We start from the raw sequence: 144,179 nt of genomic DNA, 5'->3' as shown, positions 1-144,179 counted from the left end.
AAATTTTTATTTAACCTACTGGATAAATGTGTAACTTTATGCCCAATATTGCAACTCACATGTCACGAATCCCCCCGGTGCAGGTTCTCCTCCAGTGCACCAGCTCCGAAGGTCTACGTCAGCCTTCTAGGCACCACTGTTCCGGCTAATCACCACTAATCACCTTCACCCGGACTGTCCCCATATTATCACACACACCTTTTTCCCATTCCTACTGATCTTTACACCTATATGTATAGTGATGGCTAGTGATAGCCATTCGAGGTTTCATTAGCATTATTTTAGCAGCAGGATATTATGCGGGCAGCACTCAGATTTTTGTTATCACAATAAAATCCAGCACTGAAATGTATAAGGCAATATAGTTCAAATCTAGTCTGTGAAAAAGAAGAGACAAGAATAACATTGGAATGGTCATTAAACATAAAATGTATAGACTAGATTGTTAACTAAACTGCCTTATATATTTCAATGACAGCTTTTATTTTGAAGAACAGAATCTGAGTTAGCGCTGCTAGCCTAATATCCTGCTGCTAGAAGAACGGTAATACCTCAAATGGCCATCACTATGTATGGCCCTCTGTTTTCCCAGTGCCTTGTTGGCTATTATTTCCATATTTTACTTTGGGCTTGCCCAGTCAGTTATTTTGACGTGTTTGAGTTGGGAAATAAAAACTCTTACCATATTTCCTGTGTATGTTTCCAATCCCTACAACACTGTGAGATCAGAGGTTAATGCTGACTTAAAATACCCATTCTAAAATAATAAATGGGCAGAAACTCTCCAAAATCGCAAGTCCCAACCCCCTCTTTATATCTTATACAATAAATTCTCTACTTGTTAAAATGGCACAAACCCACGTTAAACAAGCATTGTAAAACATGGAAGGTAACCCAATGGTTAAAACTATGTTACCAACAATTGCCTGTGGTATTAAACATTCCAGAAAACTGGCGCCCTTTTGTTGAATAGCAAACATCACACTACATATCGTAACATCTTGTGTCTTGGGAATTTAACATTCCCGAACCTTGGCACCATGTTGTTAAACAGCTGACTTATCGTAACATCGAATATCTGGTGAAATTAACATCCCCAGAACCCTGTAGCCGTACAGGAAGTTACAAGCCACAGGTGTGGGAAATTCACCTTTTATTGCCATTTTCACCTGTGTGTCACCTTGTGTGTCTGTAACAAGGCCAAACCTTCAAGGGTATGTAAACTTTTGATCAGAGCCATTAGGTTATTATGATGACATAAAAAGGAAACTACTATGGGCTTATAAATGGCTTCATATGATCACCATCCTTAAATAAAATAGTTTTTTTTTTTTTTGCATGATCAGTCATATTTTCAAAATCAATAAAAAAATAAAATCACTATTTTGGCCAGAGTATGCAAACTTATGAGTATAACTGTATATAGCCAATCAAATGTTATGTATGAACAATGTAATTGTTTTTTATTAACTGTCTGGTGGACATTTTTATTTTGTACCTTAAATATGTAAAATGATTGTATTTCATGGGTTTGATGTATTCAGTACTTTTTTATGTGAGAAACTCCACTGGAGGTCTGTGATGGTCCCTTCCTGAAGGGGCCATTCCGCTTCGTGTTTTCTGTGTTTCCTTGTCTTGTCCTTGTATGGTCTTTCCTGTTCTTGTTTCTGTTCAACGTTATATTCAGTTCACCTGTGTTTTAGCCCCCACCTGTTTCTGTTTTCCTCGTTTTCTCAGTGTATTTAGTTCAGCCCTTTTCTCCTTGTCCTTGTCCTTGTGGGTCCGCTCCTGTGCTCCTGTGCTCCTGTGCTCCTGTGCTCCTGTGCTCCTGTGCTCCTGTGCTCCTGTGCTCCTGTGCTCCTGTGCTCCTGTGCTCCTGTGCTCCTGTGCTCCTGTGCTCCTGTGCTCCTGTGCTCCTGTGCTCCTGTGCTCCTGTGCTCCTGTGCTCCTGTGCTCCTGTGCTCCTGTGCTCCTGCCCCATTGGACTTTTCGTAGTGCCCGGCACTCAGTTTAAGTTATTCATTCTTTTTGTTTAATAAAAGGGGGAAACCCTTCGGACTTCTGCATTTGCCTCCGTCTCCTTATCAACTAGCGTGACAAGGTCATTGAGAAACACTTATACCTCATGCAACCACTAGGAGACACTAGTGTGTACAGGAACGTTATGTTTTCGGAGTAGGCTCAGGCAATCTTTAACCCATTCAAACTGGGTGTGTTTACGTTTAAGACCAAATCACGCATCTGTGCGTAGACACCATTAAGCCCGTCTGTGTCATTTTGAGCGGTGTCGTCTTTTTCAAGGCACATGGCCAATTATATGCACTGTGATTGGTTGAAATATTCTTGGGGTGAGTGACAGAGATGCTTAGGGATTTTTTTTAAACTCATGTTTGACTGGTAAAATGCTTTGTGATTGGTCGAAGTAAGCCTACACATACAGTAAGTTTTCTTTTACTGTCTATGGTTTGGTCGACATTTTTAAACACCGTGCTAGCGATCCGTCATGGCTGACTCAAGTGAAGGAAGTGATATTGATGAAGTTACGGAGGATGACACAGGACTAGATTCAAATGATATCCCAGATGATATAGATGTACCAGCCGATTGCGTAATTAGAGAGCAGTGGATCTTAGCGATGTTTCGTGAAAAAGAGGAAGATATGCGCAATTTTGTTGGCTTCCAAGAAGAATGGAAGACCGAAAACTTTCACTCTCGTAAGAGTAATGACAATAAATGAATAAATGTCTAAAGATGATGATTATGGATAACAACAATACAAAATAAATAGGATGCAATAGATAATGCTAGCTTATGGATGATGATAATTGTGATGTCTTTTTTTTCCTATAACTTTGTATCAGTGCTGTTCACTTGTCACTTTGGTACCTCAAAAGTATGAAATTATGAAATAAAAACGGATCCTGTACTTATTTTTCTAAATATTCTAGATGTTTTAGTTGTTTATAGATTTTCTTTTTAAATGCAGTTGAAGATTATGGCCAAGCAAGTCAGTCAAGTTGAAAGCCAAAGAAGTAAGCTCTCAAATGCTTTTTATTCCATGTTTTTATCTGCTATAGAGCCTGAGAAATTAAGATTTTAGTAGGCATTGACAAATTTTGACAAATATTTCTGGAAACCCTTAGGTTTTGGGAGGGGGTTTACAGTACTTAGGCATAAAAAGGAATTTTTTAGCAGGCGTTTTAGGCCTAAATGGGTTATTCTTATGCAGAAGCCAAACCACAAGAAACCAGCACAATCGTTCTGTCGTATTATTTATCCTGTTTTACAGGTTTGTCAAGTGTCAATCAGTAATTTTTCATAATCAATATTTGTATATCATTTTTTAGTGGTTGACAACAATCATTTGGCATGTATCAAATAACATATTATGTAACTTTCCATTGAGTTTGGGTGCGCTAGGCTGTTTGGGCTATCCGAGAAGCTAGCTATGTTAACTTCACGGGTTTTGTATATAATACAAAAATATATTTTCTTTCAAAAGCTTGATGCACCTCCATAGCAGTGGAATAAATGCCTCCTATAACCACTAATCAGTCTCTGACATATTTGTTTAGTGATATGCTTTTGCATTGTCGGAATTGCTGATTTATTTTATCCATCGAAGAATACTATAGAAGAAATGCTATATTTCCCTTGGAGAGGGATGTTGCTTCATAAGACTGCAAATTATCTAGCAAATTGCAATTTGGGTGTAACTTGTTGCTTTTGTATTGATAGAATTGAAGTGTGGCAAGTTAGTTTCCAAAATGTAAACCAAATTTGATTTCAGGTCAAACTATCCCTTTGAAAAATCATACTCATAGGCTAGGTATTTTATAGTAAGGTATTTAATCATGAATAAGATTGTAGAATCCTGCTAATGAAGCTGTGGCCAAATATGTTACACTTTAAGTTCAAGATGTCATAATACCACTCTATGATTGTAGTCTATCCCCATAACCTTAACATTTGTCAGATATATATTTAATGTATCAGCAACTTCTATATTTTTTCAGCTCTTAAAAATATCTATATTCACATATTTTTGTTGTTATAAACAGCTTAATTCAAACAGGAATTTATCACACAGAGGAAAGATTTTGTTTTTATATAAGTGCATAGACATTATTGAGTTGGATTGAAATGTTTAAGAGTTTTCATGATGGTTTATAATTGATGGTTAGTGATGAGTAATGATACATTCTTTCTCTGTAACAAAACCAAATATAAAAATAACAGTATAGGGAAATCAACTACAAGCACAGGAAGAGTGACATTAAGCCAAGATAATAGGTGAACCCCCACTTTACAAGAAGTAAGCAGTAACTTTTCCCTATTATAGATTATTCTGCATTTTAATTAGTCTCTAAAGCAGCATTTGAATTAGTCTCTAAACCTTCTAATCGCGGGCCCGCGATTAGAAGTGATGAATGTTGTTGCCCTCACTGGTGACATTAGATAATTTTGCCACACATTAACATCACGCCAAGTTGGAATTTTGCTCAAGACACCATTAAGCTTTGTGTTAAACAGACTAACGTTTCTTATTAAGTTTACCTCCACCACAAAAAGCATCTATGAACTGTATGGATTTTGCCACTGGCCATTTTAACAGCTTGGTAGACAGTAATAGGCTTACTAGGATCCACTAACTTACTACCTGGAATTATTATAAGAACTGAGCAATTGCTAGCGAGACTGAAGATTAACTTTACACTACCAAAGCTATTTAATTTCATGGCACAACAACATTCGTTTTTCATTCATGAATGTGTAACGGTCCCTTCCTTCACAGAGCCCAGGCCCGCGTCAGCCGCGGCGACGCCAACGCGGGCATCACACCACCACGGACCCATTCCGGTCTGCACCCGGCCCCGTTCCTCAGCTTCCCCGACCCCGAGCGGGCTGGCCAGGTTGTAGGCTGGCCATTAGGTGCACCCCGCTACCAGCTCCGTGGCCTTCCGCCGCCCCCGATCTCCTGAACCTCCGCCGGCCTCCCCGGCTCCTGAACCTCCGCCGGCCTCCCCGGCTCCTGAACCTCCACCGGCCTCCCCGGCTCCTGAAACCTCCGCCGGCCCTCTCGGCTCCCGACCCTCCGCCGGCCCTCTCGGCTCCCGACCCGCCTCCGGCCCTCCCGGCTCCCGACCCGCCTCCGGCCCTCCCGGCTCCCGACCCGCCGCTGTCCGTCCCAGCTCCTGATCAGTGCTCCACTCAGGGGCTTACGTCTGTTCCTGTCCCTGGTCCCCATCCAGGGGCTGAGCCTCCGCCTTGGTGCCCTGCCCGTCCTCCCCTTTAGTTGTTTTGGCCCATCCGGGTGTCCGTGCCTTTGGGGGGGGGGGGGTAATGTAACTGTACGTTACTTGTCTTTTCCTTGTATGGTCTTTCCTGTTCTTGTTTCAGTTGATCGGTATATTCATTTCACCTGTGTTTAGCCCCCACCTCTTTCTGTTCTCCTTGTTTGTCTGTATATTTAGTTCAGCCATTTTCTCCCTGTCACTGTTGGTCATTGTGCTTTGTTTGCCTGTTATGTTTGTGCTCCTGTGCTCTGGAGTATTTTTGCAGTGCCCTGCACTCCGTTTGGTTTTCTTTAATTTTTGTTAAATAAAAAGGGGAGACCCTCAACCTTCTGTGCCTGCCTCCGTCTCCTACTCTACAAACGTGACAGAATGACATTGATACAATATCTACAGGTAACGACTTTTTCATCAAGTGAAAAGATGAGAGGATCGTGGAAATCCTTACTATTTTACTGCCCAAGGGGTTATCTAGTCTATATTACCCCAAAAAGCATGCACAGATGCATACTTCAAAATCCACCAGAAATAGTCGCAATATAACCGTAAACAGTTTTATTTTAGGCTTACTATAACGTAGCTATGGAAGGTTTGTAGCCAGCAAAGTTTTTGTCTATCCGGAAAAAATCCTAATGCATCATTTATTTTGACTGTGATGAGACAAATGCTCTTAGAGTGTGGCTTCTCTTGTTTGGTTGTCTGCGTCTCTAACCACTACACTATTTAAAAAGGTGTAGTCACTCACTCACTCAGTAGGAGACATTCCCTCCGCTTATGCGGTCTGGCAAAAAGTAGCTCAGCTTCCAGTCTGCATGCTGCTTTACCATAACCAACACATTGCAGCCTACCCCTCATATTACCCCTGGAAACTGGAAAGCACTAAGCTAGTTTGGGATTAATTTAGGTTTTCCATAAGATACAATACAACACTGTAAAAGTTGTAAACTTTTTATCCTCACACAAGCAATAACATGGTCTCTCAGGTCTTTTAAGTGTGTAATTTCCTGTAAAAGGATCCTGTCTGCTTCATTGTGCGTTTCCTCCACTCCATCCCATCTTAAACCAACTTCCCTTTGTCAGCGCCAGGTTACCATGGATATGGAACAGACATTCCACAAACAAGTACAGATTTCTTTCTTTTGTCATTGTTCCTTCAAGGACCGTCTTTGAAGAAATGGTTTGGCTCCCCCTTGGAATGCAACTCCCTTTTGGAATGCAAAATGATTGACTTCAATCTGTATGTTTTGGCTTATTCAGAAGTCGGTTGGCGTCTTTAAGTGGTTGGGGCAATCTCCATTCCATGTTTTCAACCTGATTTCCAGATCGTGACAGGCCATACACAATTCAAACACAAAGCACAAATGGTTTCCATACACATTAAAAGACAGTGGCAAACTGTGGCTTTTGGATCTGTGCCTTCAGTATACACAAAATCTGAGTAGTATTGGCACTTTCTAGAAGCAGTTTGAAATAATAATTAGATTTCTGGCAGGTGATTCTCCTTCACTTTGGAATTGAACTCAACTATGGTGAGTTACAGGTGCCTGCAATATAAAATCACAATTTAATCCAGTTTAAATACAGAAAATTACTAATTCTCCTCTTTTGTGTCACTGTGTGTACCACGATAAACATGGAGAAATGAAGCATGGATAATCTCAAGGCTAAAGTCATCTCAATAGACCATGACCACCTTAAGTATTGTTATGAACGGCCTATGCCACTGTAGCCAACCTCCCTGGATGTGGCCTCAATAGAAAACTTTGCTGTGAATGATTGTTTCAATGGTTGAGAAAGCGTCGCTATCATCTGGCACACAGATTTAGACATAAGGTACAATAGTTTCAACTCACACAATCTGATGAAAAACTCAGAGGAAGGAGCTTGTACGTAGGATCCACTGCTGATAGACCAACAGAAATGTTTAAAAACACACCTGAACATGCCACAATCTTTCTGGAATCTCATCTTAACAAATTAGAACAAATTATAGCTTTTTAGTAGAGCAGACAATCTCTATGTATACAGAAAAGAAGAACCCAGTGTCATTATCCACTTTCAAAAGACAATATGCTGGACTTTTCTGAATTGGCCAGTAATGAGTCCAGATCTAAATCCTATTGAAAACCTGTGGAGAGATCTGAAAATATCAGTTGGGAGGCACCAGATCTGAGGGAACAGGAGTAGTTTTCACAAGAAGAATGGGCAAAACAGTGTGTACAGAGGTACAGGACGCTCATCCATGGCTATAGGTAGCACTTGATTGCAGTAATCTTGTCTAAAGGCCCCAAATCAATGTGTAACCTAACATTGATTCAAGCTGTCACTAATTTTGCCAATACCATTTCTGTTTATTTTCTGATATTAAAGGAAATAATGGCACTCATTCATAAAAAGATCTCAGATTTGAACATTGGGAGAGATGATGATCTCTAACGGTATTTTGCGTAGGTGGTTGTGAAATGCTCTTAGTACAATTAAAATAACTTAAACAGAATAAAAAATATGGATTTTCTTTTTTTTTTTATCACTTTTAGTAGGCCTAGTAGTGATGGGATTCCCTGAGCTGTACGATTGCACGCTACAGAGACGCAAACAAACAAAAATGTGCATGGAAACAGGTGAGATAGTTGGTGCTTCTGGTGTCAATATTAGATACTTTAGCTGACTAGTGGCTACCTAATTCTAGCAAGCTGGTTTGCCAGCTAGCATTGCAGGTTGTAAGAATTACATCAATTAGGCATATGAATTGAGTAGAGATATATAAAATGTAAAAAATTATTTAAACATGTTTCTATTCCAATTTTAATCAATATAATAATCTGACGTTCCTTCCAACAAATTTGCTATGCTCAAACCTTAATACACAGCTTACCTGCTATTATGACACTAGTTCGCCCATAGACACACCCACAAGAATGCTACAGATGAAGCACTCTGGACGATGCTATTGTTGGCTATACTAAAATAAACAGTGTGAATGTACCGTAAGTGTGACTCACGAAACTGTTGCACCTGGTCGAACTAGGCGTAGATGTCATCGCAGATTGATAAATTGGATCAAGCCCTGGATGTGAGAATGCACTGCACTTGTCCTTATTTAAATATGACACAACCATAATTTATGCGGGTGTGGCAATCAGCAACATATGAATTAACAGATTTCAACATAAATTATAGCCTGAAACGGCCAATTAACCATTCGTCATTCTCCATGACAAAATCAGCGCAGTTACGGAACACTTTCGTGTCTCAGCCCGGAGCCGAAGTCCTTTAGAAGAGTAAGCTCAGCCATCATTGGGGTAACGGCTCGAACCAGAATCACTGGTGTATTTATCCTCGCACTAGTCAATTTAAGATATGTTAGCAAATCTAGATGCCAGACACAGAAATTATAATGACGATTTATGATCTCCAAGTATATTGATACAATAGGCCTGAGTAACTTTGAAAAGCAAGGCAACGCAAGTTTATTTGTTTGGCGCATTACATAGACAAAGGCAATTCAAACTTTACAAACGCATGAACAACAGAAATATGCAGAATAAGGTGAAAAAAGTAAATAATACATTAATACGGTAGTGATACAGTATTTACTGTAGTACATTTGTATGTGTTATATTTCTCGTCATCTTATTTTACATTGCCTATTATGGGTCCAAGCAACAAAGCTGCGGAACCCTATTGTAATTGTTAGATTTTTCTTCAGACGTTTTTCCAAGTTCACCTACTTCTGCTCGCAAACTTTTTTTGTAACTTTGCATGCTGATAGAGAGCTGTCCCAAATTAACGTACAGCAATTTTGGTGTCCATAGGCCCATGCATCTGGTGCCACCATTGGATCAAAGTTGCGACATTCACATGTTCATAACTCGGGCTCTGATTGCCCTGGAGACATATAACTGGTTATCAGATGGATTTTCGTCAAACTGGATGTGAGGGTGTATCTCAACAACCGTTTGTCTTATAGTCACCAATCTTGGTATTCATGGTTGTAAGGAGAAGTAGAGGAGGCGTGCATTGTTTGGCACTAATTGGTCAAGTGGGGGTGCTATACCAGAAGGTCAATTTGAAGGCTCATGACTCCTGAATGCAAACAGATATTTCAAGCAAACTTGGTCTGTTGCATGAGTGGATCAGGTTGTTGCACTGCAATAAATAGGTAGTTGGTAGTGCAAACCATGTGACTGCCACTGGCCAATGTGACTGCCTATAGGCCCTCAACAAACAGTAAAAATATGGACGACATCGGCCATTGGGGGGCACTACAGTGTATCATCAAAGTTGAGATTTTCAAATAACGATTTCTCTGTCCTCCTTGGAGCTGAAAGTACCAAACTCATCTCAAATTGTGCTTTGTGTTGAGCGAAAACAAAATTGCCTGTTATAGCTATGAGCTGCACCATTGTGACGAAAAGAGAGCTGAGCCGGAAGGCAAAGCTCTCGATATACTGGTCAATTTTCGTTCCTACCCTCACCTATGGTCATGAAGGCTGGGTCATGACCGAAAGAACAAGCTTCTCCCTTAGGGATAGGGTGAGAAGCTCAGCCATCCATGAGGAACTTGGAGTAGAGCCGCTGCTCCTTTGTGTCGAAAGGAGCCAGTTGAGGTGGTTCGGGCATCTGGTAAGGATGCTCCCAGGACGTCTCCCTAGGGAGGTGTTCCAGGCATGTCCAGCTGGGAGGAGACCTCGGGGTAGGCCCAGGACTAGGTGGAGAGATTATATTTCGACACTGGCCTGGGAATGCCTCGGGATCTCCCAGTCAGAGCTGGCAAATGTGGCTCGGCAAAGGGAAGTGTGGGGTCCCCTGCTGGAGCTGCTGCCCCCGCGACCCGATACGGATAAGCGGATGAAGATGAGATGAACTATCAGCTGCATCATTGTCATTTCCCTGTATTTTTTATAGATTAAAACAATTCTAAAATGAACCAGTCCTAGGCGGTTCGTCTGATTTCCACAAAAAATCACATATAGTATTCAAATTTCAAAACACAGCAGATGTCATATGTTAACAACTTCCTGCATCCTACAGTTTTACAGGAAGTGAAAGCATATCTCCACAAACGTGTATCCGATTCTCACCATATTTGGTAGGTATCATTGGTATGATTAGGTAACGATACGTGCCGAGTGAGGTGCCAATTGGCACTACAGTGTATGGTGAAACTTTTCAAATGGCGATATCTTCGTGCTCCTTAGAGCTAATGTCACCAAACTCATCTCAAATGGTGCTGCTTGTCGAGCCAAACAAAATTGCCTCTCACATCTATGAGCTCCATCTTCTGCGTTTCCGTGAAATTTGAATATATTACAACAAAACTATAACGTTTTTATTGCCAGTTTATGGGGCACCTTTCGAAAAGGGTTTTATTTGGGGCCAAAAAAGGCCCCAATAATACGGTAGATGTACTGTTTAAAGTTGTCGAGGGGATGAAAGAGTATGACTCTGTTAGATTGGAACTATTTCTGGAAAATGTCAGCGGGTTAGATTGTGACTGCGACTGCGGACTGTTTGACTGACGTAAGACCCTGAAGCCCCGCCTTATGCTAAAACCGTCCTCAACACAGCATAAAAACAGACAGACCACCTGTGACTATCAAGCAGTCAGAAGAATTTACGAAACATGTCTCAAGATTACAACCAAGCGATGATTGAAGAACCCAAGGCAGAGGACTGGCTCTGTGACACCTGGGATGACAACGCTGAAGCCTTCTACGGAACCCCTGACCCTGACAGCAAGATTTCACCGGCATACCCAGCAAGAAACTACTATTGGATTGACCGGATTGGTGATCAGACAGGTCCTCTTAATCTGTCATACCTTTTAAATGCTAACAAGAGTTATCACAAAATGGATACATGGACACATTTATTGAGGATGCTTTATGCGACCCAGTGGCGTCATGGTGTGACGAAAGCAAAGAGTCTGTTGTCTAAGGACGGGTAACTTCAGTTCTCGTGTTAACATGTATATAAACAAACCCTATGAGAAATCTGTATGTTTGTGTAACTTTTCTGAATATCTTGGGTGTGTAATTTCGAAAACTCAAATAAAACGATGTTAAACATATATCATTTCTCATTATTGCTCGAATGCTCTACGATGTCTGAACAGGTTATGAAAAGTATTTACTACGACCCGGCAAACCCTGGTGCTCATGTGGGTAGAGTGGGTTTGAAAAGAGCGTACTTGGAGAAAACTGGGGAGATCCTCAGAAATGACGTGGCCGATGACTGGCTGCTCGCCCAGGATACATACACGCTACACAGGCCGGTAGCAATACATTTTCAAAGATATAGAGTTGTTGTTCATGATATAAATTCACAATTTCAGTTGGATTTGGTTGACATGAGTGCTTACAGTGTGGAAAACGATTACATGAAATGTATGTTAACATGCATAGATACTCATGGATTCATGTGTTGAGAAATAAAGGCGCTATCGAGATAAAGCGAGCATTTGAAGACATTAAAAGAAGGAAGAACACCACAAAAAGTCCAAATGGAAAAGGGGAAGGAGTTTTTTAATTCACATTTTGAAATGTTAATGAAGTACAACATAAAACATTTTGCTACAGGAAATGATGTCAAAGCGAGTATCGTTGAGAGATTTAATAAAACAATTAAATCATGAATGTGAGGTATCTCACAGCTGCCAACACTCATCACTATGTTGAGGTTATTCAAGATTTAGTTAATGGATACAACCATTAACCTATTACTTGCTAATAAGCTGTTGAAACGTCCAGTGGCAAAAGCCACACAGTTCATAGACGCTATGGTGGAGGGAAATTTAATAAGAAACGTTAGTCAGTTTAATACAATCCTCAATGGAGTCTAGCGACTGCAGAAATGTGTAATGCCGTGGCGTAGTAATTAAAGACAGTTCCTCTCATGTGGAAGTTAGAATCTATTGAGAGCACAGACATTTATTAATTATTTATTTCTGGTAGAGTCCACGATTCTCTCGTCTTTTCACTTGATGAAAAAGTTAGTTATCATCACCTTTATTGATAGTTACTATATCAATGTCATTCATGAAAAATAAAAAGTAAGTTGTTTTGCCATGAAAGAAAAAAATACGTTCTTATGCCATGAAATTAAATAGCTTTGGCAGACTCAATAGCAAATGCTCAATTCTTATGACTATTCCAGTAAGTTAGTAGATACCGGTAAAAAAAAACTATTTTGGGGAAATTATAAATGAAACAAAATTACAATTTCAATAAAACTTTACATAGGTTAAAGAATATTATAAGGTGGGGCACAGAAGAAATGGTTAGAGCTTACATGCTCTGGAGCACCAACTTTCAGGGCTAGCTCCAGAAAAACTGTGACAAAATAACCAGTGTGAAACAGGGTCAAGAACAAACCATAGAACGTTTATTGTCCAATCACAAAAGCTGCCCTTTCACTTAATTTACATACGCTTGTGACGCACACCGTTACCAACAGCTTTGTCTGTTTTGGTCAAGCGTGCCGCACAAGCCCTGAAAAGTGAAGCCAAAACGTCTCGATCGCCCCCTGGTGAGTGGTCCCAGTATAGGTCATAAACCCCTTGCGATTGATTACGGTATGCGCATTCTGCGAGGGAGAGTGAGGGCGGGGCACAGGGGTGGCGCCGTTGATTTCGCGGCTTTACGGCTTTACTTCCTTCTCGCTACTGCGCATAACTACTGCGCAGAACTGGTCCCAAGATCGCTATCTGCGCAGACGCAAGTCCAAGATGTCAGCGCCGTATCAGGACACTGGTGGCTTCATTTTTCACCAATGGAAAAGAGCGAAAGGGCGTCCATTATATATACAGTCTATGGTTTTGGTCCTTTCACTCTGCAAAGTTTTGTTGTTTCATCATACCTGCTCTATCTTAGCGAAGTAGTTATTGCTGCCTGCTTTGGATGTAAATCCAGCAAATATGTCACAAGAATTAAGGTTCACTAAAATTCTTCCCTTTCTTTGCGTAGTTATGACAAAGTTGTTCAAGCAAATACCGACAGGGTGGGCATCTTGATCAGTGGATGTCATGAAGTCATTAATTGAATCGTGGTAGCGTAACATTGATCATGTGTCAGTGATGTATGCTACAGTAACATTATTCGCATGTTAGTAGTTAATGTCGAAAGAGCTAACTAGTCTGCTAGGTAGTTATTTTTACATTAAATAATCATGGCCTGCGCGCCTGCGCGCCTGGACTTGGACTTACCGTAGTGCCCGGCACTCAGTTTAAGTTCTTCGTTATTTTTTGGTTCAATAAAAGGGGTAAACCTTCAAACTTCTGCACTTGCCTCCGTCTCCGTCTCTAACCACGTGACAATGCGAGAAGAGTACCTGTATTTATCACATTTGCACTTTTATACTGCCTGTTTTTATCCTCACACTATATGTTCATCAGACCAAAGCAAATTCCTTGTATGTGAAGAACTACTTGGTAATAAACCTATTTCTGATTCTGATTCTTTCTGCTATTCTGCTTTAAGGGATATACAAGATAATATTGCAATTATTATTTAATTCAATATAACAAACTAAAAAGTGATTATACAGATAAAAGATATTATACAGTTGGTCTATGTCTCTAGAAATTTATGGACCACATACAGTGGTCCAACACGTGCACATTTTGTGATACACAGTTTGAAATATATTTGGTGACTGTAGGTCAAAGGTGTTCAAAGATAGGGGGATTTCAAAATCTCAAGTTTAATTGTGCACTGTAGCACCCCCTAAACAAGAAACCAAGAAAGCCTAGTTCAGCCAGCCCGCAATAGAAACTGTTGCCCCCTCGAAATTCAAACCTGGGGCGCCCATGTGAAAGCCTGTGTCGTTAAACACTACACCACGGAACTGTACATTTGAAGGGGTGTCAGTATAGCCTCTTGTGTCTATCCTGAACAAATCCTCTTTTGCCACTAGCCGTTTTAACATTTAATTGGCCATTTGTGAATGTCATTGATATTGTTTAACTGACAAATTTTTCTAACAAAGTTTACCTCTACCACAAATAGCGTCTATGTATGGCGTTTGCCATTGGCCGCTTTAATAGCGTATTAGCCAGTAATAAGCTTTACCGGTATCTACTAACTTACTGGAATAGTCATAAGAATTGAGCATTTGCTATTGAGTCTGCCAAAGCTATTTAATTTCATGGCATAAGAACGTATTTTTTTCTTTCATGGCAAAACAACTTACTTTTTATTTTTCATGAATGACATTGATATAGTAACTATCAATAAAGGTGATGATAACTAACTTTTTCATCAAGTGAAAAGACGAGAGAATCGTGGACTCTACCAGAAATAAATAATTAATAAATGTCTGTGCTCTCAATAGATTCTAACTTCCACATGAGAGGAACTGTCTTTAATTACTACGCCACGGCATTACACATTTCTGCAGTCGCTAGACTCCATTGAGGATTGTATTAAACTGACTAACGTTTCTTATTAAATTTCCCTCCACCATAGCGTCTATGAACTGTGTGGCTTTTGCCACTGGACGTTTCAACAGCTTATTAGCAAGTAATAGGTTAATGGTTGTATCCATTAACTAAATCTTGAATAACCTCAACATAGTGATGAGTGTTGGCAGCTGTGAGATACCTCACATTCATGATTTAATTGTTTTATTAAATCTCTCAACGATACTCGCTTTGACATCATTTCCTGTAGCAAAATGTTTTATGTTGTACTTCATTAACATTTCAAAATGTGAATTAAAAAACTCCTTCCCCTTTTCCATTTGGACTTTTTGTGGTGTTCTTCCTTCTTTTAATGTCTTCAAATGCTCGCTTTATCTCGATAGCGCCTTTATTTCTCAACACATGAATCCATGAGTATCTATGCATGTTAACATACATTAACGTTCTATGGTTTGTTCTTGACCCTGTTTCACACTGGTTATTTTGTCACAGTTTTTCTGGAGCTAGCCCTGAAAGTCGGTGCTCCAGAGCATGTAAGCTCTAACCATTTCTTCTGTGCCCCACCTTATAATATTCTTTAACCTATGTAAAGTTTTATTGAAATTGTAATTTTGTTTCATTTATAATTTCCCCAAAATAGTTTTTCCTTTGAAAATGTAGCATACACAACACAAATTACAGACACACCACAGACCGTCATTTTGAAGGCAACCTATGAAAACCGCAAGTATTATTGTTGCTGACTAATCTCTAATGTAGAGTGTTACTGTTGCTACCAAAGTTAAATAAATAATAGGCCTGAAAGTATAGAGCGGTATAGTTGTTTTTAACGGTTTAATGAGTGCAATTAGTTTAATGCCAACTCCTTTACATGAACGGTACACAATCGGTTGCATGGGTATTGTGGAGGTAGTAACAGCTGGCCACAATCAATGACATGCGGATACTTAATCACAGAATTTGCTAACTCCTCTTCAATTTCGCAGTTCGAAATCAAACCTAAACATTTATTAAGTAGAATCAATATTGGTATACCCCGATATCCGCATTTCAGTGTATTTTTTAAGCCTATATAGCGTAATTTTATTGACAAAGTAATCATCCCCTCTTGAAAGTCATTAGCCGCTGCACAACTTTTGTACATGGAAGCTACATTTATCTACTACCTTGCTGGTTAAAACAAACTATTAGCTGGTTATAGTCCTAACCTGCTTACCAGTCAAGTAGATACAGCTCAGTAACCAAAACAAACTTGTTGGACAGGCATTTGATTTCCAAAGTGGGGCACTTTATCCTTACCAATAATGATTAGTAACTTCAGCACGATGGATGCAAAGCTAATATTCCTAGCATGCATGGCTGCCTAATCCTATGGGCTATTAGGCTATTGTCATCCACCATGCAAACAAAACTAGGAGCACAGAAATCTAAAAGAGAACGTCTAAATATGTGTAGCAGTTCAGTAAGGGCTGATTGGGACTGAGTAGGTTATGAATTGAAAAGATGTGACATAATAAATGACCTGTGTTGAAAACAAAGGGATTTGAATGTGGCCTAGTTATGAATTAAATTATTAAACAATAAAATATTTATGACTAATTCTTTGTCCCGTGGTTTGGGTCCTAAATGTTAAATTCTGCCCTGGGCCCTGTCATTCCTGTCGGTGTACCTGCCCTGATACGCCCATTGCTCTGGAATAGGGTAAATCTGGACACTCCATTTCTCCAGATTCCAATCTTGACAGTTCAAAGTTGACAGTTTACCACCATTCTTCCAGGTTTTAATAATGTGTTTTTCAGTTCTTAACCCAATTCCTGTAATTTCAGCAAAGATGTGGGAGTTGGTTTACTAACATGAAGATACCAAGACTAGTCCTGCAGAATAGACCCCCTTATCATCTAGAGAAGCATTCCAATCTATGCCTCCTGACACCATATTGTAAAACAGAGTGATCTACTCATGGGATCACACCAGTGTGATCAGGCTAGAGTGGTCCTTGAAGCGTACGATCACACTGGTGTGATTAAAACGTATTGTTTAGAACGCACCATTATCACGTCGAGGTACAAGTAACGTAACAATGGCTAGTCAGGCCGCGCTGTTATTTATTCACATTTAGCTCAAACAGTGTTTATAACTTTATTTCCTGATTCTAATTGTTTCAAGACAACGCTATGATATTAACCAGATAGCAAGCATTCAAATCGGGACAAGAAGTGTTACTTAGGTACCAACAGACAGCCAACACTAATACACAAAAACGAATGATATAAGCGACTACTATAGAGCATCTTAACATTTCCTGGAAGAGCTGACAACCGATCAAAACCATTGTAAAATCCTTCTAGAAGTTACATTACCCGTTGTGGGCGCCGCTATGCTTTTTATATAGTTTAATCATTTTCACTGCACTGAATTACAGGTCACACTTTGTTAGCTAGCGATTAGCTGACGTTTGCTAGCGGTTAGCTAGCAGTTACACATCAACCAGCTTTTGCAGCTCTTTGAATTCGAGTCAACGAGAGAAGCTTGCAATGCAATGTATGTAGTGTTCCTTACCTGGCAAGGTGACTGTTCAAATGCTGGAACTCTGAGTGAGTACTGAACTCACCCGCAAAAAAACTCTAGCTGGGGGGGTCGTTAAGGAATATTTCAAACATCATGCGTGAAAAGGTTAAAACAAACAAATTCTGTAATTCAATATTTTTTTGACTTCTATATAGTTTGATGAACTGATGCTCTGGCTGGATGGTGATGCTGTGGAGGAGAATGTCCATGCTAACAGGGATGATTCATATGCTAATGACGCCAAACAGCGTTCAGCTCTGGCGGATATAGGGGGGTCAAAAAGGCCTGGTGGTTCTAGTGTTAACAAAATCAATAGGCTACTGATTGTTTCCCAGGGCTATACTAATAGACTGTTACTATTGAAGTAATTGTTTGAGAAGGATAAGTTTGTGTTCAGTCCCTTACTAAGGCCTATATACACTGATTAGCCATAACATTATGACCACTGACAGGTGAAGTAAATTACACTCATCTGATCTCGTTATCATGGCACCTATCAGTGGGTGGGATATATTAGGCAGCAAGTGAACATTCTGTCCTCAAAGTTGATGTGTTAGAAGCAGGAGAAATGGGCATGCGTAAGGATCTGAGCAACATTGACAAGGGCCAAATTTTGATGACTAGACAACCGGGTTAGAGCATCTCCAAAACTGTAGCCCTTGTGGGGTGTTCCTGGTCTGCAGTGGTCTGTACCTACCAAAGTGGTCAAAGGAAGGAAAAGCAGTGAACCGGCGACAGGGTCATGGGTGACCAAGGCTCATTGATCCACGTTGGGAGCGAAGGCTGGCCCGTGTGTTCCAACCCAACAGATGAGCTACTGTAGCTCAAATTGCTGAAAAAGTTAAAGCTGGTACTGATAGAAAGGTGTCAGAACACATAGTGCATCGCAGTTTGTTGTGTATGCTGAATGCACCTACAAAGGGCACGTGAGCATCAGAACTGGACCATGGAGCAATGGAAGAACGTGACCTGGTCTGATGAATCACGTTTTAATGGTAGGTTTATTTGAACAGTGAGAGACAGAATAAAAACAAAATAATCCAGAAAAACTCAGTTAAAAAATATTATACATTGATTTGCATTTTAATGAGTGAAATAAATATTCGACCCCTCTGCAAAACATTACTTAGTACTTGGTGGCAAAACCTTTGTTGGCAATCACAGAGGTCAGATGTTTCTTGTAGTTGGCCACCAGGTTTGAACACATATCAGGAAGGATTTTGTCCCACTCCTCTTTGCAGATATTCTGTCTCTCACTATTCAAATAAACCTAACATTACAATTATCGACTGATAATTTCTTTGCCAGTGTGCAAATGTACAAAATCAGCAGGGGATCAAATAATTTTTTCCCTCACTGTAGGTCACGTAGCACAAAAACCCATACCCTTACGCCATTCCCAAAAACACATTTTCCCATAACTGTTTCCACATGCTCTCCATATAATTAATTCAAGTCATCACAACTTAAACTCAAAGATTACACCTTTCTTCAGTTGCAAACACTAAGCCTAAATAATTTTAACACAATAATGAGAATTGCAGGCTCAATCAATAGGGCCTAGTGGCATGTCCATGTGCTTTGGAATAATGGATCCTAACAATGCTGCAGTTGCAGGACAACAGAGAGGAAGAGGACTAGGATGAGGCGGTGGAGAGTGTATGACCGCAACCCCTATGCACAGCACAACCTAAAGGAAGCAATGGTGGACACCTGTGGTGATGTATTTGTGGAGTCTGTCCAGGGAGTTCTTAGGCACACAGGCATTTTACCCCACGCTGGTCTCTGTTCTTGACAGCTTATGTGTATTGTCCGAGGGCAAAGTTTGAACTGTGACACAGTAGTTAGATGTTTGTACAGTTGGTAGTACGTTTTTAGAATGGTGTGTGATGATTCTACTTAATAAATGTTTAGGTTTGATTTCGAACTGCGAAATTGAAGAGGAGTTAGCAAATTCTGTGATTAAGTATCCGCATGTCATTGATTGTGGCCAGCTGTTACTACCTCCACAATACCCATGCAACCGATTGTGTACCGTTCATGTAAAGGAGTTGGCATTAAACTAATTGCACTCATTAAACCGTTAAAAACAACTATACCGCTCTATACTTTCAGGCCTATTATTTATTTAACTTTGGTAGCAACAGTAACACTCTACATTAGAGATTAGTCAGCAACAATAATACTTGCGGTTTTCATAGGTTGCCTTCAAAATGACGGTCTGTGGTGTGTCTGTAATTTGTGTTGTGTATGCTACATTTTCAAAGGAAAAACTATTTTGGGGAAATTATAAATGAAACAAAATTACAATTTCAATAAAACTTTACATAGGTTAAAGAATATTATAAGGTGGGGCACAGAAGAAATGGTTAGAGCTTACATGCTCTGGAGCACCGACTTTCAGGGCTAGCTCCAGAAAAACTGTGACAAAATAACCAGTGTGAAACAGGGTCAAGAACAAACCATAGAACGTTTATTGTCCAATCACAAAAGCTGCCCTTTCACTTAATTTACATACGCTTGTGACGCACACCGTTACCAACAGCTTTGTCTGTTTTGGTCAAGCGTGCCGCACAAGCCCTGAAAAGTGAAGCCAAAACGTCTCGATCGCCCCCTGGTGAGTGGTCCCAGTATAGGTCATAAAACCCGCCCTCCCCATGTTATTCAATGGGACGCAAGATCAACTAAACAATTAAATTACCCTTCAAATATATTTTTTCCGAAGCTGGTTTCTGTCATTTACTGTAGTTTGTATCACGCTAATGTAAATTCAAGAGTTTGTTTTTAAAATAAGTTGGTTTTTAGTTAGTTATTTAATGCTCTAAAAACGGTGGTGTGACGTCGTGATTCACAGCTGTGATTGACAGCTATCTGAGCCGAGGAGCCACTGAATCTTCGGAGGACTGAGGAGATTGGAACTTTACATTTAATCTCTAAATTTCTATAATTGATATAATTTCACACGGACATAATGGGTTGTTCTGCAGTACATTGTGCTAACCGATCTGGCATTTCCAATCGATCTTTGAATTTTTTTTGGTAAGTTACATTTATAAGCTATTTAATTAGTAAATAAATGTAATGGGCTAGCTAACGTTAGCTAAAAGACAACAAGCCTCGTTAATAGCCATGTTAATAGCTAGCAGGTGATCGTTAGCTAGAAGTTACCAATTATTTTTGTATTAGGCCTATTCTAAATTAAGGTTAAACATGATGTAAGTTAGGCTATAACATATCGTCTAGGTTTAACAAGCAAAGGTTGTACTGTACTTGGACTTGCGATTGATTACGGTATGCGCATTCTGCGAGGGAGAGTGAGGGCGGGGCACAGGGGTGGCGCCGTTGATTTCGCGGCTTTACGGCTTTACGGCTTTACTTCCTTCTCGCTACTGCGCATAACTACTGCGCAGAACTGGTCCCAAGATCGCTATCTGCGCAGACGCAAGTCCAAGATGTCAGCGCCGTATCAGGACACTGGTGGCTTCATTTTTCACCAATGGAAAAGAGTGAAAGGGCGTCGTCCATTATATATACAGTCTATGGTTTTGGTCCTTTCACTCTGCAAAGTTTTGTTGTTTCATCATACCTGCTCTATCTTAGCGAAGTAGTTATTGCTGCCTGCTTTGGATGTAAATCCAGCAAATATGTCACAAGAATTAAGGTTCACAAAAATTCTTCCCTTTCTTTGCGTAGTTATGACAAAGTTGTTCAAGCAAATACCGACAGGGTGGGCATCTTGATCAGTGGATGTCATGAAGTCATTAATTGAATCGTGGTAGCGTAACATTGATCATGTGTCAGTGATGTATGCTACAGTAACATTATTCGCATGTTAGAAACAACGTAACATTTGCAGCTTATGATAGAATGTAAATTGGTATTGTGTTATATTTGTCCGTTAGCCCAGGGCTAATATTTAGTGGAAGGCAACGTTGCCATGATTATTTAATGTAAAAATAACTACCTAGCAGACTAGTTAGCTCTTTCGACATTAACTACCTAGTAACATTAGCTAACAGAAATATATTTAACTAACCTCAGTTTAAGCTAACATTAGTCCATCTAAAATCATTTTGGTGACATTAACATTATAACATACGGTTTAGCTAATAATAAGGTTGACCATTTAGAGATTCAGAAATGACCATTTAGGTGTCATGCTTTCAAGCGTCTGTAGCTAATTTATGCTCGTAATTGCTAGAAGAGCCTCAGTCGATCTAAGCTAGCGTTAGTTACTTTAAATCATTCTGGTGACATGAGCATTATAACTAATGCTTTAGCTATTAAAAATGTGCTTTTGGTAAAGAGGGTGTTATGTGTTCACACCTCAGTAGATAATCCATTCTCAGTATTTAAGTAATTTCTGTTTTAATTTGTTTCTACATTTCCACTTCTGAGGGCTAAAATTATAAATTGCACCTTTTAATTGTAAACATGGCAGTTAAATTAAAATGAAATCTGAGTCATAATTTAACAACAACACATACCCTACCAAAGACAATAAGAATAGGGAGGGTATTTTCCAAATAAATTAAAATCTGGAAAACATTTTCTTTTTTTTTATGCCACCTGTAATAGTCTTTTGTTCATCAAAATAATATGCATACTTAAGTAAACATAACTTTAAAAATGATAATGATTATCTGTTCTGACCCTATCATTATCCTACAACAAGCAAATGTTGAAATCATTAATATGCTCTGCGCTGGGGAAGACTGACAAACTTCCTTTCACTTACATTTACCATGCAATTAGGGTACATTTATTACATTCTGAAAAATTCAAACAACTTCCTAGTTACATTGTTTGGTGCTTAAGGTGTTGTTCTGTTCTGATAGTGTCTGGCTTTTGAAGTGTCCATATTTATCTGATGCAGAACATTGTATTATAATACCATTTGAGATAAATGGAAACTATTGCGATGTAACGTGCAAGTACATTCAGTTTGGCCAAACAGTGGTGGCATAATAGCCATAACACTATCTATTGATCTTTGTCAGTCATTCAGATTACATTTGGTACACATGAACTCATGACGGTCTCTGACCTAACATGAGTTTGATCGTAAGGATACAAGATAATATTGATATTACTGATTAATACTACAAGGAAGACGACAAGCAGGTGGAGGAGTCTGATGCTCTGGGCAATGTTCTGCTGGTCATTCATCGGGATGTCAATGTGTAACATGTCACCTACATAAACATTGTTGGAGATCAGGAACGCCCCTTCATGGTAATGGTTTTCCCTGATGGCAGTGACCTCCTGTCAGATCTGAAAGGAACCCAAACGCAGACTGGATGAGTGCGGTGAAAATCAATTTAATATGAGGGTAGTCGCGGGCAAGCAGAGGTTCGGTACACGGGCTGGCGGCAGAGGTACAGACAGGGAGTAAGCAGAGTAGTCGTGGGCAAGCAGAGGTTCGGTACACGGGCTGGCGGCAGAGGTACAGGCAGGGAGTAGGCAGAGTAGTCGTGGGCAAGCAGAGGTTCGGTACACGGGCTGGCGGCAGAGGTACAGACAGGGAGTAGGCAGAGTAGTCTTAGACAGGCAGGAGGTTGGCACACGGGCTGGCGGCGGAGGTACAGACAGGGAGTAGGCAGAGTAGTCTTGGACAGGCAGGAGGTCGATACACGGGCTGGTAAAGGTTGTCAGGAGATTCCTACAAACACAGGGAAACAGAATTAGCAGGATCGACACGCAAGTATCTCAGGGATTTGGTTGTGAGCCGCGACACATACGGATGTGGATCAACGATCCGGCAGGGACGGTTCGTCAGGGCTCCTCAGATATACAGCCGGTGATGAGTCAAGCGGGAACAGGTGTGTGATTGGGGATAGGGAACAGCTGGTACCGGCTCTATTCAAAAGAGTGACGCCACGCCCCTTAATGCGTTGCCCTGACAACCTGGAGCAACCCAAGACAGAGCACCTCAGGGAAGGGAGGACATGACACCTCCAGCAGTATAATGCTCCCTGCCACACTGCACACACTGTTCGGAAATGGTTTGAGGAACATGATGAGTAGTTCAAAGGTGTTGCTCTGGCCTCGAAATTCCTCCAGATTTCAATCTGATTGAGCATCTGTGGGATGTGCTGGACCATCAAGTCCAATCCACGGGGGCTCCACTTCGCAACTAACAGGACTTGAAGGATCTGCTGTTAATGTCTTTGTGCCAGATATCAAAAGACATCTTCAGCTTGTGCCGCCAACACAGTGCTGACCTGCCAAGGATATGCCAAGCATATGCCAAGCATATTTGGTAGATGGTCATAATGTTTTGGCTCATTGGCGTATAAGAATAATACAACTATAAAAAATATCTATTCATATTCTGTGTACATATAAATGTAAATCAATTGCTTCATCCTGGTCACCCACAGAGCTAAGGCTGGAGACGATCTGGACTTGGTTCATGCCTGTGCACACTGTTCCCTCTATTAGAGTCTAGCTTTGGCAGCCCTGCATGGCCTAATTCCCTGGTCCTATGCCAGGGCCACATGGAGACATTAGCCCTGGCCGCCAGCCCACTTTGAAGCCCCCCTGCAACCTGCTGCCATGCCCCATGGGGCACTTCCTCTCTGGGTAGGCGAGACAGTTGGGGGTCCTTATGATATCAACCCAGAGCTCCAGAGAACTGTCTACGTCAACCGTCCACACCAGGGTGCCTTAAAAGCTTAGAATAGAAATTTGTAAGAAAACAAAAGACCGACCTCACCGCTTCACCAATAGAGCACATTTAAACCACAGCCCCACAAGGAGCCAATCGGTCAGTAAAAATCTGCCCGTTTTATGATCCCTTTCAATCAAATGGGATGAGTAAGGGAAAGAGGAATGCCAGGGAAGTAGCAGGGCAGAGAGGAAGAGAGAGAGAGAAGCCACAGGACATGGTTCAAGAAGCAGAGGAAAGAAGGAGCACATTAGTGAGTTAGAGCTGTTCCCCCAGGAAGAGTTGGACGTCTAACGGGATCCTAATAAACACGTAATACAACAGAGTGGAAGGTAGCAAAAGACACAGACCCAAAGGGAGCCCAGCGGGTGAGGTTCGGGTCCTGTCAGTCAATACATCTAACATGTTTAACCTTCACATGGGAGATAATGGTTCAGCAGCAAGCAAAGGCACTTTCTGATCCGCCTCCGAACAATGACGAAGGCTGCCTTTCACCAACACAGACCTGCAGTTTAGCTCAAGCACAGCCCCCGCATCCAATACGAGGTGAAGAATGGTCCGACAGAAGTGTCTGGCAAGATGTAGGCCTACGTTCATGGTTCATTAGCAGGTTAAGGGTGTGATCGGTTTCTCCCACTGAACGAAAGCCTGCTGCAGTGATGGTCTATAAGACCACCTCCATCTGGCAACAACAGTCCTTCAATAAATCAACAAACTGAGGTAGTGGTGGTGCACTGAAGTGCATTAATGTGTGTGTCTGTGCGCATGTGCATGTGAATTCATGTGAGATCCGGATTGTGTGTGTGCTCCCCCACCACACTGTCACTCCACCATCCCCAATACTGATAGAACACACCTGTCTTCCATCCACCAATCAGAGGTATGGGTCCTCAGCCATTTCTGAGCACAACAACCAATTAAGGAGTTTCATTGTTATGCGCCTCCCCGCTGATAAATGGCTGTCCGTCCACTTGACTGACCAATCTGACCGCAACTAATTGAGTGTGAAACGGGCAGCATCTGGTAATCTGATGATTAGACAGAGTGCGAAGGACAGAGGGAGGGGTAAGAATGAATGGGGAAGAGAGAGTTAATGGGGAAGACAGACAGCTAGAATGGGAGAGAGGGAAGGGATTGATGGAAAGGAAGAGTTAGGTAGAGAGGAAGTAGAATGAGAGATCAAAAGAGGTAGAAAAACAGTGTGAGGTGAAGATACGTAGATAAAATATAGACAGAGGAGACAGTGAGGTTGAACAATAAAAAGAGTGGCAGGTAAAGAGAGTGAGGAAGAGAGAGAGAAATAAAGACAGTGAGCTTGAGGTAAAGAGAGAGAAAGAAAAATATTAATGTTAGAGGAATAGGAAGAGCAGGGGGAAAGAGGAGGGGGTGGGATGAAATTGTGGTGTTAACGAAGTGTAGTTTTGTGCCAAGGCATTCTCCTTTCCTTTTTACTGGCACACTGAAGCAATCTGCTGTTTGGCCTTGTTTCATTCATTGTTGGAGATGGACAGATGTTAATTTTGCTTTTTATTTGTTCATCTATTCAGTACTGTATGGTAGTGTTTCAAATTAAACAGGACAAATGTCTTATTCAATTCTATTGGGTATGTATTTCAAATATCGACTGTGCTCTTGGGTTTCCCTATTGTGTAAGAGTAAACAGGAGTTAACAGGAAATTTGCTCAGTAAAAATGAATAGTCGGTAAAACAGTATCTGTTTACAAGGACATGAGAGCCCCTCTTGCTCTCTTTGTCAATATTGCAAAATAAAATAAAGCAACATTCATGATGTACAATTTGCAAAGGGCAAGTATTTTACTTATGTCAATAATCTTATCACAATAATATACATTTTTTTTAGGTCTTTACAACTTAAGTACAGTATCTTAACCAACACCAAATACGTTTTCCATTAACAGCCAGAGGCTGAGAGGAGAGGGGAGTAAACGAATAAAGTCTACATTAATCACATTGTTGCCATAAACCTACACACTGCACCATCATATAGACAGCTTTTCTTTAGTGTTGCCAAGGATACTCCACAATCGTTAAACAGCAGACTTTTGCATCGTTTTCCACCATAGGCTAGCTGCACATTGTTTTTTTTTTGGGCTATGGCAGAAGTGGCAGAAGTACTGGGCAATGGCATTCACAGTACTACATTCAAATACAGTGGGGAGAACAAGTATTTGATACACTGCCGATTTTGCAGGTTTTCCCACTTACAAAGCATGTAGAAGTCTGTCATTTTTATCATAGGTACTCTTCAACTGTGAGTGACGGAATCTAAAACAAAAATCCAGAAAATCACATTGTATGATCTTTAAGTAATTAATTAGCATTTTATTGCATGACATAAGTATTTGATAGATCAGAAAAGCAGAACTTAATATTTGGTACAGAACCTTGCATGCGCTGCAGGAGTTTAATCCATGACGGCTTAGTGTGTTACTAATGGTTTTCTTTGAGACTGTGGTCCCTGCTCTCTTCAGGTCATTGACCAGGTCCTGCCGTGTAGTTCTGGGCTGATCCCTCACCTTCCTCATGATCATTGATGCCCCACGAGGTGAGATCTTGCATGGAGCCCCAGACCGAGGGAGATTGACCGTCATCTTGAACTTCTTCCATTTTCTAATAATTGCGCCAACAGTTGTTGCCTTCTCACCAAGCTGCTTTGCCTATTGTCCTGTAGCCCATCCCAGCCTTGTGCAGGTCTACATTTTTATTCCTGATGTCCTTACACAGCTCTCTGGTCTTGGCCATTGTGGACAGGTTGGAGTCTGTTTGATTGAGCGTGTGGACAGGTGTCTTTTATACAGGTAACGAGTTCAAAAGGGTGCAGTCAACAGGTCTGTGAGAGACGGAATTCTTACTGGTTGGTAGGTGATCAAATACTTATGTAATGCAATAAAATGCAAATTAATTATTTAAAAATCATACAATGTGATTTTCTGGATTTTTGTAGATTCCATCTCTCACAGTTGAAGTCTACCTATGATAAAAATTACAGACCTCTACATGCTGTGTAAGTAGGAAAACCTGCAAAATCGGCAGTGTATCAAATACTTGTTCTCCCCACTGTATGTAGTTCTAGAATAGCTGGTCTACGAGACATTCTAGAATCTGAATGACCCTCCATTAGCCTCTGTCTAACTTAGTCACTTATTTCAATTGAAAGTGTGCTGGATCGGCAGTTAACCAGTTGTCGTCTAGAGTTAATTTCATTTTCTTGGCATGTCTTTTTTCCAATGCATCAGGTTTTTATTTATTGATGAACAGATGCAACTTTAACAGTGAACATTTAATGAGACAATAGGAAAACTTCCAACCAACCAATCAACACACAACCAAACCAATTGTTTTTGCATTCATCCTTTCTATTATACAGAAAATAATTGGAGTTTAGAGAAACTGGAAGGACAGTGAGAAAAAACAAGCTCAGAGAGCTCAGAGAGAACCAGACTCACATTTTACAATGTATTTAAACTTTTCATATTTTCAGGGCCACTGATCCTGCAGTGGAAGCTATGTAGTATTAAACGTACGCTGAATGGCAAAAAGAATAAATACAGAACAAAGTCTCAGAATAGCAGTTTTATACTACTGAGGGAAACTATAAAAACAATGGAAAATATAAACATTGCAATATGTTTTTTTAATGGTAAATTAAATATAAAACGCACAAACCCCTAGACACACAAGCAGACAAACAGAGGATCCTATGTAAATTCAAAACATTCGTAATTGAAGTTCAACAAAACCATGGTTGTCCACCAAAACAAATTGAGGAAATAAATCCAAATGAAAATGAGGAAGGATATGCAATAGCGCATAACAGCATTCACATGTGGATGTGTTGTTTTTGGCGTATGTGTCACAATTGCTGCTGGACATGGAAAGCTTATAAATGTTACTTTTAAGATTTTTTGTTGACACAGGTAACATTTGTGTGGCAAAGGTTTCATTCTATACTACATTGGACATTCATTCTGCCCAAACCACTAACACCAGCCATGGGCAAGTTGAGTTGATGGCATTGGCATGCGAGGGACTCATACTATCACTTCCTTTTGAGTCCATGTGTTTAAAACATATCCAAGACATGTCCAATTGTGCCTAGTCATTGACGTGGCACTTATTATGAAACTGGCTTGGTGTCAGATGAAGACAAAAAAAAACAATCATTCGTGCCACGAGATGATGCCAAAGATAACTCCAGTCATCCTGTTGCCTGTCCTCATGTAAACACAATGACGGTGCTTGTTTAAAAAAAACTAATTGATACTGATGTATAGCAGACATCATGGGGAAGGCTGTTGGTGTATATGGAGAGCTTGTGACTACAAAGGAAAACAGCTATTACACGTGATATGACAAGCCTGGATAGTTGAACTCACCTGACTCAACCAGTGGTCTTCTAACAAATATGCCCACTTTGAAGGGGGATATGGGAGACTGAATGAGAATTTTTGGATATCAGTGCCTGTAGACTGTGTGAGCAAGTGAATGAGAGATTACTCCAAGCTCACTGTACACCATGATGGAATTCTGGAGAGACTCTTACTGTGTGACACATGAAGCACTTTGTATTGAATTACCAAACGAAACAAGCAATCCCTATAATAATGCGGCCTGGGCTAATGTCTCCACTACGGTGTTTGTAAAATTTAAAGACACGGAGCTTACCCCACACCCAGTTCTTGAAAAATCTGTAAAAGCCATGATTTTAAATGCATATCAAAAAGAACATTGAAATACTATGTTTTGTCCCCAAAATTAGGTGACAAATAAAAATGTACACCATCGTTTGGTGTCACTTTGAAATTATCCTTGTTTTTGAAAGAAAAGCTATTTTTTGTGCATGGAAATAACATCAAATTGATCAGAAATAGAGGGTAGACACAGCTAATGTTTGTAAATGACTATTGCAGTTGGAAGGGGATGATTTTCTACGTACATGTTCAGTCAATTCTTATTCTGAGAAATGAAGGCTATTTCATGTAAGAAATTGCCAAGAAACTGAAGATTTCCTACAACACTATGTATTACACCCTTCACAGAATAGCACAAACTGGCTCTAACCAGAATAGAAAGAGGTGCGCAACTGAGCAAGAGGACAAATACATTAGTGTCTAGTTTGAGAAACAAATGCCAGTCACAGGTCCTCAACTGGCAGCTTCATTAAATAGTACCCACAAAACACCAGTCTCAACGGCAACAGTGAAGAGGCAATTCAGAGATGCTGGCCTTGTAGCCAGAGTTCTCACTCTGTTTTTGATTTCTTCTATTATTGCATATTTGACCAACTAAATGGTTTTAGATCTTAACACAAAATGTAATAAGACAAAGAGTAATCCAACTCCAACTGGCCCTGTGTGAAAAAGCAATTGTCCCCTTAGTTAATCAATCATCCCATTAACCAAATTCAGTTCTTCATTAGAGCAGAAACACCTAGGCTTGATTACTGGCTGCCCTGTTCAATCTAAACCTCAGTTATATAGAACCTCACCATTAATGTAAAGTAGCCTACAAGGTCTTAACAAGCAGCACACCAAGCCACAATCAAATTAAATTCTGTAAGAGATGACAAAAAGGTTTTGCAGATATGTACGTCTGGAAAGGGTTCCAAAGACATTTTTGAGGCTCTGGGATGCCAACGAACCACAGTGAGAGCCTTTATCTTGAAATGGACAAAACTTTGAACAGTGGTGAATCTTCTCACCAAGGGTGCAGAGACTACTCATCCAGGAAGTCACAAAACGCCCAGGGTAACATTAAAGGAACCGCAGGCCTCTCTAGCCTCAGCTAAGGTCAGCATTCGTTATTCGACAATAAGACTGGGCAAAAATGGAATTCATGGGAGAATTGCAAGGCACTGTCGAAGTGTATGCTTATTTATGTTTAGATAACAAAAGATAATTTGTTTATCCGTACACAGGAAGTCACGTTCATTTAAAGGGCAACAGTAAATAGCCAGAGGGCTAATGTGTATTCTATTCGGGATTTCTATAAAGGTGAGGACAACCGCAAGTTGCTTTGAGATTGAGTGAGATGAAATTGAAGTTGTGTAAGGAAGACCAGGTCCGTAACCTCATGAACAAAACTATCTAATGCTGCAATAAATAATTGAATTACTCTCTCCCTTGACAACTGGGTACGCGATTCATTATTTCAACCACTATATGAAACAGCTGATTTCTAACAGTGCATACCACTGCTAACTAAGAGAAACATTAGTTCTCGTCTCACATTTGCTCAAAAACACATTGATGACCCCCAAGCTGTTTGGGATAAAGTTCTGTGGACAGATTAGTCAAAAGCATAACATTTTGGACGACTAGGTCTCGTTTTGTCTGGCATAAAGCAAACACAACATCCCAACAGTTGACAACACCCCAACACGCTACCTAGAGACTGGGAGACCTGCCATCTTTGAAGGAACCATAAATCTTGCTCTTTACCAGACAATTCTGAAGGAGAATGTCCTTTCAACCAGGGGCGTAGGTTTCCTTATACATGAGTAGGACTTGTCCCCCACACTTTTTATCAACCCAACTCTTAGAAAAGTTTTAACTCTTTAGAACATTGCAGTGGCAGTACGGTCAGCAATTGCGTAATCCAAATCAAACTGGCTTTATTACCACACGCAGGCACTTCGCTTTAAGGTAGTTGCTGGATAGGCCTGGTTACCATAGTAGAATAGAGTCTACCATTGCAACTGTGATCTCTGGCTCATGAACGTTTGTTAACATAGATGACATTACCTCTAGTTAATTACCTCCTGTAACATATGAATGAGGTAGATGTTTATCTTATCAGAGTCTTTTTCTAAAAGCGGTAAGGTGTAGTTAGGCTAAGTTATATGACTGATAGTTACAAAATATATTAGCTTGCTAGCTAACATTATTTCCCTAGCTAGCAAACAGCCTACGCTAGGTTCACCTCACTCAGAGCTAGCACCATATTACACCAGCCAAGAAAATACTTTTTTTATGCAAAGAAGAAGTGAGTGTTACAGCTAACTACATAAGAAGATATAGCTAACTAACTAGCTTAATGCTGTAGTTGATCTCTGGAAAAGTTGGCTAAAGTTGTAGTTCCCTTACTTAAGGAGCTGCATTTGACATTTCTACCGAATGTGGGTCTTATAGATCAAACATTGCCATCAGGTTATGGAGGCGTTAATGTAGATCAAGTTGTTCATGTCATATGTCCTGCATTTTGACAGGATCAGATGGTGACTGTGAGAAGGTCCATGTCATTGCAGGATCAGACAGCCAGGGAGAAAAGGTCAACTGTGGAATTGAGGTGAAATGTTGTCTTTAAAGGTGGATAACTTACATAAAATGTGTTATGTTATGTGTAGCCCATATCTAGAATGTTCATATGTATTAGCAGAACCAGAAGGATGTTGAGTCAACCAGTGTAATCATGCAAGAGAGTGGTGGAGATTGGGAGGTGAGGTTGTACAGTACTGGCAAAATGTATGTAGATCACATATCAGCCACACACATTGAAATCATAGACTGTAAAAAAAATGGACGACGCCCTTTCGCTCTTTTCCATTGGTGAAAACTGAAGCCGCCAGTGTCCCGTTACGGCGCTGACATCTTGGACTTGCGTCTGCGCAGATAGCAATCTTGGGACCAGTTCTGTGCAGTAGTTATACATTTATTTACTAATTAAATAGCTTATAAATTTAACTTACCGAAAAAAATTCAAAGATCGATTGGAAATGCCAGATCGGTTAGCACAATGTACTGCAGAACAACCCATTATGTCCGTGTGAAATTATATCAATTATAGAAATTTAGAGATTAAATGTAAAGTTCCAATCTCCTCAGTCCTCCGAAGATTCAGTGGCTCCTCGGCTCAGATAGCTGTCAATCACAGCTGTGAATCACGACGTCACACCACCGTTTTTAGAGCATTAAATAACTAACTAAAAACCAACTTATTTTAAAAACAAACTCTTGAATTTACATTAGTTGGTCTCGCGTCCCATTGAATAACATGGGGAGGGCGGGGTTTATGACCTATACTGGGACCACTCACCAGGGGGCGATCGAGACGTTTTGGCTTCACTTTTCAGGGCTTGTGCGACACGCATGATTGAAATACAGAGATCTGCAGTAGCTCTTCACTAAGAGTTGACATCATAGACAATATGTTAACTAAGTAATATTAAATGCAATGGCTGAAGGCTATATTTTGCGTGTTTGTTTTAGCAGATTCAATGAGATGTTGTGTCCATCAGTGCACATACAGGATTTGGCCACAAGTATGTGGACACCCGACCATCACACCTATAAGCTTGTTGGCCATCCCATTCCAAAACCATGGGCATTTGCAAAAAATAGTCCCCACTGGCGTTGCTATCCGGGGTGCAGTTGCACCAGGGCCCGCAGTGAGTGGGGGGCCCGTGCTTGACCTCTATATTTATTTTTTATAAATGAGAGAGAAACTCATTTGTAAGCTTTAAAGTTACTATATATTGATAAAACCACTCTTTTTTGGCCCTTAACTTAGTGTTTGCTTATGTCATATATACATCTGATACTGTAGTTACATGGATTAGGTGAGACTAGGAAATAAACTGAACTAAAGCCTTTATAATTTGAAACAGATATTTGGTTCAAAATACAATGCATTGGCAAAATATTATTGTATTTTCATCTTTTAGGCCTTGCCAAACTTTGTATTTCATTATTAGTAGCTTTTCTGAAGAAAACTTACAGTGGCCCAACCCCAAGTTTGGGAACCACTGCCCTAACATAGCTCTGCTTGCTTCACCTGTTCCTCTGTTTCCAAACTGAGTGCCACACCACTGTCTGTCTCATTAGAAAACAACTCTCTTTAAAGCAAAGTTATGATGAAAATGTGTTAGCTATTTACATTACTTAATTTTTTATATGGGTGTGTCCTAACTTTTGACTCGTACTGTATATAATTTATAAAGCAGTGTTTTCGCGGGTATTAGCATTCAGCTACTAGTGGCCATATTGCACCACTTTGTGTTCTGAGAGACATGCACCATTTTGCCAAACGTGCACCTAATGTTTTTTCTTGTCCCGTGGTGGCCCCATGTGTCCAAATTAGCTAGATGCAAAACCTTGAGCATGTTTGCCAAATGCAATCACATTGAGTAACAATGATTTAAGAAACAAAATAATTCAGCCATTGTGGAACAATAGTTCGGCCAAACTGAAGGTACTTTCATATGTTACATACTAATAGTGTTTTGCAATCTTACATCAACTGAAATTAGGACACTGTTAACAGAATCTAATTTATATGCATTTATGTGCCAGACAACCTCCACATGAATATTTATTTGTCAATTACAGCTAAGTTTTAAACATACATAATATTTTCTGGTTTAATAGATCCAGACAGAGGCCGGTCAGAATATAATCACACACATTATGTCCAGGCATGATTGTGACCAATTAAAACAATACTAGTGTTGGTTCCTTATTGTGATTTTCAATACATGCACTGTGCCCTGGATTACCCAACTGTAGTCAGAATGTGTTGTCTGGGTATCGCACGGGCTAAAAAGTCCCTCATCCCTGAGGATGTGTACCAAATCAAAAAATATAAACATATGCCCGTTGTAGCCAATGCCACCTGAACTTTTAATGATCAGAACAAGCCCTGTTGGTTTAGGGACTAATCTGAAGAATACTTTCTTGAACAATCTTTGCACAAAGATGTCATATCAACTGTCATGGAGAGGGTAATATGGTGCCAGAGGAGTAATTAGGGGACCAAGTACCGTAGGTACGAGTACCCTATTGTTTTTGTTGGTTTTATTATTATTATTATTAGGGGGAAAAGTACCGTAGGTAAGGGTACCCTATTGTTTTTGTTGGTTTTATTAGGAGACCAAGTACTGTAGGTACAGTACTCTATTGTTTTTGTTGGTTTTATTATTATTATTTTTCTCCGGGCCCATTTTCAGAGGCCCGTAACTCGGCCATATGTGGCTCAATTTGCATGAAACTTTGCATACTTGTTGCCATGAGAGGCCCAAAAGGCCTCGGCCATTACTATACCTATACACCGCATGGTGATGCTGTAGTAGGTTTAAGCAAGCATATCTCATGAACCGAATGTTGTAGAGTCATGCAGCCAAGTTCCATACATGCCCCTTCTCATGCTGACCAAATAAGTCTCTGGGGTCTTTCAAAATCTCCCCTTCGATTTTCCTCCATTTTGAATTTGGTGAAAAACTTGTTAACAACATTTCCTCTGAGACCGTTGAACGGATTTGCATGCCATTTTGTGTGAAGGACCTTTGAACCATTATATTTAAAAGTTCTATAAGGAAAGTTGATATCTCAAATAGTATGGCTGAAATCAGCTAATTAAATTGTGCTGGGTGGGTCTATGATTTTAGAAATCCATTAATCCCTAATGGAATACCAAACAGCTACCAAACGAAACATACTCGTGAATGTGTCTTTCAGGAATGGACAGAAAAAGTCCCATATAGAAATACCTCTTGGCGGCTCTATAAACATCACAGATTTTTCTCCCGATTTTGCCCTTAACAAAAACATACATAAACAACATCTCCAAAACAACTGAACGGATTTGGTTGACAATCGGTGTAAAGGACCACTGGATCATTGTCTTTAAAAGTTATATAAGAAAAGTTGATATCTCAAACAATATGGCCTCCATTCTTTCTTTTGTGAAAAACTCGTTAACAACATCTCGGAAACCACTGAACGGATTTGCATGCTGTTTGGTGTGAAGGACCTTGGAACCATTATCTTCAATTACGTTTTTGTGAATTTTGATATCTCAAACGAAGCGCGTGTGATAGGCTAATTACTTTTACATGGGTGTGGCACTTTGTCAGACTATATATCCGTCAGGGATATCCGAGACTTATGCCTTTTAATATAGCACTAAACATCAGGTCCATTGATGGTATCAAATTCCAGTGCAAACCATCTTTAGGTTTAGGCTATGGATGACAAATGCCTGTGTAAATTCTAACCCTATTGAAATTATTATTCAAAATAAGTCAATTTTATCATTTTATTTTCCCCTTGTAAAGAATACCTTTATTTTACCTTTTCATCACATTTCTTGTAAAAAAAAACACAAATATTTGAAGGTATTCCGGGTGTTGGGTTTTAACCTTGTAAATGCTGGATAGTGTGCGTATTGGCCGCTTCAGGGCTCCTATCAGAGAGCACGAGTCACCAGACAGAGTTTAACTTTTTACTCTGTAATGCATTACAGGCAGTCATAAGTTGTACATTGTTGCATGTTTGAAGGAATGAAGTTTCTGAAATAAACCCAAAGAAGGTACATTAATATAACTGTTATAACTGTTATGACTACTATAATCTGACATAATAGTGGGTTATTAATCACTTAGTAACAAATGCTGAAATAACATGAACTATTCCCATCACACTGTAGAAGTAAGAATAAACATTCTCTTCAGCACAGATTAATTTAGTCCCCCAAAACGTATCACACACTAAAATAGAGCAAGCTAGCACATCAAGTTAGCAAGCTAGCGAACACAGATAATATAGCAGCTTCACATCAAAGCGTAAAGAGTTAAAATTCGGTACTCATTTCAGGCTGAAAACAACTCAGGGATAGCTTAACCTGCTGCCACAATAACAAAACAAAGAGTACCAACTTACATCGTCTCTGACTTCTGAACAAGCAACTGCTGTAATGGGAGAAACACGAGGCGATCGTTGCGATTTATTACGCAACTAATGTAGCCATAACTATACACACGGTAGCCTCTGTAGCGAGAGGAATTCACAACACCGGGTAATATGTTTGACTAAAGCATTTGTTTCTGTTTAAAAAAAAAAGAAATAGTCTAGAATAGGTGTGTCCATTGAGGTTAGTTTCTTGTTAAATGTTACATAAATCATATATTATTGTACACATACACTCACCTAAGGATTATTAGGAACACCATGCTAATACTGTGTTTGACCCCCTTTCGCCTTCAGAACTGCCTTAATTCTACATGGCATTGATTCAACAAGGTGCTGAAAGCATTCTTTAGAAATGTTGGCCCATATTGATAGGATAGCATCTTGCAGTTGATGGAGATTTGTGGGATGCACATCCAGGGCACGAAGCTCCCGTTCCACCACATCCCAAAGATGCTCTATTGGGTTGAGATCTGGTGACTGTGGGGGCCATTTCAGTACAGTGAACTCATTGTCATGTTCAAGAAACCAATTTGAAATTATTTGAGCTTTGTGACATGGTGCATTATCCTGCTGGGAGTAGCCATCAGAGGATGGGTCCATGGTGGTCATAGGGATGGACATGGTCAGAAACAATGCTCAGGTAGGCCGATTGGCACCCAATTGGCACTAAGGGGCCTAAAGTGTGCCAAGAAAACATCCCCCACACCATTACACCACCACCACCAGCCTGCACAATGGTAACAAGGCATGATGGATCCATGTTCTCATTCTGTTTACGCCAAATTCTGACTCTACCATCTGAATGTCTCAACAGAAATCGAGACTCATCAGACCAGGCAACATTCTTCCAGTCTTCAACTGTCCAATTTTGGTGAGCTTGTGCAAATTGTAGCTTCTGCTGTTGTAGCCCATCCGCCTCAAGGTTGTGCGTGTTGTGACTTCACAAATGCTTTGCTGCATACCTCGGTTGTAACAAGTGGTTATTTCAGTCAAAGTTGCTCTTCTATCAGCTTGAATCAGTCGGCCCATTCTCCTCTGACCTCTAGCATCAACAAGGCATTTTTGCCCACAGGTCTGCCGCATACTGGATGTTTTTCCCTTTTCACACCATTCTTTGTAAATCCTAGAAATGGTTGTGCGTGAAAATCCCAGTAACTGAGCAGATTGTGAAATACTCAGACCGGCCCGTCTGGCACCAACAACCATGCCACGCTCAAAATTTCTTAAATCACCTTTCTTTCCCATTCTGACATTCAGTTTGGAGTTCAGGAGATTGTCTTGACCAGGACCACACCCCTAAATGCATTGAACCAACTCCCATGTGATTGGTTGATTAGATAATTGCATTAATGAGAACTTTAACAGGTGTTCCTAATAATCCTTTAGGTGAGTGTAGATATATGTTTTTAGCAGATCTTTTTTCTAACTAATTTCCCTTGTTAAGACTTACATTTTACAGCAGGTAAGGTTTTTTGCCATGTGAGTTCCTGTCAATTAATAATCAATGACCTTGTCACATCCAATCCAATCGACAGCTTAAATTGTTCTTTAGGTCACACCTGCTCCCTTTTACAAGGTGGTAGTATTTCGGATGATTACGATCTTTCCAAAAGTACACAACACTGTGTATTCAAATCGTAAGGCCTGTTGGATTTGTGGGTAAGTTTCAAATTAAGCTAGGTATTGTAATGGGGATATAAGCCTATTTGGTAAATTGTTGTTGTATATTTTGGAAACATTAATAGATATAATAGGCCTAATTGTTGCAAAATGTTCTGTCAAAAGTGATCTAATGTAGCCTGTACACTGGAAGTGGAAACTGTTAAAAATGCTATTGGAAAGCCACATTTTTGAAAATTGTATTTTACGGAGGCGGACATTTCACTAGGGACTTGTCCCCTCCACATTTCGAAATTGCATTATTGTCCCCCTCTTCCACGTTTTAAGGAGAAAAAAATAGGACAACGTGCTTCAGCACCTGGCAGTTCAGAGTGGCAGGCATGCAGACCAAGGCAACAAAAAAATACTCAGAGCCAGAGGTGTATCAAACTCTGACATCTCGCCTCTTTGTTTCATAATCGTTTCTGGTACTGGTATGTGCAGCTAGACTTTTTGCAACAGAAGCTGCTTACACGTGAGTTTTCCTGAAGCAAAGCATTATATGGCATAGTAAGGTGAGTCTGATTGAGCTAATTAGCAACCTCATTTCTCACTACGTTGTGCACAAGCAGGTAAAGCATACATTGCCCGCTCTCTCATTGATATAGCGAGCTAGTTCCTGTTTCCAACAAGGTTGATGGCAGATAACCACTAAATATTTTACAGCTGTTTTGTATGCCTTATTGTAGCTAGCTAATTTACTAATTGAGCTACATTAAGTTCGCTATCTAGTTGATTGACTAGTGCTGTGCTGGAGAGCTATGCTATAGACAGCTAACCAAGCTGTTTTAAGACATGTTATAGCCCTCTTCTAGATGAAATCAAGAGATTGACGACCGATATTAAGACGTTTAAGTAGAGTTGTCAGAGGGTCTATCAGATATCTACCAAATTCTTTTAATATTAAAATATTTTGTCAAGCTGTAATGACGTTCTACATGTTTCACTGTCATGGTAATTCAGCCTACATGACTTGGTGCACCATGTCTCAGCAGGATATTCAATTGTGTACAATTTGAGAATTCAGGAGCTATACAAAAATGTTTCACCCTCACTTAAAAAAACTAAAGTTCCAACCCTGTATTTTACTAACTTAAATGTCAAAGTTGCTTGGCTAGTTTTAAAATAATTTGTAACTCTCTTTGCAATAGTGTTTTCCATTTTCAGTACATTTACTAGGTGAATTCTGAAAGATGCTAAGGGAACAACACCTCATCCTTAATTCTAAACTGCTTGTTTGGTACTACAAAATAGCTTTTAGCTGATTTATAGTACCACATTAGCAATTTGGCATGATCACTAAAGATAAGGTGTTGGAGTAATGGTTGTAGGAAATGAGGCCTTTGTAGATTTAATCAAAAATACTTAAATAGTAATGTTTTTACATAATTAATGTCCTGACTATACTTTGAAAAATTGAATACCACATTGGTGAATAAGAGTTTAAAATTTCCTTTCAAAACAGCAACATTTGTAAATTATTCCAAACTTTTGGCCCCCAGTATATAAGTTTTATTGTCCTGTTAGATTTCAGATCAATTCCATGGCTAAAATAAAGGTTTCCATAAAATGTATTTCAAATTGACTAACAATATTATTTGTTTTATAGATGCCATGCCAACCTGGATTTATGCTGAGTGTTTTGTGCGTGTCTGTGCGTGTGTTCAAGTGGCTCTATAGTTAGAGTGAAATTCGAAATTATGAAGTTCTGTTTGATTCCCTATCGAGCCAAATGTTGTGTCCTAGGGCAAGGCACTCTACCCTAATTTACTTCAGGAAAATGTACCTGTACTTATTGTAAGTCGCTCTGGATAAGAGCATCTGCTAAATGACTAAAATGTATACTGTTCATATTTTTTATTTTAATGCATTTGATTTGTCTGTAAACAATTTTTATTTACAATCTGCAAAATGGAGTAAAACAAAAATGGAAATTGATAGCTTTATTAGAAACTTGCTAAATTAGCAATAAAAAGGATTTGACATAACTACTCAATTTTGGTAAGGGTGTGATTGTTATTAATGTACAGAACTTCTCTAATTTATTACCTACATTATCTAGCCAGGCTAGTTTAAAAAATATGTTTTACTTAACCTTAATAGTAATTTCCATTTTCAATGGGTGGCTTAGAAAAATTCCCTAGCTTTTCACTATACAAGATGTGAGTGACATTCATCAACTATCTACTTTTATTACACTGATGCAGAGTGTTTATTTTTTTTTTTATAATCGAAGCTATTCCACAATCAAAGTCAATTGACAATGTGTGTCATTAGGGTTTTAACAGTATGCCAAAATCCTATTATGTTTGTACCAGTTCACTAATATTATTCTTCTGGAAAAAAACTGTCATTTTTGCAAGTTCCTGTGAGTTAAAATGGTGTAAAGGTACCCAAATTAATATAGTAAAGCATCAAGAAACACAACTTCTGGTGCAGTGGACATGCCAATCAAACATGCCTCATGGGGGCACAAGCCTGTGAAGTTGGACATTTTAAACGTTTACCACACCCATCCCGTTTGACCTAGTTTTGGAAATCAGTCCATCTTTTTTTCAGTCATCTTAGTTCTTTTGAAAAACACTAAAACAATACTCATATAGCAGCAAATGACAAATCTTGATGTAGTTTGACATTTGGCATCTATGTGTGAAGTGTTGTATAAACCAGACCAGTATGTAAAAAACTACACAGGGTCACCATTGGACAGGAAAAAACATCCAACATTGGGTTAATGTTTGTACACGTGTGCAGTTTGTCTTTTACCCTACATACCATATTGTGTAATTTTCTTGCTAACTAAATGCTGAAACCCACTAAAGGCTGCTTGCAGCTTTAATTGAAGTTGGAAATGTAAAGACAATTGCTTAGTTACAGTAACATATACATTCCAATGGGCTTCAAAGTTTCCTTTTGTCATTACTTGGTCCCCTTAATCGCTGCTTGCAGCAATATTGTTTCATGTGTTTTTCATACAACTTTTCAAACAACTTGTGAGTTCCAAAAGACAAAAAGGTCCTTGTGAGAAAAGGTACCTATGTACACATTTTATGACTTAAGGTTCACCAGAGTGAGTGATGCGATGTGAGAGTAAAATGTTTTTCAATTGAATTGTTCATTATAGGTCACATTGAAAGTGGAAAAAGTTCAAACATGATTTATCTTTCTCATTCTTTTACATCAAAAAAACCTGGCATTTTAACAGGGGTGTGTAGACTTATTATATCCACTGAAAGTAGACCAATTCATAGTCCACTGGATATCATCATAGGGGACAGTTATGAAATAGTTAGTGGTATGACTGTGTAAAGAGTGACTCAATATAACTATAAAGTGAATTGTATTTTTTGCACGGTTCAATAAATAGTACAATATTTATTGTCTCAGTCAAGCACTGAGAAAAATAGAGAAGAAATTTTAAAAGAAAAACAAAGATGGAAGAAAATAATAAAGGAGAGGGAAAGGAAGGAAAAAAAGAGAATAAAAAGTAAATTTTAAGGAAAAAAATTAAAAAGTGTGGGGTTTTCCTCTATAACAGCTAGTGAGCATAGTGTGACCTCGTGTGGCCTCTTGAGCTGGCTCTATGGCCCTGACCTCTGGTTCCCCCGCTAAGGAGAACATATGGACGGCATGTGTGCTTGGTAGTCATGCATGTCTATCCTGCACAACCAGGTTACATTCCTCTAGAGCAAAGGATTTTCTGATTCCCCTATTTGTTCGTCTCCCTGTCTCAGACTGGGTCAGCAGGGACTGTTGCCTTTACAAACAGCCAGAAGGGGACTGGTCACCCCTCTGAACCTGGTTCCTCTCTAGGTTTCTTCCAAAATGTCAGCCTTTTTAGGGAGTTTTTCCTAGCCACTGAAATTGAACACTTTTGTTGTTTGCTCCTTGGGATTTCAGGCTGGGTGTTTTGTAAAAGCATTTTGTGACAGCTGCTGACATAAAGGGCTTAATAAATACATTTGATTGACAAACCTTCACAGTGCAGAACCGACGGCAGGTATTATACATAATGACTCATAATAAGCCTCATTGTAGTACTTTAGAAAGCTTCATAGGTGCTTATAAAAATGTATAAAGCATTATATATGCAGACCCCTCTTGGCTCTTACTGAGTAAATGGCACTAAGAGGATCCAAATACAGGTGTGCCCTGTAATATTAAATAGAGGGTAATTCTCAAAGATTGCCAGAGACTTATATTAGTTAATCAACAGTTGCACATAATCATAGTACCTTCAGTTGGTGGCTCGGTGTCGTATCAATTCTAGTCTCTTTGGCTATGAATTTGGCTGAGGGATGTAACAACTTTCCACCTCCAGATCTGATGATGAACCCAAGTTTTTAGAGAGTAATTCAAATGCAAGACCTGGGTTCAGGTTGAATATTTCAACTGTGTAAGCTTACATGGCAAAATGGATTAGACGTTTCCCTTATGAGTAACAATTTTCTAGTGTATTCATACAGTTCTTTATTTGCATTTAGTCTGTATTTGAATTTGTTTACCCTTATTTACCCAGTAAGTGACCTAAGAACACATTCTCCTTTTCAGGAAAAACCTGGGAGAAATTAGAATTAACTGCTTTGCTCAAGGAAAGTGACTGATTTTAAAAATTTGGCTCTGGTATTCAATCTAGCAACTTTTTAGTTACTAGTTAGTCTAATAAATGTATCTTATTTATCCCTTACAACATCTTTTTTGGTCTACCAGGTCATTTGCCATTTCTGAGCTCACCAGTGCTTTTTATTCATGTGCTAACAGTTGATTTTGGCCCTCCTAATCTTTTGGCTCAGTCTCTGAATTATGTTTTGTGATTCATCTGCTTCATGCTTGATTTTCATTAACAGTACATTGTTGTCAAACGCCACCAACAGACTCCAAATGATTAGATTACAGTCAACTTTGTCATTGAACAGTACGAGTACAGTACAACGAAATGCAGTTAGCATCTAACCAGAAATGCAAATAGAAGAGGGCAGAAAATGTACAAGTATTAAGTTAGTGTATATTACAAGTGGGGACAGGGGCGTTGGACTGGGGGGAAAAGGGGCACTAAGTATATAGGGCCCTAATGTGTAGAGGGGCCCTCAAAAATATTTGAATCTTGAATAAAGTGGGGAGGGGCCCTCAGAGACCGCCTATGTACAGGGCCCAGAATTTTGTGCTACATCCATGAGTGGGGATAAATAGTTGAATGGGTACAAATGGCAATTCTATGGCATTCTAAATGTGCAATCCAGGCAATTTGAAGGAATAAGATCGCATGTGCAATCGGGATGCAAAGATAGCAGCAATGTGGGCCCCGAGGTAGACATGTATATGTAACAACTAAAAAATGCAAGTATGATGGCAATTCTAAATGTGCAATGAAGGCAAAATGAATGTGCAAGGTGGAATGTGCCACTGAAATGCATGGACAGTAGCAGTGAGGTTCCAGAGGTAACCTCCTATCAAACTTTGCAAGGCAGTGTCAGGCCTTCTTCAGCCACCTCAAAAAGTACAGGGGCTGCTGCACCTTTTTGACCAGGGCTGAGGTGTTGAGGTTCCAGGGGAGGTCCTCGAAGATGTGGACACCTGCTCCACCAAAGGTCCATAGATGAGAACTGGGGCGTGACTGCTGCCTTCAGACTTCCTGTAATCCACAATGAGCTCCTTGGTTTTCTTTGTGTTGAAAGCCAGGTTGTTATCAGCGCACCATATCGTCAGGTGCTTGACCTCCTTCCTGTAGGCTGACTTGTCATTGTCACTGATCAGGCCTACCACCGTAGTGTCATCTGCGAACTTGGCGATGGTGTTGGAACTGTGTACAGGAACGCAGTCATGGGATGAAGAGGGAGTACAGGAGGGGGCTTAGTACAAAGCCTTGTGGAACACTAGTGTTCAGGATCATACTTTTGCTGGTCACTATTTATAGAAAAGTGTGACTCAATGAGTTTTGAAAAAAAAAAAAAATATTCTTCATCAAAATGGCTGGCAGTCCTGACTTAAAATGATAGTTCATCCAAAAATCATATTTTGGTGACAATCCCCTTACCCCAAGTTGTCCCTTCAGGCACATAGTGTAATTTTTAAAACAATCCATTACTCAGCTCTGTCTCAGTAGTTTGCGTTATTAGTATAGCAAAAATGAATGGAAATAGCATGTACCGCAAAATGTTGTTTACCTCAAAGAACATGACAATGTTGTATTCCTCAAAATAAAGTATTAATTTTCACTATATAATTCTAATTTCTAATAAACGGGTACTTCCTGTGTTTACCGGTCAGTTTTGTTCATAGTTGTATCACTTCATGCGTACTTTCGGGAAGAGTAAGTATATATATGCACCTCTGGAAAAAATTAAGAGACCACTCCTAATTTTTCTTAAATCAGCATCTCTACATGTAGCAGCCATGTAGTGATGCAGCCATTCCATTCCAGTGTCTGTTAAATTCCAACACAGGCACACCTCATTTTACTTAATGGGTTACTGATTTGGTGATTACCTAAACCAAATCTAATCTAATGAGGAAAAGTATAAAAACCACTGCTGTGTTCATCACTATCCTCTTGCAATAGGACCAGCTGGATGGCAAAAAGAGTGCAAGTAGTACCTCCAAAGGTAATTTGAATAAAAAAATAACTATTCAGCATGACAAAATAGTTGAAAAGAAATGCTTTGAGTGAGGAAAAGAAGGGTTCAATTCTGGCTTCACTGGCAGTGAGCATCAGGTTGCTTCAATCCTGAAAAGACGGCCGTTCATAAGAACAAGGTCAAGCAACAGACATTGGGGACAACAAAGCTACAGACTGGCAGAGGGTGAAAACGACTGCCCATTGACCGAGAACAATTATTTGATACACTGCCGATTTTACAGGTTTTCCCACTTACAAAGCATGTAGAAGTCTGTATTTTTTATTCTACGTACTCTTCAACTGTGAGTGACGGAATCTAAAACAAAAATCCAGAAAATCACATTGTATGATTTTTAAGTAATGAATTAGCATTTTATTGCATGACATAAGTATTTGATACATCAGAAAAGCAGAACTTATTATTTGGTGCAGAATCCTTTGTTTGCAATTACAGAGATCATACGTTTCCTGTAGTTCTTGACCAGGTTTGCACACACTGCAGCAGGGATTTTGGGCCACTCCTCCATACAGGCCTTCTCCAGATCCTTCAGGTTTCGGGGCTGTCGCTGGGCAATACAGACTTTCAGCTCCCTCCAAAGATTTTCTATTGGGTTCTGGTCTGGAGACTGGTTAGGCCACTCCAGGACCTTGAGATGCTTCTTACAGAGCCACTCCTGAGTTGCCCTGGCTGTGTGTTTCGGGTCGTTGTCATGCTGGAAGACCCAGCCACGACCAATCTTCAATGTTCTTACTGAGGGAAGGAGGTTGTTGGCCAAGATCTCGCGATACATGGCCCCATCCATCCTCCCCTCAATATGGTGCAGTTGTCCTGTCCCCTTTGCAGAAAAGCATCCCCAAAGAATGATGTTTCCACCTCCATGCTTCACGGTTGGGATGGTGTTCTTGGGGTTGTACTCATCCTTCTTCCTCCAAACACGGCGAGAGGAGTTTAGACCAAAAAGCTCAATATTTGTTTCATCAGACCACATGATCTTCCCCCATTCTTCCTCTGGATCATCCACCTTCCTCAAGAAGAAGCACATTAAGGTCCTGGAGTGGCCTAGCCAGTCTCTGGACCTTAATCCCATAGAAGATCTGTTGAGGGAGCTGAAGGTTCAAATTGCCAAACGTCAACCTCGAAAACTTAATGACTTGGAGAAGATCTGCACAGAGGAGTGGGACCAAATCCTTCCTGAGATGTGTGCAAACCTGGTGGCATACTACAAGAAACGTCTGACCTCTCTGATTGCCAACAAGGGTTTTGCCACCAAGTACTAAGTCATGTTTTGCAGAGGGGTTGAATACTTATTTCACTCATTAAAATGCAAATCAATTTATAACATTTTTTAAATGCGTTTTTCTGGATTTGTTGTTATTCAAGTAAACCTACCATTAAAACCATAGACTGATCATTTCTTTGTCAGTGGGCAAACGTACAAAATCAGCAGGGGATCCAATACTTTTCCCCCTCACTGTATACTAGTGTATTCAGAATGGCCCAATGGACATTGTGGGGAAAAAAACAGGAATTCTCTACCATAATCACACACACACATATACATATATATATATATATATATATATATATATATATATATATATATATATATATATATATATATATATATATATATATATATATAACAGAATGTGAATATGTCAAATGCCGTTTAAGAGGCAAGACCGTAGAATTCTAGATGAACAAAGTCAGTCGTTTTCATGCTCAGAATATCTGTGATCCAATAAAAATGAGAATTCAAATGTGTTTCTGGCCTAGGTAGATGAGAAACAGCTCTTTAATATCAGCCCATTGATGTAGGGGTTACAAAGAGACAAAGAGACAGACATCAAATATTTTCAGTAAGATCATTTATATACACATATGGCTTCAACCAACATTTGCAAAAAGACTTCACAAAATTGAACTTGTTGCATTTTATTTGTAAATATGGCAGAACTACAATAGTGTCAGGCACTTGCTCCTCGAGGAGAGGTTCCAAGAAAGCACCATGGTGTAGCTGGCTTATCACTGCTCCCCTTTAAGATGTGACTAGTTATTAAAAGGGGATGATGACTGGATATTTTTAGAACAAGGCAAAAATAATAGCAGGCAACATTTACATTCAGTACCAGTCTAAAGGTTGGACACACTCATTAAAGGGTATTTCTTTATTTTTACTACACTTAGAATAACAGTGAAGACATAAGAATGAAATAACACATGGAATCGTGTAGTAACCAAAAAAGTTTAAACAAATTAAAAATATATATATTTTAGATTCTTTAAAGTAGCCAACCTTTGCCTTGATGAGAGCTTTGCACACTAGTTTGCAGCTTTTCCTTCATTCTGCAGTCCAACTCATCCCAAACCATCTCAGTTTGGTTGAAGTCAGTTGATTGTGGAGGCCAGGTAATCTGATGCAGCTCCATCACTCTCTTCTTTGTTTATTTGAGCTGCTCTTGCCATAATATGGACTACTACAGTACAGACATCAAGGCAAATTGTTTGCTAAGAATCTGCAATGTGAAATGTATATTTTTAACACTTTTTTGGTTACATGATTGAATGTGCTATTTTATAGATTTGATGTATTGACTATTATTCAAAAATGTGGAAAACAGCAAAAATAAAGAAATTCCCTTGAATGAGTAGATGTGTCAAACATTTGACTAGTGCTGTACATTTTTTAATAAACATTAACCAATAATATTAACATGTAATGAACACTTACCAGAAAGGGAAAACAAACTATTCAGAGTTAACATTAACTCATCAACAGCAATTTTAAGGTCCGATTTAACAATTACCAATAAACTTTGACATATAAGTTTGCCCATGTCAAAACGTAAGAATTATATAAACAGGTAACAAATATAGCTATAATCAGAACTAACAACAAGGTAAAGTCTCCATACTTCAAACAATCAAAGTTATTTTACAATATATATTCATAATATAGGTAATTAGAAATTCATGAACAAATTTCATTGAATAATTACATTGTACTTATGTGGCAAATCTTACAGATATCAAAATACATTTCACTTTCTATACATAAATTAGGAAAGGTAACAGGCTCAAACAGTTTGGTGTTTGAAGATGAGCAGTTTTCTGTCAAATCTTTTTAATTAAAACTAATAATAATAAACATGTGCGCAACTACAAAACTTTAGAAGTGCAAGATTTTAAACAAAACTTGGTCCCACATTTCACTATATATTTATGTATATGCTTAAGTCAGATTTCTTATTTCTACTTTGAGTTAAGCAGCTAAGTAACAATGTCAGTTTACATTAACAAAAAAAGAGCACTTAAATCATTGCATCGTCTATTCACTGAATACTTCATTTCATTAACTTTCTAAATCAAATAAAATAATGACACATATATAATTTCTGGGATAATGATCTGAAAACTAGAAATAATATAGTGCATGTGTCCCAAATGGCACCTACTTCCCTCTATTGTGCCCTGCGTTTGAGTAATGTTCGGTATACATTATAGAGTTCAATTTGGGATGCAGTCTTTGACAATAGGGCCTCTGTAGCAACTGCATTCTCATTACATTTTTATTATTAACAGTGAGGTCACATAGTATATATTGAAAGTAAATAATTGCTATTGTTTTGAAATAAGAAACATAAAATTAAGAAATATATTTTAACGCTCATAGCTGGTAAGGTTTGTGAACAGTCCATTCATCAATAACGTTCATACTGTATTAGAAAAAAGGTACGTAATTTTTACATACACTATGTATTGTGAAAGAATGTTTTACTCAAAATCCCTTCAAATCGTTGAGAGGTAAAAGTTGAGGTATGAGTGTGTGAGTGTGCGTTAACTCATCTGAAGTTGCATTCATTAAACATATTTAGTAAACAGCCAAGTGGGGGCTTTTTGACCTCAAACAAAGCTATTAGCTATTAATCTGGGGACCACAAGAAAGCACATTAATGGCTGATATGGCTCCTGGGCCTGGAGTTTAAGAGTTTGATATGAACTCTGACTCAAAAACATTATTCCAGTACTATACATACACTCAGGTCACTCAGAGACATCTTCCAAATGGCAATGCAAAATACAGTAACAAATCGCATAAAGCAGGGGTGTCAAACTTAAGGACTCGGGGTCAATATACACCTTGAAATGACAGCATGAATCAAGACTGTGTAGAAATGATAAGACCTACATTCATACTGTCTCAAACTGAAACAAAAGCTTGAGAAGGAGAATGTAATTAATAAAAACAATGGCTAGAGAACAATTGTTTTCTCCATTTTGAAGGCAAATACATCAAATGTATAGCATAGCTCTCCAGACCTCACTGAAGATTGAAAGCAGTCTAAAAGTTGTTTTGACCCCCCCAGATCTAAAGGGTTAACTTCTCCAAAAGTACTCACATATTGAATTCATCGTAACAGCTAGCAAAATTACAGACTAAAAAGGAACAGTGATTGGCTACTAAACATCAGGTTAGTTAGGTAACACATTTTGGTGCGTGACAAAGATGGAGGGCTACATGGAAGCCCTGAGCCCTGTTCTATGAGTTTAACTACAGTCCATTATCATCCTCTCAAATTTCGACTGCCCTCCTAATGCATACAGCGGCCTCACACCCACAGAAAAAGACAGTGCGAGACAGAGACAGACAGACAGAGAGTGAGACAGAGACAGAGACAGACAAACAGAGAGTGACAGAGAGAGAGACAGAGAGAGTGATAGAGACAGAGACAGAGAGAGTGAGAGACAGTGAGAGAGACAGAGAGAGTGAGAGTGAGAGAGAGACAGAGAGAGTGAGAGAGAGACAGAGAGAGTGAGAGAGAGTGAGCAAGACAGAGAGTGAGAGAGAGACAGAGAGTGAGAGAGAGTGAGCAAGACAGAGAGAGAGAGACAGAGTGAGTGAGTGAGTGAGAGTGAAACAGAGACAGAGAGTGAAACAGAGACAGAGAGTGAAACAGAGACAGAGAGTGAGAGAGACACCGAGAGAGAGAGACAGTGAGTGAGAGAGAGGTGGAGTTGAAGGGGACCTGAATGGAGAAAGGTCAGGGAGTGGGCTTGATGGTCAGAATCATATATATAATGAGGAGAAATAGTAGATGGAATTGGAATCGGGATTTGAAGAGGGATATAATGTAGCTGAGGTGAGAATGGCCTGAGATATTGGATAAGAAACTCTTTTTGCTTCACTTCTCTGATTTGACCATCCAATGAGACTACTGCTGAACGGATCTGGTACGTACTAAACGTTATATACTGTATTATATAATCACTGTGATTACAACAATTTCCTGGGTGTATGTTTTAACATAGCATATCATATAGAAAGGCAATGAGAGGCTTTTTTTTGAATGCACAGACCGAGAGTTTCTGATCTTATAGAAATAATAATAAAATACAAATATTCCTCTATCACAAATATACACACAGTATACAGCATGTTTGATGTATTTTAGCATTTTTTATGTCAGTGATATTTTATTCATACAAAATATGCAAACTGCTTTTGACAATCTTGTTGAAAAGCACCCTGAAGGGTGGGAGAAACCCCACTTGAATGGTGAAAAGAACCAACTCCGTTCCAGTTCTTTTGTGAGAGCTTAAACTAGCCCTGATTTCGTGTGACGTTGTATCTGTAGAACCACTGAACATAAAAAAATACACATTTGCAAAAACATTAAGAGAAATCCAAAAAACTTAAACAACATAATAAAAATAAAATAAAAATCACAATAAAACATTACTTTATGGGTCTTTAAAATGGTCACCAGCTTCTTTCATGTCCTCTTGAAGTAAATTAACTGACTGCTGTATTTACAAAGCCAACTTCAGACTTTCCCTCCAAACTAGCAGAGTTGCAGCTAGCACCTTCCTCTTTACCCTTCCCCTTGGATCTTTGAAAATCAAAAGGGTCTAGATGGGCATACAAAGTTTAGTGATGGATTATCCACCTTATTTAATGCACCTTACAGATCTTCAAAGGATAATTGGAAAATAATTGGAAAAAGCTGAATACAGATTTCTTTGGAGAGTGGCATGGATTCTTCCGACAGTGGATCATCAACTACATTCAACAACAGGAATGTTTTCATGAGCGAACAGTTGGAATGCCAGAAGACAGGTCAGAATATATTTGGATACCTCAAATTGACCTTCCTTACATTAGTATATTATCATAGTATGTCTCTCTAATCTATGTGAGAATAATTGAGAACTGGCTGCAAAAATGAATATCACTTTGAACTGATTTCTTTGGGTGGCAAAATAAAACCACCTGCAGTCCAAATTTATCCCGACTTACCCCAGTTGGGGAAACCTGCATTAGAATGATGAAAGGCCAGTGATGCATTCACTAAAACCTGAAAAACAAAACAATTCAAAATCATCAATAACAGCATTATAGAAGTATGCGTTACAGGATTACAAAAGACACCCACCAAATATTTCTACTGTTGTATTATAATGTATCCTTACCCACTCACTCGCACACTCCGTTTTAGAGGGGTATTTGTTCGTCCTAACCCGACACCCAGCTGTGTGTTGTTGTCTTCACTCCTACTCCCTGAATGAACCCTTGAGAGGTCACCATTGGATCAAAGTTGAAGTCCAGTGAGTCTCCATCCATCAGGGTGTCGTGGAGCACCGACTCCATGTCGCACTCAAACCTCTCAATGGACATGTCGTCTAGGTCACTGGGCAGCCTCTCTTGATGGTGGTGGTGCTGGTGGTGGTGGTGGGCCTGGAGGTGAGTGGAGCCATGGCCCAGACCGGCCCTCCCGTAACCATTTGGGCTGCTGTTGTAGCTCGGCGGAGGTGCCCCGCTGTGGTGCGGACCGTGGCTTTGATGGCCAGAGGCTCGGTGACCCCCACCACCACTGCCACCGTTGGGCTGCTGCGGCTGTAGCGGGTGTATATGTGTCCTGAGGTTGGCAAGACGTGCCGGGCCCCCAGCGTGGTTCAGGCTAGTCAGGGGTATCAGGCCACAGCCGTTCATGGCCGGCCCAGACGGTGGAGCACCCTGGCTGTGGAGAGGCCGCGGGTGCTGTGGGTGTTGGTGAGGAAGGGGACCCATCATCTTCACTCCACCATGCCCTGCCACCGGTCCCACCTGACCCTGGCTACCGTAGTTGGGCATCATCCTCCCTCCGCCTCCTCCTCCACCACCTCTCCCAGACTGGGACACTACAGTGTCCATGGAGGGCATGACCTCACCACTGCCCCCACGGGGATCAGCTACATCAGTGGTCAGCAACTCCTTGAGAAGCCCAGCAGGGCAGTTGTAATGGCTCAGGAAGGGAGCAAAGGATCCTGGTGGCTTGCTCTCTGGCAACGTCTGCATGGGGATTGACTGGTTGTAGAGGCACTTCCTGTAGTCCTGCTGTTGTGGGTGAGGGGTCATAGAGGGGGAGCTATAGGGGCTGGTCTGAAGCATGGAGGAAGGCGAAGAGCGGGACGAGTCTGGCCCAGACCCAGGACCCCCGCCGCCGCCCACCCCAAGCTGGGCTTGATTCTTAGGGGATAGCAGGTTGAGGTTGTCAAGGAGACTCTCCATGACGTTCTCTGTCCCATGGTGACCGTGGTGATGACCCCCCATGGAGCCAGCCAGGCCCACCTCCGATAGGCTGGGCAGGGTTGCCATGGAGGCCACCTTAGGCCCCGCTCCTCCGGGGTAGCCCATGTGGAGGTCAGCCTCTGATAGATCCACGTCCTGTTCCAGGAAGGGTGAGCGGCGGCCGGAGAGGGTGGAGGCATCAGAGCTGGTGCGTGTCCGAAAGGTAGTCCAGGCCTCATCATCATTGCTGTGACTATGGGAGATGGGGCTACCAAGCCACTTGGAATATTGGGAGCATCCCGGGCTATCTGCACCCTCATCCACCCCACCCTGGAGTGCCACCTGTAGGGGGAAAGCGAAAGAGTGGAAAGGGGGAAGAGTGGGACAGAGGTGAACTCAGGTAGACAAAGGAATTGATAGACAGCCAACAAACACACACAAAACTATTCACAGCAGTTACAAGCATGGGATGGCTTCAGTTTCTGAACTTGGTGGCATCTCAGATGAACAGATTCAGACATTGGCGATCAGCAGGATGAGATATGAGGTGGTGAAGTCAACTTGACAAGCAAACACTTGATTACTCCCAAATATTTTTACAAGCAAAATATTACTGCCAAATTTGAAATCCAATAGACTCTGTGCACCAGTGTAGTGAGGAACTTCCGCTTTTGTCTAGAAGTCTGTATTGCAGTTTCCGGTTTACTTACTAATACTCATCCGCATTAGTAAACACCTAAACTCACAACAAGATGAGTGATGCTGTTGTACGGAAAAAAGTTTCAAGGTACAAGTGGGGCATCATTTTAATCAGGAAAATGTCCTCTTTTTAATAAAATATGGCTTGCGCCATTCAATGACTTCAAACGCTAGACTAGAAATAGTCAGAAAAGTCGATTATTATTTTTTTTATTTGTATTTTTTTATATAGTTCCACATAACGCAGGTTTAAGCGCAATTAATACCATATAGGATGATAATAATGATACACTCTGACAATGTTCATAGATGGCATCCGCTTTACTCCTTCCTACCTTCTTCTTGGCAGCCCGCCCTCTGCTCTTGGTGAACTTGCTGTTGTTGTCCATGGAGGCAGCCCTACGTCGGGGGGACTTCCCACTTTTCCCTCCCTCTGGGTTCAGCATCCACCAGGAGCTCTTCCCCGTCCCCTCATTCTGCACACGCACAAAACGACTGTGGAGGGACAGGTTGTGCCGAATCGAGTTCTGGGGGGAGAGAAAGTGGGTGAGGGTTTTTTATTCAACATTTAAAACAGACATTCTGACTTCCATGTCTTCAAGCGTTCAGGATACACTGTAAATGTATTCAACTCTTTTTGCTCACATAGGATCTGACTTCTGGTGATTGTAGACATGTCTTCCAGCCCACTTTTTTCCCAATACATTATTCCTAAGTGACTGGAGCTACAGTAATCTCCCCAGGAGACACTTGTGTTTTTGAGGGGGCACTTGTAACTGCTTGTAGATTTGGCTTGCAAAAACACACACGCACACAACCAGAGATGGCACAAGGCTGCCACAGTCCCAGCAAATCAATAGAAGCAACATACAGTTGTGCTCAATAGTTTTCATACCTTTGGAGAATTGCTAATAAATATATATATATATATATATATATATATATATATATATATATATATATATATATATATATATATATATATTATTTGTAAAGAAAACATGAGTGAGCAGGCAAAAACATATTTTAGTTCTTATGGGGTTCATATTCAACTGTAGGTCATAACAGAATGGCACAATCATAAAACAAAACATGGCAGAATAGAAAAAAATGAACTGACCCCTGTTCAAGTCTGCATACCCTTAGTTCTTAATACTGTGTATTGCCCCTTTAGCATCAACGACAGCGTGCATTGTAATAGTTTCTATGAGGCCCTGAATTCTTGCAGGTGGTATAACTGCCACTTATAGGCCTTGGTGACCCCTCTCCAAACTTAGCGCTTATGCTTGTGACCATAAAGCTCTATTTTGGTCTCGTTACTACAAATTACAGTGTGCCAGAAGCTGTGAGGCGTGTCAAGGTGTTGTCGGGCATATTGTGTCTTGGCTTTTTTGTGGCATTGGAGCAGTAAAGGCTTCTTTCTGGCAACTTGACCATGCAGCTCGACCAAGTATCTTCGTATTGTGCTCCTTGAAACAACCACACAATTTTTTTTCCAGAGCAGCCTGTATTTCTCCTGAGGTTACCTGCGGGTATTTCTTTGTATCCCAAACAATTCTTCTGGCAGTTTTGGCTGAAATCTTTCTTGGTCTACCTGACCTTGGCTTGGTATCAAGAGATCCTGAATTTTCCACTTTTTAATAAGTGATTGAACATTACTGACTGGCATTTGCAAGGCTTTGGTCTTGTTACAAGAGGTCTTTTGACAGTTATTTTCTGTTCCCCATGGCACAGTATCTAGCTTACTCAGTGCATCCTTGTGTGAGCTAACAAACTCACTGACTATACACAGACACTAATTGCAATGTAAAAAGACACAGGTGTGGGAAATTAACCTTTACTTGCCATTTTAACCTGTGTGTGTCACCTTGTGTGTCTGTAACAAAGCCAAACATTAAAGGGTATGTACACTTTTGATCAAGGCCATTTGGGTTATTTCTGTTATCTTTATGATTTAAAAAGAAGCCAAACAACTGTGATAATAAATGGCTTCATATGATCACTATCCTTAAATAAAATAGCTTGTATTTTATTTTCAAAATCAATGCCAAAATTTCACAATTTCTGCCAGGGTATGCAAACTTATGAGCACCACTGTAAAGGAGACATGGCTAACTGGCCTTAAAGGGAATAAAGTGTAAACAAGAGACTTAGACAGACAAGCAGTGCTATGCACAAATGTATATTTTGTCTAGCATGCTTTTTCTACTGACACCCTGTTGGCAGAGGCCCCGCTAAGCCTTTCTAGTGAGCGGTTGGGGGGGGCGGGACGGGTCAGGATGTGGTGGTATCATTTAAAACTTTGTTGTAAATATTTGGCAGGGTCATTTTGTTAATGCAGATTTGTCTTTCTCAGAACTACTACATCTCTTGCAGTGGTGGTCTAAGAAAATAAAACAAGCTGCCATTTCTGTCTATTAATGGGACGGCTGGTTGAAGTGACTTGAAGACAGCGTTATTCGGGGTCTACCCATGGCCTTTTCTCAATTGCGAACTACTTGCATCCTCTGCCCTCAATTCTGTTACAAAACCCACTGTGGGAGGTCAGAGAGGGGGGACTTCTGGCTTTCTCATCCAATTGGTTTTGAGGAGGTAAAAACAGATGCATACGCAACTGAGAAAAGGCCAATGGGAAATACCAAGTCACGGTTTAAGCCTGCCTTTACACAAAACATTTTGTACATTTCAGTAATAAAACATACACACAGTGGTTTTAATCCCCCCCACAATAGCCGATAACATGTTTCCTGTAGAAATCTACCCTGTTTCACCTGTACAACCAATTGACATCTATCAATTTCCCCTCACACATTACACACACCCTACACACACCCTACACTACAGTGAGAAAATAGAAGAGAAAAAGAAAGAACCAAAGACAAACCTTTTGAGTAGTCTTTGGTTTTTAAAGGCGACAAACCAGGGCAAATGAACAATGGAAATAGGTCTCCACCCAAACCCTTCCCTGTCAAAAACAGTGCCACCAAGAACATGACTGACAACACAATTGAACTCCATTGAGTTGGATGACTTATCATTCCCAACAGCAAACTACCCAAAACTAAATCTCCCTTGCAGTTTTTCTCTAGTCACAGCAGACTGCATGCTAGTGATATCTTGTAGATGAACTACATTTATTTAAATGATACCAAAGATTTATTTGTCCTTATTTCACAGATGTCTTTTGAATTTCAGAAAAAGAACAGGACATCTAGGGGAGTTTTTAACTCCGGGTTCAGATCTTTGTCCTATTCCTTCTCTTAAAAAAAGAGTACTGGTACAGCACTTAGCATCTAACAAAGTGGACTTAAGTTTTGGGTCAACCTGAGAGAAAGTATGAAGTGACAGTGGCAGGTAAGTATGGAGAACCCTCCCACTCCCAGGCCAGCTTGGCTATTCCAATGGGTTTTGTGAGGCAAAATCAGATTAGCTTGCCTTTACTCAGAGTGGGTTTGACTAACACAGTCTCCACAATGACTCACTTCCTGTGTGTGTGTGTGTGTGTGTGTGTGTGTGTGTGTGTGTGTGTGTGTGTGTGTGTGTGTGTGTGTGTGTGTGTGTGGCAATTGGGTGGAGTTGAACTGAGCCTAACAGTTGAGGAGTATAAGCTTGAATATGACAATCAATACAGTGGCTGTTGAGTATGGTCACCATGGTTACTAAGTTATGAAGCCTGAAATATCCTCACCTGTTGAAACCTATGTTTCTTCCGGGGTGAGGCATTTACCGCAAAAAGAAGGCGAAGCGCTTACGCACTCTACATGATAGCAAAGCACTTATAGCTACAAAACAAAGCGAACATCAGCAGAGTGCATTAGGCCAGCAGAAGGATGTAGGGGCAGCAAGAGCACAAAATCAGGAAGACAGAAGGGAGTGTGAATAAGTTATGATTCACTACCTTGTATTTTCACAGGAGAGTTTAAGAAGTCTCTAGGGAAGGGACATGCTTCAGAACAGGAGGAAACAGATAAGAAGCAAGATAGACAGCAGAACAGATTGATAGGCAAAGGTAGAGAAAAAGAGGGTGAGAAAAAAAGAGAGTCCCTGATGTGATGGTATGGCTTCCTTGCGCCCAGAAGGAAGTGACCCACTGGACACAGACGTCCGTTCAACATCTACATTATTTACATATGATTGAGTTGTCAACTAACACCAATTCAACAGGAAAAACTGCAAAAAGGCAAACATTCCCTGAAATCCCTTTACGTTGGTGGCTTTTTATGTCAAATCCAATCTGTTTTCTCAGCATTGATTGGGCATTGATTCAACATGTGGGTAAAACGTGATCAAATTGACATAACTATCTTTGTAGGTTTGCCCTTCTGACTATAGGTTTGTCTGTCCTTCTGTAGTTCCTTTGTCTGTCCATCTTGTCTGTCAATCTGTCTCTCCTACCAAAACACACCCTATACATACCATACCAGAAAGTGAACAGGGTCAGTTTAGCAGGAGTGCCAGACAAACAGACGACAGACAGACAGACACACACACACACACACACACACACACACACACACACACGCGCGCACACACTCACGCACAGTCTCTGTCACACACATTCACAACAACACATGCAAACGCACACACTGTCTAGACGAGATATTCTCAGCACGCTATAGCACCATATCAATTTACTGTTGCAATGTAGCAGGAACTGCCAGAGAGACCAAACTGGGAGAGAACACCCACCGACCAACCACCCCACCAGGGAATTTCCTCCAAACAATCATCTGGCGCTGAGGGTGAGGACAGGCACACTGTAGCTCAACCCAGATGTACCTGACCACTGGATTCTGCATGTATACGCAAAGAAAACACACAACACACACAACACACACAAACTGAGATAGTGACTCTTCCAATGCAAAACAATAGCATGATTGTCCAAATGAGGCCCAGGCATATCCGTGGTTTAGGTCCAGGATTAACAACAGCGACATTCCACCAAGTTGACTCACTCACATGATTCAGGATACACCAGTAACGATGATCTCCATGTCCTGGGTGTTTCCTGAGCTTCTTGCTGAGTTCTAACTACATCGTTCTTCTTCCTCCTAATTGCTACTTCCATCGATATATTGATAAGCATGTATATCCCACAGTTTGGCACTCATTTTATTCAATTTAGTTTTTTTTTTAACTTAACCCCATAACCATAAACACTGAGAATGACCGCCTTAACCCAAACCTTAATCCTAAGTGTAACCACTTTAAATGAATGCTCACGATTAACCCAAAACCTCAACCCTAACCTTAACCACGCTGAATTAATCCCTAACCTTCACTAGGACTGACGGCTGACAGGGTGAATTGACATAATTGTATTTGGTTCAATAAGTTGCATTTACAACCAACCCGCACCCCCAACCCCTTTTTTGAAAATGAAAACATGGCCTACAATACCAACAAACAACTTCAACAGGGGAAAAATATTCCAAACTAAGCAAGAAGCCCCTCTGGGGGGTGAGTGTTGATGTCGCCCCCCCCCCAAAAAAAAGCCTTATTCAAATAAAAAATAACCTGCTGTGATTGGCCAGCAAACATTCAATTCAGTTAGACAGGAAGTTAAGCCTCTCCTGCAGGTGACTTTCATGTGTGTCACTTCCTTCTACAGGCAGAAGTAAAGCAGAAGAGCAAAAAGAGAGGTCGGTTTGAGCGCCCGACCACTCAATCCATCAGGGTCACGACTCATCAGTTCTGGTGAAAAGCTCCCCTAGAGACACATTCAAAGGAGACAGTCAAACACCAAGGACGACCTTAGAGGAGCCCTACAGAAGGTCCTCATAACAAAAACAATTAGCCAAGACGTCCCGGCCTTTCTCCACGTGGTCACAACAACCAACCAGTCAGCCAGAGGGCTCACTGCTCAACTGGAAAAAGCAGAGGAAAGGAAGGGGATCGAATTCCCGGGTTTCAGTCTGCTTTTGAGCAACATTTCCACCCACACCAAAACTAATTGTTTCTTTTCAAATATAATCTGGTAGTTGGGCTACCAGTCTGTTTAGCTATCATTTCACTCCCGGCCACTTCCTCTGCAGTCTTTACCAACAACAAGGAGTACAAGGGGTAGAATGTAAGCAGGGGAACAAAAAAAACGAAAGACTAATAAACTGGTAATATGTACAACACAAAAACATAGTACATTTTCCCCCAACTGAGGACACGGTAGGACGGCAACAGCAAGAGGCAGCCGCAGAAAGGTCATTATAAATCAACTTTGTCAACAGTTAGAAGTAGGCAGGGAGACCCGGGTGATAGGGGGCATGCCTGTGTGTGTGTCTGTGTATATATGTACTGTATGAGTGAGAGAGTATGAGAGAGAAAGGGAGGTTGCAGGGTTCGAGGCACAAAGAGGAGGGAGGAAGATGGAGAGGGGAATGTTTCGCCGGTGTGAAAGAGGCCCGAGGTCGATGAGTTCAGCTTGAACTGAGAGCAGAGCGGTGCAGAGCGCAGCTCCTCTGCAGGGCGCTGACAGACACATACAAACAGACTGAAATCGGGAAGGGGTGGTGTTGGTAGGAGGCCTCAGACGTAGAGTGCTGGTTCAGGCGGTCTGGCGTCCGTGTGACTCATCGAAACACTGAAGCAGAACCCCGCCCCCCACTCCGGAGCCTGACTCCTCCCTGTGTGTGTGTTTTTGTGTGTGTTTGTGTGTGTCCATGTGCGTTTCTGGCAGTGTGTGCAAATGTGTGCTCTGCTCTATGGCTTGCTGTGGGCTGGGGCTCCATTAAGAAAAGCCTCTCAAGGCTGAAGCACGTCCAGGCAGGCCTACTGTACTGCTGGGCAACCTGCCCAGCCCAGAACACCGCAACACAGTAGAAAAAGAGGGAGAGACAGAGAGAGAGAGAGACAGAATTTAGTATAGTCAGACAATACAAACGGCGTAACAAGAAACCCTGCTTCGACTGTTGTATTATGGGGACTTCCTCATACTATATAGAGAGGGGTCTTGTCACAACGTCTGGCCCTTGTACTAGAACTTCCTTCAACACCCAGGCATGGCAGTTTGTGTTTTCATTTGTTTCTGTCTGTCTGTCTTTCTTTCTCTTTGTGTATCTTGCTATCCTCTCTTAGTCTTTCTGCCTCTTGTCTCACACTGTCTCTCTCTTTTTGTCTTGTCCTCCGTCTCTCGCTCTCATACAGTAACATATAAAACACAGGATGTGAGTCATTTGAAAAGGTACTGAGATCCGAGAGAGTGTTGGCGTTCTTATCCTGTAATCATCAACAAAAGAAAAAAATCACAGAAAAAAAAAACTAAGACAATATCATCCTGCCCTTGATCTACATGCAACAAAATGTGTGTGTGTGTGCGTGTGTGCGCATGTAGTGTCAATGCCTAAATATGAATGCCTGTGTCTTTTAAGGTTCCCCAGTGAATAAACACCCCAGCCATAGGGGGTCTGCAGAGCCATGATCATTCCTCTGGTCTAATCCCTAAACTGAGACAGGTCTTTCCTCGCTCAGCAGGGCATCACCAAGAGGCCTCGACAACATCATTGACTCTTAGCTTGGGGGTGTCCCCTCCTCTTCAGACACAATACACCGAAATGTCAACCCTCCCCCCAAAAAATACCCTTGTGAGTCATTTGAGGCAATCCATATTCAAAACCAAACTAGAATGTGCGCAGCAAGCTAGGAGCTACATAGGAGATAACATTAATTATGCGCTGTGAACTCCATGCCCTTAAAGATCTCTGATCCCCTAGGTAGATTTTCTATGTATGACTGGATCTGCAAGGCTCTCTGTGGCTTGGTAGGTATATCACAGTGGATACAATTTGGTGGTTTGATCCCCACTTGGGCCAACCATACATTAACTATCTGCATGCATGTCTCTTTGGATAACAGTGTGTCCATATAATCTAGGTAGCCATTTGTATGCTCTCAGTCGTATTTGCTTGCTATTTCAAAGGCTGCCTTTAAAAGGGACCCGGACCTTTTTCCCCCAAAACATCTACCAACCTTATGACCAATCACATAAGATCTTCTCCCTTGTTTTTCAGAGGTGACCTAACTGCGCAAAATACCAAATAATTAGTGAGAAGAGGAAAACCACTCTGAATCCGTCTACCTGTGTAAACACAGCCGAAGTGGCATGTCTGCTGCTGATACCTTAATTTCTACTGATGACAAATTGGTGTTGCCTGTAATTACAAAGGTGCTCTATGCAAAATGCACTGGTTTTGCACAGTGAGTTTCTCTCCCCAGGTGCATTCAATGTAGGGAAAGACACACTGTGGCAGGCAATTGTCTCCTCAATACTCGCAGGACAACCTTATTTATTTATGAGAGTGGAAACTCAGTCTCTGTATTGTCATTTATTTTTTCAAGGTTTTTATTGAAAGTGAGTCTTTTGTAAGGAGCTGGGTAAGTGCATGGCCAGGAGTATTACAACTGGACCAGGGCTTCTCTGGTCTAATTTCAGTTTCACCTTCAGTAAGTTGGAGTGTGCCAGGTGTGTTTGGTCATGAGAGAGAGTTAAATATAGGCCATCGTGTCTTACGGCATCAATACCTCTGTCTTTTTCCTTCTGTCTGTCTCACTCTATCACTCTTTTGGCCTCTCTGCCCGTCTGTGTCTCTTCACGTACAGTGGGGAGAACAAGTATTTGTTACACTGCCGATTTTTCAGGTTTTCCTACTTACAAAGCATGTGGAGGTCTGTAATTTTTATCATAGGTACACTTCAACTGTGAGAGACGGAATCTAAAAAATCCAGAAGAGCACATTGCATTAATTTTAAATAATTAATTTGCAATTTATTGCATGACATAAGTATTTAATCACCTACCAACCAGTAAGAATTCTGGCTCTAACAGAGCTTTAAGAAACCCTATTCTCCACTCATTTCCTGTATTAACTGTACCTGTTTGAACTTGTTACCTGTATAAAAGAGACCTGTCCACACGCTCAATGAAACAGACTCCAAACTCTCCAAAATGGCCAAGACCAAAGAGCTGTGTAAGGACATCAGGGATAAAATTGTAGACCTGCACAAGGCTGGGATGGGCTACAGGACAATAGGCAAGCAGCTTGGTGAGAAGGCAACAACTGTTGGCGCAATTATTAGAAAATGGAAGAAGTTCAAGATGACGGTCAATCTCCCTCAGTCTGGGGCTCCATGCAAGATCTCAACTCGTGGGGCATCAATGATCATGAGGAAGGTGAGGGATCAGCCCAGAACTACACGGCAGGACCTGGTCAATGACCTGAAGAGAGCTGGGACCACAGTCTCAAAGAAAACCATTAGTAACACACTACGCCGTCATGGATTAAAGTCCTGCAGTGCACGCAAGGTCCCCCTGCTCAAGCCAGCGCATGTCCAGGCCCGTCTGAAGTTTGCCAATGACCATCTGGATGATCCAGAGGAGGAATGGGAGAAGGTCATGTTGTCTGATGAGACAAAAATAGAGCTTTTTGGTCTAAACTCCACTCGCCGTGTTTGGAGGAAGTAGAAGGATGAGTACAACCCCAAGAACACCATCCCAACCGTGAAGCATGGAGGTGGAAACATCATTCTTTGGGGATGCTTTTCTGCAAAGGGGACAGGACGACTGCACCATATTGAGGGGAGGATGGATGGGGCCATGTATCGCAAGATCTTGGCCAACAACCTCCTTCCCTCAGTAAGAGCATTGAAGATTGGTCGTGGCTGGGTCTTCCAGCATGACCACGACCCGAAACACACAATCAGGGCAACTAAGGAGTGGCTCCATAAGAAGCATCTCAAGGTCCTGGAGTGGCCTAGCCAGTCTCCAGACCTGAACCCAATAGAAAATCTTTGGAGGGAGCTGAAAGTCCGCATTGCCCAGCGACAGCCCCGAAACCTGAAGGATCTGGAGAAGGCCTGTATGGAGGAGTGGGCCAAAATCCCTGCTGCAGTGTGTGCAAACCTGGTCAAGAACTATAGGAAACGTATGAGCTCTGTAATTGCAAATGAAGGTTTCTGTACCAAATATTAAGTTCTGCTCTTCTGATGTATCAAATACTTATGTCATGCAATAAAATGCAAATTACAGAGTTCTACATGCTTTGTAAGTGGGAAAACCTGCAAAATCAGCAGTGTACCAAATACTTGTTCTCCCCACTGTATGTCTTTCCCCTCTGCCTGACTGTCTCCCTCTTTCGTTCTCTTTCTCTGCATGCATGTTCACCTGCCTGTCAGTATCTCAGCCTGTCTAAACCTTTTTTACCACTTACCATGTCATCTACAAACACTCCTTTCCTCTATTTTACACCATCTCAATAAATAGTTCGTCTATGAGGAAAAAATTACCTCAGAAAATTAGCTGGTGTACATGACCAGTACTCAGCCTGGTGTCATACACTATTACTGCTTAGAAAGACAGTTGTTTCAGTGAACTGAACATCTACCCATCAACAACACATTCATTCTCCTCAACAAAAAACAATGTGGATGCCACCAGCTGTTTGAGGCCAGCCAAATGCAACCAGCGAGGCATGGGGTGGTGCAATCTAACTGTTGCGGGTCAAGTCAACAAACAACAACACCAACAGACTGCCAGGTGCACCCTGGGTGACAGAACAGCCTTGGCTGCCAATCCTCAGAGAGTATCTTGGCTGACAGCCAATCCGCAGAGAGAATACTAACTGACAGATGCGTGACAACACACCAACTGTAACTGCCAAAAGCATCCCCAGGAGGTTCAAGGAGCATTTCATTCAAGGAGACATACCAGCACATCAACAAACTTTTGAATCATGTAGCAGAAGCTCTCAACCACAGCGACATACAGGACCAATAAGGTTTAAATGCCTTGTTCAAGGACAAGAACGACAGACTTTTGGTTCTCTTGCCAGCTCAGGAATTCAATCAGGCAACCTTACGTTTACTGGTCGGTTGCTCGAACTGCTAAGCTATCTCCCTGCATCCCCAAACAGTATGGTCACATTGTCTATTAATTAATGGACAGGATTCATGCAACACCATTGTTAGCTCATGTGACCTCCATCCACGAACCTCGAGTTACAAGACTGTCGTAATGGTAGCAGCTTGACAAGGGCATCAGTAAAATAACAGAAACATTCAGGAGGAGCGTAGATATTTCATGTAAGCTGCGTCATTGTCATTGGCACTGTCGATGTGTATGTGTAAGCATTAATGTTGTCATTTTGTATTTCCCGCCGTTTGCATGACCATGTCTCTACAGTAAAATACTCTAGGATTTCTCTCGATGCGATGCTCCTTGTTGAATAAAAATTTTAAATACTTATTGACTTTGCTGTACTGAAACAAAAACATTGAGGGAGGTGTCCTCCATGCATGCACCCAACAGAAACTATCATCCAATACAATGTTTTGGAATTAATTCAGGCAGCCTAATGGTGGATTCTGGTTCCAGAGGAAAACAAACAAGGAATTTCTAATCTGCCTCTGCTATCTGCTCTGAAATATCTCAGGCTCTGATGATATCCCTCTCTCCTGGGCGGAAAGAGGAATGAGCCTCACATGGCTGAGATTTGGTTAGGAGGTTAGAGAACTGGAGTCTTGTGGAGATAAGAGATTAAAGAGAGAGAGCAAGTGAGAGAGAAAGAGAGGGTAACAGAGAAAAGTTCACAATGACAGGCTCAATAGGCTAACCACATCCTGATGTGCTCTTCCTGTGCGTACCTCTCTCTTACTTAGCTCTTTCTCTCTCCCACCTCTACAGTCTCCCTCTTTCCACTCTCTCTCACTTGCTCCCACCTCAACACTCTCCCACCTCTACCCTCTCCTTCTCTCCTTCCTCCCTCTTTCCACTCTCTCTCACTTGCTCCCACCTCTACCCTCTCCCACCTCTACCCTCTCCTTCTCTCCTTCCTCTCTCTTTCCACCCTCTCTCTCTCCACCCTCACTGCAATTGATAGCCCAGGAGCAACCAGAAAAGGACTGAAACTGAGAGTTGAGACTGAATGCAGAGACAAAGAAAGAACGAAGACTGAGAAAGGGAGCGGGCTTGGTCGGTGTTAAGAGTGCACAGTGGGAGCAGATGAAAAAAATCATTCCTGCACAATCTGGAGAGAGAGACAGAGACTGATAAAGCGAGAGAGGGAGAAAGAGTAAGTGAGAGAGTGAGAGGGAGCAAGCTAAATATCACCTCAATAGTCCCAAATAGCATCTATTGAATAATATCCAATTCCCTAGAAAGAGGCACTAGTTTTACCCAGATTAAACCTGGTTTTAACTTGATGACAAAAAAGCTCAGCAAAACAATAAGGGGGCCATTCGGTGAACACATCTAATGGCCTTCGTATAATGCCGTCTGCTCTTCTCCTCTGTGAACACTAAGCAACCCGATGGCTGAGGCACAAATGGTGCCGTAATCCCTAGCACCCTACCAAGGCTTATAGGGCTCTGGTAATAAAGTAAAGGGCACTACCTAGCATGTCGTTTGGCTGGCATCCTGTCCTCGGTAAACACTAGGCAACATGATGAGTGACCTATTTCTGCGAGGCCTGCAAATTGGCTGGGCGAAAACAGCCTGGAAGGAGGATCACAAAGAGACAGCATAGTTAGGTTGAAAACAACAAGGCCTCATCAGTTCCCATTAGCACTGTCAATTCCCGTAATGGTCTCCATTCACCGGCCTAGAGTGTGTAACACAAAATGTTTCTGCTCATATCTGTAAAGCGCTAACTCTGGAAAGTTGCTTGAAAAACAACTGACAATGTCTGATAACAGGACTGTTTGAAACACAGTAAGGCTTCAACAATTTCCAGTGAAAATATGACGATGCATTTGAACGAAAAAGTAGCATTTTCCAACGTTGTTCCAACCAAAAAGGCATTCCTTGTCATTATTTTGTTTAGGAATTTTCAGTGGGGTTTTTTCACAGGTGGAAGCTGAGGAATGAATCTGAGACAAAGATTTGTAGATCTGTAATCTCTGACTGAGTCTAATCTTGAGAATGAATGACCTGCATTCATTCGTCTGCTTAAAGTGTAAAAAGGCCAACTGGTTTTAACAGGGTTGAACTGTAATCTTAGTCACTTCTGGGTCTTTGTTTCTGTTTCCTCACACCACATCATAGTCTTTTGTCCCCCTTCCTTGCCTCTCTCTCTCTAGTTTCTTCTCTCTTTCTCTTCCTCTCTAACTCTACCCATTTTCTGTCTTCCTCCCCTTTCTTTTGCTGTCCCCCCTCCACTTTCTGTTTATCTCCTAGTCTCTCCTTCCTCTCTCTATCCATGTCAATGACCTCCAGGATTTTTGTGTGTGTGATTGCACACAGTGGTGGCGGGTACATGACGATGTGTGTATGCTGCAATGGCCTGTGGTGTTCTGCGTGCCAATGGCACAGAGCCAGGGCAGTGTTATGCCAGAAAGAGGGAGAGAAAGAGAGAGCCAAAGAAAAAGAGAGAGTGACAAACTGAGTGAGTGAGAGAGAGAGACCATAGCCTCCCACTGGGCTTGTTAGTGGGCAGGTCAGTCAGTGCACTTCACTCCCTTGTCATATCCGCTCAGGAAGTGCTGGCTGGTGCTGATATGGCCCTTTGGACTGCCAAACACAGGAGACATTTGCCCACCCCCACCCCAAACAGCACTATGGGATGTGCACGTGGGCAAGTGTGTCCCAGTGAAGGCTGAGGAGAACCGTTGAAATGTCTGAATCAGGAAAGAGGGGACCTTTACTGACCTTTGAAGACGGCGACGATATTTAATGTTTTTACAGAACAGGCCACATCCTTCAAACACAAGCCAAACCTCCAATCGGGGCACAAGGGCCATGCGAGAGGGAAATAGTTTAGCCCCTTCCGCTGAAGAAGAAAACGAACAAGTGGCCACTCCACTTTCTGCATGTCTTTATACAATGCAGAACAATTCAAAATGGTTATTATGCGGATGCACTATGATCTCTTGGAACCAAAAGGGAGAGAGATAAGAAGCAGAGAAACTCGGGAGAGCTTGTGTTCTTTTCTTAAATTTCCCTTTTTACATGTTGACCTCGAGTGCACCTGAAATAACAGGAGCTGACTGAGTTTGATGCAACTTCATTTAATATGTTCAGCCTGAATTCTAACTCAAAAGTACTCCAATGATCACCAAGAAGTTATAGAACATAAAAACTAAACAAAAAACTGTAACTTCTAGCGAGTCCTACTATGCAATCAAGACCACCATCACAATGTGCTATAGAAACCAAACCACACGACGTTCCTTCAGTCGATCCGCCTGCCCACCTACAACCCACTGAAACCCCAGCAAGATTAATGGGCTGGGCAATGGGTCTAAATCCAGCCCCGCGCATCATGGTTCCTCTTGAAAATACTCACCGCCTGGTATGTGTTGCGCTGTTGGTGGTGTGTGTGTGTTAGTGACGGGGATTCAGATGTACGGAGGCGTACGGAGAATGGTTATCCTGTCGCTTGGAACTGGAGGACAATACTGCGTGCCACACATTCCACAGCCTGCATTGAAGGCGCCCGCACTGCAGCCCCTCACAGACTCAAAGGCGGTCCTCAGCTGACCTCAAACCCTCTAACTTGGCCGCTGACTTTTTATCATCGCAGCCCCAGCAGTTTGCTTACAGTTCCAGTAAGACAGATGCCCGTTCTACTGGGTCCGGGTCTCTCTCCAACTCTATTTCCCACAGGCAGGCCAACAGTCAGACTCTCTTCAATACAACCAAAGGTGCTTTCTACCATTTCCCTGTCCAAGCAGAAACACAAGACAGCCAGTAATAATCACCAGTCACAAACTACTACTGTCAAACCGGTGTGAGGAAGCTGACATCACAGATCAACGCTAAATATAAACATGGCTGACCATAACAGTCCTAGATAGAAACTGTTTCGTACATAAGGTCACAGACGTCATTCTTATCTTTGGGGCTAGAACTCTCTCTAGAACTCTCTTTTCTGGGATTTTACAAGATGAAAACATCCCTGTTTGTTGATTTGGAATGAAAACATGGTGGGATCCACGTGCTCAACAAACCAACATTTAAAGAGTAACACCAATGAACGTGCAACTACATTCATTCCTTCCGGTTAATATAATTTAGCCATTTCCAGTGTCACAGTTACAATAATTGACACATAAAAAAATTACAATTTCACAAAGTTCTCCTTTGATATGAATTGAAAAGCCTAAATAATTTGAAGTGCCTGTTTGTCTGGTGTTTTGACCTTAATGAAATAACAAGCAAGCATGTTTATATAGCACAATTCATACATAAAAAATATATAAAAATAAAAAATATATACTAGAATAAAAACATCAATAAAACAAGGGGGACTCTAACCACCTTAATAAAACAAGGGGGACAACATCATAACAAGAAAACAGAATAAGAAAATACAAGCAATAGAAATGTAATAAAAACATAACTAGTATATTCTGTAGTAGATTCCATGAGGGAGCTATAAAAGCTGTAAGGCTAACAGTGTGGTTATGTTTAAGTGCTCAGTCATAGCCACGTGAAAACTGTTTTTTAATGTATACATTTGGGGCACGTCTAAGATCTTCTGGTAGTTTATTCCAGTTATGTGCAGCATAACTGCTAAATGCAGCTTCCCCATTTTTAGTTTGGACTCTGAGCTCTACTAGTTGACCTGAGTTCATGGATCAAAGAGCCCTGTTTAGTTTATAATCTTCAAACATATCAGAAATGTATAAATAAACAGCAATTGTAATTATTGATTCATTTGAATAATGAATTGCCGATATGGCCGTCAGGATTCTTTTTCTGAGCTCAATCCCGCCAAAAATATATATTTCGAATAATAATCATATTAACAGGAAGACCAGACCGCACAGACAGTATGTGGCTACACGTGTGACTGGCAACAGCTCAAGTCACAGCTCATTGAGAAAAACACAGAGTTCCAGTAAGATTCCTTCATGGCGTTGTACACTCTTACAAGCAAAGCGCCCCCCAGCCCCCCCAACTCAGACCTGTAGTCGACCCCAGGGGAGAGACAGAGGGGCCCTCAAAGGGACGAGGGGCGACTGTTCTCTCAGGGCCAACGGCTGGAATGCCCAGCTGACACACACAAATGTGCACGCACACGCACGCAGCGACACAGTCACAGTGGCAATACATGGGAAACACAGGAAGCCCGAAGCATTCAACACACAGAGCGAGGAGCCTCTACAGCGGTCCACCGCCTCCAGTCCAAAAGAGCGAAGAGGCTCTGTCATTAGGGTGGAGTGGTGTTATTGGAAGAGTTAAAAAACAAACGGCACCCTTTGCTACTACTATCATCTACTATCTGGCATCACTGTATATGTGTGTGTGGGGAGGGGTGTATTGTTTCAGTGTTACCGCATTGTGATGACTTCACATACTAGATATTTATATCAGATCTAATCTGTCACCTGTTGTGGAGATACTGTGACCACTGCTGGCGCGTTAGGAAATGGATGGACAGAGAGAGAAGAGACGAGAGAAAACCGTGAACTTCAGACAAACACAGGTACACAGAGCCATGCACCTGTACAGTCCTGCACTTTATCCCTCCCTCTTTCCCTCTCTCTATCCTTCCCTCCCACATTCTGTCCTTTCCTCCCCCTCCCTCTCCCTCCCTCCCTCCCTTCCTTCCTGATTTCCTGCGTCCTCTTCCCTCTCTCCCTCCCTCTTTTCCTGTCTCCTCTTCCCTCCCTCCCTCCCTCTCTTATTTTTTGAGGGTGGGGGTGGGATGAGAACACAGGGCATGCAGGCAGGCCAGTGCTATTTTCCAGCCAGTCAGCAGGATGTGCATCATAGTTCATTGTGGGGGAAGAACCAACGCACCGACCAGGCTGCTGCTGTTTTTTACAGGAAAGGGTAAAAATAACCAATCGCCAAAGGTTCCACCGTCCGGTTCTCGGGGCCCGGGGCCACTGCCAGGCATGTCGGCATGATATGACATCAACAACACTTATTGTGTTTGTTTTGTTGTACATTAAAAGAAAACAAAACACTTTGCACACAACGATTACAGATGCTCTTTGAGGTGGTGTTCCAGGATCTTAAAAAGCGCTGTTTTGTTTTTATTAGTTGCTAAATATACACAATACCTATGCAGTGCTTGTAATAACAGTGTTCCTTATATAGCTAACTGGCTGCTAATTGCGCCTAAAGACATGACCTCAATTTAGCAAAGGGCTTGCTCAGTCGATGAACTGACCCACACAAAACACAAATGCTGCAGCACTGATGAGGGCCCACTATTGCAGTACAGGGCTCAGAGGTCATCAGAGGTTTAAAAAGCTTGCCTCCAATCCTTTAGCAGTTGAAGGTGACTAATATCACACGATTGAACCCACTGCACTCCAGTCCGTGAACAACACGCGCATCTACACGCGCACAACACACTCCCTCACCCCGCCTCGCAATGGTTTTAAAACGATGGCCCCACGGCTATGTGGAGTCACAAGATGAGACAGTGTGTAATGACTTCTGGTGTCAGAAGAACAGATGGACAGAATCCCAGAAACACAGGCATATTCTGGTTTTTCATGAGGGACGATATTAGTTAAGTGTTTCTATAAAATCCCAAACTTTTTTTGTAAACACACATACTGTTCACCTGCATATAATACTTCCATTTCTTTATTCTGTAGTTTTCTAGCTTTTTTTCTTGTGTTTTATTATGTCTTCTATGTATCATTCATTACATCACATGACGCTCATTTTCTGAAATCAACAGCTATTTGAACTGAAAGCTGGGCTCGACAACCACCAAATAATTCTGTGACAATTCTAGAAAATAATTTCATTGCTGTAGTAAATAAAGCTACAGGATTCATAAATCCAAACTATGGCTCAGTACTCGTATACACATCCTGTAGTATCTGAGAAGGAACGGACGTTCTAGGACAGTGCTGGCCTACTATCCTGTAGGTTTTCTCTTTTGCCTCATTTGTGACTAACCTGAGTCTGCTTTTCATCCAACTAATAATTAGAATCAGGTGTGCTGAATAAGAGTTTGAGAGAAAATCTACAGGACAGTAGATCTCCAGGAACAGGGTTGGCCAGCCCTGTTCTAGGATAAGGAAGAAACCCTTTCTTTCTCAGAGAGATCCTGGTTGGCCCGGTCAAAATAGCACCCTTTTGACCATACAGTGCATCGCTGCCTTTTAGGCGTTCTGTTTAGAATACAAGCCTAAAAGGCCAAGCCGTGGCCCTTCTCAGGAAGCCCAGAGCACACGGACGACGCAGGGATATGAGCACACACCTCCGGAATTTGCGGATGTTTGACGTTTTTCCCCGACACCGCTCCTCCTCCCACCCGCTAAACCGCAATCACCCCAAACATTGATTGAGGTGTTTTGTCACCTCCTGTTATTGTCAAGACTGAGGATTCTGAAGGAGAAAGACATTTTATTGGGTAATGTTTTTTTGTGGGCCTAAAAATAAGGTCTGTGGCTACTAGCAGCGCCTGGTGTGTCTAACCCAACCCTGCAACACACCCCCATGTTTCAAAAAGAAGAAAGGCTATTGATGTTGAAGAATTTCACCCATATTTAGAATGAAAGGGAGGAAAAGGCAGATTTGAAGCTATAGAGCAATAATTAATGAAGTGACCAACGAAGTCTCCAAGCCATAAAAACCTATAAAGAACAGACATTATCAGCACTAGGTTTTTTCCATTTCATTTGCTTACCTTTTTTGAGGGGAAATGCAGTTAGCATGGATTTGATATGCGGGTGGCTTAACTAACGATCTTAAGATGACTGTGCTAATTGTATGTCACGTTGGATACAAGTGTCTGCTCAATGACTAAAACCCAAATATAAATGGTTTGTGCACTAGCAGTTTTCTCACAACGGAAACTGATCTTGTTTCGGCCCCGGCTGTCAGTCAGTCAGGCACATAGCTCTGTTGGCATTTCCTGACGTACTATTAGCCTTTCATCTCATGGCGTGGATGGAGTGTAGACTGTAGGCCTACATTGCAGAAGGTAGATTTAAAACAAGCAAAGCACAAAGCGTGGGAAAGGGGTTAACAGGATAGCCTTTAATCTTATTGAGTTGGAATTTCTATTGGTCCGTATGCATTTCTTACTGTCTTTCAGTCTGAAGCTACTTGTCACTCTCTGTCTTGCCTAATTGCATATGTGGTCTTCTTTACTGTTTTTCTGTCTGACCCTCTGATCCATTTAGGTATCTGTGTGCTTTGATGCCAGTTTGCTCTGCCTGTCTGAGTGTGTGCCTCTGTGTGTGTTTCTGGTCTAAGTAGTAGGGTGGCTCACGTGATACACCCCCCCCAACCAGTATCATCTCCACAGAGATGACGATCTAACTACCCACGGCGACGGCAGCAGACTTTGTACCAAGGCATTCCAGTTCCAGTAAATGTTTTATTGCGTAACGTCTCATATACGATGACTCACCCGATCTGAACTCACACATCCATCTTCACACAGCCAACCCATACGCTGGTCCCTCCCACAGCACCGCCAAGATAGACACATGAAAACAATACAGAATAGACCTTGGAAATCAGTGTTTTGACTGAAGAATTTTACAGTCCAGAAGAGAATATTGTTGTGAAAACTGAATATTATTTTTACATTCCTCTCGGGCTCAGAGGAATTTACTTCTGAGTCCCAAAAATCTAAATGTGGGACCTTTCATTTAACAAGCACAAACGAGCCATTTAGGAATGTCTTTGGCAAGCATTCAAGGAGAATCATTCTAATGCGGAATCCCCAAAGCAATTATCTTCTTTTTATTCTTAAAAAAACATTAGGCTATGTTCCAGCCCTCATTAGATGCTCTCATTGTTAATTGTCTCTTTCTACCAACCACACACTAAAAACCACCACTTACCCTAGTCCAGGGCTGGGCTAAATCTAGCCTGTCAACCATCTTAAAGTAAGAGTGCTGACTTTGGCGTTTTAGTCATTTAGCAGACGCTCTTATCCTGAGTGACTTACAGGTGCAATTAGGGTTAAGAGCTTTCCTCAATGCCACAGACAGATACTTCACCAATTTGAGATTTCAACCAGCTAACTTTCAACCAGGCGCCCTGCTATCCTACTGATTTAAGAAATGTTTTGCCCTTTAAAGTATAAAATTGATAAACAGTAACCCCTCCGTGTTAATACTTGGTGGAACCACCTTTTGGTTGAATTAAAACTTTGAGCCTCTTTGAATACTTCTCTACTAACTAAGCACACCTAGACTGTATTTTCCTAATCTTCCTTGCAGAATTGTTCAAGCTTAGTTAAATCGCATAGTGACCGCTTATGGACTGTACTCCTCAAGTTATTCAACAGATTCTCTATGGGCAATAGGTCGGGGCTTGATTTGGCCGTGTGCTTTGGGTCATTGTCATGTTGAAACATGAACCATCTTCCCATTATCAACATCTTGGCATTTTAAACTCCCTTCCGGGTGGTTCACTGTCTGTATTTTGCACTGTTCATTGCCCATTCTTTCCTAACTAGTGCACCAGTTCCTGCTGAAGAGAAAAACCCTCACAACAGGATACTGTCACTGCTGCTCTTTACAGTAGGCATGGTTTTCTTTGGGTGGAAAGATGCACTGGATTTTTTCAAGACATAGTTTTGCATTCAGGTCAAAAAAGCTACATTTTGGTCTCACAGAACATTTTGCCACTTGGCCACAGAATCTACAATGTGGTTTTTGTAAAAAACTCAGAATATATGCATTTTCATTTCAGACTGTAGGGCAACAAAAGGTGAAACAATTATTTTTTGGGGGGTGACTTTCTACACCCATTGTAATAACAATAGAGTGCCCTCCAATAATATTGGAACCCTTGGTAAAAATGAGGGGGGTTATGTGCTTGTTTATTTTCATTCTAAATATCACATTAATCAAACCACAAATTAAAAATGAAGCAAATATTTTTCTCAAATGTGTGCCACAATTACTGGCACCCCCTCATTTAACAATTTAATACTTTATGCAACCTCCCTTTGTCCAGATAACTGCTCTGAGTATTCTCCTATAATGCGCAAGGAGGTTGGAGAACACATGGCCAGGGATCTGAGACCATTCCTCCACACAGAATCTCTCCAGATCCTTGTGGTTCCGAGGTCAACACTTGTGGACTCTCCTCTTCAGCTTATCCCACAGGTTTTCTATGGGGTTTTGGTCCGGGGACTGGTATTGCCGTGGTCAAACCTTGATTCTATGGTCAGTGAATAATTTTTGTGTTGATTTTGAGGTGTACTTTTGGTTATTGTCCTGCTGGAAGATCCAACCACAGCCCAGTTTAAGATTCCTGGCAGAGACAGTCAGGTTTTGATTAAATACAGTGGGGAGAACAAGTATTTGAAACACTGCCGATATTGCAGGTTTTCCTACTTACAAAGCATGTAGAGGTCTGTAATTTTTATCATACAAATGATCACATTGTGTAAATGATCATTTTTATCATTTGCACACACTGCAGCAGGGATTTTGGCCCAATCTTCCATACAGGCCTTCTCCAGATCCTTCAGGTTTCAGAGCATTCGCTGGGCAATACGGACTTTCAGCTCCCTCCAAAGATTTTCTATTGGGTTCAGGTCTGGAGACTGGCTAGGCCACTCCAGGACCTTGAGATGCTTCTTATGGAGCCACTCCTTAGTTGCCCTGGCTGTGTGTTTCGGGTCGTGGTCATGCTGGAAGACCCAGCCACGACCCATCTTCAATGCTCTTACTGAAGGAAGGAGGTTGTTGGCCAAGATCTTGCGATACATGGCCCCATCCATCCTCCCCTCAATATGGTGCAGTCGTCCTGTCCCCTTTGCAGAAAAGCATCCCCAAAGAATGATGTTTCCACCTCCATGCTTCACGGTTGGGATGGTGTTCTTGGGGTTGTACTCATCCTTCTACTTCCTCCAAACATGGCAAGTGGAGTTTAGACCAAAAAGCTATTTTTTTGTCTCATCACACCACATGACCTTCTCCCATTCCTCCTCTGGATCATCCAGATGGTCATTGGCAAACTTCAGACGGGCCTGGACATGCGCTGGCTTGAGCAGGGGGACCTTGCGTGCTTACTAATGGTTTTCTTTGAGACTGTGGTCCCAGCTCTCTTCAGGTCATTGACCAGGTCCTGCCGTGTAGTTCTGGGCTGATCCCTCACCTTCCTCATGATCATTGATGCCCCACGAGGTGAGATTGACCGTCATCTTGAACTTCTTCCATTTTCTAATAATTGTGCCAACAGTTGTTGCCTTCTCACCAAGCTGCTTTGCCTATTATCCTGTAGCCCATCCCAGCCTTGTGCAGGTCTACAATTTCATCCCTGATGTCCTTACACAGCTCTCTGGTCATGGCCATTGTGGAGAGGTTGGAGTCTGTTTGATTGAGTGTGTGGACAGGTGTCTTTTATACAGGTAACGAGTTCAAACAGGTGCAGTTAATACAGGTAATGAGTGGAGAACAGGAGGGCTTCTTAAAGAAAAACGAACAGGTCTGTGAGAGCCGGAATTCTTATTGGTTGGTAGGTGATCAAATACTTATGTCATGCATTAAAATGCAAATTAATTATTTAAAAATCATGCAATGAGATTTTCTGGATTTTGGTTTTAGATTCCGTCTCTCACAGTTGAAGTGTACCTATGATAAAATTACAGACCTCTACATACTTTGTAAGTAGGAAAACCTGAAAAATCGGCAGTGTATCAAATACTTGTTCTCCCCACTGCATAATGCTAGCACCATCTTCCAGCACTGACTGATGACTATTAGTCCAGATGAAATTTTTTCAGAGTTGTGCGGTTGAGGTGAATACTCTAACTGTAGGTACCTAAGGATAAGTGTCAGCTAAATTTACATTTTTTGTATTTACATACATACCATGATTAGATTACTCCCACTGAGTCATTACATTAAGCTGTGTTTATATTACACAAAGTCTGGATAGCCACACCAACATCGCTTATTTGTGCTTGCTCTTTTAAGTGCCAGGAGGATTTTGCAGCAAGTCTTGAATTAAGAAAGCTCCAGTTATTAAATGTATAATTGTCTTAATATCTATTTTGAGGTAGAGTATCTCCATATTACCATTATGAATGGAAAATAAGGAAACTGCTGGCTATTGTGGTCATAATGTCACATTGTAAATCTTGCAGAAAGCCATCACAGCAACTATTAATTTATGTTCCATTTTCTTAATAACTACTGTGGACAAGAAATTTTTTTTTTTGTGATTGGTCATTGATCAGAAACATTGTAGGGGATTTGCACAAAGTTTCAAAAAGCCATATTAAATAAACAGAAGAGGAACAGGTTGGTCAATGATTGTAGGCACACAGATCTCCCGTCAGCAAAACATCAACCAATCATGTTAACAATGTCTAGTTGCGTCACAAGGCTGTTTAAAATGTATTCCCTCGTTTTCTCCATCACCATCCAGTTCCCCACCCAATTTGTTACTTTTCACTGAAAAAAAGCAGGGCTCTGACATTTTAGCATTTGAATCGGAAGCGGAATGGGACGTTTTTGAATCATTCAGCAAAAATAACGTATCTTAAGCCCCATTTCGTTCATTTGAGTCAGCCCCCCCCCCCCCCCAACTAAGTAGTATGTAGAAAATTAATCATGATATAATTTTATTCTGCTTAATATAATTTTTTCAACAATAAGATAAACTTCTTTGGGGCCCCTGTGATTGGCTGCCGTAGATGCCGCGCATCCATTGCACCCTTTAAAGCTCTGACTCCGTGTGACACCATATCATCCTTTACAGTCATCAACAAACCATGTTCATAATGTGTATTATTAGAACATTCAAAAATCTTGAGACTACAGGCCAGGGGACATTAATTATTGTACAAAAAATGCACAAAGCAACTGATTGTCCAGAGACAAAATCAAGAGGCAAATCAAGGTTCAATTTAGATCGAATGAACTCATTAGAAAATAGGAATAAAAGTTAATTCTAAACGTAATGATATTTATAAATCTATATATCTTTTAAAATGTACTAATACTAGCTACTACTTTAATCTAACTGCTGTTTAGGAGTCCTCCTAGTGGTAAAATAAAATGTTTTGTGAATACAGCCCCTGAATTATGCAATATTTATACAATATTATTTCCAAAAATCCTTCAGGGTCTGTCAGTGTGTTGGGGACCATGGTTAGAAAGCAATTTTCAAGTCCTAGATTTTTTTCAACATATGTAACTGTAACATGGCTGACACTCAGGAACGTTAAGTTCATTCTAGGAAAGCAACTCCAGTGTAGATTTGCCCTTGTGTTGTTGTTTATTGTTCAGCTAAAATGTGAATGTCATTCATAGTGTCCCCGGTTTTCCTCTAGGATTTTGCCTGTGCTCTGGATCCCGTTTCTTTTTATATGAAAATCTCCAGTTGTAGCCAGTGTCAAGCATACTCTTACCATCCTTGAAAATAAGGAGGCAGTTACTCAGTAGTGTTGTTTAGGATTTGTCGCTGACATGTCTTTGAATTAATGTCAAAGCCGTTTTTGCCCTTGTAATGCATGTTATAGAATGTTTAATCTGAATACTTATTCATTTATTTCGGCCTTTAAAGTCAGAATTTTGGAGTCACTACGATGTGGTTGATCCATCATCAGTTTTTACCCATCACAACAAATGAAAATCACCGATGGTGACATTCCTGAGCAGTTTCCTTCTTGTCCTGCAGCTCAGTTCACAAGGACAACTGTATTTTGTTTGTGTCTGGGTGGTTTAATTCATAATCCACAACATAATTCAACACTACTGTTGTTTGCTCCTTGGGGTTTAAGGCCGGGTATCTCTGTAAAGCACTTTGTGACAACTGCTATTGTAAAAAGGGCTTTATAAATACATTTGATTGATAATTATTAACTGGACCATACTTAAACAGCTACTCCAATGTATTTGTTATTGTTTCCAATTTTACCAATCACTGCCTTTCTTTATGAGGCTGTAAAAAAAATACATTGTATTTGTAGTTTAATCTGTGCTTGAGCAAGGCTTAATCATTAAACAAACGTGAATCACTTATTTCACACAGAGTGCCAATATAAGTCTTTGTGATGAAAGGGTCTGTGATTTGTTAAGGCAAATTTCATTCATATTTTTGTACATTAGTATATATGTATTTTACTACTATTCTATCATATTTTGTAAGCTTAATCACAAAAAACAAGAAATACCAATTTGAATCCCACAATAATGCAATTAAATTTGATAAGGTCGGAGGGAAGGTTTCTTGACATAGGGTATCCGATCCTAGGTCATCTCCCCTTTTATACAGTACAATGCCTTCTATAGTCTGAGCACCAGCCTGTTATGAATAACACTTCCTGCATCAAATGTATGACTCTTACTGAATTGGCCTAATGCCAGAATACCTTAGTTGAGGTTTACAGAACTCATGGAATTATTCCAAACATCTAATTGAATGCTGTGTTAGTGTCTGCCGCTCATGTTTTACCCAAATCACCAAGTGCAAAAAAGAGCTGAGTGAAGCTTTAACTGATTGACTGGATGTCTGTGAGCCACCACAACAAACTCAGAGCACTGTAGAATTGACAACAACAAGGAATTGTGTCATCGTGTCCACAAGAGTCAAGCGGTGCTTTCGGGAGCCAATAACCTGCAGTGCATGCCAAATCTTTACATGACCAACCCACACAATGTTTGTCAGACCCCTCTTGTCCTACAACATCATGCACATCCACAGATAGTGCATTTTGTTTTGTTTACCTTCAGATAAGCCTGATGCAGGGTTCTCTGTACATTTCTGACAGAGGTTCTGAGACTTGTTTGTTTTTGAGAGAAGACATCAGTAGAATGAGTTAGAGCGGAAGGGAGAGATGCAGAGGCACATGCTGTATGAATGGACAGGAGGGGGGTTGGGAGGGGTCTCTCCCTGTACTCCTATGAACTGGGGTACCAAGGTCCATCCAGCAACGAGCCATATCAAGGCTCACTGATAAACATTTGCACACCAGCCTTAGTACATGGTACTGTTCAGGAATATGTATAAGTACACTCAGTCCTTGAGCATGTTCATATCAACAGGGGAGCATGTGTATGTCTCTGTGTGTGTGTGTGTGTGTGTGTGTGGGGGGGGGGGGGGGGGGGGGGGGTACAGTATGAGAGGAACAAAACACAGCTTTGAAACACAAGCAAAGCATCGGGGACACTATCTGTAGCAATAGTTAAATTGAGTCAAAAAGTAACCTGTAAAAAATTCTGATTTCATCAGTTAACTTTTAGTCATTTTAGTGAATATGATTTTATTGTTTGATTAATTGCAAGGTGCTTTAACTAGATTAAATGGCAGATTTGTATTGTTTGAGAGATTTTAGGGCCTTTTTAAGTCTAAAATTAAAAAAGAAAGAAAAAATTACTGAACATAAAAAATGTCTTCACTGTTGACTCCTCTTGCATCTTGTTCTGCGCCAACAAATCCTCAACAGAAACTACAGGCGGCTAGAACTGATCCTAATTGGAGAGCTTTAAACTCTGAATAGACAGTATCACACACACACACACACAAGCACTGCAGTACTATCACAAATGGGCATGGTGCCTCTGATGTCACTGAGCGGGGATTGTCAGTTCCATTCCTTACACTCCAGTGACAGACACACACAGATACACACTTGCACAAATCTAGCAGAAATCAAATTGTTAATATATTTATCTTAACAGGTCATCTAAAACCACAGGTCAGTAAAAAAGAGAAGCCAGGGGAAAGTTCAAACAACATGGAGCAGGGTCAGCGAACCAGTCAACGAACAAAACCAGCAAAGCATGGTGACATGTCTTTGATTCAGAGATTTAAAACATGAGAACCTTGACCTTCAAACACGCTGTCAGGGTCACACAGTAGACCTCTGACCCCTAAAGGTCATACTGCCCAGGTGGCTGTTTGAGTCAGATTTGAACCTGCTGCTCACCACCTCTATTTTTCCCAGGGGGCCCATTAAAAGACATTTAACTGTTCAACAGTCAATGATTTATGTTAAGGAGTGGAGAAAGAACACCAGAGAGTGTCTAGCGGAGCTTCATTACTGTATGCTTTTAGAAGAAACAAATACCAGAATATGACTATCTTCCAACTACACAGAAACCTAAAAGTAAATCCCTCCCTTTTCTCCCCCTCCGTTCCTCAGCCTCTCCCTGATGCAAATGCCCCTAGCTCTTCAAAGTTCCACAGAAACATCTTGTGACCGTGTGGAATGTTGACACTACACCGTCTCAAGAGGAACGAAAGCAGACGTTGTTTTGTTGCAGCACGCGTAGGCAGACCATGTTACGTCTTGAAACACACCTCTGGAGTACCTGTCTCGCAGGTAATTGCTGGTAATCCTCCACAGCTATTTTTAGCCTGAAGAAGGGAGGGTGCCTGACGTCCATACAAGTAACATGACAGCCTACCCTAAATCTACAGCTATGTGGTACAGTTGTGGTACAAGTTATAAACGCACAGGTACAATTATGTGGTTGCCGGGGTCTGAGTAGGCTGCCATTTCTGTCTTTAGATGCAACATAAAAACATCTATGAAGGCTTTTCAGAAAAGGGAATTGCAGTACTTTTAGATTATTACTGAAGCATTTGCGTAGTGCTTATGAATTTAACGAATACTTTATTTTATAACTTTTTACTATGTTTAACCATCATGGCAAAGCTGTATATAGGATGAATGCAATGGACCCCATAGAAATAGAATATGGATTGCAATTTGGTCAGACTGGTTAACTCAAAACCTCTGTATCTATAGTTCATAAGTGATAGTCACCAGATACTAAGGACCCACAAGACAAACCATAAACTCCTGTTTGGTGGAAAGGGGCACCTGAACAGGACTAAGTTACATGGTGTTTTGTGTGTGTATCTTCAGATCAACAGCAGGGACAGCACCTTTGCAAAGCATCTCCCTTAATTGCAATGGTTGTGCTCCAAATTGCATCCTGGAGAACTCTGGTCCGAGATACAACATAGGGAACAGGGAGTAATCTGGAACTCAATGTCAGATTAACGTGACGCAGACAGCTCAATTGAAAGGGATAGGCCTTGTTGCCATAATCACAATGAGTATATCCGGATTGTGTGGATTTTTCATACAGAGTAAAAATATGGATAGGGGTTGGGTTGCAACGTGGTCTCAGGGGACTATGTAGACTATTTAATGGAAATCCATGGCACCCGATTTCAAATTATATGTTACGTTAGGTTACAGTACAATGCGCTACCAAAACATATAATACATTATGAATTGGCTAAAACTTAACATATCTTACAAATGCTATTACAGCGTATAATATGTTGAACGCTATTAAAACATATATGTCAGACAAACTTATCACATTTTACAAACGCTGCAAATTTGAACAAAACATACAAGTTTCAAATCAGCAACATTGGAATCGAGAGGCAGGCACCCTATCCACTGCTTCACACAAGGCATATGAACAGAACTGAATGAGTAGTGGCCCATATTCGCTAGCATATGTAATAAATGCATTTTAACGTTACAGTTAGGTTTATGTTAGGTATCACAGCACTGGGGTTAAGGTTAAGGTTTGGGGTAAGGTTAGAAAATGAAAAAGGTTAGGTATTACAGCACTGGGGTTCAGGTTAGGGTTTGGGTATCACAGCACTGGGGTTAAGTTTAGGGTTAAGGTTATATATCACATCACTGGGGTTAAGGTTAGGATTAAGGTTTGGGGTAAGGTTAGAAAACGAAAAAGGTTAGGTGAAGGTTTGGTTAGGTATCACAGCACTGGGGTTCAAGTTAGGGTTTGGGTTAAGGTTAGGTATCACAGCACTAGGGTTAAAGTTAGGGTTCAAATTTGGTTTAGGGTTACAAAGAAAATAACTTTAAATATATTAATGTTGTATTATCACTACTCGCTTCCTCCCACAGCTTTTTGTCTGGAGTAGTGGGTAAAGCACCCGTCTGTGAAGCGGAAGGTCCCCGGTTGGAAACACCGCTTACCGTTATTTTTCCTGGATTTTTACTCTAACGTTACTGTACCTAATATAATATATCTTACGAAATCGGCTGGCAAAGATTTATGTAAAATTGTCTGCGTAATCCCCCTGAGACCAGGTTGCAACAGGCGAGGGTCCTCTAACTGCATCGCAAATTAAGAGTTGACTGGGGCGGCTTGAGATCATACTTGCTCATGGTTTGACTGCAGGCAAGTAATGAACAGGTCTCCCCTCTCCACGCCATTTACTGTTTTTAGATGATTCAGCGCACGCACACCTCCAAACGCGCACACCTTGGACGTCAAGAAAAATAAAACCCGCCAACTCGAGAAGAAACAACACGCACAAATTGCACATGGTTCCACGCCAATCCAAGAGTGAGACTTATTTCCATATCTGTCGTACCAGGTCGTCGGATGAGCCCCGTACACGCATCGCAGTGCACGCGCTACAGGTGAAGCGCATAACAGCCCTCAGAAAGGACACAATTTGTTTCTTGCTTTTTTTCCACTTCCCTGAGGCCTGCAAACACCCCCCCCCCCCCCATGCCGCCTCAATGCTGGACATAATAGCACGTCGAGAAGTATGCCTAGTGACGTCGGCGCGTGTTTGTATTCTAAACCATGTTATTTAATAGGCAATAATTAATAATGAGTTGAATATAGAATTGGCCTAAATGTCATATTATATTACGCAGGGCCGTACGAGTGCTTACCTTCCAACCTGCGGAGCTATTACTGTCTCCTTTATCCTTAAAATAAGGCACGCTCTTCACCATCCAGTCATAGATTTGCGACAAGGTGAGTCGCTTCTCCGGTGAGCTCTCAATGGCCTTGGTGATGAGATCCGCGTAGGACATATTCCCCCAGGCGTTACGGCGCGACGAGCTGCTTTTTCTCTGCGCAGCAGCAGACACTGGATTCACCCCAATGGGGGACGAAAGCGGGGGCACCTGTTGCTGGGGCGGCAGCTGAGGTCCTGGCTGCTGTAACTGTGGATGTTGTTGCTGCTGCCGGTGTATGCAGTTCTCTTGGCACTGGAAATCATTGCATAAAACGATCGGTTTCGGATCCGGGTAGTCCTCCGACTCCTCCAACAAGCTTAGATTACTGATGAAATCGACATTCCCCCCCGGCTCCTGCTTGACTGAAGGCGCTGGTGAAGATGTGTTCGAGTTGGCCGGGTCGATGAACTCCGGTCGAGGCAGAGGCCAGGTGCATGAACGCTGCCTGGGGAGCGGCTCGAAATCTGGGTCTATATCAACCAACTGTTGCGACGAAGGTACTTCTGCCATCTCGAAAGCAAACGGAAAAATAGCGCTACTGTCACATATAGACACTTATGGATTGGTCCAATGCCGACACTCAAAACAAAAGTTTAGAAACCGTCGTCACTGACACTGACAACCGCCGGTGGTTTGCGAAAAAACTGAATAAAAGGAAACTCACTAAAGGTTGTGCTTTATCTAAATGTCAGCGTCTTTACAACCCAACGTAATCCGTGTTCTGTTCGTAGCATGTCTATCGCACCCGGCTCCGTCGTTGTCTAATGTCAATCACGGTTATATTACGTTTGTAAATCCTACGAAATCTTCTGGTAACACCCACTAGGACTTTGAGTGACAGTCATGGGCCACCAATGATAAACGCATGTCTACAAAGTAAACAGGACCAGGCTTTTACATAATGCATGTTTCTGTTCCTATTCTATAGTAAAAAATATTTTCCCACCCTGAAAACAGGGTCTAGTTAGTTCAAACATTTAAACATGGAAACACAATGGGGAGTGCAAATGGGATTAAACAATGTTTTTTTATTTTACCTGTTTAGCCTAGACTGCTTCTACTGGGAGCTGTCAGGGATGTCAATGTTATTAGGTCCACAGTGTAAAATGTTGGAAAGCTTGGGATTCATCTAAATATTAATAAAATGTATATACACTAGCTACTTGTGTGTGTGTATATATATATACACACACACACACACACACACACATATTTATATATACATATATAGCTACTTGTGTACTTTTTTCTCTTTAACAGCATGTATACTAGTAACGATGATGTTATACAGTTAGGGACAGAAATATTTGGACACTGACACCATTTTCATTATCTTGGCTCTGTACGCCACCACAATGAATTTGAAATGAAACAACCGAGATGCAATTGAAGTGCAGACTTTCATCTTCAATTCAAGTGGTTGAACAAAAATATTGTATGAAATGTTAAGGAATTGTAACCAGTTTCATACACAGTCCCCTTATTTCAGGGGCTCAAATGTAAATGGACAAATTAACACAATCTTTGTTGAGGAATCCTTTCCAGACTGTTTCAAGTCTGGAATGCATGGACATCACCAAAATGCTGGATTTCTGACTTTGTGATGCTTTGCCAGGGCTTTTACGGCAGCTGTCTTCAGTTGTTGTTTGTTCGTGGGTCTTTCTGCCTTAAGTTTTGTTCTTGATCGTGTTGATATCAGGTGATTGACTCAGCTATTGCAGAATATTCCACTTCTTTGCCTTAAAAAACTCCAGGGTTGCTTTCGCAGTATGTTTTGGGTTCTTTTCCATCTGTAAAGTGAAGTGAATGTCTAATCAACTTTGCTGAATTTGGCTGAATCTGAGCAGACAATATATCCCTATACACTTCAGAATTCATCCAGCTGCTTCTGTTTTCTGTCACATAATCAGTAAACACTAGTGACCCATTGCCATTGGAAGCCATGCATGCACATGCCATCACATTCCTTCCACTGTGTTTTACAGATGATGTCTTCATATCATGAGCCGTTCCAAGCCTTCTCCATACTTTTTTCTTCCCATCATTCTGGTACAGGTTGATCTTAGTTTCATCTGTCCAATTAATGCTGTTCCAGAACTGGGCTGGCTTTTTTAGATGTTTTTTGGCAAAGTCTAATCTGGCCATTCTATTCTTGAGGCTTATGAATGTTTTGCACCTTGTCGTGAAACCCTCTGCATTTGCTCTCATGAAGTCTTCTCTTTTTGGTAGCCTTGGATAATTATATGCCTACCTCCTGAAGAGTGTTCTTTACTTGGCTGGATGTTGTGAAGGGGTTTTTCTTTACCATGGAAAGGATCCTACGATCATCCACCACTGTTGTCTTTCTTGGGTGTCCAGGCCTTTTTATGTTGCAGAGCTCACCAGTGCGTTCTTTTCTTCTCAGAATGTTCCAAACTGTTTATTTGACCACTCCTAATGTTCCTGCTATCTTTCTGATGGATTTTAGTTTTTTTTGCAGCCTAAGGATGGCCTGTTTCACTTGCATTGAGAACTCTTTTGACTGCATGTTGTTGGTTCAAAGCAAAAGCTTCCAAATATGAATGCCACACCAGATCTTTCATCTGCTTTATTGATGAAGAAATAATGAAGGAATAGCCCACACCTGTGAAACAGTTTTTGAGTCAATTGTCCAATTACTTGGACAAAGAAATGTGTAGGCCTATTACATCTACCTTTCACTCATTTAGAAGGCACAGGCGAACAGGAGCACTTTAAATTATTTGCTAAACAGATTTCTTCTCACCTTATCAGCTGTAGGACTCAAAACAGTGACCTTTTGGTTACTGGCCCAGTGCAGTAATAACTATTCAACACATGACATAACTATGCATTTCATGGTTAATCTACACTTGTTGTTAAACAAAGCATGTGACAAATACAATTTCATTGTACACATAAACATCTAAAAATAACTATGTTAAGATCTATTGGTGGAATATTGCACATATCACATGTTCACATAACTCCTGTGAGCCCTCATGGAAGTTTTTCTTATCAAATTAGTGTGTTAGCACGGTGTCTCAACAGCATGATGGAGAAAAGGGCAGTAAAAACGTGTAGCCTGTGCGTGGATATGTTCATGCTCTTGCCGACTGCATTTCTTTAAATGCATTGTTTTGAATGACAATAAGGAGTTGGCAATGACAGCACAAACAGTGGCATTGAGGCAAGAAAACAGGTGACTGACTCAGAGAATTTGGTAATGTTAACATCTTCTATTAGGGTCTGGCAATACCACAGCTGAGTAATTATCTGAGCACACAGTCTGAGCACATGATCCTGTCTGGACTCTGTGTTCTTCCTAAATGGCTTCTTATTTTCTACTTAGTGCACTACTACATATCAGAGCCATATAGGTATTGCACTTAGTAGGTACATCTGTAACATTTGGGACTCAGACTCCTTACAAGTGGTACCCATTTGTCCCGGTCACTTCGACTTTCCTCAAACAGGCAATTACAACATTGGCTAAAATAGTAAACCTGTGTTTCGCATCTTCACCTGTATTTGGGTGTGGAAACTTGCACACATATTGGTTTTAATTACGAACAGTATACAATAAAAAGCTGAACAATGTGCTGTATAGACAGCGGATCGACAGTGACACAAGAACTGTCATTTTAGGCCACTGAAGAATAATAGGGACACTACTGCCCCCTTGTGGATGAGTCGTCATTAGCCATCGTATACCTGTCATTCACTTGACTGTATGTATAGTGAACAGCTGCATTTGAAGATCCTTGATGCAATATTTATTTGCAGACTTTCAGAAGCCTAATAGGCTTATAACAAATTCTTCCTCCAAATGTGTTCATATTATCATGTGGTACAGACAAGCAATTGTGGTATGAATACATTTGTGGGATTTTACCTTAGGAATCAAAGAAACTCCCTTTCATTGAATAACGTGCCAGGGGCTTTTATTTCTTGTGGTCAACACAATGGGACTGCTAAGGGTGTTTTTAGAACAAGACCGTAATCAGTAGGTTTTTGCTTTCTTTGTTTTTTTCACCCTCCTAACCTCCTTTTCCTGTCAAAATGTTTTACGGGTGAACATAATGTCGCAATGAGTGAGTGAATGTACACAACTTAAAGCACTTTGGCATAGGGCAACACGTCCTGTTGCAAATGTGCGTCTCCAGTGCCATGATATTCCCTATATTGTGCACTACTTTTCCGCCCTGTTCCAAAGTGGGACTAGGGGGCCATTTGGAACAATTCACTAATTTCACAGCTGACCCAGGACCTGTGGAAAATCATAAATCATGATCCCACTTTAGGAAATGCTTTGAGAGTGTTTATAGGAAAATTTTACACAACAATTGCATGGAGAATTGTTTTTCCAAATGTAATCTCGGTTAGGTTAGAGGCCTTTCTATTAAAACCATTCAACAAAACATTCCTCCAACTCCATCCTGTTTGTCTTACAGTGAGGTAACCAAAGCCAAAACATGAAACCGATCGACCACTTTTATGTATACAGAAAAGATGCAGGCATTATTATTTTTAAAATGAATGGGCAATAATATTTTCAGAGAGCTTTACAGGATTAGGGAAATTAAAACTATTTGCGTACCACCTTCTGCGCTCAAAGAAATCCTAGCCGCAAACAAAGGTTTTAGAAACAAAAGGTTTTATTTCAATAACATCCCAATGCTGTTCAACAACAAATATTTTGAACACATATCTTGCTCAGCGGTAATTTCAATTTGCACATTAAATTAAATGTTACTCTTCTACAAGGAACTATGGTACAAAAACTTGTCCAAAGCAAACAAAGTTTTTACCTTCTCTTCAGTAAACGGAAAAGAAGCATGGACAGCATGTTATGCCACAAAGTTTTTGAACAACATTGGGAACCCAACACATTCAATTAAGGGACCTGTTCTGTTAAGCAACTTCAATTGTTCTCTGGAACGTGAGTGTTTACCATCCCATCTCTAGGTGATGGATGACATTTCAGGGAGCCTGGTCCAGCCTCTTCCTTGAGAGGCAGTGTCATGCCATAGGAGTCCAACAGCCATGTCAGCCAAGTGTTTATTGTCTATTTTACCACAACAGTTCAGTTTAGGTAAACCTCTGCCTCTTTGAGGACCTCCTCTTTCTGCCTGAAGTAGTCCCTGAACCATGCAATGTGATCTCTCTTCTGCTGGACCGTGTAGTAGGGGTTCTTTGCCAGGCCTGAGACTACCAGCTCCATGAAGTGTCGGATGGGTCCCTGTCGAGGGAATCCTTCCTCCAAGTGTTTCTCCAAGAACACGTGTTCATAGAAGGGCACCTGGGCCTCCTCCTCAAGACCTGAGAAAGAAAGAAAAAATACAAAGCTTTTAGGGTCAACGAAAGCCAAACCCATTTTTGTGAGTCATACCCAACATACTTCATCAATTCAATCACATTATAATGACTGATTGCGTCACCAGTTGTCTGTACTTAACTGAAACAGTGGCTAAAACAAAAACAGGAACTCACCAGCCTCGTTGTTGACTGGATACTGCCACAGCTTGCCCACTTTGGTCCACTGGATCATCTCCTCGAAACCGTTACGAGGCAACTGAGTGGCTGACAAACCCACCTTATTGGCTAAGTCAATGTCCCACAGGGTTGGACAAGCTATGTCCTTGTCTGCCTCTGCTTCAGTGCCCGGTGTGAAGATGCTCAGCTTTTTCCCAGAAAAAAGACTCCGCCTGACACCACAGGGTAAAAGGACAAGGGTCAAGTTTACTCAGACATTAAGTAAATACATGATGTACAGTGGATATAAAGTCTACACACCCCTGTGAAAATGCCATGTTCTTGGGATGTAAAAGAATGAGACAAAGATAAATCATGTCAGAACTTTTTCCTTTAATGTGACCTATAACGTGAACAATTCAATTGAAAAAGAAACAAATCTTTGAGGGGGAAAAATTTAAAACTCACAATAACCTGGTTGCATAAGAGTGCACACCCTTAAACTAATACTTTGTTGAAGCACCTTTTGATTTTATTATAGCACTCAATATTTGCCCACGCTCCAAATCTGTAAGATTGCGAGGACATCTCCTGTGCACAGCCCTCTTCAGATCACCCCACAGATATTCAATTAGATTCAGTTCTGGGCTCTGGCTGGGCTATTCCAAAACGTTCATCTTTTGTGGATTTGGATGTGTGCTTTTGGTCGTTGTCGTACTGAAAGGTGAACTTCCTCTTCATCTTTCTAACGAACGCATGAAGGTTTTGTGCCAAAACTGCCTGGTATTTGGAACTATTCATAATACCCACCACCCTGACTAAGGCCCCGGTTCCAGCTGAAGAAAAACAGCCCAAAAGCATGATGCTGACAACACCATGCTTCACTGTGGGTATGGGGTTCTTTGGGTGATGTGGAGTTTTGTTTTTGCACCAAACATACATTTTGGAATTATGGCTAAAAAGTTCAACCTTAGTTTCATCAGACCATAACACATCTTCCCATGTGCTTTTGGGAGACTTCGTGTTTGTTTTTGCAAATTTCAGCTGGGCTTGGATGTTTTTATTTGTAAGAAAAGGCTTCTGTCTTGTCACGCTACCCTATAGCCCATTCATATGAAGAATACGGGAGATTGTTGTCACATGTAGCACACAGCCAGTACTTGCCAGAAATTCCTGCAGTTCCTTTAATGTTCCTGTAGGCCTCTTGGAAGCCTCCCTGACTAGTTTTCTCCTCGTCTTTTAATCAATTTTGGATGGATATCAAGTTCTTGGTAATGTCTCTGTTGTGCCATATTTTCTCTACTTGATGATGACTGTATTCACTGTGTTACAGAGATGGGGACAAGTCACACATGGTCAAGTCCAAGCAATTCTCAAGTCTTAACCATCAAGTCTCGAGTCAAGTCTCAAGTCACAGTTCAGATAAATCAAGCAAGTCAAGGGTTCACCCTAAGCAAGTCAAGTCGAGTCCTTATAAGTTTCAAGTCAAGTCAAGTCACAGTACTAAAGAGATGAACACACACACACACACTGTCCTCTGTTTCTGACTTGCGTTTGGTGCGAAGCTCAATTTAAAAATCAAATATTGTTCTCCTCCGCGGTACAATTTTTTGGGGGGACGAAGCGGAGGGATCTTGAATCAGCCTGAAGGGGTTGTATTCGCTATAACAACCGCCTCGCTATACCTTATCCCGCTTATTACATGGCTACCTACCAAATAAATCTATAATTTGACACAAAATATTGATTTCAAAAGGAATTTATTGATTTAAAAACGATTGTATTGCTTCCTCTAAAGAAAATAATCTGTTCCGTCTCTGGTTAGAATCCTGCAGGCGTCCATAGCAACGCGCTGTTTTTCATGGCAACGGTCTGGTATCAAGAAATAACACGCATTCTGCACTGGAATTCAGCCAATCCATGTAATAAGGGCTAATAATAACAACCTTATAAACTAATTATTGTGACTGAAAAACTGCCTAATATGTAATTACGCTGTAATTATTCTTGTCTGTATGAGTAAAAAAAAAAAACTCTTCGAAATGTTTAGGTGCTAGTAATCACATCGGCGCCTCCATGTTAGCCTTTCATGCAGTAAAGTTAACTGTTATGGTGTAAGCACAATTCTTTTTAGTTTCCACACGCAGTCCACAAACACTTGAAAATGCCCACATTTAATACAGACATTATAGCCAATGTGTAATAATATACATGCCCATCAACATTAAAATTCAGGCTATGCCACTATTATAGTCAAATTCCCTTACATCTATTTACCAGACGTATTCAGTAATGATAATGTTCACATTTCTAACAAGAAAAAAACAAACATAATATGCAACCAAGGCCAAATTATGACAAACAAAAGATTAATTCATTACATTAGTAACTTAATCGTTATAGATCTTAGTGAAACTGACTATGAAGAGATTACTTTCTTACCTTTCCTTGTGGTTCTTAAAATAACGAATGAAATTTGACGTTGTTGCATATTTTGCATCTGGCAAATCTTTTTTTATTCACACGGTCCAGTTCAAAGTCCTTGTATCCAAACGATACTATATGTGGAGCTCGACTAACGTTACTGTCTGCCATGTTTGGCGCGGTTTGAATTGTGCAGCGTTAAAGGCACATACGCTGATTAGTGGTGCTGATGTCACAACATATAAAATAATTTTATTGCTGTTTGTTTATTATAAGTTCAAGTCATTGTCGAGTCTTCCACTTCAAGTCAAGTCTCAAGTAACTTGTTCTCAAGTCAAAGTCAAGTCAAGTAATTTTCATACTTTAATCAAGCAAGTCACAAGTCCTGAAAATTGTGACTCGAGTCAGACTCGAGTCAAGTCATGTGACTCGAGTCCCCCACCTCTGCTGTGTTCCATGGTATATCTAATGTTTTGAAAATTCTTTTTTGTACCCTTCTTCTGACTGATATCTTTCAACAATGAGATCCGTCTGATGGTTTGGAAGCTCTCTGCGGACCACGGCTTTTGCTCTGAGGTGCAACTAAGAAAATGTCAGGAAAATCCTACTAGCTGAACTTTATTTGGGATTAATCAGAGTCACTTTAAATGATGGCAGATGTGCAATGACTTCTATTTTAACATGAGTTAGAATGTGATTGGTTATTTCTGAACACAGCCACATCCCCAGTTATAAGAAGGTGTGCACACTTATGCAACCAGGTTATTGTAAGGTTCTTATTTTTCATTTTTCACCCTCAAACATTTCAGTTTGTTTTTCAATTTAATTGTTCACATTATGGGTCACATTAAAAGTGGAAGCTTAAACATGATTTATCACAAACACCTGGCATTTTAACAGGGGTGTATACACTTTTTATATCCACTGTATAACTACCAAGACTGAAAGTCTCTTTGGGAACCCACAGAATAACACAGGAAAGCTGCACAGCAGTACTCACCTCCTCCGTAGGCCACCATCCAGCTCTGCAGTAATGCCCCTGTCATTGGTGTAGCCATGCCCATCATCATCAAAGCGGATCTGATTGGTCGGCCGTGCATTCTGCCTGCCGTTGGGCCTCTTCCCCACCTTCATGTCCGAAATGATAACCCTGACGGAATGATACCTTTATTAGATGTCAAATCTATTGGTTTCACAGCTGGTAGATAACACTACAGACTAATCTGCGTTCAGATGAAAAGACGCAACATAACTTTAGTTACATTTCAGTCATTTGATAGACTAGTGACCTATAATCAGCATATTAATTTCAAGTAAGTAAAACCACCTCATATTTATAAGCACCAGGTAGCTTAGCGGTTACAGCATCTGACCAGTAACCAAAAGGTAACTAGATCAAATCCCCAAAACTGTTGTTTTGGCCCTGTGCAAAGCAGTTAAGTCAACTTAAGAAGAGAATAAAAATAAACCTTTTAAAGAACTTTATGTGCAATCTGAGCTAGCTCACTAAATGAGAAGGTGCAATACCCAATGTTGTCTCCATTCTTCTGAGCCTCTCCAACTGCCTCATGTTGTCTCAGCTTTTTCAGCAACTCTGATTCGGCTTTGCTCTTGTTGGGCAGGGTGGACGCAGCAGCAGAGGCTGCAGCAACCAACTCGGGGCTTAGCGTCTGTCTGCACACAAACCGGACAGATTTAGTTTGGTGGAAAGTGTGATACACCTAGACACCTACATTTCATTTTAAATGACCAGTGCTAAGAAGAAGCAGTTGAATCTCTGAAAGAAAGATTGACAAAATGACACTGCATCAGTCTCTTCACCTGGGGGTTGGTGCTGTGGCATTGGCCATGCCAGGGGCCTCCTGAAACATACTGATGGTGCTCTCCATAGTGTCCGTCTTGGGCCTGGCAGCCAGCTCAGAGATCCTCTGCATCTTCAAGGCCTTTAGCTTCCTCTTGTTGGTCACGTCAACTTTCATTTCCCCAAGAAGTGTCAGAAGACTTTCCTTCCCACTCTTCACCGATTGAATTTGCTCCTTGGGAAATATATCTGTTCTTTGATTTTCTGCCTTCTGCTGGACGAATTTGTCTCCCACCATATTTAATTCTGCTGCCTCTTCTGTTTTAACCTGGATCCTTGTGATTGTTTCACACTTGTTTACAACCTCCATAGTATCTTCTGGGTTTTGGTCGACCCCTCCTGTTCTACTGGCTGTTGTGATTGCTTCCATTTTCAAGCCCTTTTTTATTTCTGCCATCTTTACTTCTAGAATTGGCTGACATTCTGTTGTAGTCGATATTGCTTGAATTGTATTGTTCTCTGCTACTCTCTCCATCTTCGTGTCTAGATTATGGTCAAACCTTTTGGTTTTTACTATAATTTCAACATTCTCACTCTCCTGGACCGGAACCCTTTCTGAACTCACGCTCTGCTCGCTCGGTTCAGCAATCATCTTAACATGATCTTGTAACTCAACCAACTTTTCTCCAACCACCTGGACTGCTTCCTTCTGTACACCACCCTGTACAACACTTTTGTCCTTGAGGACAAGTGGCTCATCTTTCCTTTCACAGTAGGCAACTGAGCTTGTTCCAAATGCATTGGAAACCCGTCCATTTGCAGCTCTGTGAAGAGACAAGCAGACATCAGTTAAAAATGGAAGCAATTGTATTATAAATTAACTTGCAAGACACAGATTTTTTTTGCAGTACTGAACAAATTATTTTGACTCTAGGTACAGTTTTTAAACGTAGTTAGTTAGCTTCATACAGTATCTCTGCAAGCTAACGTTAGCTAGCTTGCTTGAAATTGTCATAACCTTGTATATAGCAGCTGATATGAGAACTTACCGGCAAATTGGTAGTGTCCTGTCACATTTTGATGACCTCAAACATGACTCACGGTTGTACACATGTAATGCACAACCTCTAGTCTGATAGACTGACACTATTAATCGTCTGTACATACTTGCTCTTCACAAGTGATTACAATGTCGTACACACACGTTTCCTCCTTGTGCAATAATGAAACTTGCCGTAGTGAAACATTTGGCAAACGAATGGTTCCGCACGTTGTTCACGTAGTATAGTCAGTTTTGCCAGATGTGGAAGTTTCCTGCATAATTGGGCTATTTTTCATCACCGTCTGCAGGGGAGACTGGACTTGGGCGTGTCGATTTACAGATAGGGCGGTATTGTAAAAAGTACGTTTGTGCGGGTTTTTTGTGGAGACGGCAGTGTTTGGGCTTATCTGGCACCCGTGAGTATAGTGAGTATAGTATAGTGCCAGGTGATTCGTTTGTGTCGGATGATGGACGCATGATGCAAACCATCCAGGTTCTTCTGCAAACGTGATTGAAACGCACGTTTGAATGAGGTGACCTCGGATGCTGTGTCTAACTTTTCGGCGTAGCATCAACTGTAAGTCAGAATGAAGATTTATATCATTCTTTGAATATAAAATAATCAAATACATTTGGAGATCTTGAATGAACCATGACTTTAGCTAACAGTATTAGCCAGCCAAGCGTGCTACTTTGAGATGCTAAGCTAACTGACGTTCATGTCCTAAACTGTTAACGTGGTTAGCTCAGCTGTTATATTCAACTTCAATGAAAGCGGTGTTATTTACGATATTACTGTTTAATTAGTAATATAATCCACGGATCTAATTGCCATAACGCACTGAGTGGAGTCTGGACAAGCAAGAGTAGTGAGTATTCTCTCTGTGGCGTGGAATGTTCTTTTTACAGCGTGACGTACGTATGTGGCATTTCCCAGCTCCTGAACCCTTGCACTAGTACTGTAAAGCCAATTAAATTGGAATAACAACTACGCTAGTTTAGCTGGCCCCTTAACTATATAGGCCTTTTGAGATTTAATAATAGAATGTGAACCATATAGCTCGTTACTGCCTCTGTTGAGGTGGGATGAACAATTACCAAGCTAAAATAAAGTGATATTACTTTTGAAGGTCAGCTTGTACTGTATAGCTACTTGTACAGTAGTTAGCTTTTTCATGGAGAACAGCCTTAATAGTGAAACATGGCACTGGATCCATTGCTCTGTTTTATGAACGATAACTGGCATGTACTTGGTTCTTTAGGTATGTACACTAATAATTGGGGATTCACAGACTGACATCGCTGGTGAAGCTGTAAATTAATAGAGGAACCCACACTGCTACAGGTGGTTCTAGAGTTCTGCCACCATGCCCCTGCACCCAGTAGTCCAGGCAGTCATTGACCTTTCAGCTGGAGCAATAGGTAAGTTAACTCCACCATAGTGTACAACAATAGTCATATTCTACTCCCAGGTCCACCCACTATTTATGCCAAACAAAAGTTGTCAATAGAGTGAGGGCGTTGGCAATTTTCAGACTTGGTGTGTTTTCGTAAACACTTTTATAAACCGTGTAGTTTTGATCCTGAATGCTGAGAAGATGAAAACCTTGATATTTGAGATTATATACCACATTTCTGACTAAACATAACTTTTTGTCAATCTTATACTGTTGGTAACTGGTTTATAATACAAATATGACATCACAGGGGTTTGTGTTATATGGCTAATATTCAATATCCCAAGGCAGTTTCCAGATGTGTGCATGGAAATAGCCTTAGTGTGTTGGCTAATTATTACACCCCATCAAGCCTTATTGCTTAAAAAGTGAAAAAGGTTTAGTAGAACCCTATTCACTGCAGTGTCTGTATTTAGGATGGAGTTTTATCAAACTGATATGGGGAGGAACATTACAATCATTTGTAAAAACACTCACTAAAAAGAGAAGCATGTGACCTTTACATTAGTGGTGTGTTTTTTCAGGAGAAATACAGGCTGCTCTGGAAAAAGACGGTGTGGATGTTTCAAGGAGCACAATATGACGATACTTGAACAAAAAAGATTTTTCCCATAACCTTACAATAACCTGTTTGCATAAGTGTGCAAGCCCTCTTATAACCAAAGCATTAGATATACCATGGAACACAGTGAAGACAGTCATCACCAAGTGGAGAAAATATGGCACAACAGAGCACAAAACATTTTTTTTACTGTTACTGTACTGTTGCCAACCCTTATGTGCCCGGTGTGGGCTGTTGACCAGGATGGAGAATACGTGCCATGAACTTTTGGCAGTGTGGCTGCATCTACTATCCTACATCTGTTAAAATGTTATTGACAAACTGAACTGCTCTAGGAACTTCTAATGTAATAGCAGTTGTTGTAGCACTGCCAAGGGTTTTCTATTGTTTAGAGTCCTCATATGACCCGACAGGATGCTGACTGCTGCGCCTTTTATCTGCCTGGTCCTTTGTGTTTCCAATAGGCTGTATGCACCACTGCTTTCATGGCCTTTCAAAATCTCAATCTGATCCTTATCTCTCAGCTTAAAACACACCATATCCTTCAGCTGTATCTGTAACATACAACATTTCTTAACAAAAGGTTTTCCTTTAATATAGTATTATACAGTATTCCTCATGCATCATCACACATGATAATTATTATCAAGTGGCGGATGTGGAGTTTCTGGAATCCGTGTTTTGTAGCTATTGGTTCATAGATTTCAGCGCATATGTAGTTAGAACAAGTGTACTTTTTAGTCTGTTGTAACAGTAAACCATCACTCAACAAGTAGTCTAGCAATTCCCTGTTGTTTTTCAGGAGGGGAGAGAGGAGTAGCCTACATGCAGTACATGCAGCTGTTTAGCTCATATACATAAACATATTTATGTTTTTATTTATTTGACATTTATTAGGAAAAGATCTCTTGAGATCCACCATTACATGTTCAAGAGTGTCAAAATGTAAATAAATAAACAACACTTGGTATAGTTGCGTAGCCTACTTAAAAGTTTCACCATTGGAGTGTATGGGGAGCAATGTATTTGATGTCAAGAAAAACACATCAGTGGACTCTTCGTTTGACTGTTTTACTTAGTAAATAAAGCAAATAAATATGTTTCAAATGATAATACTTGGTTACACGATTACATGATTATACGTGAAAGAATTACGTTATTATACATTATACGAGTACTTGATTACACGTTACATGATTACACAATTACATGATTATATGTTAGATGTTAACACTGTCAAAACATTTTCATAGACTTCTTACCCTCCTACTAAATGAGGCCATAGTCTATAAAAGGGGTACTCAACTTTACCCTACAAGGTCCGGAGCCTGCTGGTCTTCTGTTATAGCTCATCATTAATTGCATGCCCCTGGTATCCCAAGTCTAAACGGGTCTAAACCCCCTGGTTGGAGGTTTGCAATTAAAAAACATGTTGGAACTGGCTCTGAAATCCAATATTGAGTTTAAGGGTTCTATAACATGGCTAAAGTAATTTACATTCAATAACAGAATAATAACAACAGAGGAATGTAATATGTGGTAACACCTAAGGCTGTCACTATTGACGTTTTAATTGACGAGTAATTGTTGCACAAATAATTGAGATTAACGATTTATTTGTTCATATTGTAAATTATGTGCCATCAGTATAATGTAAGCCAAATAATGTTGTAGGCCTAAAAATACATGTGATGGATCCGGAGATGGTTTTTCAGATTTGTGGTGTTTGTGCTTTCCAGCACCACCTTTCTGGTGTAAATCTGAATTTGCCTCCTCTGAATTATTGGGCTCCCCTCTTTTATTTAGCTTAAAACAAAAATGTGCCCAGGGTGATGCAGTTGTGTTCAGCTTTGGAACTACCACTAAATCAATGTTGTCAACATTTGCTCTTCACAAAACGCAACCACAAAGCAGTGACAATAACATTTTCCAGCGCATCGTGATGTTTTGTCTTACCTTCATAAAAAAACACACAAAATGTCACTTTCAGGTAAGTAACTTTCTAATTTAGAAAAATGTGGTGGATATAATTAAATAATGTTATATATAAAAAAAATCCTCTATGTAAATTTAGGTAAACCTTAAAATGTATTGTCAACTTATTTAGACTGAAACTGTTTGCTAGTTTATGAGCAAGTAATACTATGTTAGGTTAGTATGTTAGGGGCAAGATTAACTCCTCCCCCTCCAGCCCCAATGCCCTTCATGGTTGATCATTTTGTTCTTGCTGTAATTTTGAAACTGGCTAGCGCAGTTTTCCAAGCCTCAAAAATAAGTATACTTAATGGAGCACTTTGCCGAGTCCTGCCTTCTACGTTTACAATACTAAATTTTAACAATAACACAAGACTGGAATAGTAATAGCTAGTTCAGCATGGTTCAGGTTGGGGTCATAGTACTGCAAGTGTCTAAAATGAGTATGAGGATACTACTAATTAATGCAAACTAATTGACAGACCAGCAGAAAAACATTGAAACCAAGCCAAGGTCAGGTAGACCAAGAAAAACTTCAGCCAAAACTGCCAGAAGAATTGTTCGGGATACAAAGAAAAACCCACAGGTAGCCTCAGGAGAAATACAGGCTGCTCTGGAAAAAGACGGTGTGGGTGTTTCAAGGAGCACAATATGACGACACCAGGACACCCTAGGCCGGAGGTCGATGATCGACTTTGTTGTCGCTTCATCTGACCTGCGGCCACATGTCTTGGACACTCGGGTGAAGAGAGGGGCGGAGCTGTCAACTGATCACCACCTGGTTGTGAGTTGGATCCGATGGCGGGGGAGGAAGCTGGACAGACTCGGCAGGCCCAAGCGTACTGTAAGGGTCTGCTGGGAACGTCTGGCCGAGTCTCCTGTCAGAGAGATCTTTAACTCCCACCTCCGGCAGAGCTTCGACTGGATCCCGAGGGAGGCTGGAGATATTGAGTCCGAGTGGACCATGTTCTCCACCGCCATTGTCGAAGCGGCCGCTCGGAGCTGTGGCCATAAGGTCTCCGGTGCCTGTCGAGGCGGCAATCCCCGAACCCGGTGGTGGACACCGGAAGTAAGGGATGCCGTCAAGCTGAAGAAGGAGTCCTATCAGGCCTGGTTGGCTTGTGGGACTCCTTAGGCAGCTGACGGGTACCGACAGGCCAAGCGGACTGCAGCCCGGGTGGTTGTGGAGGCAAAAACTCGGGCCTGGGAGGAGTTCAGTGAGGCCATGGAGAAGGACTATCGGCTGGCCTCGAAGAGATTCTGGCAAACCATCTGGCGCCTCAGGAGAGGGAAACAGTGCCCTACCAACGCTGTTTACAGTAGAGGTGGGCAGCTGTTGACCTCAACTGGGGATGTCGTCGGGCGGTGGAAGGAGTACTTCGAGGATCTCCTCAATCCCGCTGACACGTCTTCCATTGAGGAAGCAGAGGATGAGGGCTCAGAGGTGGACTCGTCCATCACCCGGGCTGAAGTCACAGAGGTGGTTAAGAAACTCAAGTCTCTGGATGTTGTGGGGCTGTCTTGGCTGACACGCCTGTGCAACATCGCGTGGCAGTCGGGGACAGTGCCTCTGGGATGGCAGACCGGGGTGGTGGTCCCTCTTTTTAAGAAGGGGGACCGGAGTTGTGTTCCAACTATAGGGGGATCACACTTCTCAGCCTCCCCGGGAAAGTCTATGCCAGGGTTCTGAAGAGGAGAATACGGCCGATAGTAGAACCTCGGATTCAGGAGGAAAAGTGTGGTTTTCGTCCAGGCCGTGTAACACTGGACCAGCTCTATACCCTCAACAGGGTGATGGAGGGTTCATGGGAGTTTGCCCAACCAGTCCACATGTGTGGCATCCTGTGGAGAGTGCTTCGGGAATATGGGGTCCTGGGTCCTTTGCTAAGGGCTGTCAGGTCCCTGTACGACCGAAGCAGGAGCTTGGTCCGCATTGCCGGCAGTAAGTCAGACTTGTTCCCAGTGCATGTTGGACTCCGGCAGGGCTGCCCTTTGTCACCGGTTCTGTTCGTAATTTTTATGGACAGAATTTCTAGGCGCAGCCAGGGGCCGGAGGGTGTCAGGTTTGGGGACCACACGATTTCGTCTCTGCTCTTTGCGGATGATGTTGCCGTGTTGGCCCCTTCAAGCCAGGACCTTCAGCATGCACTTGGACGGTTTGCAGCCGAGTGTGAAGCGGTGGGGATGAAAATCAGTACCTCCAAATCCGAGGCCATGGTCCTCAGTCGGAAAAGGGTGGCTTGCCCACTTCAGGTTGGTGGAGAGTGCCTGCCTCAAGTGTTTTTTTCCATACTTTAGTTGTGCATATACATATTAAAACGTCACTGTTATGTGGGAATCTATGGCAGCTCCTAAAAATAATAACAGTAATAATAACAATAATCAAATAATTAGAATACATAAAACCAACCCATTCATTAAAGATGCAACTTAAGACTTTTGGAATTAACAATGTTTTTTTAAACCTCCTATTTTAAGCGGGATGTTTAAGACGTTGTTTATATGCTCATAATCTACTGTATACAGTGGATATAAAAAGTCTACACACCTCTGTTAAAATGCCAGGCTGTTGTGATGTAAAGAATGAGACAAAGATAAATAATGTCAGAACCTTTTCTACTTTTAATGTGACCTATAATGTGAAGAATTCAGTTGAAAAACAAACTGAAATATTTGAGGGAAAAAAATAAATCGTAACCTGGATGTGTGCTTTGGGTCGTTGTCGTACTGAAAGGTGAACTTCATCTTCAGCTTTCTAACGGACGCCTGAAGGTTTTGTGCCAAAAGTGCCTGGTCTGCAGTGGGCAGTACCTATCAAAAGTGGTCCATGGAAGGAAAAGCAGTGAACCGGCGACAGGGCCATGGGCAACCAAGGCTCATTGATGCACATGGCGAGTGAAGGCTGGCCTGTGTGGTCCAATCCCACAGACAAGCTACTGTAGCTTAAATTGCTGAAGAAGTAATGCTGGTACTGATAGAAAAGTGTCAGAACACACAGTACATTGCAGTTTGTTGTGTAGATAGCAATGAAAATTCAAAATTTGAAATTTAGTGTTTTAATGACATGGCACAGTCTGCACATGCATGACATGTTACATACGTGTAACACAAGCAACAAATAGTGATTTTTATCATGGAAACCTTTGCTGTTGGGAGAGAGAGTTCTTTGTTAGCAGCTCTAACAATTTGTCAAAATAACTAAACATTTGATAATATTATAATGATATTATATGTAGCAAATTAATTAATGATCATCATATAAAACACTGACAGTTTCACTCCCAAAGCAATGATTAGGCTACTTTTTGAGCAACATCCTGATTTCAACAGACAGATAGCTGTCATCATACTTCTGTGAAGTTCAAATCGCGCCCACGTTTACTGACCAGCTGTTCTATAAGGCAGAGACATAGGCTACATCATCATGTGGATGAAATTATCAATGGACGGGTTTGCCAAATTGGATATGCATCTTTAGCTTTGAGTCATTTTCTGAAGGCCGGGCATTGCTTGATCAAAACCTCTGTAGTCAGCAGCTTAATTCTTATGGCCTAAGCAAAATCATAATTGAAAGTGTTTTTTTAACTGTTTCAACTAGGAGGTACAGCGTGTGTGCTGAGCGGTCAGCCTCTGGACACAGCTAAAGTGAAGATGCAGACCTTCCCCACCATGTATCGAGGCTTCCTCCATTGTTTTACTTCCACATACAAGTAAGTATGTAGCAGGGGCCTACTGTATCTTCTTTTTCTGTAGTACGATGCAGCTTGATGAACAGTTACACTCCTGGTAAAGACACAGATCAGTGTACCAACACATGGATGTTGATGGTGTCATGTGTTACAGCCTTAATAGATAATATAAAGCTGGGGCCAGTGACATGTTAACAGTAATTTTACTTTCAAATACAATCTCATTCAAAGCTTAGTTGTGGAGCATGTAGATTAGCTTCCCTGAGGCTTCCCCCTTTGTGCAAAAATGAAATGAAAATTACACTGGACATTCCTGGAGAGAATCAAGTGTGCATACCCTCAAATCTGTGAATAAACCATGCATCAAATAATTTCTATGCAAATTGTGGTATTGTTCATATATTTACGCACAGCTTTGTTTTTTTGTTTTTTATTGCACCTTTCAAGCAAGTTTCTTAACAGGCTATAATATTTAATGTAATTTAACCACAGGGAATTTGTAATGATCAGGGAATTTGTGATGATATCAATCCAAATAAAAGTAGTCATTTGTTAAGGGGGCCATATAAGTTTTTATTGTACTACTATCATAAATATAAGCATAAATTACCAACAGACATCTGCAGTTAATGGTTAAAAAATTAAGTATTTCGGGTCTAGTATTTAAACTGCCTTATCGGTCCATCTTTCAGTATGCATTGTCTTGTAATCTCCTTATATTCGCTTTAGACACAAGCAGTACTATTCTTTCCACCCAAAACCACCCTGGACTATCTAATACTATTGCAGTCGTTTTATTGTTTGAGTTCTATATCGTAAATGTTAGGGGAATGATTCTACACAGTGCCCCTCTAACACTGGCCTCATGTAAAACTAATGGTGAATATGTGGCGTCTACTCCGCATGGAGTAGACGCCACATAATTTAGTATAAATTGTTTGTTAGCCACTGCACAGCACAGCAGATTATTGTTTCTGTCACGCTGAACGTGAGGTGTGTTTATTGTATTGCTAATAGGATATAGCCTACATAAAGTTTTTGAACTGTCATCGCTTGAGTTTTTGTTTCCACTACCAAATGTTTACGCACGCTTGCACTCGCACCGTCACAGAAAAATTATAACAGACTGAGAAGATTGGAAATACTTTTGATTTGGGCCTTGTCAGTCTGGCATCTCACCCAGGGTTAGCTAGCCAATAAATGCCCACAAAACATATTGTTTCATAAACTTTCCATAAAGTCTGGCTCAATAGTTTGGAGTCAAGTGGAGTTTATTTGTTTATATACCATTTATTGATTTCTAAAATGATCAGGAGAAAATAGGGCCCCAGATGAACATAAGCACTATGTGCACAGAACAGTCTTCCACTCAATGTTTTCCGGTTATATGAGTAAAGATTCTGCTGAATGTGAAGGCGGCAGGTAGAACGTAATACTGAACCACATTTATGGCATTTGTATAGGCTACATGAGGGAGCCGTTAATGATGGGAGGTCTATTGGTGATTGTTTAAAACCCATTTAAGAACAACATTTCCCAAATCTTTCGTTGTCCTAACTGTACTAGTCAAGAGTGCAACTACAAAGCGAGGCAAAAAAAAATGTATGACTTGCTTTCAACATTATACACTATAGTATCTACAGTATATTTACGTCTCAGAAAAATAGATTTTTGGGTTGTTCTATTTCATGCTTTGACATTGTATGTTTCCTATGAGCTTGAAGGGATGAACACAAGCACTGAGTCTGACAACAAGTGGTATTTATCAATTATAATTTCCTACCAGAGTATGTAAAATGGTCGTAGGATTGTTAGATAGTTACTACAAAATGTTGACATGAGGCCTGTGCAGTCAGGGTTAAATTCCCCTAATACGAAGTATTTGGGCTGTTCATAGTATTATGGAGTAATCCAAATAACAACTTGTAAATTGTTGTAGTGGGACTCTTTAATAAAACCTCTCAACTCTACAGGCAGGTGGGGTTACGGGGTCTCTACCAGGGGACCAGCCCAGCCCTGATGGCCAACATTGCTGAGAACTCTGTCCTCTTCATGAGCTACGGATTCTGTCAGGATGTGGTCCGGATGATGGCAGGGCTCAGCAGTGAGGTTCCACTCAGGTAGTGTGAGAGCTGGAATGGCTGATCGGCTGTTTTGTCTTTTTACATTCACACCTGTCTGTAAACAGTAACCATTTACAATCAGGTGGAGTTATTTTGAGAACAAGAAAATGGTGCAGCAAAGTCATGCATTATGTAGACATAATTAACTTTCTTCTTCTCTATCTCAGTGACGTGCAGAAAGCATGTGCTGGGTCAGTAGCATCCATATTCTCCTCTCTGGTTTTATGCCCTACTGAGCTCGTCAAGTGTCGTCTTCAAGCAATGTACGAGATGGAAGCATCAGGCAAGATTGCAAAGGGTCAAAAGTGAGTTTTTGGGAGGGATACTTGTACCTTTTTGCTTAAAAGTGTTGCTCTGTTTCTTCCTTAAACAAGGAGACTGGACCTATGTATTGGCATTGAAATCAGTTCGTTAGCCCCACTAGAACCCCTGGGAGAGATCAAAGACATGCCGTTTTTGTAGCCTATTTACATGGAAAAAAGGATGTTGTATTTTTCCCAAAATTCGTCTATTTGTCCATAGCTTATTCATGGACAAACAATGCATGTGCTTATACTACGAGTCTGGACCTATACACTAACATTTGCATGAACACCTTTTTTATACACTAGGTGGAAATGTTTTGTATTTTTCCAAAAACTCCTCTCGGTGTTAGGCCCATGGATCTTTTGTTTAGCAGTTCATCTGGTCTTTTCACTATCCGTTAAGTGTAATTGTTCTTCATTTATGCTTTTATTTGACCCATCACTTACCATACCCCCCGCCCCCGACTCTCAGGTCCTTGTTGCACTACTCCTTTGTTCTACTCTGACTCTGCCTTGCAAAGCCTGATAATGGAAGTTTTTCAGTTGTTGTAGGTACATGTCTACCTCAGGAACCTTACCGCTGCTATTCCTGCATTTCAGTGACTCATGCACTTAGTACATTCAATTTACCTCTTTGGACATTTAGAATTGCCATTGTGCCTACATATATATTTTTTTTTACAGTTGCTACACACACGTCTACTTCGAGGACCTTAGTGCTGCTATCTCTGCATCCCAGTTGCTCATGCTACCCTACTACATTACTCCTTTTTTTTGCCTTGTTTGAGCATATAGAATGCCATTTAGAAACTGTTATCCCACTCGTAACATACGCTACACATAATACTTGTAAGCTTTCTGCCCTTCTCTGTTTGTCTTAATTGCACATTTAGTATTGCCATTTGCGCTGCAATTGCTTTCATTGCACATCTGCAAATTCCACTGAAATATACTAACTTCTTGCAAATACTTGTACAGTTTCTGCCCACTTTTTGCACCTTTGGTTAGATGCTTACTGCATTTCATTGTACTGTACTTGTACTAATCTTATCAATACATACAGTGGGGAGAACAAATATTTGATACACTGCCGATTTTTCAGGTTTTCCTGCTTACAAAGCATGTAGCGGTCAGTAATGTTTATCATATGTACACTTCAACTGTGAGAGACGGAATCTAAAACAAAAATCCAGAAAATCACATTGTATGATTTTTAAATAATTAATTAGCATTTTATTGCATGACATAAGTATTTGATCACCTACCAACCAGTAAGAATTCCGGCTCTCACAGACCTGTTCGTTTTTCTTTAAGAAGCCCTCCTGTTCTCCACTCATTACCTGTATTAACTGCACCTGTTAGAACTAGTTACTTGTATAAAAGACACCTGTCCACACACTCAATCAAACAGACTCCAACCTCTCCACAATGGCCAAGACCAGAGAGCTGTGTAAGGACATCTGGGATAAAATTGTAGACCTGCACAAGGCTGGGATGGGCTACAGGACAATAGGAAAGCAGCTTGGTGAGAAGGCAACAACTGTTGGCACAATTAGAAAATGGAAGAAGTTCAAGATGACGGTCAATCTCCCTCGGTCTGGGGCTCCATGCAAGATCTCACCTCGTGGGGCATCAATGATCATGAGGAAGGTGAGGGATCAGCCCAGAACTACATGGCAGGACCTGGTCAATGACCTGAGAGAGCTGGGACCACAGTCTCAAAGAAAATCATTAGTAACACACTATGCCGTCATGGATTAAAATCCTGCAGTGCACGCAATGTCCCCCTGCTCAAGCCAGCGCATGTCCAGGCCCGTCTGAAGTTTGCCAATGACCATCTGGATGATCCAGAAGAGGAATGGGAAAAGGTCATGTGGTCTGATGAGACAAAAATGGACCTTTTTGGTCTCCACTCGCTGTGTTTGGAGGAAGAAGGAGGATGAGTACAACCCCAAGAACACCATCCCAACCGTGAAACATGGAGGTGGAAACATCATTCTTTGGGGATGACTGCACCGTATTGAGGGGAGGATGGATGGGGCCATGTATCGCGAGATCTTGGCCAGCAACCTCCTTCCCTCAGTAAGAGCATTGAAGATAGCTTGTGGCTGGGTCTTCCAGCATGACCACGACCTGAAACACACAGCCAGGGCAACTAAGGAGTGGCTCCGTAAGAAGCATCTCAAGGTCCTGGTGTGGCCTAGCCAGTCTCCAGACCTGAACCCAATAGAAAATGTTTGGAGGGAGCTGAAAAGTCTGTATTGCCCAGCGACAGCCCCGAATGCTGAAGAATCTGGAGAAGGTCTGTATGGAGGAGTGGGCCAAAATCCCTGCTGCAATGTGTGCAAACCTGGTCAAGGAAACATATGATCTCTGTAAATGCAAACAAAGATTTCTGTACCAAATATTAAGTTCTGTTTTTCTGATGTATCAAATTCTTATGTCATGCAGTAAAATGCAAATTAATTACTTAAAAATCATACAATGTGATTTTCTAGATTTTGGTTTTAGATTCCGTCACTCACAGTTGAAGAGTACCTATGATATAATTACCGACTTCTACATGCTTTGTAAGTGGGAAAACCTGCAAAATCGGCAGTGTATCAAATACTTGTTCTCCCCACTGTAGGTTTATGCCTAGTTGGTTTGGGGTTCATCCTACAGCAAGATAATGACCCAAAACATACCTACAGGCTGTGTCAGAACTATCTTTGAATAAAAGATCAATAAATTAGGCTTCAATTCATCCAAAGGCAGTCTATTGACTTAAACCACATCAAGCTAGTTTGGGATGAACTGGACAGAAGAATGAAAACCAAGCAACCTACAGTACAAGTGCAACATATTTGTGGTAACATCTGCAACAGTGTTGGGAAGAACTTTCCGGACATTATTTGATTTCCATTGCGGAAAGAGTGTGTTCGGCTGTTATGTCTGCAACAGGTGGCTACTTTGATGAGTCAAAAGTGTAGATTACTTTGTATAGACAAAACAATTCCATGATTTATTTTGTATCCCCAATTGTTTATTTGTTCTATGTTTTAATTTCAATGTACATAAAATTAGGAATTTCAATAAAAACAGGTGAAATGTAGGTTTTCTTAAACTTTTGACCGGTAGTGTACAGTATATACAACAAAGAAAAAATAAAACTCTGATGAGCACAATAATCACAAACCGCCTTGTAGGCCAAAACCTCCCAAATGGATGACCGAAGAATGCTCAACATAATGAAAAAGAATTGTGGGCGTTAGTAGGTGTGGATGTGTCAGCCTCTACCATCCACACGTGCAAAGGCGCAAACCAAAACTGGATAGCCATGTTACAGTTCGCTACAAAGAGCCTGCAGAGTTCTGGGAAAAGGTATTGTAGACAGATGAATAATATTAACCAGAGTACTGGTGGGGCTACAAAATGTGGGGAAAAAAAGAAGGAACTGTCAAAGATCCACAGCATACAATCTGTAAAATGTGTTAAAGGAGTTGTTATTGTTTGGGCACATTCAGTATCTCACAAAGGTGAGTACACCCCTCACATTTTTGAAAATTTTGATTATATCTTTTCATGGGACAACACTGAAGAAATGACATTTTGCTAAAATGTAAAGTAACGACTGTACAGCTGGTATAACAGTGTACATTTGCTGTCCCCTCAAAATAACACAACACACAGCCATTAATGTCTTAACCGCAGGCAACAAAAATGAGTACACCCCTAAGTGAAAATGTCCAAATTGGGCACGTTATCATGTTGGAATACTGCCCTGCGGCCCAGTTTCTGAAGGGAGGGGATCATGCTCTGCTTCAGTATGTGTTGGCATTCATTGTTCCCTCAATTAACTGTACCTCCCCAGTGCCGGCAGCACTCATGCAGCTCCAGACCATGACACTCCAACCACCATGCTTGACTGTAGGCAAGACACACTTGTCTTTGTACTCCTCACCTGGTTGCCGCCACACACGTTTGACACCATCTGAAACAAATACGTTTATCTTGGTCTCATCAGACCACAGGACATGGTTCCAGTAATCCATGTCCTTAGTCTGCTTGTCTTCAGCAAACTGTTTCTTGTGCATCATCTTTACAAGAGGCTTCCTTCTGGGACCACAGCCATGCAGACCAATTTGATGAGGTGTGTGGCGTATGGCATGAGCACTGACAGGTTGACCCCTTCAACCTCTGCAGCAATGCCGGCAGCACTCATATGCCTATTTCCCAAAGACAACCTCTGGATATGACACTGAGCATGTGCACTCAACTTCTTTGTTCTGAGTGGAACCTGTCCTGTTAAACTGCTGCATGGTCTTAGCCACCGTGCTGCAGCTCAGTTTCAGGATCTTGGCATCTTCTTATGGCCTAGGCCATCTTTTTGTAGAGCAACAATTATTTTTTTCAGTTCCTCCTAGAGTTCTTTGCCATGAGGTCCTATGTTGAAATTCCAGTGACCAGTATGAGGGAGTGTGAGAGCGATAACACCAAGTTTAACACACCTGCTCCCCATTCACACCTGAGACCTTGTAACACTAATGAGTCACCGGGGAGGGAAAATGGCTAATTGGGTCCAATTTGGACATTTTCACTTATGGGTGTATTCACTTTTGTTGCCAGCAGTTTAGACATTAATTGCTGTGTGCTGAGTTATTTTGGGGGGACTGCAAATTTACACTGTAATACAAGCTGTACACTCACTACTTTACATTGTTGCAAAGTGTCATTTCCTCTGTGTTGTCACATAAAAAGATATAATCAAATATTTGCACAAATGTGAGAGGTGTACTTACTTTTGTGAGATACTGTATGGCTGCCTCTGGATCTGGCTCACTTGTCTTCATTGATGGTGTAACTGCTGAAATGTGCAGAAGCATCTTGTTTGCAAAAGTAAAAGCAAATGCCTTCAAATTCATTGGTGGGAGCATAAAATGCCTCCAAAGTCATTGGATTGGATCATAAAGCTGTAAAAGGACCTCAAACATACTGTCATGGAAAATAAGGAGTCAAAAGACATCAAAACAACCATACATGCCTGGTCGAGCATTACCATAGTGATTGTTTGATTTCAAAAACAAATTGTTGGAGCATTGAGCCCTAAAAAGCTTACTGTTAGAATAATTACATAGGGTACTGTATAATGTGTGAAAACATATATTCGCTATGTAGAATCAACGCATAACTCGGACATTGTATTTTTTTGTGTATTTCTACCTAAAACATTTGATTTGTCATGCCCTGCTGAACCCAGTCCTGTCCTTCTCTTTCACTCACTTTGTAGTACGGTCTGGTCAGTGGTGAAGTCGGTAATAAAGCAAAATGGTCCTAGAGGATTCTATGCAGGCCTGACCACAACCATCGCTAGAGAGGTGCCAGGTTACTTCTGCTTCTTTGGGGCGTATGAACTCTGCCGAACCGTCTTCGCTGATCACATGAAGTGCAACAAAGACAACATAGGTAATATTTCTTATATTAAAGGGATAGTGTATTATTTTGGCAACCAGGCCCGTATCCAGTTCCCCACAATCTACCTAGAGGTTTTATTGTTGCTAGGGATGCACCAATCTGATACTGGCATGGAAAAAGTGTTCAATAGTAGGGAGTCTTTCCTAGCCACTGAAATTCAACAGTACTGTTGTTTGCTCCTTGGGGTTTAAGGCCGGGTGTCTCTGTAAAGCACTTTGTGACAACTGCTGTTGTAGAAAGGGCTTTATAAATAAATTTGATTGATTGATTGATCAATACTGGCCAAAAATACAGGGTTGGGTATAGGCGAGTCTATGTATTTAGCCAGTACTACAAAACAAATTGTAATAACAATGTTCAGACATCAAGTTTTTGATGATGGGCAGACCAGAAACATGTGGGCTATGCCTAGTGAACTCATAAACAACAACATTTATGTTTGCAGTCTGGAATTACTTCACACTTGAAACAGCCACAAATAAAACAAGTACTTGCAAATGTTGTAAAGCAAGTGTTTCTAGGGTGACCGTAGAGAAGCTTAGGCTTGCTAGCTAATGCTAGCTAAGTTGGCTGGTGTTAGCTAATGCCAGCTAGTTAATTTAAACTAAATCACTTTTATTTCTAAATTCATTCTGTTAAATAATTTTGATTGGACGGCAAAAAGCTAAATGTGCCAATTAACATGGTATTTTATGATTTTAAGAAAATACCAATATGAAAATGCTTGTAGAAACTTAAAGGAAAATTGTAAGCTTGTCATGTGCCTAGATTTCACTGCAGTGACATAATTGTCCAATACATAATTTTCCTTTCTACATTGCTATAGAATTTCCACGAATGCTTTGTTCTATCCTGGAGTGTTTTTTAACGTATTTTAATAACATTTTTGTTGTAATGTTACATTTTGAGAAATTTGATAATAAAACATTGCATGACATACAATTCAGTCATGCAAAAGAATTGTGGCAACTCTGTGTTGTGGAAATTTCTATATACAATGTATTCTAACTGAGTAAAGGACTGAGTCCCATGGTTTAGATAGGTAGAGAATGTGTGGGATCTGGTATTTGCATAGGGGGCATCTATTGTCTGTCCAGATGCAGATCAATGGGTTTTAGGACAGGATAGGAGAAGAGATACAACAGGGGGCAGTAAGGTCAGTTGGCCCCTTTGGGTAAACACTACAGTAAACATTATGGCAGGAAGGATAAGGTGGGGGAAGATAGCATTTGACTTGTGTGATAGAACAAAGGGAAAGGTGTTTGATTGACATGGGACAGATGGCAGCATCTTACCACACCCCTTTTTCCTATGTGATATATACGGTTGAATGAGCTACATTAGTTAGAGGCTCCTCAGACGATTATGTTTGTGTAAGCGGTTGACGCGTCTCTCATAATAGTCTCTGTGCATAATAATTAATAAAACGGTTATGATGTACAAAGAGAACTTTGTCTCTGTGTCCCTTACTCCGAGTGTCGATACATGGAATTACCATCACACTCTGTCAGAAAAACAGAAATGTCAGAATCGGATTGGTAAAGGCGGATACACAATGTTCAGTTCTCAGAATCGATATCGACAATGAAAAAGTGGTATAGGTCAGGGTTTATGTTAGCCGGCAAATGCCGATATCAATGGCCAAATTGTCCAGTGTGAAATATGCCAAATAAACACATTAATAGCATATTAAATAGCCTAATATTGTGTGACCTAAACCGATCAGCCATAACATTAAGACCACTGACAGTTGTAAATAATATTATTTACACCTGTCAATTATCTCGTTATCATGCCACCTGTCAGTGGGTAGGATATTAGGCAGCAAGTGAACATTCTGTCCTCAAAGTTGATGTGTTAGAAGCAGGAAACTGGGCTTAAGTCGCATGTCAGTACTTTTCAGGAGAGCTGTTTGTAAGATGAAAAACGTGACATTTTGTCTTTTTTGCAGAAATGCCTTCTTTTTTGCAGGAGTTGGTAGCCTATGGGGCTTTCGGACGGATTTCACTAGTGTGACATTTTTGGTCCTAGATTCATTTCTGTAACAGATACAACCTATTATGATGTATCCTTTTAATAGCAACCCCTCTGGCTACAATAAAAACACATAAAAACAGACTTCTGGGTCACTATTTATAAAACTCATCTTTTTGAAAGGCAAAAAAAATTGTTTTCGGAAAAACATTTCTGCCATTCAGCATCAAGATTTTTTTTTTTAAAGCATTATGAGATTTTGTGTCAATGGTATTTCCTCATACTTTCATGCCTTTAATATCAAATTACACTGTAATTGGGTTGAAAATAATGAAATAATTATATAATAGAAGGTAAAAAATATAGGCACCCTCAAAAAATGTGGTTCTTCAACCTAGAAATGAAACACTATAACATAAAAGATAAAAACCCAATATAACGGTTCCTTTAGTTTAATGACACAAAACGGCCAGCAGGTGGCAGCACTAGATCGCTAGTTACGTTTGGACTTATATATTTTATAAACTCAGAAAAATTACCAACTTCTTCCCAAAAACTCAAGAACATCCCCCTACTATTTTGAAAAAATATTAATTTTTATATCTTATATATAATACAAACGATGTATTATGGTTCAAAACATCATATATAGTGATGTACACGCTTGTAATATTTATACTGATGTACAAATGAGCCTTTCTAAGATGAATAGGCAATGTCGTTGCCTGGTGAAAAGTTCTCATAGCAACCCAAACTATACAACTATACAACCCATATTATACACGGAAAACCCCAATTATACACGGAACGCTTCAGGAAAGTGGCTACAAATAATATACCATTGGAATCGGACGATTATGGAGAATCTATTTTTCGAAATATTTATGCAAATTAGCACTGTCCGCGGGATCGCGGACGTCGACTATGCTTGAATGTGACTTAATAACTAACTAGTAAGTGAAGTGTAAATACGAATAAAATGTAAAACTCAAACGCTTGTTTAACCAGCGGAAAATACACAACTTTTCCTGTATTGGCTGAGATAATGAAGGGGCTGGACATGCTGAAATACTGAGTTCTGATTGGTCTATCAAGTCACCGGCTTATAACGTGACTGCTTAGTCAGTATCATTGCAATCCCGGGAATTTCAAACATGGACAAGTGCGAACATGTTGCTAGAGCTCTCAATCCGCGAATTTAGCTGGCGTTGTTAACAAATCTGGGAACATGCTGTGAGAGAATAATTTCTGGAGGAAAATTATGCCATTACACTCTCAGACTTGGACAACGATGAGGAAACTCCAGACTTGGATACTGTTCAAAACATTGTCAGAGAACGAGAGATGTACAGCGTTGTCACAGATGTTGACCGTGTGATGGAATAAGTGGAATATCCTGCGGTGTATGAGAAGAAAATTGACAAAATACAGGCAGTACATTGCTAATGCAGAAATGGCCGAAAAGAAAGCGCTGGCTCGTCTTGTATTAAACAACTGTCCACTGATTACTTTTACAAACCAATATGGCATCCATGACAGAGACAATGGAAAAAGTCAAAAGACCTTTGCATTGCTAGTTATCTAGCTATAGCTACTTGTGTTATTGTTAACTTTAGCTAGCTATATAATGACGTTAACTTACCAGCTAGCTAACATTTACTGGTTTCTAGCTTGTTTGTTGGGTAGCTAGCTTTGCCTGATGATTAGCTATACTTTAGTAAATAATAATGTAACATTTCTTGTATGTTGGCTTTCTAGATGAACCATAAATGCTGATAGCTTGGTGTGTTTCAGGGGAGGTGTTATTATGCTGAGCTGTTATGTTTCCATTGTCTTCATAAATGTGTGCAAGTCACTTATTTATTAGCTACTTAATTGACAAGTCATTCATCCAGGTGTGTGTGTGTGTGATTATGACCAGCTATTATGATTAGACAAAAAAAGGTGATGTGGACAACCCAGTCCATCAGTACAGTAAGACTGCTAAACGGCTCAGTGGCTGTCCACCTGCATTCAAACTATCTGGCCTTATATTGCTGCTACTATTTATTATGAATCCTGCTGCTAATCCACTTTACCATTCACTGTACTGTTTATACCTGATGTATCAAGTGCATGTGAAAAAACTTGAATTACATTTTATTTGGTTTGATATAGTCTGTGTTTATTAGAGACCAACCAAACCAGTATAGCACAAGGTCAGTGTCCCCATTTGAATAGCTTTGTGGGATTAAGCCCTAAGAGAGTGTGAACTACGCTGAATAGGTGTAAACAATGACCTAGTGTGAGTCTTTCAAGGCTTTTTTCTCAAAACTTAAATAGAGCAGATTATTATCAACCATAACTTTGTCAAACAGTATTGTTTTATATACCATTACAAAGCTCCTTTATAAAATATTTTAAAAAAAAGCCAAACCCATAGCGATAGGACCCTATTCCTGAATTCAGTCACAAGTGTAAGGCTCTGAGCAACTTTGACAAAGGCCAAATTGTGATGGCTAGACGACTGGGTCTGAACATCTCCAAAACTGCAGCCCTTGTGGGGTGTTCCCGGTCTGCAGTGGTCAGTACCTATCAAAAGTGGTCCAAGGTAGGAAAAGCGGTGAACCAGCAACTCACTGATGCATGTGTGGAGTGAAGGCTGGCCTGTGTGGTCTGATCCAACAGACGAGCTACTGTAGCTCAAATAGCTGAAAAGGTTAATGCTGGTACAGATTGAAAGGTGCCAGAACAAACAGTGCATTGCAGTTTGTTGCGTACAGGGCTGCTTAGCCGCAGACCAGTCAGGGTGCCCTTGTTGACCCGTCCACTGCCGGAAGCGGCTATAATGGGCATGTGAGCACCAGAACTGGAACACAGAGGAATGGAAGAAGGAGAACACATGGCACCGGGATGCACTCTGGGAAGAAGGCAGTGTGATGATTTGGGCAATGTTCTGATGGGAAACCTTGGGTCCTGCCATTCATGTGGATGTTACTTTGACAGGTACCACCTACCTAAGCATTGTTGCAGACCATGTGTACCCTTTCATAGCAATGGTATTCCCTGATGGCTTTGGCCTCTTTTAGCAGGATAATGCGTCCTGTCACAAAGCAAAAATGGTCCAGGAATGGTTTGAGGAACACAACAACGAGTTCAGCGTGTTGACTTGGCCTCCAAATTCCCCAGATCGCAATCCAATCAAGCATCTGTGGGATGTGTTGGACAAACAAGTCCGATCCATGGAAGCCCCACCTAGCAACTTACAGGACTTAAAGGATCTGCTGCTAACGTCTTGATACCACAGCACACCTTATTCATGCCTCCACGGATTAGGGATGTTTTGGCAGCAAAAGGGGGACCTACACAATATTAAGCAGGTCGTCATAATGTTATGGCTGATTGGTATATATAATCTGTTGCCAAGAAAACAGTGAGTGTTTGGTCATGTGACTAAGCAGGGTACTTGATTTAAAAGACAGAAACTCCGGCAGCAACTCCAGCATACTACTAGGAAAAGTCGACAGCAAAGCAGACATCTGCTGGCCAGTTTAAAAAAAAACAAAAAAACAAGCAATGATGCAGCTGAGGCCATCAAGACCACAGAAAAGAATAGTTAATTGAAATAGCCTAGTTAATTGAAATAGCCTTCCTTATGCGTGTTTCAACATTTAATATGCAATGGGACAAAATGTAATTAAATCCTGTTCCTCACTCAAAACCTTCCTTTCTAACTTTTTTGGAAAGGAAAGAAAAAGGTGCAGTGGTCTCACAATATTTTCCAGAGCTGTATATACTCAGTTCGCAAAGAGTTCATTCTGCTGACTAATGTAAATAAAAATACATTTGTTGGATCATAGCGTTTGTGTTTTATTGATATGTAAAACATATTTCCGGTAGCTGTTCTATATGTTGGGAATTCTGGAATTGTAAAATGTGGCCATCCAAAAAGATATATAAATATATGTATATTGCCTGAGTTATCTGTTATTACCGTGTGGAATACTGGCAACAAAACATGAATTTTTCCTTTGGGAATGATCACAGAATGTCATACAAATGTCCATTAATCCAGACTTTCTCTTCAAAACATACCACCTAATTTGTTTAGTTTGGAAATGAAAAAAACACTGTGCATATGGCTGTGTGACTGATGGCTTGTGGATGTGGTTATGTTACAGGCGTGGTTCCAATCATGTTCAGCGGGGGGTTTGGGGTGCTTGTCTGTGGCTGGTGGTCTACCCGTTTGACTGCATAAAGTCTCGCATCCAGGTCATGTCCATGATGGGTCGCCAGGAGGGATTCTTCAAAACCATGATGGCGGTCATAAGAACAGATGGTAGGCATAACTCTTACAGGTTGGGATCTTTAATTGAACTGGTAACTAAGAAACCATGTTATCATGACCAGTGTTGGGGGTGACATGTTACTAATTAACGCATTACAGTGGTCAGACTACTTTTTAAAGGTGAAGAGTAACGTGGCACATTATTTAATTTATGTAAACCCTTACTAGCACCAGCTCTCCAAGATAAAGGGCATGATACACTCGCCTAGCTCCCATTAATTAAAAAAAGATACGTAGTAATGACTAACGATTTGTGTAGGAGAAGGCTGCGTTCTGGTGATCTTTGCGATTTTGGCTTGGGAAACAGTTTACTATTTTGACTACTACATTATTACCGTCGCTTATAACCAATCACCATGGTTGCTGTTATGTTTTGCTGGGATTGCTTGGCTGTTAGTTCTACCAAAATTCTATCAGAAATCATCCTCTATTGGACAACCAAAGTTGATCCCAAATCATCCTCCATTATTTCCAGGCAAACAATTGTTCAATCCAAATGAAAACATAGCTGCTACTTTAGAGCTATATTAACAACAAATTATTAAGGAGAGGACTTAAGTAAAGGTCATAGGGCAGCGGGGCTTGTTTGAGATTCACAAGAATACACTTCCATTCTGTTAAGGAACGTTATGTTGCCCACATTGTATTTGTACATATAGGCTGTTAATTAAGCCTAGCCTGAAAATGTGGAGGCACTTGTAATACAAAATAATTGATTGATTTAAGAGATTCTTGCTTAAAGAGCTAAATGCAAATATCATTTACCATTATGGTACAGTATGTGCATACTTGAGATAATAGGATTAGTCACTCTTGCTGTTTGATTGATAATGTTATATTCTGTTGAGTGACACTGACTGATATATGCAATATCTGACTACGTAATTATACGATGTCCCATTAAATTTGTGCCTTCTGGGCATGTGACCAACATGTGAACCCGAAATAAAAGACCTAACTTAAGTAACTAAGTACAGTAATGCCTTACTTTCTTTTACTATCCAAAACTTTTACTTTCTCTTACTATCCAAGACATTCTTTTGTAGATTTTCATGAATGCTATGGGGTAGTTCTCTTGTTGGAAGACCCATTTTCATCCCAGCTTTAGATCCTAGACTGATGGCCTGATGTTCTGTTCAATAATATCCCGGTATAACTCAGAATTCATGGTCTCCTTGATGATGTGCAGTCGACCAGGTCCAGATGAGGAAAAGCAGCCCCAGATGTTGACATTCCCACCACCATGCTTGAATGTTGGGATAAATGTTCTTTTGATATTAAGCAGTTTTGGGTTTTACCAAACACAGTGGTTTGATTGTGACCAAAAAGGTCAATTTTGGACTCACCCATCCAGTGAATGGACTTAAACCTTTGGGTTCGTCTAGAGGGCTCTGGCAAACTTTAAAATGGGCAGTTTTGTTCTTTTTTGACAGCAGATGCTTTTTCCTATCAACCCTCCCATGGATGCCATTTTGATTCAGTGTTTTTTTTTTTTTTTTTGAAGCATGCATAAACCCTGAGATGAAGCAGGGGAGGTCTACAAATCTCCTGATATTATGTTTGGGTTGGCATTTATCTGATTTATTATTTTTCTTTTGGCACTTGCAGATATTTTGGAAGGGCGTCCACTTCTATGCAGAGTTGCTATCATGTTAAATTCTTTCCATTTGTAAATTTTTTGCCTCACAGTGGATTGATGGAGTTTAAATATTTTCAAGATGGTTGTATCGCCTTCCCAGACAGATGTCAAATCAGATTTTGCTTAGGGCCCCGAAGGGCTAGAGCCAGCACTGAGTAAGTGTAATGCGTTTAGGTATCCGGTGCAGCTTGACTTCAAACAAATTATACATGCACAAGTTGCCCACTGTTTTTGTGCTGCTAACTTTATGGTAATGTGCAGCTGAACCAGGCATTCATAATGCACAATGTCTTCAGTACACAACTAATGTCATGAAGCTGAACTAAAATTAACTGAAATCTGAAAATTAAATAATGCCACACTTGTTTTAGATTAACATATCATACTGAGCCATCTTCAAGCACTGTCATCTTCACTCCATTGTTTGAATTTTAGTGTGCCTGCAACACTCTTGTGCTCCCATGCCATGCAAGTTCGGCTTAGATTTTTTTATTTTTATAAAATTTATTTTTTTAAGTAAATTTAAGTGTAGAAGAATTGAATTGTTTTACCGATGTCACCACGTCCTCTGCAATTCTATTTATTCTCTGCAACCTACCTAGACCTAACTAATTGGTAAAGAAATCCGTTGTTAATAATTTTTCTATATCGGCATTGTCAATTAGTTGTTGCATCTGTAATGAACAGCAAGCTAGTACTAAAATAATATTGCAATATTTTCTAGATGATATGTGATGAATTACAATATGGAAGTGCATCAATTCCCCCCATTGCTAATGTTATGTAGTTGTATGGCTTTTTGCAAAATTTGCTGTGAAATTACACTCACCTAAAGGATAATTAGGAACACCTGTTCAATTTCTCATTAATGCAATAATCTAATCAACCAATCACATGGCAGTTGCTTCAATGCATTTAGGGGTGTGGTCCTTGTCAAGACAATATCCTGAACTCCAAACTGAATGTCAGAATGGGAAAGAAAGGTGATTTAAGCAATTTTGAGTGTGGCATGGTTGTTGGTGCCAGGCGGGCCGGTCTGAGTATTTCACAATCTGCTCAGTTACTGGGATTTTCACGCACAACCATTTCTAGGGTTTACAAAGAATGGTGTGAAAAGGGAAAAACATCCAGTATGCGGCAGACCTGTGGGCAAATGCCTTGTTGATGCTAGAGGTCAGAGGAGAATGGGCCGACTGATTCAAGCTGATAGAAGAGCAACTTTGACTGAAATAACCACTTCTTACAACCAAGGTATGCAGCAAAGCATTTGTGAAGCCACAACACGCACAACCTTGAGGCGGATGGGCTACAACAGCAGAAGACCCCACCGGGTACCACTCATCTCCACTACAAATAGGAAAAAGAGGCTACAATTTGCACGAGCTCACCAAAATTGGACAGTTGAAGACTGGAAGAATGTTGCCTGGTCTGATGAGACTCGATTTCTGTTGAGACATTCAGATGGTAGAGTCAGAATTTGGCGTAAACCGAATGAGAACATGGATCCATCATGCCTTGTTTCCACTGTGCAGGCTGGTGGTGGTGGTGTAATGGTGTGGGGGATGTTTTCTTGGCACACTTTAGGCCCCTTTTGGGCCAATTGGGCATCGTTTAAATGCCACGGCCTACCTGAGCATTGTTTCTGACCATGTCCATCCCTTTATGACCACCATGTACCCATCCTCTGATGGCTACTTGCAGCAGGATAATGCACCATGTCACAAAGCTTAAATCATTTCAAATTGGTTTCTTGAACATGACAGTGAGTTCACTGTACTGAAATGGCCCCCACAGTCACCAGATCTCAACCCAATAGAGCATCTTTGGGATGCGGTGGAACGGAAGCTTCGTGCCCTGGATGTGCATCCCACAAATCTCCATCAACTGCAAGATGCTATCCTATCAATATGGGCCAACATTTCTAAAGAATGCTTTCAGCACCTTGTTGAATCAATACCATGTAGAATTAAGGCAGTTCTGAAGGCGAAAGGGGGTCAAACACAGTATTAATATGGTGTTCCTAATAATCCTTTAGGTGAGTGTATTTTGCCAACAAAAGTTTGATGCTTCAGTTTGATGCTTCAGTTACATAACAGATGCTGCTGTTATGTGCTTTGTCAAGGACATTTGAGAAATATTGTCTTTTTGTCCATGTTTAGGTGTGAGAGCACTCTATTCTGGTCTGACTCCCACAATGATCCGCACGTTTCCTGCCAACGGAGCCTTGTTTCTGGGGTATGAGGCCAGTCGTAAGTTCATGATGAAACAGTTTGACAGCTGACCTGCTTCAACAACGATTTCCCCCATCCCTCTTCTTGCCATATTATTAATCTCTTTACATTGTCCTTAAAACTCTTCCTACAACAATTCAACACCAGTTTTACCTGCAAGGCTGGGCTTAGATCACACAGTCCTCAGAGTAAAGCACTATGAGTCATTTTTCTTTTTAAAATTCACTCAGTTCAAATGGGAATATATCCTATATTTAATACGTTTTCAGAATCTCTCTCCGGAGTGGCCTGACTTTGAACGGGACCATGGTCTGGAAATGGAGTGTACATATTTGTTTTATTGTTTTACATCAGCAATTCTTACTTTTACCTGCCTGAGGGGTATACTACAATCTAGGATCAAGGTAGCTGGCTTAATATTCTGCATATCAATATTCGATAGGATTTTATATTTTCAAGAGATTATCTTGAAACGGGCATGGTGTGACTGACTCAAAAAACACTTCTGAAATTAGCAAGCTTTCAGTTAACTTCAACAATGCTGCTTGCGCTTTGTCCATATTACTGTACATCTGCCATTTACTTAAGCAAGGCTTGGAACTGCAGGTTGTTTATGTACTGCCTGTCCCAATGTGTGTGGCTAATCAAGCCACTTGGTGTCAACTGTAATGCTGAGTTGATCTACTCTAAGTTAGCTCACAAACTCCTCTATCTCATGTTGAACGCAGGTACACCACTTAATTCCATTCAATCTTATGTGTCTACCTCAATATTGTTATCTATAAGCAGAGCCAACCATTATTTTCCTTGTGTTCACACAACACTCCCTTGTGGATTCGACATGGTCCATTTGTCTAAAAGATACTACACTTTTGAGAATAGCGCTTGGTGGTAGTTTTGTAATTTATAGCCATTCCAAGACAACAGTACTTCATATTCAAACATTTCAGTGAAGTTTACAGGCTGCTGAGTATATTTTATTTTGCCAATGTTCCTGAAATGTAAATGCATTAACTGGAATGTTTTTTTTTTGTAATAACTGTTGTTAACGCTTGTTACTTATTACTGCCTGTGAAATAATAACTGCTGTTTTTTTATAGAAATTTTATATTTCTAATAATATTTGTATTCTTTAGTAATTGCTTAATAATTGACTTGGGCAGTTTGGTAGTTACACAGGCAAGGGATATGGGTGTTAGAGTTACATAATTATCATTCCTGTTTTCCTAGTAACTGCTATTTTTCATCATCTTTGTCATGAACTGTGGCACTATATTGTAATGAGTAAGACATGACCTTCTTAGCCAGGGTTCCTTGAAGCTAATCACATCTAAACTGCCATTTGCTCATTCTTCATCATCCACTGGTGTCATTGCATTGTACAATGTTCCATAATTCCAAAAACATGTATTTTAGACATTGTATATTTCTATTTACATAATGCAATTGATAACACACAATATGTATTTTCACAGCGATTAGTGTGGACATAAAAATATTATTACAGTGTAGCCATTATAATATACGGCTATATAGAATACTGTGAAGCTGTTTAGAGAATAATATTAATTGACATTTTGTAAAAATATTTTTGGGATTGTAATTATTACTTCTATTAAAAGGGTCACTGGAGGACAAATATTTGTATTTATCTCATCTTACTGACTATTGAACAGTATTAATCAGTCACCCCGATGCATGTATAATGGTGTTTGTGTGTTAAGTAATCCTTAGTGGGTTGAATAAAGGAAATTCTACTGAGGGTTAAAGTGTACCGCATGTAGGTGGAGAAGGAGCCAGTCGCAGGAGGTTTGATGAATAATGAGTTTTATTTACACATTTAGAAACAAAATACAATGAACAGTCTGAGTCATGAAACAGAGCGACAGCTAATTCCTGGTCTGTAGTCAATTATCGAACATGTAACAGGAGACAATCAGGGGGAACAGATATACACGTGGTAATGGTGGGATAGGGAACAGATGTCTGATGACATAACAGTCCAGGGTTGGATTATGAGAAAGGAGGCTGTGGCAGCTAATAGACCGGTGACGTTGAACATTGAAGCTGTAAAATGCTTGAGGGGGGACCAGGTACAGAGGGAGATGTGACAGTACACCCCCATCTGATGCGCCGCTCCAGCAGTGGGACATCCCTGGGGATGACCACGGAACCCAGCTTCGCTCCTCCAGGCCAAGCTCTCCCAGGCCACGAGGTACTAGAGACCCCCCGCCCAGTGTCTTGAGTCAAGGACGTCACAAACCGAGTATGCCGGCTCCCCCTCAATTTCCAGAGGAGGAGGGTGTTGTCCTAGTCCCCAGGGCTTGTGGAGAGGGCCTGCGACCACCAGCCTGAGGAGAGAGACATGAAAGGAGGGATTAATACGGAAATTGACAGGGAGCTGTAATCTGTATGTTACCTCGTTCACTCTCCTCAGGACTTTGAACAGCCCCACGAACCCCAGACCCAGCTTCCGGCAGGGCAGACGGTGGGTCAGGTTCTAGGTTGAGAGCCAGACCCAGTCACCTGGCATAAAGACAGATGCTTCACTGTGGTGGCAGTCTGCCTGGACCATCCTGAAGATGGACGTGTGCGGTGTTCCATGTCTCCTCACCTGATCCACTCGCCCACCACAGTGGCCTCGGTCGGGCTCGGACGCCATGGTGCCAGGGCCAGCTGATAACCTAAAACACACTGGAAAGGTGTTCGGTTAGTGGAGGAGTGGCAGGAGTTCTGTGCATACTCAGCCCTAGGTAGAAATGCCAACCACTCCCCTGGCTGGTCCTGGCAGTACGACCTCAGGAACCTACCTCCTGGTTAACGCATTCCACCTGTGCAATTGGGTTGTACTCTGCTGGGGATACTCAGCCCTCATTCAGGGTGGTGCGGTCAGTGGAAGTCCCTTTGGTTGATGCTTTCCAGCCTGTTGGGCCCTGTCTGGGGCCTCCCCCAAATAGGGCCACAATGTCACTGGACCCAAGGTCTTACGCTGCTATATTATTGTTCTGGGGGAGTAGGGTCAGTTCTCCTTCTCCACTATAAATCCCTGTAGATCTAAGGAATGCATTTTCTAAAAGTGTCTCCTGCACTGTTTTTAACTTAGGAGGACATTGAGGTCTTGGCCCACTCCACCAGAGTATCAGGCTTGAAAGACTGGTTGCTGTCCCTGTCCAAAGACAATACCTAATTATTACAATTTGTACTCTTAATATGTCCACCTGCCACAGGCAGTAGAGGACTAGTCACCCCTCTGAGCCTGGGTCCTCTCTAGGTTTCTTCCTAAATGTCAGCCTTCTTAATGGAGTTTTTCCTAGCCACTGAAATTCAACACTACTGTTGTTTGCTCCTTGGGGTTTAAGACTGGGTGTTTTTGTAAAAACAACTGCTGATGTACAAAGGGCTTTATAAATACATTTGATTGATTGATTGACCTGTCCGTTAGACTTGGGATTGAATCAGACTGACCATGACCCCCAAACATTCCATTAACGCTTTCCAAACCCTGCAGGTGAACTGGGGACCATGGTCAGACACTATGTCCTCCGGAATTCCATAGTGCCGGAAGATATGGGTAAAAAACACCTCTGTGCTCTGCAGGGCCGTGGGAATGCCAGGCAGAGGGAGGAGGCGGCAGGCTTTTGAAAACTGGTCCACAACGACCAGGATGGTCGTGAAACCTTGTGAAGGTCAGTAAGAAAATCAACTGAGCGATAAGACCATCTACTCTGAGACACTTCCTCTCAGGTAAATCACATTCCCTGCCGGTTCCATAACGACCATGGTCACATCTCAGTAGATCACTCATCTTCCCCCCACAGGCTTTTGAGAACTGGTCCACAACGACCAGGATGGTCGTAAAACCCTGTGAGGGGGGAAGGTCAGTGAGAAAATCAACTGATGGATGTGACCATGGTCGTTGTGGAACTGGCAGGGGATGTGATTTACCTGAGGGGAGGTGTCTCAGTAAATGAGCCTGTCCCGCACCGTGGCTGGCATATACTGGAGATCAGCTGGACATTGCGCAGGGGAATGCTCAGTGCGTACAGCCTGGTGGATCTTGTTACTCAGCTTCCACACCACATGTGTCACCATGCAGGAGTCAGGCTGGATGGGGCTGTCATCTACTGGCCTCTCCTCTGTGTCATACTGGCCTCTCCTCTGTCTGGCTTTACATTCTTGCTCCCAGGAATGTAGGATAGAATGAAATCAAACCTGGCAAAAAACCGGCCCACCAGGCCTGGCGGGGGTTCAGTCTCCTCGCTGCCTGTATGTACTCCACATTTCGGTGGTCAGTCCAGGGAAAGGGTGTTTAGCCCTCTCAAGCTAGTGTCTCCACCTAGGGAGGGCTTTAACAGATATACACATGATAATGATGGGGTAGGGAACAGGTGTGTGTGATGACATTGATAAGCGGGATAATGGAAAATGGAGCAGTGGCAGCTAGTTGACCGGTGACATTGAACACTGGAGCTATAACGGGCAAGAGGGGGGAGCAGGTACAGAGGGAGATGTGACATAAAGAGAACAGACTCTGTAATTATATGTACCTTTATATGTGGCTTTATTTTTTATGTTTTGTTTTTTACTGGAACTTTGTCGGAGTCTAGACTGCAGAAACATAATTCAGAATGGGATCTTGATGTAATATGAGATGGCCTAGAGTTTTGGAGTTGGGTAAATCTTTTATTTTATACATTTAACTAAATCTTCATAATTGATTGTAATTAAGAGCAAGCTACTCAGCAAAAAAGTGTCAACCAGCTTTTTTTATATTTGTTAGTTTATTTTTATATTTGTTTGTTAAAAAAAAAAACTTGGTTAATCTATATTGAAGCCCCATTGAATAAACATTTTAAAATATAATTTGTTTGATAATAATAGCATTTAAAAAATACACATTGCATTTATATTTTGTGAGGGAAATTTTACTTGCAGCTTATCTTAACTGCCTTAGTTGAGCACTGACTTAAGTTGTTCTTAGTTAAAGGAGAATGTCTGCTCAATTAAACAAATGTTGAATGTCACATTGCAAACAGTGTGATCATAGGCAATAGTTTGTGCTTCACAATATTTTCAAAGACGATGTCTATTCACTGGGGGGCGGCAGTTATGTAGTCATCATCTTGTTTGAGTAGTACGCTACACAACCTTCGTAGGACAAGTGTAACAAACCAGTTTAAATAAGTATTTATTTATTACAACACTTGAATTAAAGTGTCATTTAGACATTAAAGTGTCTAGTTTGAGAAACAGACACCTCACAGTTCAACTGACAGCTTCATTAAATAGTACCCACAAAACCCCAGTATCAATGTCAACAGCGAAGAGGCGACTCTGGGATTCTGGCCTCTGTTTCCAGCTACAATAGTCATTTACAACATTAACAATGTCTGTACTGTATTTCTGATCAATTTTATGGTATTTTAATGGACAAAAACAAAGAGAAGCGTTCAATTTGCAGTGGTCTCTTAATTTTAACCCTTATGTTCCTCACTCAAAACCTTCCTTTTTGACTTTTTTGGAAAGGAAAGAAAAAGGTGCTGTGGTCTTTTAATTTTTTCCGGAGGTGTATACGTCAAAAACCACTTGAGATTTGTTGTCTGGAGTACATCCCGTGTTCCTTCACCTCTCAAAGGTACAACTCTTACTTATCCCAATTACTCCTCTTTTCAGAAATGTACTTGCACATAAATGTGTCCTGAAACATCTCTGTAACTTATGTAATTCACACGGACATATTTTTTATAGGTTACATATTCCTTGTACTGTAGTCACTGACTTTCCTCAGTGTCCAAACCATTAATTTGCCACTTTCAATTTCCATGATTTTATATTAATGTATCCTTCTGCATCACTGTCTTTTCCAAATTACTTTATTTGTATATACATATTTACATTTATGCTCTGTCAGTTAATTCACATGAACATGTTTTTATTACCTCAAAAGACAGCAGGTTATTTGTCACTTTCCTTTCCTGGAGAGTACCTATACAGATCTTTTTTTTTTATGTTTTACATATTTGACACTTTTCTTTACATCTCAAGGACTGTTTTATTATAGCTTACTGTCCAATGAGCTATAGATTGGTTGTAGCAATGCCAATGTAACTGGATAAATGTAGAAGGTCTACCTCTCTCTTGCTTGCAGAATTAATTTTCATGTACAAAAGTCTGTTATAGACTTAATTTATAATGGATTAAATTTCATGTTTTTGCCATCTATCTAGACACAACATCCCATAATTACAATGAGTGTATGTAGTATGTGCTAATTAATTGAACATTTCCAAACTGATGATTCTGACCCTTTGCTGACACTCCCATTTGAGATGTATCCAGTGTCACGGATCACCCTTGAGATGATTTAAGAACTTGATTGGAGCCCATCCGATCTCATTTCTTTGACATGATTTAGATAGATACCGGTAAATATAAGCACCCCACTTCACAATGCATGTCAGCAAAAATCAAGCCATGAAGGAATCCAAGGAACTCTTTAAACCTCACAAATAGAATTGTCAAGGCATAGATCACAGGAAGGTTATAAAAACAAAAGCTTTGAAAGTTACCAGGAGCTCAGTGGGCTATCTCATTGTGAAATTGAAGAGGTATAGAGCTGGCTGTCTGGCCAAACATAGTAACTTGACCAGGAATTGTCAGGGAGGTGGCAACTCTAGCAGGGCTGCAGAGTTTCTCTGCAGACATGGGAGGACCTGCCAGTAGGACAACCATGCAGCACTCTGTAAAATAAATTATATCGGTCTTCAGTACTAAGTTCTATAAATGTTTTTTAATTATACATCTGCATGGGATAATCGATATACGGCCACCTAATATGACCGCACTCAGGGTAATCAAAGAATCTACAGTATCTCACAAAAATGAGTACACCTCTCACATTTTTGCAAATATTTGATTATATCTTTTCATATGACAACCCTGAAGAAATGACACTTTGCTACAATGTAAAGTAGTGTGTGTACAGCTTGTATAACAGTGTACATTTGCTGTCCCCTCAAAATAACTAAACACACAGCCATTAATGTCTAAACCGCTGGCAACAAAAGTGAATACCCCCTTAAGTGACAATGTCCAAATTGGACCCAATTAGCCATTTTCCCTCCCCGGTGTCATGTGACTCATTAGTGTTACAAGGTCTCAGGTGTGAATGGGGAGCAGGTGTATTACATTTGGTGTTATCGCTCTCACACTCCCTCATACTGGTCCCTGGAAGTTCAACATGGCACCTCATGGCAAAGAACTCTCTGAGGAACTAAAAAAAATAATTGTTGCTTTACATAAAGATATATGGCTATAAGATTGCCAAGACTGAGCTGTAAGAACGGTGGCCAAGATCTTTTATAATTATTTTTTGAAGATTCCTATAATTTATTATATTAATATAGCATCTTCCTAAATTGCATATAATTTGTTTGAGGATTTTATTTAATGTTCATTGGGCTCTGCCTTGCTGCTTCAGACTGAGCTCTGCCAATTCGAGTTTGCAGTAGTAGGCCATAAGCTAAGTGTGAATGTGGGGCTAGCCCCTCTCTCACAATGCAATGTACATTGTATGTGTGAAAATATTAATACGCATGCTCAGAATGTTAGTGTGATCAGTGTAGATCACACAAATTTGATGCCAAATGGGTCTGACAGCCGGTAACCCCACTACAGCGTCATTTCGTATTTCAGACCTGATTGCCTGTCTGGCGCCAACATTAGTCGGCAAGAAGAGCGAGGAGGGTAGATTGTCTTAGCTAGTTTGTTAGCTTCACAAATGCCTGATAACTTGAGAAAATAAATAAAGTGGATTTCATACTCGATTTTGAAATTGTTTGTGCCCCACCAATTCTTTACATATTAAAAAGCCACTAAGTGTATCTTGCCTACAGTCAAGCATGGTGGTGGGAGTGTCATGGTCTGGGGCTGCATGAGTGCTGCCGGCACTGGGGAGCTTCAGTTCATTGAGGGAACCATGAATGCCAACATGTACTGTGACATACTGAAGCAGAACATGATCCCCTCCCTTTGGAGACTGGGTCGCAGGGCAGTATTCCAACTTGATAACGACCCTAAACACACCTCCAAGACAACCACTGCCTTGCTAAAGAAGCTGAGGGTAAAGGTGATGGACTGGCCAAGCATGTCTCCAGACCTAAACCCTATTGAGCATCTGTGGGGCATCCTCAAACGGAAGGTGGAGGAGCGCAAGGTCTCTAACATACACCAGCTCTGTGATGTCATCATGGAGGAGTGGAAGAGGACTCCAGTGGCAACACGTGAAGATCTTGTGAACTCCATGCCAAAGAGGGTTAAGGCAGTGCTGGAAAATGATGGTGGCCTCACAAAATATTGACACTTTGGGCCCAATTTGGACATTTTCAGTTAGGGGTGTACTCACTTTTGTTGCCAGCAGTTTAGACATTAATGGTTGTGTGTTGATTTATTTTGAGGGGACCGCAAATGTACATTTATACAAGCTGTAGACTCATTACTTTACATTGTAGCAATGTGTGATTTCTTCACTGTTGTCACATGAAAGGATATAATCAAATATATACAAAAATGTGAGGGGTGTACTCACTTTTGTGAGATGCTGTAGCTGCGACAGGTGTCTTTAACTTCTTCACTGGCCATGCCCCCTACTCAAATTACTCACACATTGAACAAAGAACAGATGCCAGGTCATTCTCTGGTCAAGCTAAGAACTCTTCAACAGATAAATAGAGAACCCTATGGTCTGTTGATTACTCATTTACCTAGGTCACAGCATATTAAATGAAACCACCATAGAAATTAATATGAACTCATAAATGCCAATGTAATATAAAATAATAACATTGAAACATCATATATTGCTTCTCAGTTTGAAATTTCTATCACATTCCCCACTTTTATCATTTTCAAATTCTGTTGAGTTATTATATTTGGTATAGTCACGTTTCCTTCAACCTGTCCAGCATTAACTATAATTAGACAATCAGATACAGCTATAATTTCACATCACTAAGAGGAATGGATTGGACAAAAATACTTGCAGTCATTCAAACACAAAACAAGAAACAATTATCCAGAGTAAGAAAATAAATGAAAACACAAAACCAAAAAATTAATTAACATCAATCCAAATGGACCAAACCACATTTAAAAAAAACAATCACTATGGCCTGCTCTTGTAAACCCTTCAAACTACCAGTAATATTAGTGACGTTAGAATCTTTGGAACGGATGAAAGTACCCCAATGCTCACCTTTCAAGTACAGACACACCCCTTCCTTGTAAATGTAAACTAATGCTACATACACTGAACTAAATTATAAATGCAACACTTTTGTTTTTGCCCCCATTTATCATGCGCTGAAAACAATGATATAAGACTTTCTCTAAGTACACAAAAGGCCTTTTTCTCTCAAATTTTGTTCACAAATCTGTCTAAATCTGTGTTAGTGAGCACTTCTCCTTTGCCCCGAGATAATCATCCACCTTACAGGTGTGGCATATCAAGATGCTGATTAGACAGCATGATTATTGCACAGTTGTGCAATTTTACTCTAAAATGTACAGTTCCATCACACAGCACAATGCCACAGATTAAGTCATCTGGCTGCTGAAGGTGTTCTCACCAGTTAGGGAGAACACCTTCAAACCATACAACCAATAATGACCATACATAGTAGGTGCCACCAAAGATAGAGGTTTCAGGGCCAACCTTCCAGTAGAATTAAGTAATTTACTTATAAAAACATAGATTGTACAATATGAGAGCCTACAGTAATATTAAATCCATACTTCTGAATTTAGGTTTAACCCAGTCTCAACATGATGGTAATATTTACTACAATGGGTAACACCCATGCTTATGCTACCATTGGTGTTACTGAAACAAATGAGCAATTAGCATTCCTAGTCGGTTCGACCGTGATAACGGATACCTAGCGTATGAAACCGAAAACCAATTACGTCACCATGGGTAATTGTGTGAATGTCTAATTATGTTCATTTTACCTGACAATTATTAAGCTATTCAATTTAATGCCAAACAACAAGGCTACAAGAAAAAATCTAAGAGTATAATTTCCTATTGGAACCGGTGTGAGATGACATTGGGATTTGACAGAATGGGGGACAATTACAAATACTGTACATAACATGAGTCATTAGCATATTTTAAATTCAGTATAATTACAAAAGGACCACCAAAAATGTCTAGCATGTCTGGGCCTCTCGTTGGGCTGTAATCAGCAAATGTGATCAGTGTCCCCTCTTTGTCTTTGAACAATAATTAGTCCATACCCCCCATTTTTCCAGGTGGCTGTTATTAGAAATGTAAATTTGAGCAGCGGTTATTCATGTCCTGCCGTTGGACAATGGAGAGCACTACTTGGCATTCATTGAGTACGCTTGGTCTATCCAGTGACTGAGATGCAGTGTGATCAATGAAATGTGGATGCTTTCCCTTGCCCTGCTGTAGGCACCTAAGTAGTTAGTGTAGGGTATATTGTGTCAGAATGGTGATTTATGGCCCTAGGGGGCGGGACTTCCATATTGATGTGACAGGTGGGCGGGACATCCGGTTTGCATGGGTGGGACTTCCTGTATGACGTATGTTAGGGTGGGACTTCCGGTATGACGTATGTTAGGGTGGGACTTCCGGTATGACGTATGTTAGGGTGGGACTTCAGGAGTGACGTATGCATGTCCGGTGACTTTGTGATTTATGATTACATTGATGTGTCAGTGTTTGATGTTTTACAACATCTGATTAGCAAACCAGACTAGTGTTATAACAGGTGGGCTATGTTTGATGATTAACAAATGGGGCTTAGGGTTCCGGAATGTTAAATTCCCAGGCAGTAAATAAGTGTTTGTGTCAGCGGTAAGTTGTTTGGTGTGTACAGCAAAATGGTGTTCGTCAAATATAAAACCCTGGGTTTTATCTTCTGACAAGTGTATGCAACAGCTGGCATACAAATGGTGTTTGCTAACCTTTCATGTTATATGGGTTGACTGGCGTGGTATGTGTATTTAAACCACGCTGACATCGGGGTTGGTCATTCAGGTCTTGCCTGAGCGAACTTACCTACCACATTACAAAACATGGAGGATTGTGCTGCTATCAATGTTTTGGGTGAAACACCGGTGAAAGCTAACAGCTTAAACGCAGCTCAGCGATTTGGTAAGAAATTGCTAATGGACCGCAGAGATGCAATCAACATGCAGCCTCCGAAGAAACCGATGCAGAGTTTAACCCCGAATCCATCAATTACACCCGGATATGGTGGCACAGGAGTGGGAAATTGGACGATGGTCGGATCGGGGGATATCATTCTTCAACCAGAGCAACCAGAGGTTGCATTTTATGAATTACCCGAAGGCCAAGTGTTTAAGGCTGGTGTGACTGATCAAATGGTTGTTTACATGCCAGTTATGGCAACCTTTCGAAAAGTGTTTTATTTGGGGCCAAAACAAGGCCCACATAATACAGTAGATGTACTGTTTAAAGTTGTCGAGGGGCTGAAAGAGTATGACTCTGTCAGATTGGAGTTATTTCCGTAAAATATCAGCGGGTTAGTTTGTGACTGCGGACTGATCGACCGACCTAAGACTCCCGAAGCCCCGCCTTAAGCCAACACCTTCATCAGCACAGCATAAAAACCGACAGACCGCCGGTGACATTCAAGCAGTCGGAAGATTTTACGAAACATGTCTCAAGATTACAACCAAGTGGTGATTGAAGAACCCAAGGCTGAGGACTGGCTGTGTGACGCCTGGGATGACAACGCTGAAGCCTTCTACGGAACCCCTGACCCAGACAGCTCGATTCCACCGGCATACCCAACAAGAAACTACCATTGGATTGACAGGGTTGGTGATCAACTAGGTCCTCTTAACCTGTCATACCTTTCAAATGCTAACAAGAGTTATCACAAAATGGACAAACAACTTGCACCAAAAATTTTAAAGATCATCAAAGCAACAATGGGTATGATTCTGGAAAACGTTGTTGGGGCTATTCTACACAAAGCATGCATCGGATGCGAAGTGGACCACCCGAGCCAGACAAGACATTCATGTCTCGAACCGCCTGAGTATTTTTTTGAGGCCCATTATGATGACATTGTGGCGACAGTTTTAACACCGCGACTGAAACATGTGTTGGTCAAGGCTTTGAACGCATCTGGTTTTCACACACCGATGACTGATGTTCACGAGGCCGCTGAGAACTTTCTGCACGAGCTCAAGTTGGAGCCGAACATCACACAGAGACTGAGTGAGAACAGGGATGAGTACATGGACAAATTTAATGAGGATGTTGTATGCGACGCAGCGGGGTCATGGTATGATGAAAGCAAAGAGTCTGTTGTCTAAGGCCAGGGTAGCTTCAGTTCTCATGTTAACATGTATATAAACAAAGACTATGAGAAATCTGAATGTTTGTGTAACTTTTCTGAATATATTGGTTGTGTAATTTCAAAAACTCAAATAAAACATTGTTAAACATGTATTAATTCTCATTATTGCTCGAACACTCTACGATGTCTGAACAGGTTATGAAAAGTATTTACTATGACCCGGCAAACCCTGGTGCTTATGTGGGTAGAGAGGGTTTGAAAAGAGCATACTTGGAAAAAACCGGGGAGATCCTCAAAAATGGTGAGGCCGATGACTGGCTGCTCGCCCAGGATGCATACACGCTACACAGGCCTGTAGCTATACATTTTAAAAGAAATAGAGTTATTGTTCATGATATAAATTCACAATTTCAGCTGGATTTGGTTGACATGAGTGCTTACAGCGTGGAAAACAATAACATGAAATTTATGTTAACATGCATAGATGTATTAAGCAAATACGCATGGATTCGCATGCTGAGAAATAAAAGCGCTATAGAGGTAAAGCGAGCATTTGAAGACATATTAAAAGAAGGAAGAACACCACAAAAAGTCCAAACGGACAAGGGGAAGGAGTTTAATTCACATTTTGAAATGTTGATGAAGAAGTACAACATAAAACATTTTGCTACAGGAAATGATGTCAAAGCGAGTATCGTTGAGAGGTTTAATAAAACAATTAAATCACGAATGTGGAGGTATCTGACAGCAGCCAACACCCACCGCTATGTTGAGGTTATTCAAGATTTAGTTCGTGGGTACAACCATAGCTACCATCGGTCTATTAAGATGAAGCCTGCTGACGTTTGTGAAGAAAATGTTAGATTAGTTCTCAAGAACCTGTATGGCACAACATTAACGAGAAATGGTAATCAAAGCTACAAGTTCCAGGTTGGGGATACAGTGAGACTCTCAAAGCTGAGAGGTGCGTTTACAAAAGGCTATGAAAAAGGGTACACAGATGAATATTTTACAATAACAGAATGCATTCCTCGGGTACCTCCTGTATATAGAATAAAAGATTACGATGGTGATGTGATAGTTGGGACCTTTTATGAACAGGAATTGCTGAAAATAATCGTGGCCAAGGATAAAACTTTTAAAGTGGAAGCAGTTTTGAATGAGAAAGTACAGAAAGGGAGGAAAATGTGTCTTGTGAAGTGGCTAGGTTGGCCTGAGAAATTCAACAGCTGGATACCATCGGAACAAGTGGTTGACCTAGAAACTGGATAAAACTCCAGGATTTACAGGATCACGTCATTTACATTGACTGCGATCAGCATGGGTGACGGTGGCTTCTACATAACGCTGCCCAGTAACTCATCGAGACATGTCTATCCAAGCAACACAAGTTCGTGCTATACCACTAAATTTGCCAAAGGTATAGATTTGAAAGGCGATTGGGAAGTATCTTTGATAGAGTTCCAATACCCGCATACGTGGAATACTTTTACACGGGGCGAAAACGCATTTGAACTACTTGACTTGAAAAACGACAAAACTTGGAAATATGCCCTCGACACCGGTTATTACAGCAGCATATTAAAACTAGTGATAGAGCTCAACAGTCATATAAAAACACATGGTTTATCGGTGGGGTACGATGAATTTAAAAATAGAGTGTTTCTAAAAGGTGAGCCCCAGTTTAGTTTGAAATTTAGTGCAAAACTGGAACAGATATTGGGGTTAAAACCAGGCGAGCGGTGGTCTGCCACATGGTACAGAACATACCCCACAGATATTCTGGCGGGGTTTAACACCCTATACATCTACACAGATATAATTGATTATCAATGTGTTGGTGACAGTCATGTCCCACTGCTGCGAACTGTACATATTACAGGGAGAAAGAATGAAGTTGTCACAGTGACGTACGACAAGCCACACTACGTACCTCTTAGTAAGAGACAATTTGATGAGATCTGTATTGAAGTAAAATCTGATCAAAACCAGCTGGTTTCATTTGTAGTGGGGAAGGTGATTGCAAAATTACACTTCAGACCCATCAAACAATCTTTTAGAGTTTAAGATGCAGCCGCAGAAGCTCTATGATGATCCTCAAAGGTATGTTGAATACTACACAACACAGGCCGGTAACGGTTTACCAGGGTATCATGGTAGCTCAGCAATGTATGGGGCCGGTCTAGGGGGCATTTTCCGAGGGCTTTTCCGGATGGCAATACCTTTGTTGAAGCGCGGGTTCTCCATAGCAAAACCACATCTGAAGAGTGCGGCTAGGAATATAGTCGGCGATGTTGTCAACAGTGTTATGTCACGACAAACAAAACAGCAGGATGGTTCTGGATTAATGGTTATGTCTCGAGGTGTTAGAAAGAGACCACCTGGTAGGCGGAGCCTACCCAAGAGTAAAAAACGCAAGAATGAGACAAAAACAAGAGCCAAGGTTAAAAGAGGACATACACCCCGGAGGACGCTCAAAGGGAACACGACAAATCTGATTAAGAATATATTTTAGAGAGATGGCACTCCTACACCGTATGTCTGGCGAATGTATGAATACAGAGTTGGATTTATTCACAGTTCCATTCACACAGACATCTATCGAGAAAAATACATACGTTGAAATACCAACCCTATCAGCAATATCTGACGCAGCCCCTCTGGAGTTCTTTATTGCCGGGAATGGCGAAGACTACGTTGATCTAAACAATACTTTGCTGTACCTACGTGTAAAAGTCACTAAACCGGACGGAACCAATATTGATGCCGGAGCCCGTGTTGGGGTTATCAACTATCCGATAGCCACCCTATTTTCACAAGTGGATGTTTCCTTGGGTGATCGTTTAATTAGCCAGAGTAGCAACACATACCCCTACAGAGCCGTTATAGAGAGCATTCTGAATTATGGATGTGATACATTAAAGACACAGTTTTCAGCTGGGTTGTTTTATAAGGATGCCGCAGGTCACATGGATGTTACGGACCCTGCAGGCGAGAACGATGGACTTACGAAAAGGGCAGCCTATTCGGTGGATAGCACAACATTTGAAATGATCGGCCCTGTTCATAGCAATATCTTCTTTCAAGAGAAACTTATGTTAAACGGCGTTGACATAAAGGTTAGGATGGTGCGCGGTAAAGATGAGTTCTGCCTTATGGGGGTCGGGGATGTGCGTTATCGTTTGCATATACTATCCGCATCACTATTTGTCAAGAAAGTGTCTGTTTCGCCAGCCGTGAAACTTGGACACGCTCAAGCGCTACTCTCAACCAATGCCAAGTACCCAATTGAAAGAGTGTGTATGAAGACATTTAGTTTACCGGCTGGGGGTCGTGTTTGTAACCAGGAAAACCTATTTTTAGGACCTCTGCCAAAATGTATTGTAATCGGATTGGTGGACAATGACAGTTTTACCGGAAGTTACACAAAGAATCCATTTAATTTCAAACATTATAATTTGGAGTTTATGGCTATGTATGTGGATGGTCAGCAATTTCCTAGCAAACCATTCCAACCAAATTACACAACAGGGTCAGCAGTGCGTGAATTTTACCAATTGGCCTTAGCTTCAGGAAAACACCTAAAGGACCAAGCCTTGGCTATTGACAGGTCGGACTTCTTACACGGCTATGCCCTTTATGCATTCAACTGCGCGCCAGACGAGGAATGTGGTCAGCACATATCCTTGATCAAGTCAGGGAATGTACGACTTGAGATGAGGTTCAGACAACCACTACCCCACACAATTAATTTAGTTGTTTATTCAATCTTTGACTCCATTATCGAAGTGTCAAACCGGCGACAAGTCATGGTTGACTACTATTAGGAGACCTGTGTGGAAATGAATACCGCAGAGTTGACCAGTGTGGTGAACCAATTTTCATCTAGGACCCATTTCTATGGTGTGCTGGCAAGTGACCAACTACCTAGGGTGCCTGTCCGAGATGTTGCATCAATGATGATTGTTAATACACACCCAAGCAATCAACCTGGGGAGCACTGGCTGGCTATTTACATAACGGATGATGGCATTGGAAGGTTTTATGACAGTTTTGGAAACCCCCCGGATTTTACATATTTTCCCAAGTCAATCAAGGCCTTTCTGAAAACCTGTGAGAATGTGGAATACAGTTCAAAACAAGTACAGGACCTGATTTCAACCACGTGTGGACAGCATTGTTTGTTCTTTCTCTTTCTAATGACAAAAGGTCTGAGTTATAATGATTTTATGTCTTTTTATGCTGATGATTTACGAGAAAATGATGCCCTAGTCTCAAAGTTTGTAGCTAAGATGTACCAGAGTAAGCGTGATAAGCAAATGTTTAATTGCATACAACATGCTCAATCTTGTGAAACGTTTAATTTGTGCCATGGTTGTTGAAGAAATAGAAAAGCCAATCACGTGTATGTCAAATTTATTATTCAAAAATAAAAACATTTGTAAAACCACATCAATGTTTACATATTATTTTTCATACAACATTTATTCAAGATAAAACAAACATACAATGTATCACAAATAAATTGAAAACACATTAAAATGGAAGCCATTTTGCGGGGTCCGTGGTATGAGGTTCAAAGAAAGCTTTGGTTGTTTGAAAACCAGTTGCTGGTGGTGTGGCTAAATCATCCATTGTGTCACCAGACTTTTGTTTATACAAATTGATTTTACGTCTTACATGCGCATTTGGAATAGTTGTAAAAGGCATGTTGAGACATGCCATGGCCTCTAAAAACACACCCCACCCCAACGGTCTTCTATCGTCAGCAATTTTATTGGTAGCTGTCACGCTTTTAACAAGATCCAATAGGTGCGAGCCCTTGATTATCTCTCCTTTGAAAACAAATTCACCATTTGAATTCCATGAAGTCAAATCTTTAGACCTGTGCATTCTATTAAGAATATATTCAACATTCTTTCTACGCTTCACAGGCACATTATCCAAAATTTCATCAACAAGGTCAACATTTCGGTCAACAGTTTGCTTATTCTCAGTCACGTTTACTACAGCAGACCCGGTCTCAGACCCAGGTAGACTTAAAGTCAGGGTGTTTGTATCAAGCTCACCCTGGCGCACAACAGTCAAAAATCTATGTAAAATAGCAGAGTATCTTTTAGCTTTCTCATGTAAATCCATATCAGGCTTCAACAGTATATTGCGAATCGATGAGTCCAAATCATTCTCAACAGATTGTCTTACATCGGTGCTAGTCGTTTTGGATTCCCGCAGTTTTTCCAACTGATGTTGTGGCACCAGAAACATTTTCTGAGCATGCTCCATGTTGTTTAACCCTGTCTCGATGCAATTAGACTGGTTAAGAATGGAACTGCAACGCTTAGTAACGGCAGTAGAAAACCTCCAGATTGGTTGATGGTTTTTCTTTTCCGTGCAACTGAAGTGTTCTTTCTAGACATGTATATAATTTTGGCTTTTTGTCTCTTTACTTTTCGGAGCTGCGACTCGGTTAAGGGTATATTACCGCGCCTTAGATTAAGCGCTATTTCACAGAGTGATAGAATGAGGTCGGTGGATGCTGATTCTAAAATAACTTTTCGTTGACTTGCCGGTGCCTTAAATATCATTTTCAAAAGTGGTAAATTTCTACGAATGCGTTTAGACATGATCAAACTTTCTTAGGAACGTACACGACAGGCCAATCCCCTGAAAATAACCCTGTTCTCAGACGGTAGTCTTCTGGTGTTGTAGCTTTAAAGTCAATAAGTAAATAACCAAAAGGCGGATGTGTTGCATCTTTAAAACTCTCCATGAAGAATCGAGAAAGACCGGGGTATATCTGTCTGCCTAAAATACTAATCTGCTGATTGTCGCGGGGGTTTTTAAACAAGATGAGGTAGTTTGTGTTCAAGTTAATAGTTCTACTAGATTTGCCTTTAACAAACATGTTTTGGACGAGGTAAATTGCACTCAGGTTACGGTGGTGTGAATATTGTGTGAAAACTCGCTCCATCTCCAAACTCTCTGATGCACTTTTCATTAAATCGTCAATAATTAAAAGGTTGTTTTTCTGAATCGGTAGCAGATTGTCATCACACAGCGATGTTGGTAGACCTTCTATAAAAGTAATCTCCCTTACTTTCAACAGTTCGTCATACAGCGGTTGCCAACATGAATAAACCCAGACGATATTTTGAATTTCTTTGGAGAATACAACCTCTGCATTATCCAACAACATCTTCACAAAATATGTTTTACCAGAGTTACTGGGGCCACTAATGACACAGCTGAATGGGTGTTGTAGTCGTGGGTCAAAACCGCTATCCATCCTAGACTGTGGTTTAGTACCCATAAGGCCTTGTGCTGTAATCAGGGAGCAGTACACGCTTGTTGTACACAACTCTGAAACGCTTAGACACTACACGGTTTTTCAACGTGAATGTTCTTTTATCTCTAGCAATTGTGTCTGCATTAGCAAGGACATGATCATCATCACCGCCCTCACCCCGTACAAAGTTGTCAACCAGTCGTGTCAGCGTCTCCAAATTAACAATGGTTGTGTTGTAGCTGTTGAGCGTAATGCCTTTTGCTTTGAGACAGGTCAGACCTTTAACGGTTTTGTAACCATATGTCTTTGGCCCACCACTAACAAATTGAGCTATGCTGTCACCATCCGGTAACTCATCGGTCAAGTCACCCAAGAACGGGCCCAGTGGGGGGACCCAATCCCCATGGCGTGTGACAAAGATCACGGAATCAGTGTCTGTGTAGAGTACACGTCTATCCAACTTTTCCAAGAGTGAGTACAACTCGAGTCTAGCATAAGCTGTTGTGAACGCGGCAATAAATATGTTGCCGTTACGTGGTTTGATTGGTGTCTGTTTTGTGTAACGCCACTGTACCATCGCAACAGTGTCTGAGATGAACGAGAAATAACCAACATCTATTTCACTGGAAAAAAGGTAGTGGCTAAACTCCTCCGGATCTGTAATTAACATTGTGTTCATAAGGTTAGTCCGCTCACCCATCTTACCCCAAAGACTATTCATTGCCAATTTAGCTAAAGATCGCCTAGCACTGTTTACAACAATGTTTTCCTTGTCAAGCTGCACACCCTCCTTTTCATGATATTCACGGATATACCGGTCTTTAGCCTCATCGTCAACCACAGATGGTGGGAAGCCACTAGCTTCCTGCTTGTGCTTCAGGAATGTTCTCATGTAATCTGCAAAAAGACTTCAAATATTTCCACAATGCAATAACCTTTCTCAACAGCTTTAACCAGCTCAATAGAAACCCAGGTACCGGTTAAAGATCTTTCTGAATCAGTGTGTGAACAATCAGTTACCTGGTTTTCAGACTCTGCACATAATCTACACAATGGAAAGAACAGCTTACCGCCAACCCTGTGTGGTAAAACGGGGTGATAAAGGCCTTTCGGTGGACACACTGTAGCCTTAACAATACCAAAGTAAGTGTCTAGGGGTTTGAAATCTCGAAAGATTATGTCTGGATGCCCTATCGGATAAGTCTTTGTCTTGTTGCAGAATGGGTAAAGACTACAGACATCGTTATACTGAATAGTCTCCCCTTCTCGAGCCGTAAACTTCAGATGAATCGCATTAGTACGACCACCAAAAAGAGCATCCCGAGGGTCAAGGCGCTCTGGAGAACCAAAGGTCTTCAAGAAAGCTTTGACATCTGCGGATGTGTTTTTAAGCCGGTTCCACTCACACTCCCATATGTATTGAACATGTACGTTGTGTTGTTCTTTCAAAGCCTCTAGCTTTGTCAACCATTGCTGGTGCATCAACCCATACTGAATCTTTGTCATTGGATTGATGCTGGTTGAACAATGACACTTTGGGTGACCGTGCCAGAAACAACCTAGAAATTCATAGACCGTGCTAAAACCATCACGTTCAGCATATCCATCAACGTAGTAGGCACCGATTTTCACTTCACCCCTGTTCAGGGCGTGCTGTATCGATATATTCTTATCGGAGGCCACATATTCAAGCCACTGGATTGAGCTGTTTGAGAATGTCTTCTGACAACGGTTGTAGTTGTCTGAGGGGACCAATGCAATGGTGTCCTTGGTGAGGAATCTGTTGCAAAAGACTTTCATGCAAGCCGAAGCAATCGTAATTGACCGGAATGGGTCAACACCACCACACTCCAGGAACTCGAGTCTGTAGCGCATACAACCCTCTCTCAAGATGACCACATCATTCACGCAGTAAGCCTTTATTTCATCCTGCATGACAAAGGGGTCTGCGGAAACAGTTGCATACCATTGCAAAAACTCATCTTTTTCTTTAGCCATCATGGTATTCACGCCATAGTAATGCGGTTCCGGATGGGGACCAACATAGTTCTCATTCTCCTTGATGTTAAATTTGTAAGGAAAGTAGCCTTTTTTCGAATCCTTAAAACCCATAGCACGTGGCAAGGCTGACAGCTTCATAGGTAGAAAGCAATGACTATCAATGTATCTCTGATTGAATGTGCTGTCTGTAAAAATCATGAGCTTGCTACCATTAGCAATAAGTGTCGTGCCAATACCATTGTTAGCAAGGTACTGCATCAAGATGTAACCATCGAAACCTTTAGAGTTGTGTGCTATAAATGTGTAGTCATTATATTTCGGTTGCCTAAACTTTTGAAAAAAAGCAGTGACACAACCTTCTCCGGCTGAACACCACATCTTGTTATCAAAGCTTATTGCACACACAAAATTTGCAGTGTGTACACCATTCACCGGATTGGCAATAGTCTCAAAATCATAAAATATGTAGCGCTCACTGGGGTCCTCGGGCTTGGAGGGTTTTATAAAACACTGATGATTCATTTCAAAAGCCAGATCCACATTACAATTGGGGCACATGTTAGCAATGCACTGGTGTGCTTTATAGTTGGTAATACTGACATTGTAATAGCGACCACAATCGACACAGTATTTCTTCTGGTCACACCTGCTAACCCAACGATCCACACTTTTGTGGTGCTTCAATCGTTTATGCTGGCTATAACAAAAATCTGAATAACATATCCTTTTACAGTCAGGGCACTGCTTTGTGTTACGGGGTTGGGTATGACAATCTTCATGAAGACAGACACTACAGCTATGTTTACAACCATGATCACCACGTGTGTTGAAACCGGTATAGCACCAGTCACAAACATAAGACACACCCAGAAAACCCTTCAGATTCATGATACCGTAGAAATGGTTATCGTGTAAGTACATAAAGTCAGTTCTAGGGTGGGTTTCCTTGCTGTTTTGAAACTTGGTAAAGTGACCATCCCGTGTTCGGTGAAAGACAACAATTTTACACCCTGTAATTTCTTCAAACCGAACAATATCTGTGAATGACACACATTCATCTAACGCTAAACCAGCCCCCTTATGTAGCTCACGACCACTAACCAGGGCCTCGGGATATGTGTACTGGGGGTTCAACATACCCATCAAACAAACAGAAAAACACGTAGAATCATTATTCACAGCCACATATAAATGTCTTCTTTTTTTATTGATAATCTGATCTATCAACAATGTTTGAGCTTTACGTCGTGGGGCACCACCCTCACGGTTTTTGACAATTTGTACCACCAGTTCTAGTGATTCATCAATCATAAGCTCCGTATTACTCTGCATAACACTTTCAAGTAAATTACCAAACGTGCGTTCATTATATTCATCCGCTCTCATGGTCACATGTACGGGATCTATCAGAGATTCACCAATCAACTCAATCTGCAGACGATCACCGGGCCCTTGTACAAAGTCTGAGGCTCTAACAATCAAAGTATCCAAGCCTGCCATAATACTTGTGTAGAATGTGCCAAAATCACCAACTTCACCAGTATTTTGTAAATTTATCAACTGTCGTAATTCAACATTGTCAAACGCATTACGCTGTATAACTCTAACATCGCCATCACTGCACTGAGTTTGCATCAGAGAGCTCGAAGAAGTGTCAACTAGATCGTGTGAAAAATGGGGGCTACTAAGCTCGGTTAACAAGCCTTGTATCTGAGGATTATTGTGCGCATCGCTGTGTAACAAAGTAGCGGTTGGTTCATTTGTATTTTGGGGTATGGTCGATTGATTATTTGTAGAGGTTGTTGGCTGTTCCGTGTCTGGACTGTCGTTAGCATTATCTTTCGCCATTTCTCTGGTTTAACGTGTAAATAACAATCCACTTTTCAGATTTAAATATTCTAACTCAAACACACATTTACATACAGCGCAGTTTTGAAGAGTTGGCTGTATTACCTTCAGCTTTCAAGCCTGAAAGAAAACAAAAATCCCCTCACGCTGTGCAGCCACAAGGAAGGGTATCCGTAACTGACCCCATTGTGGTAATGTACTTTGTATCATCACCCGGCTGTCCTCAATCTGTTGGAATATAGAATGTTGTACCAAGGGTCAGTATGCATAGTCATAATTGTAAATAACACTTTAGAACAAGACTAAAAATGTCTGTAAATAATTAAACTTACACAAAGTATCTGCTCAGGTTGTGTAAGATCACAGTCTGACCACCCAGTCCAACTGACGCAGATGCCGGTCACTTGAACTAAATACAAATAGGATTAACAAGCGTATACAGGTAATTAAAGCTGATTAACAATAATGTCAAAAGTCTACTTACCAAGATTTGGAGGTCCAAAAATGTGTTTACCAAACACGGTCGGTGTTCAAATCCGCTCAACCTAAACCGGAGATTTAAACAGGCAACATGAAAGACAGCTAAAAATGAATGGATTGCGCAATCGTAAAATTGATTTACAAATTCTTAAAAAGTTGCATCACAATTCAAATAAATTACTTCAAATAAAATAACTTGTACTTACAACAGAAACGATATACACCCCGCTTGAACCACCAGCTGTCTTTTGCGGATGCTGCGGGGTTTAATTACTGTCTTCACATCGCAGCCGGGGCTCCTCCAGCAAGTCACGCCTCTTAACTTTGTCATTGGTTACATGTCATCGTTCTTCACGTTAGATTCAAATTGTGTTAGAACTATACATGCTGCAATGATACAAATTCAGGATAAAACTTAACTATTTAGTTCAGATTTTTGTAGCCACTTGGCAACCAAATATATTGCTATATCACGTCTGGTAGAACAGCCGTTCTCGTTAATTTTCGCGGCTCAGCCGTGACACACGTCATATAATTGTATATATTAACGATAAACTCATCTGCTTACATATAAACGCTTGCTATTGTCACCATATCGATATTATTCAGTTCAACATTTAACAAACACAGGACCATAACGCAGCAATACAAAATCAGATTTCACGAGTTGTTCATTAAGAGAATGCACCACATCTTCACCCGGAAGTGACAGCATAACCCCATACGAACACAAATACTATAGTATTTTTTTTTAACCAACGTTTGCCTATTATTAAACATTTCTACCAATGTGTAGAAAACAATCTTGCGTTGATCTCTGTTGTACAATTTCAAAAGACGCCTTTACGAATGTTTTAATTACCTGAAATAACCTATCCTTACCTGTCAACGATTCCCCGTTGTTCATGCAAATTTATACGCGACCTTGCTGGTAACTTTGTAACGTTTTGCCATATAATGCAACTTAGAAGTTAATGCTGACTTAACAATTTTCATTATAAAACTCAACATTGCTCATACATACACTTGTTTTTATTTATAACAATATTTTAAAAACCCCCAACCACGACACAATCTACCTTTGCGAAATGTGTGGTTGGCCCTGGGCCTTGGATGCTCCTTCAAAATAAAATCATTGCTCATGCGATGTTAATTTGCTGTAATTCTGTGTTGGACTACAAACCGTGAGACACGGGGTGGTTTCTAACCTGCATATACTACAGTTTGTATTAGTGGTTATTTAGGGACCATTACTACTGGGCAGATATAACCTTGAAGCCCATCTCTTGTTAAAATGAATATTGGGCTGAAAACTATCCGAACTCGTAAGTCCCGTCCCACCCCCTTCTTTATATCTTACAGAAAAACACGTCTCTCACATGTAACTCTGTGTTTGTGGAAAAACACCATGTTACAACCACATTGCAAAACATGGAAGTTTACATCTGTACCACAAGGCATTGGAACCCAGGCCCCCCTTTTGTTTAACACCAAACACCATACCGCTGACACAACACTTATTTACTGCCTGGGAATTTAACATTCCGGAACCCTAAACCCCATTTGTTAATCATCAAACATAGCCCACCTGTTATAACACTAGTCTGGTTTGCTCATCAGGCATTGTAAAACATCAAACACTGACACATCAATGTAATCATAAATCACAAAGTCACCGGACATGCATACGTCACTCCTGAAGTCCCACCCTAACATACGTCATACCGGAAGTCCCACCCTAACATACGTCATACAGGAAGTCCCACCCTAACATACGTCATACCGGAAGTCCCACCCATGCAAACCGGATGTCCCGCCCACCTGTCACATCAATATGGAAGTCCCGCCCCCTAGGGCCATAAATCACCATTCTGACACAATATACCCTACACTAACTACTCACCTAGTTTCCTTTAGGTTCTGCAACTATGCATCAGAAGTCACCCGTCTAAATCCTGTGGTTGCGTGTGTGGAATCTGAGCATTAACAATTACAATGTGAATGTACGTTTCATTGTAGGTGAATGTGCTTAGATAATGAGAACAACAAAAACCTCTCTGTTTAGATTATCTCTCTGTAGGTTGCGCTCTGATAACCCCAGGAATGTGTACATTGACCATTTGGCATGGGGGTTACTGTCTTGGAAACCTGATCTTTGCTAGGTAGACACCCTTCAATGTATATATCAGCTTGTAACCAACATTACAGTGAGAAGAGATTGAGTGAGATGAGATTGGGGTTGTGTAAGGAAGACCAGGTCCGTAACCTCATGAACAATAAACATAACAATTTTACTGTTTCAATGCCAAAGCTTAATAACCAAATACCTGGCCTCCTATGTCACACAAACCAATACTAAGCTTTTGAAATATTAACCACTTTATATCACCATCAGAAATGTGGTCTTAATCAGCAAAGTATTAACAATCAAGGATCACAGTCATTAACTGAACACAGCAGTGTTTTTCTTTTTCCCTTCTTTTTTCACTTCGCTAGTCCTTTTTCTCAGATGACATACTTAATGGACAGTTAGTACTCAGTCCGCAACCTTCCAGTAGAAGTAGCGATGTCCTATTGTATCAAAAAAATATTTACAACAGTCCATGTTCAGTACTATCCCATGGAAACAAGTGGAGGATAACCCAACTGTAGTCCAAACATCTGTGGAGGTGGCCAAGGCATACAGTATTGTCCATATCCTGGGGCCAGTGCACTGACATACAGTGGGCTAGTGTGAAGCCCCACCACAGATGTGTTGGATGACCTAATGAGTCATACGTCAGTGTTTCTCTGGCTCTTCTTTCCCTCTGTGAACGACGTGGTTGCATGTCAGTAAGTTCTGGCTCCAGTCTGCAGCTGGAACTGTCTGTTGCACCTCTTCGGTGTCAACTCTAGTAATGTCATTTTTGGTAGTGTCAT

The 144,179-nt window shown here is 40.9% G+C and overlaps 3 protein-coding genes across 3 annotated transcripts; 1 reads left to right on the top strand and 2 right to left on the bottom strand.

The window, feature by feature from the left end:
* Positions 1-49,363: 49,363 nt before the first annotated feature.
* LOC105007737 (forkhead box protein O1-A) lies at positions 49,364-82,646 on the bottom strand. The gene is made up of 4 exons (XM_010866763.4): positions 81,747-82,646; positions 52,518-52,709; positions 50,406-51,825; positions 49,364-50,290 (listed from the first exon to the last, which is right to left on the bottom strand). The coding sequence occupies exons 1-3, from the start codon at positions 82,323-82,325 to the stop codon at positions 50,449-50,451; spliced, it is 2,148 nt and encodes a 715-aa protein (XP_010865065.2). The 5' UTR covers positions 82,326-82,646; the 3' UTR covers positions 49,364-50,290; positions 50,406-50,448.
* A 3,806-nt stretch (positions 82,647-86,452) lies between these two features.
* On the bottom strand, positions 86,453-92,763 carry mrps31 (mitochondrial ribosomal protein S31). The gene is made up of 6 exons (XM_010866762.5): positions 92,562-92,763; positions 91,533-92,336; positions 91,239-91,385; positions 90,712-90,861; positions 87,306-87,520; positions 86,453-87,134 (listed from the first exon to the last, which is right to left on the bottom strand). The coding sequence occupies exons 1-6, from the start codon at positions 92,675-92,677 to the stop codon at positions 86,899-86,901; spliced, it is 1,668 nt and encodes a 555-aa protein (XP_010865064.2). The 5' UTR covers positions 92,678-92,763; the 3' UTR covers positions 86,453-86,898.
* An 80-nt stretch (positions 92,764-92,843) lies between these two features.
* slc25a15b (solute carrier family 25 member 15b) lies at positions 92,844-119,919 on the top strand. The gene is given in 9 exon segments (XM_013132877.3): positions 92,844-93,131; positions 93,847-93,976; positions 100,146-100,257; positions 102,210-102,356; positions 102,527-102,664; positions 107,934-108,109; positions 114,253-114,282; positions 114,285-114,410; positions 118,218-119,919. Coding segments are annotated over 8 exon segments (906 nt in total). The 5' UTR covers positions 92,844-93,131; positions 93,847-93,921; the 3' UTR covers positions 118,340-119,919.
* The last annotated feature ends 24,260 nt before the right edge of the window (positions 119,920-144,179 follow it).

Source organism: Esox lucius, chromosome 7 (assembly GCF_011004845.1).
Source record: "Esox lucius isolate fEsoLuc1 chromosome 7, fEsoLuc1.pri, whole genome shotgun sequence".
In the NCBI taxonomy this organism is placed as follows: domain Eukaryota; kingdom Metazoa; phylum Chordata; class Actinopteri; order Esociformes; family Esocidae; genus Esox; species Esox lucius.
The sequence above is the reverse complement of the archived record's forward strand: the minus strand, read 5'-3'. Positions and strand labels throughout refer to the sequence as shown.

Coding starts and splice junctions, on each gene's coding strand:
- mrps31 (XM_010866762.5), bottom strand. CDS start 92,677: ATGTACAGACGATTAATAGTGTCAGTCTATCAGACTAGAGGTTGTGCA. Junction 91,386..91,532: donor GCCACAGCACCAACCCCCAG/GTGAAGAGACTG, acceptor GTTTGTGTGCAG/ACAGACGCTAAGCCCCGAGT. Junction 87,521..90,711: donor GATGGTGGCCTACGGAGGAG/GTGAGTACTGCT, acceptor CTGTGGTGTCAG/GCGGAGTCTTTTTTCTGGGA.
- LOC105007737 (XM_010866763.4), bottom strand. CDS start 82,325: ATGGCAGAAGTACCTTCGTCGCAACAGTTGGTTGATATAGACCCAGAT. Junction 52,710..81,746: donor ATAGCTCCGCAGGTTGGAAG/GTAAGCACTCGT, acceptor CTCTCCCCCCAG/AACTCGATTCGGCACAACCT. Junction 51,826..52,517: donor GGCGGGCTGCCAAGAAGAAG/GTAGGAAGGAGT, acceptor TTCCCCCTACAG/GTGGCACTCCAGGGTGGGGT.